General features: G+C 53.9%; 37 protein-coding genes across 37 annotated transcripts in view; 20 read left to right on the top strand and 17 right to left on the bottom strand.

Annotated features, from left to right (window-relative positions):
- BBK36DRAFT_1128755 (hypothetical protein) overlaps positions 1-73 on the top strand; it is a gene marked incomplete at both ends in the record, with an annotated part of 1,376 nt that extends 1,303 nt beyond the window's left edge. Inside the window, one exon of the mRNA XM_024891659.1 lies at positions 1-73. This exon is cut by the window's left edge and continues 1,108 nt beyond it. Within this exon, the coding sequence (XP_024745888.1) occupies positions 1-73 (73 nt within the window).
- Positions 74-6,336: 6,263 nt separating this feature from the next.
- BBK36DRAFT_1164573 (hypothetical protein) lies at positions 6,337-7,392 on the bottom strand (the record flags this gene model as incomplete). The annotated part of the gene is made up of 4 exons (XM_024894659.1): positions 6,337-6,642; positions 6,913-6,996; positions 7,117-7,169; positions 7,352-7,392. Coding segments are annotated over 4 exons (484 nt in total), but the record flags the coding sequence as incomplete, so codon positions are not given.
- Positions 7,393-21,306: 13,914 nt separating this feature from the next.
- On the top strand, positions 21,307-23,215 carry BBK36DRAFT_1162823 (basic-leucine zipper transcription factor; the record flags this gene model as incomplete). The annotated part of the gene is made up of 4 exons (XM_024894482.1): positions 21,307-21,667; positions 21,769-22,272; positions 22,331-22,992; positions 23,054-23,215. The coding sequence occupies 4 exons, from the start codon at positions 21,307-21,309 to the stop codon at positions 23,213-23,215; spliced, it is 1,689 nt and encodes a 562-aa protein (XP_024745886.1).
- Positions 23,216-30,663: 7,448 nt separating this feature from the next.
- On the top strand, positions 30,664-31,816 carry BBK36DRAFT_1184397 (alpha/beta-hydrolase; the record flags this gene model as incomplete). The annotated part of the gene is made up of 3 exons (XM_024896397.1): positions 30,664-30,934; positions 31,045-31,649; positions 31,709-31,816. 3 exons carry the CDS (start codon positions 30,664-30,666, stop codon positions 31,814-31,816), a joined length of 984 nt encoding a protein of 327 aa, XP_024745885.1.
- Positions 31,817-33,176: 1,360 nt separating this feature from the next.
- BBK36DRAFT_1128734 (HAD-like protein) lies at positions 33,177-33,944 on the top strand (the record flags this gene model as incomplete). Its single annotated transcript, XM_024891655.1, has 1 exon — positions 33,177-33,944. The coding sequence occupies one exon, from the start codon at positions 33,177-33,179 to the stop codon at positions 33,942-33,944; it is 768 nt and encodes a 255-aa protein (XP_024745884.1).
- Positions 33,945-34,569: 625 nt separating this feature from the next.
- Positions 34,570-35,331, top strand: BBK36DRAFT_1128735 (hypothetical protein; the record flags this gene model as incomplete). The annotated part of the gene is made up of 1 exon (XM_024891656.1): positions 34,570-35,331. One exon carries the CDS (start codon positions 34,570-34,572, stop codon positions 35,329-35,331), a length of 762 nt encoding a protein of 253 aa, XP_024745883.1.
- A 2,569-nt stretch (positions 35,332-37,900) lies between these two features.
- On the top strand, positions 37,901-39,082 carry BBK36DRAFT_68290 (hypothetical protein; the record flags this gene model as incomplete). Its single annotated transcript, XM_024898506.1, has 2 exons — positions 37,901-38,023; positions 38,162-39,082. 2 exons carry the CDS (start codon positions 37,901-37,903, stop codon positions 39,080-39,082), a joined length of 1,044 nt encoding a protein of 347 aa, XP_024745882.1.
- Positions 39,083-42,330: 3,248 nt separating this feature from the next.
- Positions 42,331-44,654, bottom strand: BBK36DRAFT_68289 (acetyl-CoA synthetase-like protein; the record flags this gene model as incomplete). Its single annotated transcript, XM_024898505.1, has 6 exons — positions 42,331-42,349; positions 42,685-42,989; positions 43,050-43,538; positions 43,609-43,857; positions 43,916-44,296; positions 44,370-44,654. The coding sequence occupies 6 exons, from the start codon at positions 44,652-44,654 to the stop codon at positions 42,331-42,333; spliced, it is 1,728 nt and encodes a 575-aa protein (XP_024745881.1).
- Positions 44,655-46,689: 2,035 nt separating this feature from the next.
- On the bottom strand, positions 46,690-47,623 carry BBK36DRAFT_1172324 (hypothetical protein; the record flags this gene model as incomplete). The annotated part of the gene is made up of 2 exons (XM_024895707.1): positions 46,690-47,477; positions 47,539-47,623. 2 exons carry the CDS (start codon positions 47,621-47,623, stop codon positions 46,690-46,692), a joined length of 873 nt encoding a protein of 290 aa, XP_024745880.1.
- A 1,113-nt stretch (positions 47,624-48,736) lies between these two features.
- Positions 48,737-49,549, bottom strand: BBK36DRAFT_1128862 (SPC25-domain-containing protein; the record flags this gene model as incomplete). The annotated part of the gene is made up of 3 exons (XM_024891673.1): positions 48,737-49,075; positions 49,143-49,426; positions 49,513-49,549. 3 exons carry the CDS (start codon positions 49,547-49,549, stop codon positions 48,737-48,739), a joined length of 660 nt encoding a protein of 219 aa, XP_024745879.1.
- A 289-nt stretch (positions 49,550-49,838) lies between these two features.
- Positions 49,839-51,105, top strand: BBK36DRAFT_1136490 (transmembrane protein). The gene is given in 6 exon segments (XM_024892995.1): positions 49,839-49,988; positions 50,058-50,452; positions 50,502-50,663; positions 50,677-50,678; positions 50,719-50,905; positions 50,948-51,105. The coding sequence occupies 5 exon segments, from the start codon at positions 49,942-49,944 to the stop codon at positions 50,890-50,892; spliced, it is 780 nt and encodes a 259-aa protein (XP_024745878.1). The 5' UTR covers positions 49,839-49,941; the 3' UTR covers positions 50,893-50,905; positions 50,948-51,105.
- On the bottom strand, positions 50,577-51,742 carry BBK36DRAFT_1136489 (hypothetical protein). The gene is made up of 5 exons (XM_024892994.1): positions 51,726-51,742; positions 51,452-51,647; positions 51,245-51,395; positions 50,948-51,186; positions 50,577-50,905 (listed from the first exon to the last, which is right to left on the bottom strand). Exons 1-4 carry the CDS (start codon positions 51,735-51,737, stop codon positions 50,964-50,966), a joined length of 582 nt encoding a protein of 193 aa, XP_024745877.1. The 5' UTR covers positions 51,738-51,742; the 3' UTR covers positions 50,577-50,905; positions 50,948-50,963.
- Positions 51,743-52,445: 703 nt separating this feature from the next.
- On the top strand, positions 52,446-54,406 carry BBK36DRAFT_1128679 (hypothetical protein; the record flags this gene model as incomplete). The annotated part of the gene is made up of 2 exons (XM_024891645.1): positions 52,446-53,476; positions 53,539-54,406. 2 exons carry the CDS (start codon positions 52,446-52,448, stop codon positions 54,404-54,406), a joined length of 1,899 nt encoding a protein of 632 aa, XP_024745876.1.
- Positions 54,407-55,814: 1,408 nt separating this feature from the next.
- BBK36DRAFT_1162813 (hypothetical protein) lies at positions 55,815-56,981 on the bottom strand (the record flags this gene model as incomplete). Its single annotated transcript, XM_024894481.1, has 2 exons — positions 55,815-56,882; positions 56,976-56,981. 2 exons carry the CDS (start codon positions 56,979-56,981, stop codon positions 55,815-55,817), a joined length of 1,074 nt encoding a protein of 357 aa, XP_024745875.1.
- A 967-nt stretch (positions 56,982-57,948) lies between these two features.
- Positions 57,949-58,349, top strand: BBK36DRAFT_1162812 (ribosomal protein 60S; the record flags this gene model as incomplete). The annotated part of the gene is made up of 2 exons (XM_024894480.1): positions 57,949-58,107; positions 58,173-58,349. The coding sequence occupies 2 exons, from the start codon at positions 57,949-57,951 to the stop codon at positions 58,347-58,349; spliced, it is 336 nt and encodes a 111-aa protein (XP_024745874.1).
- A 738-nt stretch (positions 58,350-59,087) lies between these two features.
- Positions 59,088-60,426, bottom strand: BBK36DRAFT_1128866 (hypothetical protein; the record flags this gene model as incomplete). The annotated part of the gene is made up of 3 exons (XM_024891674.1): positions 59,088-59,319; positions 59,443-60,187; positions 60,255-60,426. 3 exons carry the CDS (start codon positions 60,424-60,426, stop codon positions 59,088-59,090), a joined length of 1,149 nt encoding a protein of 382 aa, XP_024745873.1.
- Positions 60,427-61,325: 899 nt separating this feature from the next.
- BBK36DRAFT_1128496 (glycosyltransferase family 57 protein) lies at positions 61,326-63,106 on the bottom strand (the record flags this gene model as incomplete). The annotated part of the gene is made up of 2 exons (XM_024891621.1): positions 61,326-62,851; positions 62,908-63,106. The coding sequence occupies 2 exons, from the start codon at positions 63,104-63,106 to the stop codon at positions 61,326-61,328; spliced, it is 1,725 nt and encodes a 574-aa protein (XP_024745872.1).
- A 397-nt stretch (positions 63,107-63,503) lies between these two features.
- BBK36DRAFT_1128985 (hypothetical protein) lies at positions 63,504-64,989 on the top strand (the record flags this gene model as incomplete). The annotated part of the gene is made up of 2 exons (XM_024891693.1): positions 63,504-64,685; positions 64,741-64,989. The coding sequence occupies 2 exons, from the start codon at positions 63,504-63,506 to the stop codon at positions 64,987-64,989; spliced, it is 1,431 nt and encodes a 476-aa protein (XP_024745871.1).
- A 210-nt stretch (positions 64,990-65,199) lies between these two features.
- BBK36DRAFT_1162809 (hypothetical protein) lies at positions 65,200-66,018 on the bottom strand (the record flags this gene model as incomplete). The annotated part of the gene is made up of 3 exons (XM_024894479.1): positions 65,200-65,494; positions 65,593-65,778; positions 65,885-66,018. The coding sequence occupies 3 exons, from the start codon at positions 66,016-66,018 to the stop codon at positions 65,200-65,202; spliced, it is 615 nt and encodes a 204-aa protein (XP_024745870.1).
- A 595-nt stretch (positions 66,019-66,613) lies between these two features.
- Positions 66,614-67,517, bottom strand: BBK36DRAFT_1128492 (succinate dehydrogenase and fumarate r; the record flags this gene model as incomplete). Its single annotated transcript, XM_024891619.1, has 2 exons — positions 66,614-66,940; positions 67,014-67,517. 2 exons carry the CDS (start codon positions 67,515-67,517, stop codon positions 66,614-66,616), a joined length of 831 nt encoding a protein of 276 aa, XP_024745869.1.
- A 977-nt stretch (positions 67,518-68,494) lies between these two features.
- On the top strand, positions 68,495-69,592 carry BBK36DRAFT_1128778 (protein serine/threonine phosphatase 2C; the record flags this gene model as incomplete). The annotated part of the gene is made up of 1 exon (XM_024891660.1): positions 68,495-69,592. The coding sequence occupies one exon, from the start codon at positions 68,495-68,497 to the stop codon at positions 69,590-69,592; it is 1,098 nt and encodes a 365-aa protein (XP_024745868.1).
- A 402-nt stretch (positions 69,593-69,994) lies between these two features.
- Positions 69,995-71,139, top strand: BBK36DRAFT_147545 (mitochondrial carrier; the record flags this gene model as incomplete). The annotated part of the gene is made up of 3 exons (XM_024897547.1): positions 69,995-70,013; positions 70,085-70,253; positions 70,406-71,139. Coding segments are annotated over 3 exons (904 nt in total), but the record flags the coding sequence as incomplete, so codon positions are not given.
- A 2,423-nt stretch (positions 71,140-73,562) lies between these two features.
- On the bottom strand, positions 73,563-74,753 carry BBK36DRAFT_1087766 (hypothetical protein; the record flags this gene model as incomplete). The annotated part of the gene is made up of 1 exon (XM_024888976.1): positions 73,563-74,753. A coding segment is annotated over one exon (1,191 nt), but the record flags the coding sequence as incomplete, so codon positions are not given.
- Positions 74,754-76,169: 1,416 nt separating this feature from the next.
- BBK36DRAFT_1128410 (WD40 repeat-like protein) lies at positions 76,170-77,732 on the bottom strand (the record flags this gene model as incomplete). Its single annotated transcript, XM_024891614.1, has 2 exons — positions 76,170-77,567; positions 77,655-77,732. The coding sequence occupies 2 exons, from the start codon at positions 77,730-77,732 to the stop codon at positions 76,170-76,172; spliced, it is 1,476 nt and encodes a 491-aa protein (XP_024745865.1).
- A 454-nt stretch (positions 77,733-78,186) lies between these two features.
- On the bottom strand, positions 78,187-81,430 carry BBK36DRAFT_1128535 (serine/threonine protein kinase; the record flags this gene model as incomplete). The annotated part of the gene is made up of 3 exons (XM_024891626.1): positions 78,187-80,298; positions 80,373-80,470; positions 80,527-81,430. The coding sequence occupies 3 exons, from the start codon at positions 81,428-81,430 to the stop codon at positions 78,187-78,189; spliced, it is 3,114 nt and encodes a 1,037-aa protein (XP_024745864.1).
- Positions 81,431-84,107: 2,677 nt separating this feature from the next.
- On the top strand, positions 84,108-84,475 carry BBK36DRAFT_1128831 (hypothetical protein; the record flags this gene model as incomplete). Its single annotated transcript, XM_024891668.1, has 2 exons — positions 84,108-84,185; positions 84,329-84,475. 2 exons carry the CDS (start codon positions 84,108-84,110, stop codon positions 84,473-84,475), a joined length of 225 nt encoding a protein of 74 aa, XP_024745863.1.
- Positions 84,476-84,837: 362 nt separating this feature from the next.
- Positions 84,838-86,909, bottom strand: BBK36DRAFT_1172307 (hypothetical protein; the record flags this gene model as incomplete). Its single annotated transcript, XM_024895706.1, has 2 exons — positions 84,838-86,619; positions 86,853-86,909. 2 exons carry the CDS (start codon positions 86,907-86,909, stop codon positions 84,838-84,840), a joined length of 1,839 nt encoding a protein of 612 aa, XP_024745862.1.
- Positions 86,910-89,373: 2,464 nt separating this feature from the next.
- Positions 89,374-92,121, top strand: BBK36DRAFT_1136483 (N-terminal binuclear Zn cluster-containing/DNA binding domain-containing protein). The gene is given in 5 exon segments (XM_024892993.1): positions 89,374-89,424; positions 89,437-89,482; positions 89,583-89,846; positions 90,214-91,212; positions 91,282-92,121. 3 exon segments carry the CDS (start codon positions 89,589-89,591, stop codon positions 92,086-92,088), a joined length of 2,064 nt encoding a protein of 687 aa, XP_024745861.1. The 5' UTR covers positions 89,374-89,424; positions 89,437-89,482; positions 89,583-89,588; the 3' UTR covers positions 92,089-92,121.
- A 2,526-nt stretch (positions 92,122-94,647) lies between these two features.
- Positions 94,648-97,419, top strand: BBK36DRAFT_147521 (hypothetical protein; the record flags this gene model as incomplete). The annotated part of the gene is made up of 3 exons (XM_024897546.1): positions 94,648-94,801; positions 94,883-96,732; positions 97,021-97,419. 3 exons carry the CDS (start codon positions 94,648-94,650, stop codon positions 97,417-97,419), a joined length of 2,403 nt encoding a protein of 800 aa, XP_024745860.1.
- Positions 97,420-98,648: 1,229 nt separating this feature from the next.
- Positions 98,649-102,021, top strand: BBK36DRAFT_1136481 (hypothetical protein). The gene is given in 3 exon segments (XM_024892992.1): positions 98,649-99,004; positions 99,017-101,846; positions 101,978-102,021. The coding sequence occupies 2 exon segments, from the start codon at positions 98,653-98,655 to the stop codon at positions 101,842-101,844; spliced, it is 3,180 nt and encodes a 1,059-aa protein (XP_024745859.1). The 5' UTR covers positions 98,649-98,652; the 3' UTR covers positions 101,845-101,846; positions 101,978-102,021.
- Positions 102,022-102,689: 668 nt separating this feature from the next.
- BBK36DRAFT_1162798 (hypothetical protein) lies at positions 102,690-104,811 on the bottom strand (the record flags this gene model as incomplete). Its single annotated transcript, XM_024894478.1, has 4 exons — positions 102,690-103,148; positions 103,251-103,515; positions 103,572-104,509; positions 104,566-104,811. 4 exons carry the CDS (start codon positions 104,809-104,811, stop codon positions 102,690-102,692), a joined length of 1,908 nt encoding a protein of 635 aa, XP_024745858.1.
- Positions 104,812-107,273: 2,462 nt separating this feature from the next.
- Positions 107,274-107,765, top strand: BBK36DRAFT_1162797 (hypothetical protein; the record flags this gene model as incomplete). Its single annotated transcript, XM_024894477.1, has 1 exon — positions 107,274-107,765. The coding sequence occupies one exon, from the start codon at positions 107,274-107,276 to the stop codon at positions 107,763-107,765; it is 492 nt and encodes a 163-aa protein (XP_024745857.1).
- Positions 107,766-122,384: 14,619 nt separating this feature from the next.
- BBK36DRAFT_1128927 (S-adenosyl-L-methionine-dependent methyltransferase) lies at positions 122,385-124,293 on the top strand (the record flags this gene model as incomplete). The annotated part of the gene is made up of 4 exons (XM_024891683.1): positions 122,385-122,501; positions 122,668-123,154; positions 123,240-123,991; positions 124,075-124,293. 4 exons carry the CDS (start codon positions 122,385-122,387, stop codon positions 124,291-124,293), a joined length of 1,575 nt encoding a protein of 524 aa, XP_024745856.1.
- A 1,504-nt stretch (positions 124,294-125,797) lies between these two features.
- Positions 125,798-127,375, top strand: BBK36DRAFT_1162794 (FAD-binding domain-containing protein; the record flags this gene model as incomplete). The annotated part of the gene is made up of 3 exons (XM_024894476.1): positions 125,798-125,938; positions 125,998-127,162; positions 127,242-127,375. The coding sequence occupies 3 exons, from the start codon at positions 125,798-125,800 to the stop codon at positions 127,373-127,375; spliced, it is 1,440 nt and encodes a 479-aa protein (XP_024745855.1).
- Positions 127,376-128,226: 851 nt separating this feature from the next.
- BBK36DRAFT_1128628 (hypothetical protein) lies at positions 128,227-128,694 on the top strand (the record flags this gene model as incomplete). The annotated part of the gene is made up of 1 exon (XM_024891639.1): positions 128,227-128,694. The coding sequence occupies one exon, from the start codon at positions 128,227-128,229 to the stop codon at positions 128,692-128,694; it is 468 nt and encodes a 155-aa protein (XP_024745854.1).
- A 454-nt stretch (positions 128,695-129,148) lies between these two features.
- Positions 129,149-130,909, bottom strand: BBK36DRAFT_1128649 (family 27 glycoside hydrolase; the record flags this gene model as incomplete). Its single annotated transcript, XM_024891643.1, has 5 exons — positions 129,149-129,820; positions 129,877-130,119; positions 130,188-130,399; positions 130,471-130,741; positions 130,817-130,909. The coding sequence occupies 5 exons, from the start codon at positions 130,907-130,909 to the stop codon at positions 129,149-129,151; spliced, it is 1,491 nt and encodes a 496-aa protein (XP_024745853.1).
- A 1,720-nt stretch (positions 130,910-132,629) lies between these two features.
- Positions 132,630-133,542, bottom strand: part of BBK36DRAFT_1128794 (enolase C-terminal domain-like protein) — a gene marked incomplete at both ends in the record, with an annotated part of 1,382 nt that continues 469 nt past the window's right edge. The window contains 2 exons of the mRNA XM_024891662.1: positions 132,630-133,377; positions 133,481-133,542. The exon at positions 133,481-133,542 is cut by the window's right edge and continues 50 nt beyond it. Coding sequence (XP_024745852.1) covers positions 132,630-133,377; positions 133,481-133,542 — 810 coding nt within the window. The remainder of the gene's footprint in view (positions 133,378-133,480) is intronic.

Here is a 133,542-nt window from a genome sequence, read left to right as displayed (position 1 = left end):
TGGGGTTACGTTTGAGGCACAGCTGTGTGGGTTGGCGAGTCGGAACGGACGGTGGTGTTCTACTATCACATAGACGATTTATTCCAGTACCTCTGGTGATTGAGTTCACCTTCGAGGTCATTATACCATTAGGTAACTAAACACGGAATCACTCGATATATACGACATTAGTCTTCATTGATTTCAGTCCAGAGTGCTTCTATGTGTTTCTTAATTAGGATATGGAAGGCAATGTGTCTCATCACATGAACCTTGCAGTCGTAGGTGATATGGACCTGTCATTGGGCATACCGAGCTTTTAGTCTTCAATTCAAGATGCTGAAAACCATTCGACCACTGCTGGACCTCCCCAATTACCAATGCTGGAAGCTGAAGCGACCGGTTGGCGTTGATTCATATTGGAAATACTACGTTTTATCAAGTCCAAATCTGTCACACGTGTCCTAGCTGCTGTTGCCATTAAATATCGGTCCTGAGGGTATGATGTTGAGCTGGGCCTTGTCAGTCTACATGCTCACATAGTAGAACCTAAGATACATACTTAGCACTAAAATGGGATGCTATATCTCTTGTCGCATGGTGCTTCCATACCTGGCGTCTAAGGAAGCTAGAACGTGATAGCTAAGGTTGAACTGGTTTGCAAGGGGGGTAGATTGTGCGAGCCTGAGATGGTATCGCCACTCCAACAAGCAGATCTCTTACATCTAATTACAAGTCGTAGAAGCTTTTGGTGCTTCTTCCAAGACTGACACCAAGGTAGTACATATGGTAGCTTCATGGAGCCCTCTGATAGGACCGTGCAAACCGAGTTCCAATAGTTTCGTACCGGAATGTCTCATGGAGTGTTCATCCTTAGGGTTGAAACTACTATTCATCGACTTCTCGTCAACTCCACGACCAGTAGAGCGTTAAGCTGCAGAAGAACATTCTGAATGTATTATCAATCAACCTCATCTCTCTTCTACAGGACAAAATAATTATACAACTGCAAACCACGCATGGTTAGCTTGTATGGTCCCTTAACATCCCTCAGCAACTCAAGGTATCTTTTGCCCATCTGTAAATCCTATTTTGGATTTATTCTTACTTGAAGTTAGTCATCTCAGGTGTTATTCTCAATGCACCATGTATTCCTGGCTACTAGTCAGAAATAAATCTCGCCGTTCTGTGATTCAGGGGTCCATCTGAAGAGGACGTGAGTTTTCTCCTTGTACCCCTGCCTCAGTTTGATTCAAAGCCCAGAACCATCATAGTGGACATGATTGACTAACTCATCTTTATGATGACATGGTAACCCTGAATTACACCTCTGGTATGACGAGCCTCCCTGGATATCGATATTCTCGGATGACAGGCAAATTCCCAACCGGTATGCACACCCCATACTTTACCGTTCTGCAGGAAGGGCTCAACCAAGTATCTCGGTACTTGACACGTTTTCTTTGTCATTGCAGCTTTTTCGCGTCAGTTCCTTGATTCCTCCCACTCAAATGATACCCTACGCTGACAGTCGCCCGTTTGCTCGGAACCAGAGCGTCCGATTACACAGCCTCGCCGGTTGCCACGGCTTGGTAATGAGCAAATAGATTAACGATTACTGAGCCCCAATTCAAATGACGAGGTCTGAGATATCGTGGTTCAATCGGTGCCGTGGGATTTCGTGTCTCCGATCATAAGCTGATTTTGTCCGAGAGATCTCGGTAATGACATGGCTTTGCGGCTGCAAGATGATCGTAAGGAATACAGATGGTGGCTGCCTGACTCACCACCTACTGCTGGTATCTTGGACCTTCCAAGTATTGGAATAATGGACGATATTAAAGGCTTCAAAGACAATGTAGAGAGCGCCATAAAAATGCCTTCTATGTGCCAGATGGCCTTGCTGTAATTAAATGTCATTACCAATATATCTTTGCCTATGCCTATAATCAAATCGATACATCACTTTGACACCTCCTTGCCTTATATCCGGGGTCCTCAGCGGATACAACATATCCGTCCAAGGGGGTACCCAAGGCTGGAGGGCGTCCTGTACGTGTTGTATGCCGCTGACGCGGAACATGGTTTTGCCACGCAATAAAGCTAGGCAGCCAGAGGAAGGACGGGAGAGTCTCGGGATTCAAAAAGAGGTTCTCGGTGATCACATAAAATTGTATGATTCGAATGGCTTGCGAGACCTTCCATCAAAATGATATCAGATCGGCTCAATGCTAGGGGGGCAACCCGGTGTGGCATGACGACCCTGCGTTCCCACCGTTCGTATCCATAGTTACTCTAAATTTGGAGGTGCAATACTTTGCCTTTCCAATATTGGCGTGCCGTATCCCGAAACGACATGAAATGATACGCTGTTACGCCCTCTATCCCCGCCTGCGAAATCCTGCAATGGGGAGAAACTGTTAGCCAAAGGAATGAGAGCGGCCGCAGTATGTGCCAGATGCTGTACCTTGTTCCTTGACTCCAGCCCACGTTGACAGTTTCTTGGTTTTCAGGATCCTAATGATACTAACACCCATATGGTTATAATACTCAGTTCAGCTACGTCAAGTCGTTCTTACTGGTTACAAGATGAAGCAAGCCCATCCAGTCAAGACCATCTCACAAAGGATGAGCCTTGACCCGACGTTCCATTAAACTCGCCCCTAAAACTAACCGCTGCTACCCATGGGAAACGATTTTAGCTGCTTGATACAAGAAACAGCTAGATAAGGATGGTCAAGTAGAGATCGAGCAATGCATGCTCGGTAAGGAAAACAGAAAAAAGCTACGAAGTTGCCCGCAGAGGTAACCTAAAGGAGAAAGAGCAAGGTCTGCCCATGTGTATGGGGATGCATCGAATGCTGTACAGAGTATGGTGTTCCTCGGAAGTTAGCGGTGTTGTGCCTGGCTCGAGGAAAGCTTTTTCATATCTGTACACTGCCGTGCGGTTGTTGAACATCGTGTACCCCCCCTATGCTCGCACCTGAACTCCGAAAGCTGGTCAGCAACGCTGATATCTGCGGCTAAACGCCGAATCAATTGAAGAAAAGACCAAGGAACAGGTGAAGCAAAACTTGTTTTGGGGCCGTTCATCTTGCCCACGATGGGCTAGTAGAGGAGTTGTCAGCCTCAGAATGCTTTTTTTTCAAGGGCTGGCATTCCTTCTAGACGAGTTCCGTTGCATGTGCGTCGCCCCGTTGGGGCGGTCGCGTACTTCAGGCGAGCCCTTCCAATCTGGGGCAAGCTGTGCCAACCTACGCGTAAAAGGTTGCCTGCCCTAACGAGAGAAAACCCTTGGCATGGAGGCAAAAGGGGGGGAGATGGATGGATGGATGGGCATGGGATGGGCCATGTGTTTGTCCTTGGGCTACTTGTCGCAGATCTTTGCGGGGGATGGCTCCCACCACAAGGGGTCGTGGTTCGGTCCAAATCGTTGGCCGAACATGACAGGCAGGGGACAGTTGCCCCGAACGAACGGACAGGCCTCGAGATGGGGGAGGGGTGGAAAAAACGTACGACTTCGCATATCTTTGTATTTTAGCGGTCGGAGCAAATCTCTGCACATGCTTGTTGGCGGCTTCAGCCGTGTTCCGATTGGCGTCTAGGAGGAATTCATGACCTGGCTAATGCACTCGTCGGCAGCCCCGACGACGTGATGCCGTGCCAATACACCTCCGGGAAAGCTAGCCAACGGCCCCCAGAGTAGGCCATATACTATGCGGATGAGACTTGGCATCTCGCCAGTTGTCGACAGGCGCCGGCGCTATCATGTTTTTGTCGTGAATAGATCACTTGCTCACTTCGGGTCATGATGTAACGGCACTTCTGCGGACTCTCGTCGCCCCTCCTGCCATGGCCCCCCTCCCCCCTGCCGACTCCAAGTCCCCTAAAAGCATTCCAGCGGATTATTTTCCTTCTGGATTGCTGGGAAAACTCAACTAGTCAACCCGATCCTTGCATTGACTACTTTCAGCCTCGAAGGAGCACTACGATTCCTGCGAGCCTACGGGCTATGGCGATTCGACGGGCCAAGTGTTAGCTTCCAGCCTTACCCTCACCTTGCTTGGTGAGACAGAAGCCAAGCTTCGGCATTTATTCCTTGCACCCTGCTAAGTGGTAGGAAGCGTCAGATCGTTGATGGCGCTGGCGTGTCTTCGTGTAGGGCACTCCCACGTTAGCTCTGTTTCCTCGCCCAAGCAAGCTTTGATGCCTCGAGATATCATCATGAGTGATCGCCTCGTATAGGAGCGTAGGCCATCTATTTGGCGCGGCGTAAGCCAGCTCGCCAGTCTAACGGATTTGCGCCTAGCTGGTAGTTGATGCCAGGGCTCGCTCCGAATGATTATAGGGGCCCGTCTGGTTGCTGATCTCTTCAGCTGTATGGCAATGTAGCACTGGCGCGGGGAAGCTTCTGACATAGGGTACAACAAGCACTGTTCGACTGAACTCATCCCGGTCTTCTTCATTGCTACGCCCACACCGTCAGAGACCCTTTTCCAAGTTCCCGCGACAACAACCCAATCACGCCGTTCAACTTCTCACAGGGGGGCATCATAACCGAGCAGAAATAGAAACTGTGGCTCATGGATCATGCTTCCTTGGATATTACTTGTTTCTACTTTAACAGGGTAAGAGAAGTTTCTTGGCATATACAGCCATTGCGGGGATGAGTGAGGAAGCACTTCTTTGCCGTTCCTTGCTCATGCAGATATCCGCAACGAACCCGTCGTACTTGATCCATAGAACAAGACCCAACACTGCCAATAAAGCGGGAGGCCGCAGCCGTGGTTTCTTCATCAGGTAGTCCTCAGAACGGCTCTTAAGTGGACTTACAATAACTATCAATAAATCCGCATCAACTTCCCTGCAGTCTGCCGCCCAAGGACTTGCTGCTCTTTATCCGACTGTCAGAACTGGTAGCCCCACTCCTCTTATCCGGTCATCGCTGATTGGCCCATCCATCATGCGGATTTCCTAATTCGGTAATCTCCCACTTTGGGCATCTCGATATGAACGTTGGGCTTCTCTCTCTCTCTCACCACGGCCACTACCGACCAGATATATGACAATGGCGTAAGTCTCTTGCCCGGTGTATCTGTTGTAGCGGCGGTTATAAGCTGCAGGAGTGACCCCTGGTTGAAGGAAAGACTATATGCTGCGACTATATGTTGCCACTGCTGTTCAATGGCCCTTCTAGGACTCCCGGCCGGCCTCAGCGCCCGCACGAAACGGCTGCTTCATCTTGGCAGTCTCAAGTAGCAAGCAAAGCATAGTTATTCTTAGGCGGGGTCAAGCACCTGGTACCAGGTAGTATTGCAGACGATGTCATGGAGAAAGAGACAGGGGCAACCTTGAAACCGCATATGGCTGGGGGGGTTCTTATATGGCCGGAAGTCATGTATGGCCAGGACTTGGCAATTCCCATGGGCCCCAGTAACATGCCTTGTCATCGTAAGCTAGGTTTATACAGAAGACATGGACTGAAACAATCCCGCCATGTCAAGTCAAACGGCGTTTATCTGCAATGCTGGAGAAAATATATGGATACCCCATCTCATCGTAAGCCCGCAACTCCCCGCCTTGAAGCCCTGCCTTGTCAACGGAACCAAAACCGGCGTCTCAAAACTCCGTACCACAAGCGATATCCGACCACCATGTCGTCCAAGCATTCCCCCAGTCAGCAGCCCAAACGTCAACTTCAGCAGTTCCCATATCCCAGCATCTCACACACTCGAATGGCCACTCGCCGCACATCATCCACGTGTTCTCATCCCGCCTTCAGCCCCCCCTTTTCGCCACCGCAACCGCCCATCCAGCTTCTAAATTTCTTCACGAATCGCTAGTTCGAAGCACGCGAGAGATCCTTCTTTGGCTCACATGAACCTGCAAACAAGAATAGCACCTAGAAACAAGAAGCCTATAATTGGAATTGTGTCGTGCAGATCGCTTGGCTTCTTCAGACCCCGCAATCCGTTTGTAGAACGATTAGAGGTGGCTGACTCGCGAACCGTGATCTGTGTGCTACGTCTGACTTGCTTGTCGATGTACTTGTGACTTAGATGAGCTGCTTTTGTTGATAAAAATTGCTGAATACAATCTAGCCCATTGCCTATTTCCTCTAGCCAAAACAACTCCCCTCGAGCATTTCCATCACATATCAGCTCAATCTCCGTACATCTCCATTCCTCCCATTCCCTCCTTGGTTAGGTTACCAAAGCGCCAGTTTCACCACGTGAATCCAACAGAGCAGCCAAACAATTGAATAGAAGAAAACACAATCATGTAAACTCCAAAGATACCATTGCCATACCCAAAGGCCTGTATCATATAACCATTGCCGAAACACCATCCACCCTTTTACTCCTCAGCTCCAACTCCCCCATCCCCCTCCGGCTCAAACCCATAATCGTCCTCATACACATCCGAATCTTCCACCTGTGGCGTCCCCGCCCCGGACCTCTCCCGCATCGCGCTCAGCTCAGCCCGTATGTCCAGCAGGATCTCATTCTGTCGACGTATCAGCTCCGCGAGAGCATCCGTGCTCACGGCCGCGGCAGCCGCGGCAGCCGCAGACGTGGACCCTGCCGCTGACGGCGCCCTCCGCTTTGCCTCCCGGCGTGCAAGTAAGTTGTACTTGGTAGCCAAGTCTTCGTACTCTGGGACCTGTTCTTGGTTAAAAGCGGCAAGTAGCAGCGAGTGAGCTTGTTAGCAGAGGTCGATGACGAGGAGTAAGAGGAAGAGGCGGGGGGATTTCAACAACCAAGTTCATGCGTGGAGAAAGTAAGGAAACACTCGTTCAGAATCCCATCATCATCTTCTTCCTCGCAAAGCATGCACACTGATGCCGCTGAGCGTCTGGGACCATGAGTAGAGACTTGGAGGACAGGACAGGAATAGACTCGACCAGCAACTGATCCGTAATGAAACACTGACCTCCTCGCCCCGGGACACTTTGAGGGACGCAGCCGCAACGGCGCGCGCGGCGGGCTTGATTTTGCCATCTTTGTCTACAAGCAACTAACGTACAGGAGGTGTTCAGCAGGAGTTATTGTAAGCAAGCAGCAATGACGTCGATGGAGGGTAAAGCAGTTAAACGAGGTGGACGACAGCTGTAGACGGCTTGGAGGGACCACGTACGTCCTCGCACTTGTGGTGGCCGGCGACACAGTGAGAACACTTGGCGCTCTTCTCTAGATTTCAAGCGCCAGCCCAGGAATGCGGGCCTCGTGTCAGTCGTGAATACCAGGATGTCGATGGTGGCGGGATGCGGAGAGGATGCGCAAAGGGACACCCTCTCGGGAAAAGGAAGAACAAGGTAGCAGGAAACAGAAAGAAGAGGGTGGGAAACAGGGGAGACAGAAGACAAACGAACCACCCTGTCCACGGCAGACATGGCCGGGATTCTTGACCATGCGTCCGGCGCAGGGTCGACACGGCGTAGCCCAGACAGGGCCTTTCTTCTAACTCAAACAAGTATCTGGTTAGGTATTGAACAGGACCGACAACCGCGATTCGTTGTGAGTAGGAAAGGGCTTCAACTCACAGCTGGAGGCTCGGGGGACGTATTGGACGTTTTCCGGCGCGGCATCTATTAGAGGATCCCGACGTTACCCCAGGTTGCTCCAAGGGGTTATGCTGTCAGACGGACGAGGACGGCTGCGCGCAACTCACCACTAGCAACGATGTCTGCGACGAGGGGACGTCGACGGCAAAGTAACGGAGAAAAAAACAACTGTTTTTCCAGGACAAGCCTGGTGCCACACTCGTCGTACACGCACGCCCTCGGGGATCCGCTTCCTTCGGGGCGTTGGAGGTGCAAGTTGGTGTGGGCGAGAGCCTCGACAATTGGAGTGAGTTGATGTCCAAAAGTCCGGAACAAATACTTCAACGGCGACCGGAGACCACCGTTGCTCGAAGGGTGTTTGATGACGAAAGCGAGGGCGCCTATGACGGCAGTGTGTGTCTAGAGATGTCGATACTCCCACAGTCTGGTCGGTTGCCGAGGGTTGTTGAGCCAGAATAGGATCGTGTAGATGTATATAATCTCAAGTCTCCGTAATGGCGAGGGAATGGGTCGTCTCCACACCATCGGGGTGGCCAAGGGGTCAAGTATGAGTGCGGATGACACGCAGGTCCCCAGATTCGGGCTGGGAAACTGACAGGGACGTCGGAATGGATATCGTATATCCTGATGAGAACAGACACTTCCGCCCGCGGAAGTTGAAAACGAAACAAAGTGAAGAACAGACGGGCTATAGAGCTTGCGAAGCTGCTCCCGCGGTCTTGGAGTCTCAAAGTCAAGGACACCTACAGCTGCCGCCTGAGGCCGGTACGCGCGCCACCCTCAATGCCCTCTCTTCTGGGTGCCGGCGTGCGATACAGCCTTGACCCGCTCCGGAGACGCTGCGGCTGCGGAGATGGAGGGGGGCAAAGGACAGAACGTGGGCTTACCCGCGGCCCCCCCAACTGCATCTCCGTTGCAGCCCCTCAGAGCTCCAATAAGCCCTGCACGCACGACACCACCTCTCGGCGGAAGACTTGCCAGCTTCAGTAGTCGAGAAAAATGTTCCGGTCTCGTGAAGTTAGTCAAGGCTAGCAGTAAGGCTGAATGCTGGCCGCACGAGGGCAGGGTGTAAGTCCGCGTTTGGGCTGAGCGCCCAGTCTCAGGCCGGCTTCGTGCCCGACAAAACAGATGAAGGCACTTCAACTGTGTCGAAATTTCGAGGACAGTTCTGGAACACAACCAAACCTTTATTCGCGTGAAAAGAAAAGCCAAAGCCATCGATAAAGAGGGAATTCGAACAAGAAGAAGTAGGCCATCTCAACCAAAGGATGGGGAGGGGAAGTCTCTGGAGACAAGGCTTGCTATGAGCCTGAAACGCACATTGGTCGGATCGAGGCGCTCAAGCCTCGCCGATGAAACGTCAAGCTACAGCCGAGCTTAGTAGTAGGCGTCGACTTAGGTGAGAATCTTGCGAGGCCGGGAAGGATGCCTGTGCCGACATCGCACACCAATTCTTACGCATGAGCACCCTTGTTGCGCCTTCGATCCGTCCTTTAATCAGGAGGAAGGAAAAGCCCATTGCGTTTATTTGGGTTGATAGTCTTCTTTACCTGATAATTTTGTCGTTTCCACTCGCTCACATTATCATCATCTTTGCCCTTGGCTTGGTTCAGGTAGCTCTGAACTCACTGTAGGTCACCTCCCAGCTCTCTAAAGCACATTTCGCATTGACTCGTAAAATGAACAGAACCTCCTCCTGTTAGTGATCGGCAAGGAGGATTCGAGCCATACAGTAGTAGCTGAATCTGTAGTAATATCGTTTTCATCACGAAAGAGCAGCTCCAAAAAGGAGGGCAGACTGCATGAGGCGCTGGGCTTGAACTCTCTCTCCCATAGACTTACCATACAACGTAGCACTGGTGACTTTCCTCGTAGATTGCTTCCAACTAAGCCAAAGGAGCATCAGAGGCCCTCTGCCAGGACTAGCTCGCAGTGAAGGGAATTTGGCCGTGTATTCCTCCTAGGTAGAGAACATGGAAGAATACGCAGGGCCAGCTCCTCAGTGTGCTCGATGATGGCCATAAAAAAAGCCTGGTTTAATTGAGACATAAAGGCAGTCAATCGACAGCCCACGCTTGCTGTTCGGCGATATGTTTCATCCAAGACGGCGATATTGGCGGACTCGACGTTCATCGGCGGAACTCTGCCGAGAGCGGCAGAAGCCTGCATCTCAGCTGAGTTGGTGTGCTCTCCCTGCTTGAGACCTGATATGTGACAAGTAAGAAAAGACGCAAATTACCTCACCGAGTTCGCAACCCCCACAGCTCGTAGTAAGACACGGTGACAGTCGAAGCGGCTGCCGTCGGTACACGAGGGGCCAAGGACTATGTTCTGATGCCGCAGTCGCGAAGCCAATGCGAAAAGTCTTGCAAGGCGCTGGCCGCCAGTTGCTTTAGAACGGCTTGGAATCAGCTTGTTTAACCCAATGCAGGGAAGAAAACCCTGAAGACTGCGGCAGAAGATCCTACGGAGAAACTGAACGCACCTTGTGAACGCCACTGGAGAAACGCTAGCACGCCCAGTTGCTGCCTCGCACTTGTGATTGGAAGCTGTCAGTCTTGTAGAGCGGCATTCCCTTGGTGACAAGCAAGCCAAGGGAGGCTTGATAGGTAATAATACTACTACTCGTGTTGCTCGTAATAGTATATACGTGTGGGATCCCCTGCTAGCGCTTCCCTCGGCAGCCCATATCGAACTGCACAGTAGTATCGGGATCTGCGACGGCTCGCGGACAAGTGCCGATCACTTATACCATCTGTAGCCATCTTAATCTCGAGCTTGTTCGCTTAGCCCACGAGTGTGAATGCTACATACCTATGGGCTATGTATTAGGGCGTAACCGGGCCGTGTCTTGGGCTTTTCAGCCTGCGTGCTACAAAGTAACAAGTACTGTAGTATGCGACGGGGGTCGGTATTGAGAGAAGAAAAGCGCCTGACACGAGGTGGACTTGGCAGACAAGACATGACGGCTTCGCGGGATGGCTTCAAGGGCATGAGAAGAGTTGGATGCGCTAATGCGACTCGTCTCCTTTCAGCAGCAAGTGCCGTCGATCATCTACACGGATAGCCACATTCCACGAGGCTGTCAGCTTCGTCGCCCGTTGATGAGACGGGGCACAGCCAAACAAGCGTGCAGTTCACAAGGGCTCTGGCAAGGCACGTCATATGAGGCTGTCAGCGGGAACAGGAACCATGACTATCGATGTACCTACTCGATAGGTCTATAGCAGCGATCCCGTGCCTCGACTATACTGTCCTCATTGACCATGATGGCTAGGCGGAAAGAGGCGGCGTTTGGGGGGGCTGAGCGTCTTCCCGCCTTCTTACGTCAGTATCGAGTTGGCATCTGTGCTTTGACGCAAGGACTTCTTGGTACTGCAGCATGTATTAGTATGTGCTTTGATGCCTTGCGGATCTATTAGTACTTTCGAGGCTGATCGGCACTCGAGCTGAAGGGAGAGAGAACCTACAAGTACAAGCCGTGTTTCCCAGATTTTGCCTCGATAATGTGTGCACGTCGAAGACAAACTGCCCCAGGAAGAGAGAGTATAGTCGGGCATACTATCTCGTGTTAGTTCTCAGCCCTTCAGGCACCAGAACCCAAGCGCCATCCTCTTAACACACAAACTGTCAGGGTGCTGACCACCAGCTTTTGCTCACCCCACGGCGTTGCGCAGTAGCGTCGGGGATCGGTTGGGCCGAACCAAGGATGGGTGGAGAGGGTCTTGAACCTCCATCCAGGCTTCTTGTACGCGAGAGTGGTGTTGAAACACAGCTGGACCGAGATTGGGTGTGTGGAAGAAGAGGACAGAAGACGCGGTACGGCATAGAGTGACCTCAGGTAGGCTCTCCTTGTGCTCGGGCGTAAACATGGTCCTGGGGCATCGACAAAGGGGAACTGCAAGTATACGCCCACAGCAACCACAGCTGCTGGAACCCTTCCAACTGAAGGAGACCGTCTGCGTCATAGTATCAGAGCCTTGCAATCGGCCATCTGTACCTGGGTACTATCTTCAGGGATCTCTCCATGCGAAAGGTACCTAGGTAATATTGAGTGGCCCCGGCGAGTTCTCGCTCTTTTCAATGCAAGTGAGCATCCGGCTCAGAATGCCATTGCTCCCACCAGGCCTGTTGTTACCCCAGTACTTAGACGGACTTGGTACTCCGCACGCTGAACTTGTCGAAAATAAACTCCAGACATCGGCGATAAAACCAAGGGACCTGGGGCTTGGGGTAGGTACACATCAACTGTGGGTGCGTGTACCCTGTAATAGAAAGCCTCGACTCCTCCAGTAGTTTTTGAGAACCTGCGCATGTGAGCTCGTCCTTGGCTGCCTTCCTCTCCCAGCAAACCAGCGTCACCTTCGGCTCTCGCGCCCCGGTTTCGTCAACAATCACATACTGAGCCCGTCATGTTGGCTTCAGGCTCAATCAATGGCATTGACACCTGAAACAGAGAGATCTAGCATCATATGTCTGGTCTTTGCAGCACATCCCAAGTCTCCCTATGGCATCGCTCGGTACAATTTCACTCATTGGTTCTGTATACGAGCAACACCGCAGATAGGTATTTACACAAACGACGCCAGATGTGAATCAGATTATCTAGGTAGCTCCCTAGCCTCGTAGATCCTCACACAAGACACGGCTGTTTCCGCGTAGGACAGAAATGCGGAGGCTATATTCCGTCGAGCCAAGACAACGGGTGTTGCACCATCATCAAGGTTCTTGGAAGCCGCAGATCAGTTTAGCAGCCCAGGGTAGCACCAACCCGTGGGAAGAATCGGTCGTACGTGAACCTGAATGGTTACAGGCGGCAATTTAAGCAATTCGTAAACGCCGCCGCTGTCGAGAGCCCTGGACAAACCGAAATTTTCCCCGCTGTGAGCAAGTAAACTGACATGGTTCGAACCTGAGAAGGCTTTCAAGTCCTGGCGTATGTTCGCCAATGCATCTGAACGGATCCTGGCAGCTGGAGCTGAAAGTCGATACTACCCCAACGTTGTATACACTGTCTAAACCCATGACAATGCCGAATTGCCAAAAATCCTTCTCTTCTTCTTTTGACCCAGCCTCCTCCCCATCAGTCAACCACGCGGCAGATCCCAGAAAATGCTTGCACAAGCTCGAAGAAAAAACTGTTAGTCACACCTCAAACGTCGTGTAAAACAGATCTACCTGGAAGATCCCTCCCCTCCCCAACCCCCCTTGTACACTTTCTCCTCACTTCCCCATCCCACCACCAGAAAGGGCAGCCCACAACGCCAAGATGGTGTATTGCGCTGGCAAAAGAAAACGCATGTGCTCCGCGAGCCATGCTTGCCAGCTGCAGGAACATGGGCGGCGAGCTTGGCTACTTCTGTTGGCTTTTTTGCCGGCAAAAGGGCTTCTTGAGTGGCCAAGCTGATGACCGGAAATGCTCCGGGATACTATCAGTGACTGGTACCGTACGAGGCATTATCTCGTGGACAAGCCGAATTCTGAGATTTAATATAGGGTTGGTATAGTAATCTGATCAACAAGTACACAGAAACACCAAACAAGACATTCCAAAGTCCGACATTATCTAATCCCCTTATGCACTCCAATTCTTAAACGCCATGAAAGCGTCCCAGTACCCCCTCCCTATCCTCCAACCAGATCTACGTGCACAAACTGCGCGTGCCTTGCGTGCCCGCCCGCGAGCCAAGCTCTATACGGGATGAATCTGCGCAGCGGTGCTCTGCATATGCAGACCACGCTCTTTTCTTCAATAGCAGCGGTGGTAGCCGCTCAACAGCCATCCATACAATACGAAAAAAGGGAGAAAAGTTAAAGCGGTGGCAGTAGTACCAGCAGGCACCCCTTCGGTCGTAAATACAACTCTTCTCTTTCTCCCGTCTAGCCAGCCACGCTCTCCGGTTCAGGCGTTCCGAAGCGCGAGAGGGATGCCTCATTATTACTTTGCTTATCTCCATCTTGTTTTTTTCCTCCAATGCTCACGCGCCGTCGGACTTTAATACAGGTAGGTGGAAGTATATCTGCCCTATGTGCGTTTTTGTATGTTCAAAGCCGAGGAGATAGGACCTCAAGTGTGAGTCGATGACTCTCATCACAGACAAATGCAAATAGTAGCCGTACTCCACAGAGCCCAAAGCAAGAAATAGCAGCCCAATTTCGACATCCGAAGTATATCTTCTGGATGGATGTATGTATCTATCCACGTCCATGTGCCCTTACCCGTCCTCCATCCCAACCCCTCGGGCTCTTTGCTCCATACCTTCAGCTTGTCTCGTCTTGTTCTGTCTCTGATCGTAGTATCGTAGTCGTAGTATCTTTTGTTCCATCTTCTGGTTGTCTCGCAGTTCCCGCTCTCCCCTCTGATCCCATTCTCCCCCTTGCATTTTGACCAGAGTGTTGGTAGGACAAAGCCCCAGCTAGTATTCAGTACGTTGTTTCACTCTTCATCTCATAAATGTCCCGAGTTTATGTGAGACCATACGAGAACGTTACGTATACGACTCCAAACCGCCCCTTCAGGTATCCATCAATATCCTCAACCAAAACAAGAACAGGAGAGAACGGGACTGAGAGCAAACAGGGATCTGCCTTGCCGTTCCTCAATTGTACACACCGTTATCTGTGCAAAATACAAGCGCAGTGGCGTACAATTTGCCACGTTTTACCTTCCACAGCAGCCCCGACCTGCAACACCAAAGGAAATGCCCCCCATACAGAATAGAAAAGACAAGCCATCGCATCTGCCCTTCGTCTGCCTTTCTCTCTGGGCAGTGTGACCTCGGGACACTTCCCGGAGGGGCTGCAGTTAGCCGCCCACCTCGGCCTTGCTCTGGCGACTCCTGATGCTGTATGTGTCTCTCGTCCCGCTTCTCCACTCACTGGAGGTATGTAGTTGTATATTCCATTGATCATGTGTGCCTCTCGGTGAATCTTGCACACTAGCAGAGTCAAGCCAGCTCCACTGGCTATTGGTTTGGCTGCTTACACTGGAGTCTGATGTAGGCGCTGTCTGAGCGATATCGGCTGTAGTGGTTCAAGGACCAATTGCTCCAAGTTCATAGACATGAGAGCAGTATACCTGCACATGGTCCAAGAGCTTGTACCTATATCCTAGAAGTATTCCCAGTCCCAGAGATGCCCCCTGGCCCGCTGGTATTACATGCTCGGATTCTTGCCGCTCCGGCTCTTCTGTACGGCTGCCTACAGGCATCACAGCATCAGACCTGCGTGTACAAAGACCGCACGTCCACCTCCCGTCCGTCTAGGCTCGGAACGACACGCCGCTAATGCACCCGGATCGGGTTCTAGTCGGGCAACTGGAACGCGGAGGGAGATGCGGAGGCGTGCCGTCATGTTGCTGAGCCACTGCTGAAGACGGGCTGATACTTGTTAACGAAAAGTCCCCCCTATGCGAGGAAGGAAAGTATTCGCAGGCCCATCGTGAAACGGCATGGACTCCCAGTAGTAGCGTGGGGGATAGGATTCGTCGGCATGAACAGGCTTTTCAGCTTCTCACGCGTGCATCCCTTGCCGATGATAGTCAACGCATCACATGGGCCATGCTTGAGTCCAGGATGCGCTCCGTTCGCTTCTTTGAGCGCCCCATTGGGAAGTGCATGCAAGCATGCATCAGAGTCAACCTCAGTCTGCATCTAAGCCTTTGCGAAGGATCTCCCATAGAGATATGAAGGAAACCTCCGTGACCGTTGTGAAGAGCGGCCAGTCCGGTCAAGGGAGGTTGCGGTTACGCCGTTAGCTTGACGGCACCATGGCGGCCACTCCAATGAGGAGGCTCAATTACCGCCAAACCCAACGACTGCCTCCGTCGTCAGCAGCATCCATTAACCCTGCGTCGCGTCATCAGCGCTCTGGGTCTTGGCACCGAAGCCGAGACTCCTTCCTGATCTTCCCCGAGCAAGCATCAAAAGCAGCATAGAGCTTACGCTGCAGCCATCGTCACGACGACAAAGCATTGTTTCATGATGCAATCGAAGCGCAATGACCACCAGCCAGCCATAGCCTCCCCCTTTCCTGTTGTCCGACAGCGAGGGCAATACTGGACTCCCCGCTTCGTATATGCGGCATTCTTTGAAGCGCACGTACACTTGGCGGTTTGTCAATTGGTACCGTCGGCTGTGTAAGTGGTCATAGGATATCTTGCAAGCGCAAGCCATAGGGCTGGCCCGGTTCCAGCCCTTCTGTCGTTGATCTATGTAGTCGAGGCGCAACCTTGCCTGTCCGTATTAGCAGGCGGACTGCTCATCCAGCAATGGCATTTGCAATTGTCATCTCAGGCTGCACCAGTCAGTGCCTGGACGGGCAGCTTCTGTAATACAGAGAAGAGAGACGAGATGAAAACAGGCTCAGAGGCAATCGTGCCAAGTTCGAGCTAAAAGACGCTGATTACATGTGCCACAGGACAATACAAGCATTGCCTTGAGCTGGAGGGTTGCACCACATATGGAGTACTGTAGACCTAAATGAGAAAAGGCAAACCGCGGCTTTTGCTCTGTCGAACCCAAGTGAAACTGGGCGGAAGGCGCCAAGCTGGCCGAGTCTTCGATGAGACCATCCCAGCACTGCCTATTCGCGGCGAGAACTTGTCTGCCGTGCGCCACATGCGGTAGGTGAGAGACACGCAGCAGCGAGCAGTAGTGAGAGTAGACAGCATTGTGGCGTGGCGCCTTAATGAAAAGGTACTTCGACAGGTGCTGGTCTCTCCTTGTTTTCGCTGCGATGCCATTGCCAGCGCCAAAGACAGACATACAGAAAAACTTCATCTCCACGGACGGCGATCAACGAGCTCTCGTAAACAGGGCAGCCGCTGTTTGTCTCAGAATGGGCTGATTTTTCTTCTCATCACTATTTTCAAATACGAAAGTGAGTGACGACGTAAGGAGCAACGAGGACAGCCGTCAACAAGAAACAGCTGCTGCGAGGTGGTCGTGAAACTCCCAAAGGCAAGGCGTTGCTACGGCTCGCGCGCTTCTGAGCAGCCACTGAGCCTGGTTGATGACACTGTAGGTAGGTATGTTTCCGATCCTGGATGGTGGGCTTTTCCTCACTCTCCCGCTATCACTCGAAAATAAGACGCCATCCTCAGCAAGAATGGGGTCTAAGTAAGCGAGCAGTCTGGGGCAACAAGTGGGAGCAACTGGTGGCTTCAGTCACTTGCTCACCTCTCCCAATTCCTTTGCCGCTCTCGCGATATCCGATGCTCGAAGTCCGCGCCGTTCCTTCCGTGTCCGCGTATCCCTGATCTGATCTGTTCAGCGGTGCTTTAGTGCCCCCGCGACACTGGAAGCCAGGGCCGCGACCTCACGAAAATGGCCATGTGTACTTCGTACAAGGACTTTGTATGTACAATTCTAGAGTCCTTGCTTGTGGATTCAATGCGACGCTTGACCGGCCCAGCGAAAAATAGAGACGCGGATGGTGCCGTAGCGGCTCCGTAGCGGGGGTCAGGGCTTCCCCCCCTTCCCCCAGGAGGGGACCAAGATGGCGTTGATCTCGGGCCATGGGTGATAGTTAGCGTTGATTGTGGGAGCATGAAATGCCCGAGCAATCAACAGGAAGTAGTGCCAGCGCTGTGCGAAGTGGCACTGCCTTTTCGTCGAACATATGAGGTCGAGAGGCGGGAGAGCACGAACGGCGACCAAAAGGGCATCGAGAGAGCACGAAGGGCATCTCTGCGTCATCAGTGGCCAGCTCATCGACGGCTATCCCCTTCCCTCTGCTTTTCGTCGCATTGCATCTCCGCCCGACCTTGTCATCAAGCAAAATCAAAAGGGAAACCAGGGGTGTCGACATGACCAGGCCTGCCGAGAAGATGCCAGCGGAGAGCCCGCAGAGCGTCATGGCTCAACAGAGCCAACCAGCGATGGCTTGAAGCAGCTTTGTGATGCGCGTCGAATAGGGCACCAGAGACAAGGAGACAAGGAGACAAGGAGACCTGGGAGATGAGAAACACTGGCCGCAACTAAGCGATCTCGGTTGCTAGGCTTGGGCTCGGATAGATCTTCCAGGTGCCGGTCTAGGCTGTGGGCCTCGTCTGCTAGACACATCCCCGGCCATCCCTAGGCTACTGTATCCAGATCGTCCTCACTAGGCGACGCGCTGCGGACCCGATGCTCGTGGGGCGCGGGAAGCGCATCGGAACATTGAGCCTAGGGATGTTGGGACCAGCGTCGTGTGGGTAGCACTTGGGCCTTGTTGCTCACCTCATCATTTCAGGCTGTGTCTTCTCTTCGCCGTGTCTTCCTCTGCCTCTGCTCATGCCACTTCCTCTCCAACATACTCTGTTTGTGCTCGTTTCAATACCCAGGTTGCGCAGAGGGCCTTTAGCCGCCTGGGCTTCTGCAAAGACCGGGGTCAACACTCCTCTCGAATCGCGATGAGCCCAGGTAGTGAAGGGTTAGACGGCGGTGAAACGACGATGCACAGTCGAGTCTATTTTAGATGCGCCGTGTCTCAGAGTCTGCTCATGATACCTCACCGAGGCCGCTAGGAAATGCAGCGAGGTCCCATATCACCGGTAGGACGGAAGAGAAGACGCCTGTGAGCCTCGGAACTCGTATGCGGTAGCCCTGTCATGGGCATCAATCGGGAAACGCCTGCCTGAGGTGGGCAGCTGCGTTGCGCCTGTGGTACCGGTCACGAATGCGCCACGCCATCTCATCAGAAGTCTAACAAGGATGTCGATGGTAGGGAGTTAGAGAGCCCAGGGAAGCCTAGTGGGCATCGATGCGGACAACCACTTGGTTAAGATTGTGTGGCTTTTTTCTTTCCCCCTCTGTCCTTTCGTTTTGCGTCTTATAGCACGGAACGCGGCCTTTATGTCGGGTTGTCTCGCTGACCTCTTCCTAAGACCGCCGCGCTCGCAAATATTGCACCGAGAGTCTCGATTTCACGAGACTTGACGGAATCGCCCAGCGGCAGCTCACGAATGGCCCTGGTCCGGAGCAGGTAGCACAAAAGTTCCCACATTGCCCATATCATACATTCCCCATCAATGTCACGGAGGCGCAACAATCTAGGCAAAAGACAACCACCATCGGGGCCTCCCTTTCGCCACCTGTTGCGCAACCTGGTACGAGTAGGCGTGGAAAGAGGAGGTGACAGCGGCAGCGCGTGCGGTTGCGCATATCTCAACAGAGGCGTTGTGAGGTGGTGAAGTGGCAGATGCGATAGAGGTACATGTGCAACCGCTTCGTGAGTTTTTCTGCCCGCTCTGTGTACAGTCACAGCGGGATGCAGGCCCATCCACCTCAGATGGAATCTGTGAATGATGGCGCATGCAAGTATCCATTTTTGGCACTGGGAAACAGAGAAGACACAACGACCGCCATCTTGACTCTTCATGATCTCATATGAGCCTACGCCATAGGCTTGGATGCGTACCTACCCATCACACACATGCAGCTGCTAGCGCAGGACAGGCTGTCGACACACAAGGTTGCTTCCGCTGGTGGCCATTATGCGTGCCGCCAAAACGTCAGGCCGGCGTTAGAACGCATAAAAGAGAGACTGCGAGCGGGTACAAGGCCGCCGTCGCTGATCGTCCGAGACACCAAGGGAAATTGAGCTCCGGGTTTTATGAAAGAATGGAGCATTGCGGTTGGATCGGATGTAGGTCCGCTGTTTGTAGAGTAAGAAGCGAGATTGATCAAGAGACAAGACAGACAAGACAGCATGAAGTGGGCACTGAGTGATGCGTGTGGCTAGCTGGACCAGAACATGCCTTTTCCGGTGAAGTCGAGATCCAGAGACCCGGCAGATGGGATGTCGTACAAAATGCTTGCTCAACCAAGCGTGCAACTCGCCGCCTTGAAGCCTGATACCGAGCTGGACGGGGACGACAATTGAGCATCTTGTGGTGATACGCAATGTATAGAAGATGGTCTGTTTCTCTCCTGGTCCGTTGCAGAGTGGGATCTAGGCCAAAGAGAGCAGTTGCCATTGGCTTGATGCCAGTTCAGCAGTGCTCGTGATGAGAGCCCTAGCTCGATGCGACAGCCTGTCCATCGATGAGTCCCCCGATGAGGCCCCCCCAAGCCGTCACCAAGTCCATGGTGCCGTGTCTCGCTTGGGGTGCGGAAATGCCCCATGGATCGTCTGACATCACCTCGACATGGTGCAGCTAAAGCAAGGTACTCCAGTCGTATTCGAGTGGCAAAGGCGGCTCGGGAGATGATCTTGTTGGGATTAGGATGTGTCTGTGTTTGTCCATTCAGCGATGCTCACCTGCTGCTGACCCATGGGGACTCCTCTTGCTCGAACCTCGCCGACTCTCTCTGCTTCTTCTCCGGATTGTCTCCAGCTCAGCCACATGCTTGACGTCCATCGGAGTCCCCTGAGATGAGGCAGCAAGATGGCGCTCGGCCGCATTGCGTACAGCCCCCCGGCGCCCGAAGACCCGTGATGGCACCATATATGTAGATGATGGTCCCTGTAAGCAGCTGCAAGCAATGAGCGGTAACGCCATGGCTGGACGAGGCGCCGTTTGATGTGCTGGTGGGAGCTCAATGGACGACGAGGCGAGTCGCTACAATCCATGTCCAGCCACTGGAGCAAGACCCTGATTGCCTGACCTGCGCTGCACGAGACTCGCCCTTGCCTTAGCACTGTACCTTACTTGCTCACTGGGCACGAAGTACATCCAGACGCAACGCAAGCTGTACCTGTACATGTCGATACGTGTCGGAATAGCCGTTGATGAGGGGAACAACGGTTGAGGACCCCGATGCCGTGACGTTCAGCTCTCCATTGATCGGTAGAGGTACGTGAATCGAGGTATACCCTATCTGTAGCTGTCAAGTGCCCGCCCGTGCTCCTTCCAAGTTGCCGTACAATTTCCATGTGTCCTTCCCGTCATCTGCTTGGACAGCGTCATTCTTGCTGGTCCTGGACAAGGTTGTTCGTTCCTGCCTGCCACGAAGGACTGTCTGCCAGTCAACAGTGCTCGAGGAAGGCGCCAGGGGAGGGCCGCAGGGACATGTGGATCACGGCTCGCGCTACTGCGGCTAGTGGCTAGCGGCATCACTAGTACAGAGCTGCAGCAAATCCTTTGCTGCTGCCACGCCCACCGGCTGCGAGGGTGTGGGGTCGGGCGAGGGTGTGCTCGCCTGTGCCGGGAGGGGGCGTGCGTATAAGAGATGCACCCCTTGTGTTCCCCTGGGCTGCTGCCAGCTTGGATGTACTTCAAGTTGAGGCCCTGCAAGAGAGACAGCAAGGTACCCAGAATCATGGGATGCGTACTCGATACTCTGCATCACGCAGTAGCAGAGCCCGTTTCGGCCGTACCAATACCTCGGCCATACCTGGCGGCTTCAGCATCCCAGCCCCGGCACCCTTAGACGGCTAGCGGAGACGCTGCGCGGGAACCTCGTCTCTCTCCCGACCTTCTAGTGCTTGCACTCACCTCTGCATCGTATTTGATCCGATATAAGGCATCTGGGGGACGATTCTTAACCTCGACCGACCTCGACGCGCATCATATAAGAGGCATCGCATCTCCAAGGCCGCACTTGACGTCGGCTCGCATATTTTGCTTAGTCTGCGGCACGCATATTGCACGTATTATCCCATATATCAGCACCGACACTGTCCTGCTGCATCTTGCGTCTTTGCCCCGGCGGCATCGAGTCATCATCCCCATCTCATTCTGTCCCAGCTCACATCTTCCCGTCGTCTCATCTGATAGTCCTGCCCTGCTCTCTATATCTACTCTGGCATCCTCTCCACGAGAGGCCTCCCCGCTCAGCATGTCCTTTTCAACTACAATCTGGGATTATCCCTCTCCCTCCTCGACCACGCCCCCAGTCACCTCAGCGTGTACTTCCTCCACCTCAGTGGCATCACCCTCAGCTTCGCCGCCAGACACAACGTTCCAAGTTCAGTCTCAACCTCTATCTTCGGAATCGACACCAAAGGTCTCGACCCCTCCTGGGACGGTTGACCCGGCAGACATTACGACGACTCCTGCTCCGACAAGCAAGAAGAAGAAGAAGAAGGCGTTGATGCCGGTTAACCACGGCCCGCTTCGGGAAGAAGACGACTGGACCAAGGTCAAGGACCCCAAGGAGAAGAAGAGAATACAGAACCGGGTTGCACAAAGGACATACCGTATGGCTTCCTGTATCCAAGCATATTAACTCATATTTCGTTCAGACGACATCATGACTGTAAAGGAGCCCGTTGTTGCTGACCAGAGAGACCCCAAACAGGCCACCGCATGAAAGCACGCCTGGGCGAGCTGCAAGCCCGACTGGATAGCCACGAACGGAGTCAGACCCAGCAGACAACACCAGACAACGGTGACTCCCCTACCACCACTGAACTCGTTCGAGGCTTTACAGCCATCAATCAGATGTCTGGCATCGAATCTCCATCATCCCCCAACGCTCAGGATAAGGCCACCATGATTCAAGTGCCTACAATGCAGCAGCCTGCCATGTTTGAGCAGCCTAGCGATGGAACTGAGCTCATGTTCTCACAGATGCCTCGCAACACTCTTGGCAGCCCGCAGCACACACAGTCGTCTCCCGAAGCCCACGGTCTGCTGTCTCCACCAGGTCATACCCTTGGTGATCGGGGTTCCAAAGTTCCCCAGGACTTCGTACTCGACTGCTTGCGTTTCCAGACGCACTTGCTAAATCGCCTCAACAGTCTGCAGCAAGAAACCAGCTTCAACCCCTCCTACACACCCAGCAATGGGGTAGCACCACAAGGTGAGTCGCAATCAGCGATTGCATCAAGGAGTTGCAGTGTGGACTAACTCCGACTTAGGTCCAGACGGCGTGACCCAGGCTGAGCAAGTGTCCTGCGCTGACGCATTCTCTCCCACTCACGTGGAATCTATGGAGTTCTCATTTGATTCCAGCATGGATCCGTGGAAGAATGACAGCATGTCCAAAACACGGTCCACGCATACAGCTACCAGTTCCATTTCCTTCCCAGGACTTACTGCTGCTACAACCCCCAGCGCAGTTCTGGGCAGCCCCATCATGACGGACTCAAGCCAGAACCTGCGGCCTGCATCTCAGCCAAGCACTCAGCACACCTCTCTGGGCGACAGCATTGAGAGCATCCTGGAGAATGTCCAGGCAGCTGGTTTTGACAGCTTCGACGCCCTTGTCTCGGCCTACTACTGCGATACTTTTGCTGAGGCGTCTCCCCTAGCCAATGAGCAGCGTCTGAGTCGCAACAGGCGGCTTCCCAAGGTCATTGACGACGTGTTCCGAGCTACCAAGGGATGGAGCTCGTGGGAGCGCCGTGGCTTTCAGGAGGAGATTCTCAAAACCGCCGAGTCTATGCTCACATCAGAAGGCGCTGGCGCACGATCTTCCTTGATGGCCAAAATTACACCTCTGCTTGAGTCGCACGACCCATCCAATCCGGCGGCCACAACAGAAGCACTTGTCAACCTAAAGCGATCCATTCAAAACGAGGTAAGTAAACGTGCCGTGAGAACTTTCCAGTCTTGGACCAGACTGCTGACTTTCACAAAAGCTGCCCAACTCGTGGGCCCTGACAATGGCTCTCGCTGCTGATTCCCGGAACTCATGGCAGAGAGACCGTTCGAATACGGCACTGGCGACGACTCTTCTCGTCAACTTTGCAGGCCGGATACCCAACGATCAGCTGCTGCAGATTCTCGGTGCATGTCTCTGAATGAAGTCGCGCGGCTGACCTTGCTGGCTAAAGACACGCCCTGGTCTTTGCTCCCTGCAGGCTGTATTCCCTCCAGCTTTGCCGCTCGACTGCGCATAGAATTGGTACGTTGCCTTATAGGCGCCACAGCAGGCAGTGGTCCCCATAACATTCGCACTCTGGCTGACAGAAGTATCTAGCTATCGCACCTACAACTTTTCAAGAGTACTGATCTCTTTCGGGAATTTCGAGGTTACGTTCTAATCTCAGTTGGAGCGCTCGGTGCCGGCATTCGAGGCACATGGCGATGATGATGCACATTAGCTTTCGATGGCCGAATGGTTCTACATACTTTCTTGAGCTTCTCTTTCTTTTTCTTCTGATTTGTTATGCGTTCGAAAGTCATTTCTTATATCACCCTTTTCTCATAAAAATAAGGGAAGCAATTCTCTGGGGCTGATGCACATATACACGCGTACCGGATACAAGCTGCCTTGGGTGTGGCAGCTCATGATCGCATCAAAGGTTATCGGGGTCGTCAAAAGATTTGTTCGCGAATTGCCGCATTTGACAGACCAAGAGTTACATTCTGGCTGGGGAAATTTACAAGCTGGCTTTGTGTTGGAAACAATACGGTGAGAGGCAAAATGGGATACCTGGGGCGTTTGAGGGGGTTTTGGATATCAGCCAGCAGTTGCAACCCAGAAAAAGCTTGGAAATATACGCTCGTTGGTCAGCGTTCAGTTTCAATTATTTATTTGTGCCAATTCGTGCTTCGTGGGGATCGGATATGAGATTTTAGCGTCATCTTGTTTCGGAAGACATTTCATCAAGAGGACAGGCCCTGATTCGCTGTGATTTTCCTAAAGGAGAAGAGTGATTGCCGATACCCGGACAAGGCTTGACAGTGGGCGTAAGTTTGTAAGAGTTGAATGCTGAGCCTTCTAATCTGCCCGGTGGAGATGAGTTCCCCCGAACGTTGCCCATGTTTGCCAGGAGCCAGGAAAGAGTCCACGGTATATCTGAGGTAATCATCCCACTTCCTTGGCAGACGTCCTTGGCAGGAAGAACAATGGACAACACTGTCAATACTTGTTATTCGTCGAACCTCAAAACGAGACGGTGGTGTAAAACAACCCCACGTCGGTTGCGAAAACTAGTCATGGAGCACTTTGGTCCATGTAAGAGTGTCAACAAACCAGTACGGAGCAGCGTGCAAAGGATGAAGGCCAGAAAGGCTGAGGACAAGGATCGATATCATCTGCGTACCATCGTCGCCACGTGTGTGCCTTTCCAGACGTCATCCCACTGCCGTCGGCGGGCGGGAGGGTTTCATTCTGGGAGAGAGTGTGTGGCTCCCAGCTTCTGGCAATAATAAGCGTGCTCTAAGTGTAGACGCGAGGTTGGTTGAGAAGTCGGAGGAAGAGTATGAACTTTCCCGTGTTCTTCGAAATGGAAATGCTTTGCGATGGCCTTGGCAATTTCTCCGTGATAGGAATGTGCCAGGTTCATGGAATCCCCCAGATGACGAAATTTCGTAAGATATATCACGTATAACGGCCGGTGAGTTGTGCTTCCGTAAAAAAGGCATCTTCTTTCAGCGCAGAGGGTCCAAAACCCTGTTCTGATAGGTTCAACTTACGCGTGATGGTTGTTTGCAAGCGGCCGTAGACAAGGGACAAGCCTGCGACAACCGGTGGCGGAGAGGGGGGGAAAACAAGGATCAGGCAAGAAACCAGGACAAGGACAAGGCTCGGGAATCTGAGCTTATTGTTCTTCCAGATGGTCGTCTTCTTTTCGCCTTCTTTCCTCTTTCCACCCCCTCTTTCTTTCTCTGGACTGCGCGGGTTGCGGAACGTGATACCCCTGTGGCGTGCTCGGCTTAGCTGCAGGAAGCAAAAACTTCGGTGAATGTAACGGTTCAGGGGTCCAATCCTCTGAAGGGCTGAACAACTCGCATGCGGGGGAGGATTGGACAGTTTCTCCACAAGCGACGCTGACGGGGTGGGCAGTGTGTCGGGGTCCTTTTCCGCTTGGCTCTTGTTGTCCTTGATTCTTGTTCTTGTTTTTTGTTTTCCCCCCGCGCTGATGCTTTTTTCTGTCAGCTTTCTTTGTTGGGTAGTTGCCTTGCCGTTGTGGGTTGTGTACGTCGTCTTATTGGCATGTGCGTTGTATGTGTGATGCCGTGGAGTGGCTTATGTGACGTCGAAGGAGTAGCTGCTGGCTTTTCGTTCTTGCTGGTGGCGCTGCTGCTTGCGTTCAACGTTGCGGTTAAGGGGGTCCGAGCGGTGGAAGTTGATGGATGCGATGTAAGCGAGGCTCAAGGTATGAAATGGTCGGATAGAAGGATGGGCGATTCGCGGTAGAGCTGTCATGACCGTGTTCGAAGGAAAGGGACATTGGCTGTATGCGGTGCAACCCGCTGTTCAACAAAGAATCCCATTTTCGCCCGTACGTATGCAAAGTATAGTCCCGCAACAAAGCGAGATGCCACGGCCGAACCAAAGAAAGCTCATCGTATCTGTACGTGGTCAGGCTATTGTCAGCTTGAATGTAACATCAGCACATTAGCTGAGCCCCAAGACAACCCGACGTCCCCCTTCGCTTCCATGACACATTCTAGAGGATTTGATCCAGTGGAAAGGGGGTTTCCTCGGTGACATAGTTTCCTCGTGTGATATGTTTTCCTGCGAGGGCCAAGACAAGGACGCCACTTGACGAGCTGCCTGAATAGCATCCCACACCTAACCGACCGATGCACAATCGGTTTGTCAGAATTCGATGTGTTGATCGTTTTGTCTTTGCTCTTGGTATCGGGGTTGTGGCCATTTGCGAAACTCGGGACTGCGATCCTCGACATTTGCGGAAAACTTTCGTAAGGTTGTCTTAGGAGGCTGATAAAGGTACATGTACCTCGCAAGCGGCATAAGCATAGAGGTCCAGGGTTAGAGCAGAGTTGAAACGCATGTACGTCGTAGGAGATGTGTGAGAGACAGGTGGGGATTCTTTCGAAGAACTGGACTGGCTGGTAATTCTGGGCTCAGAGTTGAGGCAGCTTCTCGTAGAGGGTGTAGATCGCGGGTGCCAACGCGAGAGGATAGTCTGTCTCCTTGGAGATTGGTCAAGGGGGAACCGGAAAGATTCGTTCTGTTCGTGCTGAGTTGATAAAACGATCAAGTGATACTGTACATGTTCGTTTTGGGTTGCCGGTGCATTCTTTGGTGTATCGAGGCCCGTGGTTCTCAACCTTTTGTACAGGCATCTTTCGTCGATGCTTTTCATCCAGGCATCGAGATAGAGTACTTTGGTGCGGCGTCCATCCGTCCTGCTTAATTAAGAAGATTTGTACATCGTTCAGCTTTGAAGCTGTCTTTTGGAAGACAAGGTTTATGATGCTTTTTGTGTTGAAAGGTAACAGGTATCAAAGAAGCCAGGGAACCAATTGTGATGTCGTTGAGGCGCATGTATGCATTTGAATGTCGATATGGTCTCTTGAGCTTTACACCTTCTCTATCTTGGGAAGCAACCAGAGTGCGGTGGCAACATAGTCTGTTTGAGTCGTCAGAAAACATGTCTGTTGGTTATCCAGAGAGAAATGCGATTAGAAAAAGGTTGTGTCAATGATATAACCATTGCTCACTTACATCTCTGTGGCAGTTTCCATAGAGCAACACATTACTGCAAGGTACCGGCGGGGGAGAAAGATGGCCATTGAGGGATTGATGGCCAAAGTCGCTTTCCTATTGTGAAACCAACGACGCAATTGTCGTTGGTTCCAGGCCTCAGCCTGAAGGTTTAGCGTATCACTGGCAGCTGGGATGTTGTCTAGGAATGTCTCGAGGACAATGCTCTGGTAGAGTCTTACTTTCAGAGCTACGAAGTGTCCCTCTCATAATCTTCAAGTGGATCGAGTCTCTCCCGCCAGTGTATGCATGCGGACAAGAATCCATTTTCAAGCGGTGACAAGGATCGACAAGTGAAACAATCGCGATGTCGTCGATATATAGTTGATCGAGCCGGCCTGACACTGATACCCAACTCTCGAATCTGGAATCAGCAACTGAGGGCGGCATAGGGGCTCTTTGGGGTAGTAGCCGACCGATGGGAGATATCGAGGCCTCGCTCAAGACTCGTTTCGAGTCCCTTGTTGCAGTCGAAGATTCAAGTAGCGTCCAAATGGCCTCAATTCTATGTTCATCGAGGGTTCTCTGGGTCATCTATAGGTAAGTCCCTTATAGCGTGCAACACATAAGGAACAGAAGACGCTCTAATTGGGGGCATGCCGAACTCATACAGGACTGGGGGGATATCATCAGATATACCAAGTAGCAGCCACCCTCAACGAGAGCAACGTCACATGTCTCTCATTCCTTCGTATGCCGTGCATGACTACAGCACAAAGGATCCTATATCGTACGAGATGTCAGACTCGGCCATTCATCACAGGCAGTCGGGGACAAAGATACCGGCCCTTGGCGTGAAGGAGTTGGGGAGGGTGGCCGACACAAGACCCTCGTACGACGTTTGCTTCAGCCTCTTCAGTAGCATATAGCTACCTCCATCTCAATGGGTGCTCGGATACTGTAGGACCCTTGTTTCAAGATGGATAGCCTACTCAGCACTGAAAAGCGTCGATTTAACGAAACGTTAGGTATGTGGAGGATGATAATGGAGTAACGCAACTATGATAAGCGTCGTCTCAGCTGCAGGCTTCAGCCTCAATCTGAGACATCACACGCTGTGAAAGTGGTCTGAGCAATGATTGTCACAAATGTTTGCTGTGCTTGGATGAAGGAGAGGGATAATAATCTCGGGAACTGTGTTACAGATACGGGTAGCCTGTAAAGAATCTCATGACAGACGAATGTAGGATTTCTTGTACGGTATCTTGCGATTCTACTAGATTCTATGAGGCCCATCTCAAACACGACTCTGTCTATCCGGTGCGTTATCATTTGACCAGATCCTAGCGTAGTCATTGTACGATGATGCTCCGTGAAGCCCAGTGTACAGTACCCGAAGCCTAGTGTTGAGTTGACTCCTGATTACCCAAAGAGGTAATCAAAGGGCTTTTCTGGGGGCTATAACGGTTATGCCAAGTATATAACACCAGACGATTATCCCATCAAATTGGGATACTGTGTTGGTTTTTTCGATTCACGCTTCTTGATGCCAGATGACCTGGGCATGGGCACAATTCCATGATAAATAACCTTCTATTACTATCTATGCCTATATAAAGACCGATCTACCTAGCAAAGCCCGATCTTTAAGGACTTACCAAAGTAGAGTCACATTTAAATAGCCCACTTAATGCAGTGCCTCAATCACTTTTTAAAAAGGACAGGCAAGGTGACTACCTCTTTACTGGAGACGTAGAAAAGGCAGACACGGCGGTTGAGCAACTAACCTAGACTCTACGTTCCGCAACTCGGGGTCCGATAGTGAACCGACTTCATTGCAGGAGAGCTGGACTCAGAGAGAAGTAAAAACCGGGACGAAAGCTGTTCAATCGGTCTTCTGGAAAGTCAAGCTCGGGCACATTGTGTACATTGGGCCTCCGTCGTATCTAAGAAAAGACGGCTGTTGCAACCCTTCCGGGCTGGAGGCCGCACATACGCGACTGGCAAGGCTCGATACCCGTTGCGCTGCTGTGCTGACGACCATGTGAGATGTCACTCTTTTCGAGTTCCGAAGGCATTCTTTTCTAGTATCCTCCGGGTACTTGGGAACCTGAATGCCTTCCCGTTTCCATTTCCACTGCAACCGTGCTGAAAAGCACCTTTCCCCTCTCGTTCTCGTGAATAACACCGTAAGGGGGCATACACGAACAGCCGCAGCCAGGCTAGGCTATGAGCCCACAGGTTACGGAGACGCGAATTTCATCAAATCTCCCTCATCCTCGGCCTCGATGCGTTTCCTCTTCCAGTACTCATACATATCCCGGCTGCATCCAGGGAAGCAGGGGTTCGTCCTATTACTCAGACGGGGTGTGCCATCTGAGTAATACTTGTAGTAGTACCCGTAGCCAGGCAACAAGGCTTAGTGCCCGCAAAAGAGACGACACGCCATGAACCCATGTCCCGCTTCCCTGCCCCTGATCACTCTGGTGCTGACTCTAGGCGGCGATCACTACGGCGAAGGGAGTGGGCGTATCAGTACTACTACGACAACAGGGACAAGTAGGAAGGACAGCTTCGGAGTTGCTGTAGAGTGTTGGTGCTACAAGGAGCTTCTAAGCCCTTTTTACCAAGCCGTGGCGCACGGGATGAAATTGAAAGCTGGTGGTTCTTGCATCTCCGTAGTTCGTATATGCACAAAGCCAAGCTTGTGCCTATTCAGGGTGTTACTGTATTTGCTTTTAGTATTACTGTCTTTTCTTTTTGCGTCGAAGCGACGGCGAGGTAGCAAACACACATGATCTCGGCAGGAGGATGCGGTGCAGCTGGGAGAGGGCGCTCTGCATGTAGGGCAGGAGATTGCGTTATGGAGCGGCTCCGAAGCACTGCGGGTGGTGGTTAACGCCGCCGCTCTGAGACCATGACAGCTGCAGGGCGAGGCGGCCGGTGTGCCATAATGCACGTTGGCCGACTTGCTTCGCAAGGAGCACCAAGGCCAAGTGCTTACTTGTCAAGCCAGGATCCTGTACTCCGCATGAGATAGATGAGGCCGATCATGACCAGTCTAAGGCTCAGGTCGTTTGTGGCTAGTAGTATTATCGAGACTGACACTGAATGGCCAAAGTTTGCGTGTATGCAGGGAGCGTTGGGGAGGGGAAATGCTGCGCCGTCTTGCTTAATCTCGCGGCTTTTTGTAGAAGCGGTGTGTGCACTCCGTACGTCGCCCATTATTTGTAGTCATTATCCATTCGTTTGTATTGTTGATTGTGCAGCAGCCCGACCGCTTCAGACATACTCTTGTATACAAGATATCACTATCACGGTCCAACTTCGTGTAAGCCAGATATGGAGCATCTCGGCAGTCGCCCTTCCAATCCAGTTAGGGCGGATCTCCCTCTAGCCGATCATCGTACTGTAACCGCATCGCCGGGCTCATGAGAAGTTACGAGATTATGGCATGTTTCCCCCCCAGGCTGGCGTGTGAATATCGCGGGCCCGCTGCGAACCCGCTGCGACACCCCCTGGTATCGACCTGCTCGTGATTCCTTCATTTCTAGGAGCAAGCTTACATAAACGTCCTGTGCTACTAAGATAATCAGCACAAGCATCTCACTCTTAGTAGAGAAGGCCTATTGCCGGCGTGGAATAGCTTTCGCCCGGACTTTGAGCCCAATATTGTGCGACGTAAGACGCCGAGATGGCTCTGAACTCATCGGGCGGTGATTGCGAGAGTGAGAGATTGATCGATGGCATTCTCTGTTTTACAAGCGTGCGCATTGTTTGTCCTTCTGCAGCGGCTCACTACATGAACCTCCCAGTCGATTCGGTCGCGATTCATAAATCTTCATAATGTACGAAGACGGCCCAAATCCCACCAAGGTCCAGATTACTCCCGCCTACAAGCGGGCGAATCCGCCTCCTCCGTTGGTCCTGATTCACGATGGAGGAGGCACGACGTTTGGGTACTTTATGCTGGGGAATCTCTACCGCGAGGTTTGGGCGATTCACAACCCGCACTTCTTCGATGGAGGCGCCTTTGAGGGCGGCATGGACGAGATGGCGCGGCTGTACATCCAGTACATGAAGGACACGGGCATCAAGGGCAACATTCTGCTGGGCGGTATGTGTAGACTGAGAGGCGATTTCATTGTGTCATTCAACCAGGAGGGGTCGTAATCTGTGACTGTGGTATATCCCGCGAGACTGACACCCTCATGCTGTACCTCGCAGGCTGGTCCCTCGGCGGCTTCCTATCCCTGGCCGTGTCGCGCTTCCTGGCCGAAGACCCCGAGGCCACGATCAAGGTCCTGGGCATCGTCATGATGGACACGCCGCATCACCTCCCCTGGAGCCAGGTCGATGGACCTACCGACGATCCCGTCATCGAAAACATCCCACCGGCCATACAGAAGTGTTTCGAGCGGTGCGATGAGATGATTGAGCACTGGGAGGTGCCCAAGTGGGATGGGCCCGCGTGCGACGGCAAGACTGTCTTCTTTGGCGTCGGCGGGAGACGATATTCGGTGCCTCCCGGAAAGGTCTTGCATAAGTCGTTTGAGGGGGCGTGGTCACCGGTCGAAGTGCCACAATACAGCAAGCCGGCAGAGGAAGCATCACAGTCCGAGAAAGCATCAATAACACCGCCACCTACAGTCCTGATACGAGCCATTCAGCACATGCCCCTCCCGGAAGGCAGAACGGAGCCGTACATCATAGACAAGCATCGCAATGATCGGACGCTCGGCTGGTCGGCCAATGCACCGGAGTTCATCAAGGCGGTGATTGATGTGAATTCAAACCACTACGAGATGTTTGACAAGACGAACAACGCTCAGGTAAGAAGCCGAAGTCATACATGGGGGGCAGATTGAAGGTGACTGACAACTGCGCGCAGATTAAGGACATGACCACGCAACTGAACCTGGCACTGGAGATTTTAGATAGCATCGGAAATAGTGTGAGCCCGTCTTTTGGAGGGAAACCGAAGCTGGATTACTTCTGATCTGATATAGACCATGTGGTGACCGCTGGAGGACGTGGGCGCAGGTCAGGTGGGCGGCATAAGGTACTGCGTATGCGTAACTCTAGAGTAACTCTTGCAGAAAAGCGGCAGAGACTGGAGATTGTTCGAACAAAGATGGACTCCGTACTGGAAAACGGAGCAAAAATAGATGTGTTACAGATGAGCGTAATGCCAGTTTTGCTATTTCCAACCCTGTGGTCTATTGCCTAGGTATGGAATGTGATGCCTTGTATTAGGAAGGCCGGTCTAGAAACAGGCCTTAGCATCCAAGGAAACCAAAGTAAGCTTCAAGTTGACAAATTACATATAGTGTATGCCATGAAGTGTTTCATGGCTAAAGATGAGGCAGCCACAAGATGATACAGCTCTCTCGGGAATGAAAGCCACAGAGTCGGCTAGGCGCGGAGGATCATCTGCACACAGTTCGTCCACTGCAACCTAGACATGCGTTCTGATGCTTGCTGAGTAGTACCTAATGCTGTATGATTCATCTCCAGGATGTTACATGAAGCGTATAGCTTGCTTCAACCGACAGTAAGCGAAATTCCCTTGTCCAGTGGCCGGCCACTAGAGAGCACATGTAGCTGCATGTCTGATGTCTCGTGATGTGATACTGGCATGTTCTACTCTGAATCGAGGTTTGTTACTACCCGTTGGTGCGGCTTTCAGAGACCAACTATGAGGCAAAGGCCTCATAGTTGGTCTCTGAAAGCCGCACCAACGGGTACATCTCCGTCACGTAGAACGCTCTGTTCTCGGCGTAATATATCTATCCTGACCGGTAGATGCTGGCTACATTCATTGCACAGCTCGGTCAAGTGCATTTCCCTTACAACGAGTAGTACAAGAACAGTTCATATGAGCGATTGCCATATAGACCTTGGCGCAATCAGATGAACGCCGTTGGAGTTGCCCACCAAGCTCTGAGCACCTTTGGATTCATCTCAGGTATTCAGTACTATTTGCATGCACCAAAGAAGCTGTTCATAGTCCTCAAGCAACAGTGTTTCAGTGGCAAGACATTAAGCTGTTGATGGGATGAGCTGCATTACGTGAGCTGAAGCATCATGGAATAAGTCGGGAAGGGCACGAGATGGTCTTACGGGACTGCCCCGCGTGGAGCCACCCCGCCTCATATCCTCCTCATTATTCGCGGCTGAGATACTCGTGCATGTAAGTGTCATAGGGCATCAATTGGCGGGGCAATGAGCATACATGTAGTCCAGCTCGGCAGAAGTAGGCAGAGATAGAGACTATAACTTCTTTGTTTCAACGGGACCTCACCAGAATCAAGTAGTTTTTAAAACAAGAGAGCACTTGACGAGAAAACGAAGCAAAGATGGCGACTGAACGACCCATCAACTCCTTCAAAGCCCTCACCTTCGACTGCTACGGCACCCTCATCGACTGGGAAGCCGGCCTCTACAACAACCTCCAGCCTCTGAACGAGCAGCTGCCCGACTCGCACCCGCTCAAGAACGACCGCCTCGGGCTCCTCCGGGCTCTGGTCCGGCACGAGGGCCTCGTCCAGGCGGCCAACCCGACGCTCCTCTACCGCGACGTCCTGGCCGCTGCGTACGGCAACCTCGCCGCCGAGCTGGGCGTCTCCGCCGACGACGCCGCAAAGGAAAAGTTTGGCCTCGGCGTCGGCGACTGGACCATCTACCCGGACACGCTGGACGCGCTGCAGCGGCTGCACAAGCACTTCAAGCTCGTGATCCTGTCCAACGTGGACCTCGACTCGTTCAAGCGCACGCTCGAGAAGCAGTTCAAGGGCTTCCCCTTTGACGCCATCTACACCGCGCAGGAGATTGGCTCGTACAAGCCCGACCTGAACAACTTCCGGTACCTCATTGAGCACTGCGACAAGGACCTTGGCGTGAAGAAGGAGGACATCTTGCACACGGCGCAGAGCTTGCATCACGACCATGTGCCGGCGAAGCAGAGCGGGCTGGCCAGCGCGTGGATCGAGCGCGGCGAAGGGGGGGTTGAGAGCGTCATGGGCGGGGATCTGGAGGCGTACGCGGACAAGGTGTCGTACTCGTGGAGGTTTAAGAATATGAAGGAGATGGCGGATGCGGTGGATGCTGCTGCGCAGAGCGGCTGAGGTCGGTATTGCGGGTATAGAAGAGGCATGCGGCTGTCTTGTTTCCCTTGATCTGGGTCTACTCTTCGACATCATCATGTCTATATTAGACGGTTGCAAATACCGCATAAGCCATAGAAGAAGTTGGGCCTTTGTCGACTTGGCAATGAAGCTATCACTACATATCCCAACACATAGTCAAGAGGGCGCATGTTCATTGTCAGCCTCGTCACCGAAAATGTGCCTCCTTCGCCATTCGGTCGGCACTCGAGGCAACACCTATACCCAAGGCGCTCGAAGCTCGCGATCAAACAGCAGAATCAGCGTTGCACCTTGTGCCGTTATTGGCTCTCGGGAGTGGCTGTGCATTGATCCTCTCGCCAGTTCTGGCTCAACGCCTCGCCAGCGCTGCGTATTACCGCATTTGGAAACCTAATGGGCCCAGGATGAAAGTCAAGATTCCCTGGCAATGCGCATATAAAGCAAACTTTCAGGAGAGTCAGACAAAACCATCATCCTCACCATCTTCAGAATCATTCTTACCTCAGATTCAACGAAAAAAAGTCACACATCAATCAACAATCTGCTCTGCTCCATCCACTTCTTCCAAACTCACTCACAAGCAAAGACCCCTGTCGCCATCACCATGGGCTGCGCCGAATCAAAAGAAGCCCACCAAAGACTCCGCAGCGCCTCGCTCAGTGGCGTCACAGTGCCCAACTCATTGGAGCTCTCCTACGACCCCTCATGGAGCAAACTGAGGCTCCACCTCCTCAACAGCTCCTCGGAGCCCGTCTACACCGTCAACCTCCCCGGAGGCTGGTGGGGGAGCCTCATCTTGTATGACGGCCCTACCGTGGAGCACCCGCCGCTCGCAGCGGTCCGCAACACCGGCAAGTCGGGCATGGGGAATCTCGTGACGCTGCCGCCTCTATGGCCCGGCGAGGAGGTCTTTGAGGAGAAGATCTCGCGCCGGAACAAGGGCTGGATGGACGCCTGGTCCTTTGCCGTGCCTGTGCTTGACCGAGCGGGGGAGAAGGCGACGACACGCGTGGAGCGGTTTGAGTGGGTGAGCTCCGGGGGGAAAGAGGTCAAGGGCTTGCATGAATGGGGTCGCGGATGGAAACTGAGGCGAGTCGCGGGCAGTCAGGCCGCTGCATATGCAGACAAGGCCTGGGAGGATGAGAAGGATGAGGGAGATGCAGCTGCGTACGAGTATGAGAAGCTCCAGGCGGACAAAGAGGTCCTGGCTGTGTGGGCAGATGCAAACGGCTTCAGCAAAAGAGCCGCCAAGTTCGAGTTCGTCAATAGCGGAGCGACCGGTGAGCTGGGGGAGGCGTGGAGGGTCATGGCGGTGGTCTCGTTTGTGAGGGTATGGCAGAGATACATGCAGATCGCAGTGGCATAGGCGAGGGTCGGGTGATGCCCTGATTTGGGTCGGAAGGATGGTTGTTGCATGTGGAATAGGGGGGGTCATGTATGTAATATCTGCACATGGAATTGGCATCTACCTCATTTCATTTGCTCGCTACTGAATGAATATATCCGGTTATATAATCACACACACTGCACACAAGTAATAGTTGGTGAACTGAATCTCATTGATGAGTGAAGTCAATTGGGGTGTGATGATCGTCCTAGTGGTATTCGGTTACGACGAGAAGTATGGCACCATCTCTGCGTAGCCAGCCTCTTCAGATGCTCCTCCTCTGCTGGAAAACAACATCTCCTGCATATACTAATGTTGTACGTCCGCCAAGAAGGCCACAAAGGTTTCAGGGACAGTATACAAGGCAGACAGACACAAGACTACGTGGTCGACCAAAGGCCAACAATACCAAGCCATTTCACCATTTCATCTATTATCCCAATATCAGATGAATCCTTCCTCCATTTTACTTGAAACTGCATTCGCATGAGCGCATTGCATTGCCTCATGTCACTGACATCCCTCTTTCTCAGGCGTACCGCCAATGGCTTCGCTTCGGCCCGCCACCATCTTGCGTCGGCCTTGCGTCTCTCGTCACACCGAGATGCGTGTAGTCAGAAGGCCATGTTGACATATCAATTTCCCAATGCTTAACAGTGTATGCATGTACAATGATTAGGCCGAATGCTGCAAGCACTCTCCATTTGCGTCTGTTCGGCGGCTCGGACACTTTGCCTCTTCGCATCGCCTCTTACAACCGCGGCATCACGACTGACTACATGTTGAGAATGCTCCCCAGACACACGAGGGGCTGTGTGTAACTTGATCACGACAGCCCATACTACTACTAGTTCCCGTGCTCATATTCCAGATTAGGATGACACCGCGTGTGGTGGCTCTTCTCTCTCGACTCAGCCATGACAGTAATACCGTCAGTGTCTCACTGGACGCGCCAGGTAGACGCAGGTATCGCCGTGTAAGTTGCTTAACCCCAGACGCACTTTTGTCTCCCTCTGGCACGGCACGGCAGGGCTGATGCGCCGCAGCCGCAGGTCACACTCACCGGCTGCTCGTCTAGCCCGCCGACATATGCCAAGAGGAACATCATTGGCTAGCTGTCGATGCGTCGGTAAGACATCCTACATAATACCCCTCGCATCGAGTAACGCTGTATCGGGGCAGGTTGGGTGCAGCATGTGAGGGCTGGTGTGCTTGCAAACTGCGTCCACCAACATCTCCTTCAGCTCGAGTCCAGGAAGGTATGTACATGCATCATACTACAGCGAGGGCTTGGTACGTGTAGGTAGTTTCGATGTCGACATATGTAAGGGAGAGTCGTGTCGTGCCGTGCCGTTTCAACTGACGTACCATAGTATATACTGCTACTACTTGTACTATGACGAGAGAAACCGGTTGATGGAGTTCGGTAGTCAAACATGTCTCATCATGCAGTTGGTGGATCGGTACGGCGCTTCTTGCTTCTCCTCGGCTTCGGCTATTGCAATGCCTATTGTGTGTTTCGATGACTTTATAACATTTGCGTAGGGATAGCAGACGCAATGAATGCTCAAATGCTGCACCGAGGACATCAGAAGGCTGTTGAGACACATTCACACCATCACTCATCCGGTCGTTACCCCTGCCTGTACTTCTAGTAAGCCTGCATCACGGTAGACTAGAAGTCCCTGAGCTCGCGTAGGCATCAACTCCCCTCCTTTCGGCCGTATACTGGCTGACATCAGAATCCGACGCTAGTGTGTCTCGAGGCTGGCTGGAAGGAGAAGACACGGGATGCCATTTCGCCTCGTTGCTCAATGAGGCAGTAGTTCGCGGGGAGTTATGATGCCATGTTCTTGTAGGAGGTATGACTGCCTCAATGAGGCCGGATCGAGCGTCACGATGCTGTGCTTCCTTGGCTGAACGGCCACCTCCCTCCCTTTCCTCCGTCTCCCCCCTCCCATCACAGGCCGTTGTGTGTCTCATGTGGCCCTCGTCCCAGGATATGCCCTCTTGTGAATAAGAAGGCGCCTTTTCCCACCTTCCACGTTTACTTGACTCACCTCCCTCGTCCTCGGTTGCACAGACAGTCTGCCTTTACCTCTTCCAGTTCGTTTACCTTTTCCCTTCTTCCTGCTTTCATCCCGCCATCTTCAACAGGGCAGCTATCCAGAGTTCGTTTTTACGTCTCCTATTGGAAAGAAAAGTGTTGACAGTAAAGACAGCGTCTTTTTTCCAATTGAGGGCTATCCTGAGCCATACAAACTCAAACTCCTGATTCTTCTCCTTTGTCACAGAGGGCTATCCTGAGCCACTCTTTCAACTCCTGACAGAGAGCTATCCTGAGCTACTCTTACAAACTCCTGATAGGGGGCTATCCTGAGCCACTCCTGAACTGACTCCTGATCATTAAAGTCTTTTTTCTTGAACAAATCAAAGAATTGAAGATCTTATTTGTTTTCTGTTCTTTTTAAAAACAAACAAATCCTCTTCTAAATCAGGGACTTGACATCTCATCTTATCCATCGGTTTTGACGCTATTTCAACCAACATGTCTTCGTTCAGATCCGCTCAACGTGCAGTTCGTGCTTCTGCACCTCTGCTTCGCTCGTCCCCTGCCGTCACCAACCGCGGCAGCCAGCGTCTGTTCCACGAGTCTAGCAAGGCCAAGGCTGTCGAGGCTCTCTCTACTCAGACGCCCCGGAACGGCGGCCCGCCCCCTCCCCCCTATTTGGGCCAGCAATTCCAACAGCAGCAGCAGCAGCAGCACCTCCCCACGGAGCCCTTCCCCCAGGTGGAGGGCTTCACCCAGCTTAACGTCAGGGAGCAGGTGTACAACCCCAAGTTCTACGAGACGGTCGGCAAGATCATGAAGCTGCGCGAGAAGTACCTGCGTGACCGCTGCATCTTTGTCGAGTCCGACGAGATGCTGGAGCTCATGCTGGGCCTCGGCGCCAAGGAGTCCGACATCCCCGGCATGAAGACTGTCTCAGACAACCTGTACCACGACCCGACGCTGCCCTTCCGCAGGACGCGCAACAGCCGCTTCTGCCTCGACTTTGACACGCAGTCGATCCGCCGCCTCGAGTTCCAGCCCTTTGTGCTGACCGTCGAGGAGGACTTCAACCGCTACGACTCGGGCGCCATCCGCCGCTTCGACGAGGTGCAGAACGACCTGCAGCTCAACTCCATCTTCCAGGCGCTCTTCGCCTTCAAGGCCATGATCATCCACGGCATTGAGATTGCCCACCGGCCCAAGCTCGAGTACGGCGTCAACAAGTGGGTGTGCACCCTCTTCAACCTGCGCACCGTCACCACGCCCCATATCCTGGGCGAGCCGGCCCTCGAGGGCGTGCACTCGGACGGCGTCGACCACACCATGACGACCTTCCTCGGCAGCTACAACATGTCGGACAACAGCGCCGCCACCTTCATGCACAGCATGGACGAGAAGACGGGCATCCCCCTGGAGGAGATCCAGCCCAAGCACCTGCTGGCCCGCGTCCAGCACAAAAAGTTCCTCGACACCCTCATGATTGTCGACCATGAGCGCAAGCACAGTCTTTCGGCCGTGTATCCCGTCGACAAGACCAAGGAGGCTCATCGGGACATGCTTGTCTTCTTTACCCGCAAGCCTGTTGAGCAAACTCACGTTTCGGGCTCGATTGACTCGCTCAAGCCGCACAAGGAGCTGCCCATGGAGATTCCCCTCTACTTGCCTGGTGCCAACTAAGGTAGACTTGGCGTGCTGCATTGCCACGCGAGATGAACTAGCGGGGTGACTGGATCTTGGGTTGTGTTCTCAAAAGGGGTGAGTGTCAGTTCCACCTCTTTTGGTCGTAAATGGTCGACCTATCGGGGTGTGGCTGCATGATACTGGCACCCTCTCTTCTCCATGTCTTGGCCTTGTTTGTTATGAACTTATGAAGAGAGTCGAAGAGAAGAAAAGAGGTGTACTTATTGGTTTTCTTTTGGTGTCATGATTTATCTTATTGGCATTGGCTCATGAGTAAGATTGTTCCCTTTGGGAGAGCTACATCTTTGGATTGTTTGCGCTTTTTTCCCATACATGTTCATGCCCTGAAAGATGTTTTGCATATGGTTTCTGGACAAGACAATATGATAGCTTTGGGACAGTTTCTGCAGACGAAAAGAGAGGGTGATACCCACTGTTGGTAGACCACATCAGACCTTGGAGCTCAAAGATGGGTGTATCACTTGCTATGTTGTTGGCTGAAATACCATGGGAAACCATTCTGAACACTTGTGATAAGCAGAGATGTTGACTAATAACTACAGAATTATGCTGCTCTCCGAAAAGTTCCTTGAACTGACCCCGAGTGTAGAAGACGAGAGTAGAGGGACACCGAAACGCATCTCAACGGGGGGCATCGCAAAGACTCTGAACGATTAATAACATTCGCCATTGCGAGATGCTCCTCGCTCTGTACTAAGACTTGAAGGCCTTTTAATTACCATGCATATATGAAGTGCCCAAGGTGGAAGGACATGAGCTCAGCAGCCTCCGATGCGGCATGTACATGTATACTGCAAGCAACACGCCGTGCAGCTTGAGGCCCGACTGCTCCTTTTGTCGCATACTTGCCATACATACTACTTCTATGCCTGCTGGAACCGACGTGCAGAGTCTTTACCCTTGCAGACAACCCTTTGCTTTCATACAGGAGGGGCATCCTGTTCACACCATTTATCAGACGAGGCGGTAGAAGGCTCTTATGCAGGGAGGTCGGGCTTCAGCATATTATTCGCCCACGCAAGTACCGTGGCTTGTTGTAAAGTCTGCAAGACAAATGGGGTTCAAAAGAGCATGTCAAGTGCTTCACCGCTTGTCTAATTTTGGGGACAGAGGATTAGATTGCACCAGAAACAGCAGTGAATGCAGGGTAAAGGAAGACAATGACTTGCGAGTCTCGGCAGTTCAGCTGGCAAACCGGACTTGAAGAAGTAATGGCCAGGAAGATCAAAGCCTATGGTTTGGGCATGAAGGAGCAAGACATGTGAGTGATATGGCCATATATTCCCCCTCTTGGCTAAACACACCTCAACACGTTGAAATGCTGGGCACCCCGTGTCTTTCTTCAATAGGAAATAGCCGAATGGACAAAACGAGTGAAGGAGGAGTGAGGCCAGCTCCATTGAATCTGACCATACAAGAAGCCATTCAGAGCCATGTGATGCCTCATGCCGTCCTGTGAGCTTCCTTGATCGCCTCCGCAGCCAACTTCCTCAGGTTGGCAATGCCGCCAGCCCCCATGAACGCAAGCACACCAACGATGACCCAAAGCGTTCGGCGCCACCAAGTCCGAATCTTGAGAGCAACCAGCGATCCTACTCCCAACCGAGCCAGACTCAGCCCAAGGTCCAGCTCCTTCACATCCCTCGACATGAGGTATAGATGCACGAACCAATCTGGTTCGTCAAGAAGGCGAGATTGCTCGGCGTATCCAGTAGCGACGTAGCTTGGACGCTATTCATGAAGTGGCCAAAGTCTTCTGCATTCTCTGCTTGGGAAGCAGACGGTCGTCGGAACTGCCTTGGAGATGGGCCTGTGCCATGTCGCGGTCGCTCTTCCAGTTGGAGCGGTTGTTAGGGTCGGAGAGAGGCTTTGTGCATCTTGGACGGCTGGTAAGCTTAGCTGGGTTGAAGAAGCCATCAACCGTCACTTGCGGACGAAGTCGCCGGATGCTTATGAGACGGCGTATAAGTGAGACAGCATCCAGAAGCTCAGTCTCTCCCAGAATGCAAAACTTCAAAAGCGCGAAAGTGCTCCAGCAGAGCCTGATTCTCAACCACGTAGCCGATATCATCTACAACTCTCACATTCACGACTCCCGCAGGCAAACCTTGCTGGGTGGCGGAATTGGGTGAATGCCGTCAAGTAAGCATTGGCCGCCGTGTAGTTTGCCTGGCCTACCTGGCCTACGACATACTAGATGGATCTGAAGAGGGTGAAAAATTCCAGGTCGCAGTGCTTGATGGACGTTGATGGCGCCGTCGATTTTGGGTCCTGCTGCTGCGAAGGGCACCATGAAGCTTCAAGGACAAGTGAAGCATTCTTTACGCACTGAATAGATCAAACGAGGCAGGATCAAAGCCTTGTGGTTGAGAGTCCTTGAAGACGTCCAAGATCTTGTAGTCAATATTGTCATGTCTTTCCACATTGTGCCTAGCATGTTACAAAGCATCTTCGTCGCGAGCCGTGTAGTTGTAGATATACTTGCTATAGTTGCGCTCTCTGGCCCAGTTGATAGGAGCTTTGACAGCCTTAGCAGTGACATCCATCGACCCGGATCCAAAGCTCGAGCACTCTCATGGTTGGGTTGGCATAAGCCAGCAAGCCAAGCAGGATAAAGTAGTCACTCTTAATGCTCAAAAATCTGAACAATTCACCGAATCCTCCATCCTGCTCAAAGGTCTCATCGGTCGTCATGTCACCCTCGGCCCATGCCGCAAGCCGACTGAGGAGCAAGGAGATTTCGGCACAGCTACTCGACAAGAGAGACTTCAGTCTCTCTCTTGGTTTTTTTTTTGAGTTAAGAAGAGCAAGACGTGCGCAATCAGGCACATTATTATACTTGCCGCTGAGAGCTTTCGTGCGTTGCCCAGCTAGCCATGGACAAACCTGGAAAGCGTAGCAAATTAGTATAGTAGAGCAAGCTTCTCAAGCTTTGCTACTTCGACTGGAGGTGAACGAGCCGCTTGGATGAGGTTATTTGGGGCAATCAAATCGACGTGTGGCCTCCAATGCAAGTGAGCAGCTGGCATGGAACCGGCTTTATCGTTCTCATCACTCTCCAAGGGACTAAACTATCTCCATTTTGCAGACATGTATATGACAAGTCATGAATAAGAGGCCGGACCAGGCCGCAATGCGTCAGTATATGATGAAAATGAGGACAAAATGAGTTGAAACAGAGTTGGCCGACGTCCCATGACTCCGTGCTTGTTTGTGTCTTATAATCATACGAGAATACTGCGTCTCTCCAAATACGCGCGTGATATTATTGGCAGTATGGCGCTGTAGCATCTTGAAGCTCGTTATCATGAACCATGTCATCATATCTATTGGTCGTTGGAGTTCAGGGAGTCAATGGAAAGGGTTTAACCGCATGTATCAGCATAGGGATCCTCCACGGCGCAGAAGCACATCTTCATGATGAACATCATTCCAATTCCTCGTCTCCTCTAAGGCCGCGAATGACCGTCCAATCGCAACACCATCACTCGTCATCCTCGCTAGTGTCATCATCAGAAGACTCATAGACATACACCCGGAGCACCGTCGGCACCTTTCTCGCCTTACCCGCCTCAGACATCTTCTTAGCCCGCTCCTTCATCTCGCCCCTCTTCGTCTTGCCACTTGCTGACTTGGGCAGCGCTTCGAGAAACTCGATTCCTCCTGCTAGGCGCTTGTAGTCTGCCAGTTCGCTGTCAACGAAATCGTGAATCTTCTGCTTCAGTGTTCGCTCGTCTTCTTCTCTACCGGCGGCTGAGAGCACTACGAAGGCGAGGGGCAGTTCGCCCGCAGCATCGTCGGGGAGGGGAACAACGCAGACATCTGCGATGTAAGGGTGACGCAAAAGGAAAGCTTCGAGTTCGGTGGGAGGAACTTGTAGGCCCTGATGATAGTTAGCGGATCATGGCACTTTCATAGCCAAGTAGTTTCCATCAACCCTTACTCTGACTTTGATCAGCTCCTTGACTCGGTCCACAATGAAGAGGTGTTCATGACCGCCATCGCTCTTGCGAAACTCCACCAAGTCCCCTGTTCGTAACCAGCCCTCCTCTGTGAATGTCTCCTTTGTCGCCTTTTCATTATCAAGGTAGCCCAGCACTATGCTAGGCGACCGCAGCAGCAGCTCACCAGGAGTGTTCAACTCCGTCACTTCGTCGCCATCGCGGCTTATCAATCGGCCTTCGTAGCCAGGGAAGATGTGACCACAGGAGCCGAACATGATGTCTGCTTTATTTTGCAAAGATACACCCACCGAGGTCTCAGTGAGGCCGTATGATTGGATTAGCTGACAGTTGGGGAACTGTCTGGCAAACTGTTCGTTGACTTCTTTAGTGAGGTTGGAGGCGCCAACTACGGTTGTCTTGACATGATCAAGGTTGTACTTGGCAGTGACGGCTGAGTTCCTGATCAGAGCAACGATCATGGGAGGTACCTGGCATTCACATCTATTGTCAGTGCTTCATGCTCCCGGAGTAAGTAACGGAAAGCTCCAGTCGTCTTACCATCCACAGCGTCTCTATAGAATACTTCTGCACGGCCTCCAGCACATCAACGAGGTCAAAGCCCGGCAGCACGACGGCATTGTAGCCTCGGTACACGCCAGCATGACCAGCGACAATTAGGGCATAACTGTGGCTCATGGGAAGCACGGCAAGCTGTGACTCTGGCTCTCCGCTCTTGTAGGTGGATTCGAACGTGCTGATCTGGAGAGTATTGGCAATAACGTTTCTATGCGAGATCATGACGTTTTTCTAGGATACGCCTGTGAGTCACAGCAGACAAGATTGCTTTGCTTTGGTAGGAGCTCACCGGTAACCCAGATGTTCCGCTGGAAGAGCATAGGAACGCCGTCTGGCGGGCACCTTGACCCTGTTCCCATTTCAGCACCGGCAGAGGAGCCAGCTTCTTCCCTTCTGCGATAAGCTGGTCAACGAACTTCATATCAGCCGGAATGATGGCTCCTTTTAGCGCCTCGTCTGGAATATCCACGAGATAGACGTGCGTCTTGGGGATGTTGGCCGCGGACGCTGCTTCAAGGGCCGTGGGGAGGAGGGTCGCACACGTAAAGAGAGCCTTGCATTTGACTGCTTTGAGCTGCCTGGTAAGTTCGGCAGCGGAGTACGAAGGGCTGATTGGCGATGAGACTCCCGAGAAGCGATGAGCTGCCCATGAGATGGTCATGGTGTCTATCTATTGTCATGTGTAGACGGTGCATTTAGCTGGGGGGGAACGGACTCTCTCTCAGGCATTTTCAAAAACATACCGTATTGACGCTGAATATCCCAATGACCTTGTCAAACTCGCTTCCATGGTTGACCTCAATGCCCAAGTCCGCTGCAAGTGCGGCTGAAAGCCACTCTATGCGATTCTTCACTTCGGCAGCGGAATACGATCTTCCAGTGAGGCCACAAGTGAAGGGCGGGCGAGAGTGCGCAATCGAATATCTGCCATATTTGCCTTCGTTGCCGAATAGAAACTCGTGTATTGGAGTTGACTCTGGAGGGTCGAAAGGTAGTTTTGGGATATAAGAGGGCGTTGTGAACGGCATGATGAAGCGCGTATCGGTCCTTCTGGCCTCGAACTGCTAGAACACCTTTGGCAGATGAATGGCCGGCGTAATCTCCGTACAGGAAGTACTACCAGGTCTGTAAAGTGCAGTCTCTAGTATATGAGGTTCAGAAGATGTAGAATGTGTCTCCGTGCCGCCTGACAGTTTGTTTCTCACTTTCGCCCTCGTTTACACAGAGTACATCCAGCTACACATTGAGATGCCGACGGGCGTGACTACGTGGACTAATCGCATCTTACTATTCAAGACATGCTGTGGAATCTGTTTGGCGGAATGTCTTTCCTCTGATGTCGTACATCTCTCCCTGCTTAAGCTCCAGAAGCCAGGCGCAGTGGTATGAAGGGCAACAGGGCTGCCACGACGTAATCCATGTACGCGTACCTACATGTAGGATTAGAGTAGGGCTGCTCAATTCTCTTGTATGGTGTAGATACAGAAGTTATCGTCCTGTTCCTTTTCCGCACCATTTCCATTGAGGGCTCTGTTTGTATCGGAAAGACCAATGCAAACAGGCCATATCTTTGTTCTTTGTATGTTGCCCGAACGAAGAATTCCGATAAGTTATTTTGGTAGCCCTGTCTTTTCTCCTGGTAAAAGCAATCGCTACGGTAGTATAAGAATAACAACGAATGGCTACCTGCTTGATGATCAATATGTCGGTCGTGATTCGCTCGAAGCGCTATTTCTAACAGGAGAATCTGCAAGCTACGTGTTGAAGCTGCCGCTGCCGCAACCCGAGGGCTCGTCTCCTGTACATCACTGCCAACTATGTCGTAACCGGTCTTCAACAGCAAAACCGCGATGCTGCCCAACATCATCTACAGGCTCAAAAGGAAAAGCTCCAGGTTCCCCAACCTCGGGCGGCGCCAATAACACTGCCGGTCAACCCCGGTGTATTGTTCTCTCCTCTAGCGTCCCCTTCCATTCGTCCAGCTCCAGACAATCCCCAAATATGCGGGGACGGCAGCCAATTGTTCTTCACCAGACTCACCTCCAACAGCGAATCTTAACTCTTCCCGTTCCCTCAGTGTGACAGGCGGACGGCACATCCAGTGAGAAAACTCCCCGGGTGGAGGGCGACTAAGCTGGGCTGTGGCGTTGATCAAATTGTGGACTTACTCGGCATTCCAGGATGGATGCGGGGAACAGTATATATATCTATATAAAGGACGGCCGAAGTCTTATCTCAAGGGCAGATTGGGCATTGATACTTGACTCTTGGATTGTTCACTCGTTGGGTATATTGAACGCTACGATACTTGCTTCTCCGTTGATACCGACATACCGCCTCAATCGACTTATACACATCATCAGGTAAAGCCGCTCCTACAAGATGGGCGAACCCTCGACATCCGCGCAAATCGCTTCCATGGGCTATGCTCTTGGCCAAAAGCACCACCACCACCGTCACCATCATCACCAGCAAGAACAGCAGCAGAAAGGAGGCTGCCTGAGCAGTAGTCCCGAGAGAGACCCATACCTCGAACGACGCAGCAGCAGCAGCGAATCTGCATCATCGCGACGGATGAGCGAGCCTCGGCCCTCGTACTCGGGATCTGGATTCCTGGGTACAATGCGATAACTGCTGAAAGAGAAATCGCGAAAAAGCCAAATACTGTGGAAGAGTTTCTGTCTTTGGCGTTGGGTTTGTTTTTGGTTTCCGGTCAACAGCAATTACACGAATGATGTGGACATATGCATGCACACGCAGGCGATGATGTCAGTAAACAGGTTGCGGGGTGAAGGAATCGAACCAAGCCTCTATGCAGATCTTTAATGCACCATCTTGGATGGGGGAATCAATATGAGGAACTGCCGTTATGATACGTGCATGGCTGGTGTTGATAGTGCAAATGCTGTCACGTTTGCTTCCCCTGTTGGAGTGTAGATGGGTCTAAGGACATCATTTGATGTCCATGGATATCCTGATCATGAATGAATGCACATCGAAAAGGGCTGAAGAAGTGATATTGCTCAATGAAACTCCATTCCAGTAGACGATAAAACACGCAAGTCACCGCCCGAGGCGCATCGTCTTCCACACGGCATAGCCCGCATATCCCACCGCCGCAACAACCGCCAACCTCCCCGCCCCCGCAAGCAGATTCTCCCTCGCCCGCCTCACGGCCCTCGCCCTGCTCTTCTCCGTGTTCCTGCGGAACGTCTCCCGGTCATTGACATGCGGGAACGGCATCTCCACCTCCTCCCCCGTCGCCTCGTCCCGGACCGTCGGCACCGGAACGTCGAGGTAGGCGCACAGCGGGCCCCAGCCGTCCTGGACCCGGTACTCGATGCGCCGCTCCTCGGGGATCTCGTCCCGGAAGCGCTTGTACATGCCCGTGTACCAGGCAATGGCCTTGTCCTTCTCCGTCCGGTGGTTGTGCCGAAAGGCCAGCCCGGACATGGCCCTCCCAAAGCGAGCAAACGCGCGCGTCGCCGGGTCAAAGGCGAAGCAGAAGAGCATCTGTAGCCTGACCCACGGCGACGCCGGCTGCGCCGCCATGATGACCGACTCCAGGCAGCTGGTGTACCACGACTCCGGATCGCGGTTCAGGATGATGACCTTGGCCTCGGGGTACATGGCCGCCAGCTCCACGCCGAAGAGCGCCGCGGGCACGTCGACGCAGGCCTGCGAGTTGCCGAGGACCCTGTCGAAGTCGGCCTTGGTGATGGTTCCCTTCCCGCCGTAGTGCGCCTCGATGAGGCGCGCCCATTGCGGGCATTCCGTTTCCGGGCTTTCCAGCAGGTTGTGCATGTGGTAGCAGTCGTTGAAGCCCAGCTGCTTGAGGGCCACTCGCACGCCTGGCGGAAAGGAGTCAGTGAGGGCTGTTTTGCTTCATTGTTCTGTTGTTGAGCAACTCACTCAATGTTCCTGTGCGTTGCAGGCCGCAGACGATGACGCGCATGGGGACGGCGCGGTCCGTCTTTGCCTCGGCATACTCATTCATGGTGAATTGCTTTTGAATACTAGACCCTTGAATGCTTGAAACTGAATGGTGAATCGAGATTGGCAAATATTGTGGTAGAAAAGCTGAGAGGGCGGAGTTGGTGATAAAATGGCGTTTGGGTAACGCAACCGCCCCCATCACAAGCCGTCTCACCTCTGATACTACACGAATCCCTGTTCCTTGTAGAATCAGGATCGATGTGCAAGGCCACTACCACTTCGCACCCCGTTTTACTCCTGGCACTCAGCACAGCTCAAAGCGTCATCCTTCGATTGATTGATTTCCTAGAGGCTCACTAATTTTAGATACATGCCATCATACCATGCGTCGAGGGTGATGCCGTTGCTGACCACATGACAGTTCCCTGTTCCATTTACCTCTCTGCTGCCTCGGCTTCATTCATGTAACACATCGGCTATATTGTGTCGATGATCTTCATTCAGGAGCCATTCATATGCGTATCACTAGAATATGTTACTTGTTGTCCACCCGTGGTACTTCATGGCTACGGATGGTCGGGCTATCGCCGTCCGAAGACCGATAGCCCGGGTAGGCTAAATGAAGCACTCAGCGCCGAAACCAAAAGAGTGTTTGTAAATCGGGCAGAATTAGAGTGGCTCGACTGCAATGGATAATCGATTATGGTCCGTTTCAACGTGTGTCATCAAGGCAATCGATGTCTCTTCGCCCACATGCAGAGCGCTTTTCTGATTTACCTGCTCAATATGCCGCTTCGGAAAGCTGTCCATGTGGATTCTACCGGAAACGCTTCCTGTCCGTCTGAACAAGGATCCCCGGCATGTCTCCAAGGTGAATCTCCCACTCATTTTCCAACAGAATCACTCTGTAAGAGTTGGTAGCCGCTTCTCGTGCTTTGTGCCTGTTTCTGGCCGTGAACTTCTTGCCGCTTGGCCCCTGCGTCTTCTCATGTTTTCACCTTACATGCAATACATGATGAATAGCTCGTCAACCACACCGATTTCGCAGATATCAAGGCATCCAACCTTTGGACAAGGCATATTGTCATTTTTATTTCCCGGCAAATGTTTCGAATCTTTTCAGCCATTTGTTTGCCTTTTGAACTCCCATCCAGGGTATCACTGCATCCATGTCTCACGCCTTTCGTCTCTTTCCACCTTCCGCCGCCTGCGCCCCCGTAGAATTCGCAGCCGCGCTGTTCGCCGCAAGAATCGCATCCAAAACCTCCGGACTCGTATTCAGCACGTCTTGAGACTCCGACTTGACGCGCTTGGGGTCCAGCTTGCCGACAAGGGGAACCGCCGTGGCGAGAATCTGCTGGAAAGGAGCAGCCACAAAGTAGCCGCTCTCGTCGAAGAAGGAGGCAAACGGCTTGGCAATCTCGATGATGCGCGACTTGGCGGACTTGTCCGTGACGGTGATGCTGAGGCGGTATGTGGGATCCAGCTTCTTCGTCGACGTGGCTACTGTAATCTGTGGGTGTCTCCTCGTCAGCCTTGCGCTCCTCGTTTCGCTTTGAGGGGTTGAGTCCGCTCCATACCTTGTCTCCTGATGGCGCAACACCCTGATAGACAACACCCTTCTCCACAAACATCATCCAGAACGTCAAGAGACCATTCAGCAGAGTGTAGACGGCCACGGCAACTGCTGTGTAGGTCTTGGTGCTCTCAAAGCCCAGCTTGTAGTCCCATGCAAAACAGGCGGCAGAGATGAGAAAGGCGCTGTAGCCGAGCACTAGTCGAACATCGCTGAGGAAGTGTGTCTGCTTGAACTTGAGGGAGTTGAGGTAGTTGGGGATCGCATCGTCGGCTGTGTTCTTGAGGTCTATAGTTATGGTCACGGTGTCAGAACAGGGTGGACTGAGCCGGTAGCGACGGTTGGAGGTGCACTGCAAGAAGAGCTGAGCTTACCTGCCAGATTATACAGAGAGACCTTCTCGGCGGCCATGGTGATTTTATTGTTCCGGTGATGCGAGACGGAACAATTGAAGATGCTGGTGTTGATCAGCTCGTCGGCTTATGGCAGAGGTGGCCTGTAAGTTAGCAGTTGGCTGCAGTGCTAACGCCCACTAAGATCGTGGGGATCTGTTCAGGTTACCTTGAGCTCAGTGGGCCAATCGACAGCGCTGCTGCTCCGTGCAGTGGGGCTGCCGGCTGAACGGCGGTAGGATACTCCGTGCTGCCAGAGCTGCAGCTGAGCTATGTACATGATTCAATCTTCCACCTCAGCCTCTTCACAAGCTCCCCCTCCATACCAGCAGCGTCATCGCCAGCTCCCAGGCCGCTCAATACGGGACAACAGCGTCCCATCATCGCGGTGACCAGCCGAGCGAATCCATCATGGCGCAAATACCGCCCCAGACCCTGCATAGGGATCCCCAGCTCTTGTTCGTATCCCAACGTCACAGCGCCGAGATATGGCGACCAACGAGCTAACGTGGCACTCCCGCGCATAGCTACTGGATCCTCATCCCCATCACCATCGTCATGGTCCTGACCGGCGTCCTTCGCCACTATGCATCCGTCCTCATGGCCACGACCCCGAAAAAGGCCGACATCAAAGCCATCCGCGAGCAGCGCGCCCTCGCTCACGGCGCCGCCCTACGGACCAACTACCACGTGCTGTCGCGCAAGTCATTTGAAACCCGACGAGACTTTCTCATTGAGGGATTCGAGTCCGGGGCCTACCTCAAGGCGCCTAACCAGAAGGGCCAGCCGCCGGCGAACCCAATGACGGACCCCAATGCTATGGAGGGCATGATGGGCATGATGAAGAACAACATGGCCATGATTATCCCCAACACGCTGATCATGAGCTGGATCAATGCCTTCTTCAGCGGATACGTCATCAGTATGGTATAATGGCTGTCCGATTCTCTGCTAGTGCTAACGACGAATAGTGAAACTGCCTTTTCCCATTACAATCAAGTTCAAGAGCATGCTGCAGGCGGGTGTCCTGACCAAGGACATGGACCCGCGGTGGATGTCCAGCATCAGCTGGTACTTTTTGTGCATTTTCGGTCTGCAGTTTGTCTATGTGTTCCTTCTTGGTAGTGACAATGGTGAGTTGACAAACGCAACCCCTACTGAACGATCCGGTCTAATAAGTCAACAGCCGCAAGCCAAATTGCTCAGCAGATGCAGGCCCAGCAGATGCCCGTTGGACCCATGGCTCCTGGACAGGATCCGAGCAAGATGTTCAAGGCTGAAGCCGAGAACCTGGCCGTCATTGAGCACTACTCTGTCCTGGACGGCATCGAGGAGCGACTGCTGGAGAGGATCAAGGTGTAGACTTTGTATAGCTCAACCAAGGGAACAACTGATTAATCCACTGTACTCTTTATTCGCTGTAAATCATCCAATCAGGCACCATCCCACCACAAACACACGCCCAGACCTTCGGCAGCCATGCTGCCTTTGATCTTGTAAGGCGTCTTCGCCGGCGTGTCTTCTGCTTGGGTGGGCCCGACTGGGGTCTGATCGTGCCATTCTTCGTCAATGACCTGGAAACGGACCATTTCGTGATTGTCGTAAAACAGGCGCTCTTCGTCAAAGTTCCATATCCAGATTTGTTCGCTGTGGTTACTGTCCTGCTGTCAGCTCTGTTGCTGCTGCTTCAACCTCAAGCCCATGGCAAACTTACTATTCAGCCCCCTGGGGGAGCTCCTCGTACGGCACAAAAATGTCGTCGAAAAAGTCTGTTCTCAGGTGGATGCCAGAAGGAGTCGAGCTACGTATCCTGCCAAGCATGACCTCTCCCTTGAAGGGCCTGAAGACGATCATCCGAAACTCGACTGTCGTCATGTAAGCATGATGAATGGCGGCGCAGAGACGAGCAGGGTTACCGTACCATTGACGTTGACGAGGCCGGTGCCGTGGCCTATCAAGCCTTCGGACGTCCATAGGACATCAAACAGAGATATGCACAGTCCGATCTTTTGAACCACCTTGTTTGCGTATTTGGCATTGATGTTGTCCTCAATCGCTACAATACTGTGCTTTGAGAAATCTTCTGGAGAGATTTGCACCAGGTCGGCGAATTTGGTCTGTGACTGCAGATTAGCCTTCTGTCGTGAGAGAGAGAGAGCAGAGATGATGCTATTCTGAGAGCATCAGCCACTTACGAGGATGAACATCTTGATCAGAATAAGGTGCTCAAGGACCACAGAGCCTTCAGCTGTAACTCATAAAGTGACGATGGACAAGCACAACCATAACGGACGAGACGCCGTCATATCACAACATGCATCTCTCGTCATCACTTTCACCCAACAAATGAAGCCCTTCAGTCTCATCCGCTGGCAGCCGAAAAGTAAAAAGTCAGTAAATCCAGCTCGAGGCGACAGCGCCTAGTCCATATCCGGCTAGCGCCAGTGCCCGCCGTCCCGGACCATGTCTCACCGCCTGCTCACAATGGCCTAGCGGCCACCTTTTGCCCAACCGCACTTAATGTTCATTTTGCAGCCAAGGTCAGACATCGTGGAACTTGCCGTCCGATTGCCATCTTGTCACCGTCCAGCAGCATCTGTGCAGCGTCTCTGAGGCGCCACCACCGCTTGTCCCAGGTCCTCCGGCAGCGGGATTCTCTCCAGGTCGTCGCTCTCTGTCCATTTTCCTTCTTGTTTCGATTGTGTCCCGAGTTGTCGTCGTTGAATTGCTCCTCCTGCACCGAACCGCCCTCCGTCGAGTCCGAGAAGTCTCGAAGTCCGACGCTCACCGTCTTGTGTCTCTGTCTCTGGCCCCCTTTTTGCTCGAATCATCCCAGCAGCCGATTGTGTGTCTGCATCAACCTCTGCAGCAGAAACCAGGTCCGCATTGCGCCAGTTCTCATGACCCCTTGAGCAATGTCGACGTACAACTACGCACCACCACCCCCTCCGCCCCCTACGTCTGGCGGCGCCGGCTATGGACAGTCGAGTTCGACTCCCTACGGCCAGGGCCGCGGCGGCGGGTCAGGCAGCCGTAGGGGCGGCCACTATCACGGCGGTCGGGGCGACTATCACAGCTCGCAGCCGCGGTATGAGTACGCTGGGCAGCCATATCCTCCTGCCCAACACGCAGTCCCGTATGGCAGCGCTCACCCGCCGGCGAATGGCTATCCGACTCCCCAGCCGCAGTGGGCTCCCGAGCACGGCCATGCTCCTGCGCACCACGCCCATCCGCATGCTCCCATGCCGCTCTCTGCGTCCAACTACCATCCGAACTACGCCCCTCAACCGTATCCCCCGTCCCAGTATCCCCAGCAGGCTCCCTATGCAGCCCCTCAGCCTTACCCCTATCAAGCACCCCCTCCTCCACCGAGCCAGCCGCCGCAGTGGAACAGTCAGGGAGCTCCTCAGGCATTTGGCCCCGGTGGTAGAGGCCGTGGAGGCTACGGTGACCGCGGTGGCCACAAGCAATCTCACAGTGCACCTCCCGTCCGTCACGGCCACGAGTATGATGCGGCGCACCCTCCGATGATCGGCGGATTCCCCCAGCCGTACCCCCCTGATCCTCGAGTTGCTCATTATCCTCCACCGCAATATGCTTACACAGCACCTCCACCCCCTCCCGTTAGCTCTCGCCATTCAGACTCTCCCCACAGCCAGTATTCTCGTCGAGGTCGTGGCGGACACAGAGAGGGCGGCAAGGGACGAGGTGGTCATCATCATTCTCATCACCATGGAGCGGGTGATAAGGCACGCCCTCCAAAGCAGTCGGGTAACCATGTTGACAGTGCTGCAAAGCCCGACAAGCCCGAGTCTCCTTCGGCCGGCAAGAAGAAGAAGAGAAAGACTAACACTCTGGGCTTGACCCCGGGCGTCGATTCGGAAACGGAAGACGATGAGGGAGAGGAAAAGACACTCACGGAACTCATCGGCCAGGAAGCCCTCAAGTAAGCAATCCGATGTCCTCGTTGTCCGCTGCGTCGCCACTAACCACCGTTTCCTGGCGTAGCATCAGCGATGTTGCAGCTTTCATTGCAGAGCGAAAGAAGAAGTTCCCCACCAGAGCGCGCGTCGAAGCCAAAAAGGCCGCCGAGTTGGCGCAACGGGAAGAGGACAAGGCTGCCTCTTTGGAGAAGGAGGCCGACAGACTTAGAAAGCAGCTGCGCAAGGTCGAGTTTTCCATCAAGAGAAAGCGAGAACAGGGCGATGAAGGCGACGAGATGCGCGACCCGTCCGAAGACTCTTCGGACGACGAGCCAGAAGTCATGTCCAGCCGTACCCAGACGGCCCCTCCTTCTGCCCCAGCCAACAAGGCTGACATCACCAGACACTGCAAGTACTACTCTACCGGTGGAACGTGCGGTAAGAAGGGCAAGTGCCGCTTCGTCCATGATCCCCAAGCTCGGGAGGCGGCCATCAAGGAACGCGAGGCCAACAATGGTCGCCTAACCATTCAGCAACGCTTGATTTTGAACGACAAGGAGCAAGAAGACCTGGCCGTCCTGCAGTCTATCCAGTACCTTCGCGAAAAGGGACTCATGAACGCTGCTGGAGCGTCAGCGGCGGTCCAGACCAACGGCGAAGAAAAGAAGCCGACGCCTGTCTCCGCACCTACTAGACCTGAGTCCGCATCAGCACCTGCGCCTGCTCCTGTTTCTGCCTCTGCTTCTACACTGCCTCCCTCTACGTCTTCCCTCCCTGCCATCCCACCTCAGCCCGCCAAGAGGGAGCCGCCTCGCAGAAGCAATCCGCCTCCCTCCATCATCCCCACGGCTAATAGTTCCAGCACTCAAGGAATCCGGCACTATCAAGGCTGGCTCCTGAAGCCGTATGGAAGCTCAAGTGGCAAACAATCGCAGAGTGACGATCTTCCTTGATTCAGTTTGCGTTTGCACACATGTCTTTATATACACCGCCTCCCCCTACTTGCACAAAGTCTCGGCACCAGCCACTGTTGGCCTTGGGACGTTGTCGAACCTCGATTCTGCAATTCATGGGGCGCTTTTTGGTTGTACTCTTTTGGTTTTTCAAGACTGCATCGAACAAAAAAAATCATCGGACGGCGTTGGCTTCTCAGTTTTCGTTTGCAAGTGTAACAAGGGTCGACTTGTGGGCAGGAGGGGCGTCTTCGGTGATATTTACAATGAAGACGCCCCCGTGCCTGATTGTTTCAAGAGCAGCGTTTCCTCTCAAGTTGGATAAGGGCTCGGCCAGTAGCTCACAAAAGAGCCCAGAGTTAGGTATCTTGCGGAATATGGCGAGCAGAAAACAAGTCATTCTGCCTTGAAGGCGTATGATTTCTTCTAAAAATTGACTCTTTATAGGATCCAGATTGCTCCGGTTTTGCTCCGGTTTGGGAAAAGTGGTGGAAACTTTGGTCCATTTTACCTGCTTTTTGCCTGTGTATCTGCAAACACATGGAATCCAAAAGAAAAAAGAAAAGAAAAGGGTCACTGCTAGATATTGTTTCTTTCTTCTTGTTTTTGTCTTTCTTCTCGGATACAGGGTCCTGTTGTATAGTACGTTGCAGTATCAAAATCAAATCAGACTTCATTCTATCAGACATCGTTCCCTTAACACTGCTCGAACAGTCCCGTTTTCATCAAATGTTTTGCTTGGTATACCTAAGGTAACTAAAGCATAATCGACAAATTATAAACGCTGTATCGACTCTCCCTAGTCAAGAGAATTGACGCGAAAGAAGCAACTACCTAATAAGTCTAGCTAATGGAACGCAGAATACTGTCCGAACTGCCGCGTAAAATCGAGAAAAGAAAAATTCCTAATTCTGCGCCATACAATGCATAAACAAAACTCCAATCCTGTATAAACACCGCTGGCGGGGGGAGAAAAACAAACCAAAAGCTAACAGCATGACCAGGAAAAGGGGATGGGTAGAGAGGAGCAAATAGGGGTGGGCTGTATATGTGTGTGTGTGTGTGTGTGTGTGTGCGTGTGTGCAATAGAAAGCAGCAGGGAACATTGAAGTCCATAGAACAAGAGCCTGCAGCAGACTCTGTTCTTCTTTGAAAGGTGTAAATAAAGGAAAAACTCCGTCGCTAATGACTCTGAAATGGCAAGACACACGAGCAGGTGGAACCATTTCTCCGCTGCGAAATTCGCTGGCACACTCGACGATCTTTCATTTCCTCCCCCTGAGCTTCATTCCATGAATGCCAACTTCCCAAGCGCGACTTTGAAATTAATGTACGCAAATGAACCAACCCCAACGCCCCAAGGAGAAAGGGAAGGAAATAAAGCCATACCAGAGGACTGTATCCTCCGTTAGCGTCGGTTGGCCCGCAACGCTTCGAGAGCTTTGCGCTTCTTCTCTTCCTTGGCCATCTTGAGAGACCTCTCGAGCTGCTCCTCCCGCAGATCCTCGCGGCGAGCGATCCGCTCAGCCATCCGCTCCTCGTCGTCAATGTCTTCCAGGCCGGCCTCCATGTCGGATGAGCCATCAGACGCATAACCGTAGCGCGGACCCTCGTCTTCCTCGTCGTCATAATCGATGAAGTCGTCCATGTCCTCGTCATAGTCATCCTCGTACCGGGATCGTCGGTTGGCCCCGGGTCGGGGCGGAGGGGCGTTGAGCAGGGCACCGCCGCGTGGGGCGTTGCTCTTCTTCGATGTGTTGCCGGGTTTGGGGCGGGCTGTACCGGTATAGCCGGTCGTTGCCAGGGCTGCCTTCTTCACCTTTTTCTCGGGCTCCGGTGCCGGCGCCTTCCGTGACGACGTCATGGCCTTGCCAGGGGTTCGGGACGCAGCACCGTTCGCGGTTTTCGAGGGTGCATTTCCATTCGTACCGTTGCGCTGTACCGGCCTTGCTGATCCCTTGTAGCCGACTGGAGGTTTCCTGCTCTGAGCATCGGATGGTGCACCCTTCGCATCGGTCCCCTTTTCCCTCTTGATAGCCCCCTTCTCGACCTTTTTATGCTGGATCTTGCCCACCTGACCCATTACCTCTTGGGCCCGTTGAGCCCGTGCGAGGATTTCGGCATAGGAGCCCTTCTTCGGAGGCGCTTTAGGCTTGTTCGGGTCGACTAGGGGCGCGGACGGTGGTTTACTAGCAACAGCAGGCTTCGCTGGTCGACTGGCAATAGTGACTGGCTTCGAGGGGTTCGGGGTCGTGACTGGCTTCGAGGGGTTCGGGGTCGTTTTCGGCAGGGTGGTGCTCGCAGGCCGCTCTGGGGCCTTTGTTGGCTGTGTGAACAGACGCGGTGTCTTGGCGTCGGCCCTGGAAATATCATCATCTGCCTTCCGCTTGACCGAGACGCTTGGTTGTCGTTGAACGGCGGGCGCAGGGCTGTCCGAGGACTGGCCACCGGTGATTTGAGCCAGGAGGTCCCCGATCTGGTAACCCACGTTAGCCACCACAGGCGCTGATGCCCAACACCCCAGGGACTGGGCGAGAACAAGAAGGGGAAAAAAAAGCGACAAACTTACCGGCATCGTGACTGCGTGAGACCTGTGCTTCTTCGATTTCGTATACGTTCCAGAAGAGTTTCACGTAGCCCTGCCGAGATATTCACACGCCGTGATGCATAGATGACGCCGCTCCTCCGCTCGACCGGCGAAGAGCAAAGCGAATCGGCACCGACGCAGCCTCCCCTCACGCAACGCAACGACAGGAAAGACCCTGGAAGGGGCGTCTATCGGACAGGATGCGCGCTTCGACGAACTTGGAGGACGTTGTTGATGGAAATGAAGTAAAAGAATACTTTGAAAGGCGGGTAAGATATGCAGCGCTTCGTCTGCAGAGATAGACAAGTAAAAGTGACACTTTTTCTCCTCCCAGGATATCTATCACGTCAAGAGAAAAAGCGTTGATTAGGTGAGAGGCTGGCCAGCGCACCTTTTGCCGGTAGAGCTACGGATGAAAAAGGGCGGGCGCCACACTGCGCTGGACGAGGCAAGGATCCACGTGATGCTCAAAGCAGCCAGCCTGTGGCGGTGCGATAAAGGCACCGTCGTGAGGCTGAGGATCCCCGGCAGCCGGAGCTGCTTACGTACTGCCCGACTCCACGGCCCTAAAGCGGATCGCCCTGTGGTTTTTTTCGGCTAAGCAGCTCTTTTTAGCGCCCACAGGATTTGTGCGGTAAATTGCCCTGGCGACTTTCTACTTGGGGCAACTTTTTTTTTCCCTTCCGACACCTTTTCTATCTCAACCAACTCAAACCACCAGAACTCGAAGGTTTCAGTCTCCGCCCAACTTGCGGTTAAAGTGATTGATTTCTCGTGTTCCTCTTGAACTTCAAAAGTGAGTGTCTTTGTTCTCTCTATCCCCTTTGACAGCTGCGCATTGCCATCGACGTCAGGTCGTGCTACCTCCTGCCCCTCGTCGAGCTGCAGAATCAGCTGTCAGAGATATCACAAAAACTCCGATACTAACAGATTCTTTCCTCGCAGAACCTTCAAAATGAAGCACCTCGCAGCCTACCTCCTCCTCAACCTCGGCGGCAACGCCAGCCCCTCTGCCGAGGACATCAAGTCCGTCCTCAGCTCCGTCGGCATTGAGGCCGAGGATGAGCGTCTCGAGAAGCTCATCTCTGAGCTCTCTGGCAAGGACGTCAACGAGGTATGTCTTTTTTAGCATACCTGAAAGGAATTCTGAAGAGGCAATCCAACTAACAATTTGTTCAGCTGATCGCCGCTGGCTCTGAGAAGCTCGCCTCCGTTCCCTCTGGCGGTGCTGGTGCCGCTGCTGCCGGTGGCGCCGCCGCCGGTGGTGCTGCCGCTGCCGAGGAGAAGGCCGAGGAGAAGAAGGAGGAGGAGAAGGAGGAGTCCGATGAGGACATGGGCTTCGGTCTCTTCGACTAAGCGCTCCATTTCCAAGGATGCGCAAAGTTACGACCCTCTACGATTTTCGGAAAAGTTGCGAGCATGTTGGGCGGTTGGTCTCGGATGGCTCTGGTGGCATTGGAGGATTGATCGCTCGTGGATGGCTTGGCGGCCGGTATAGGTTGGCATAGAATATCCAGTCAAGAAATTGACGACTTGCCGTTTTCTCGAATATTGTTGATCTCGATTTCTGTGCTGCGTGTAACCGTGAATCTGTGATTGCAAGTCGTGATCGACATGGTCATTGATATGGACATCCATCTTATGCGGATTTGCCAACGAATAAAGAAAGTACACTGCCTGATTTCTACCGGTCGTTCTACAAAACTTTGTCCTGGTGCTTCTGTTAGAATTGTTGAAGCAAATCCGCAGCGTACGTCTGCACTCCACCCAGCCCGACTACCCTGCAACAGGGGGCTCGTCAAGGGGGGAGGGATTCTCGAAGACCAACTTCTTAAACCAAGAGGTGCCCTCTTCCATTGGAATAAACTACAAGTCAAATAGAATCGACTTGCTCATCCGCAAAGTAGTATTTCCGTAAATTAATAAATGCAACCCAAAAGCATAACATGCTAACTAAATCCCAATCCTCGTCTCATAAAATATCATCAGCTACATATCTCATACTCATGCCAAACCCCATTAGATCCAACACAGAAAGCAAATTCAAAAGCGCCCAAGATACAATCCTTTCAACTCCCCTCAGATCTCAAAAGCTCAATCCTCATACCATGACTTATCCGGCCTATACGCACTCTCCGGCGCAGCCCACGAAAACAGGCGCGATCTCGCCTCGCTATCAAGCTCCTCATATCTGGGCAGAGTCGGCCCCCCATTCTCTCCAAGTGTGTCAGGCACGGGCGAGATTTCAACTCCTTGGCTTTGTCGTTGAGGATTCCGCTGCTGCTGCTGCTGTTGTTCTCGTTGGTCCGGAGAAGGGGACATTGGCCTGCGAAAGTTCCAGTTAAGACAAGTAAAAGAAAGAAAAGGGGAACACGGTGAAAGAAATAGCTGTACTAACGGCCAATTTGCAACGTCGAAGAAACCTCTTCCACCATTCAGAACAACTTACTTATGTGACACCACGCTGGCCCCGTCCAGCTCCTTCACAACAGGAGGTTGAAAGCCACAAATAGACAACCCATCAACCCGCCTCTCCGTCGACCCATTCCCCGGCTTAATAACCCCCAAAGATTCCACTGTATCGGGGATGTCAGCAGGAAGTTCAACCGCAGGCTCAGCCGGAAGCTCAGCAGGGCCCTCAATGTGCTGCTGCTGCGGCTGCTTGGCATCGGGCTTCCCCTTTCCCCAAACAGTCCCGAATCTCGTCTTCACAACCCCTAGCCCGGCACCGACATCCCTCATGGAAAGACGATGATCGCCGTCATGTGCAAAACGCCCTCCACCGCGTCCTCGTCTCCCAAAGAAAAAGAAGAGCGCTGCCACGAGACAAAAGAGAGCACCGCTTCCGATGGCAATACCGGCGATTTGCGCGGCACTTATATGTGTAGATTGGGGTGCGGAGGAAGGCGCGTGGTACTCGGTTTGTTTGGCATCTGGGGCTGTGGACGTTGACGAGGTGGACAAAGTTGACAAGGTTGACGAAGTTGATGAAGTTGACAAAGTCGGCAGAGGCGATATTGTCGGGGTGATTGTCACTCGAATGACAGGCAACGTGAAGAAGGCCGCAAGAGACGAGGAGGATGAAGCCCATGTCATGGATGAGGAAGATTCAGTGTGAGTCTCAGTAGTAGTCGAGGTAGCAGTCGACGCCTCAGTCATCGTCGCAATGTCAACATCCGATATCCTATGGATCCCTGACAAACACAATCTGGTCAGTATCATCCCAAGTCCAACAAGGTGATGCTTCGCATGTATACATACTAGTCGCCGTCGTAAGTATCCCATCATACCGCACATAAGTAATCGTCGACGTCCAAATCGACACAAAAGCCCGGGAGGGTATCCCCATCCCAGCCCGTAACTCTGGTCCTCCGAGCACATTCTGCCCCAACAAGGCTCCTGCAAATGCCACTATTCGGAACCACAACACCATGGCTTCAAGACAAAAGAGCCCAGGATCTTCTGCAAACAAACTGTCAAAAAGATACCGTTATCCGCAAACCAGCTGCGAAGTCAAAAAGAAACCCAGACTGAAAAAGAAAGAACGAACTCAAGGCTAGAATGCAGGCCGTAGACTAACCTATCTGCCACCTTAATGTGCGAGCAGAGCAAGCGAACAAGTATGAGTTACCTTAGGTGGGATCCCTCCCGAGCTTGTGAGTATTATCGTCAAAGACCAACACCCACTGCACGACGGATACGTACATGAAACGCAATGCATGTACCACATAACAACACATCTACACATCAAGGCAGAAGAAGAAAAAGCTCGGCGGTCACAGAAAGGCAATGGCCACGATGCGGCGTTCCGCATCCTTTGGAGCTGCGAGAAGCGCACACAAAGTGGCCGGATTGGGGATGTCGTCAAACCCTCCAAAAGAAAGGGGAAGGGAGGGGCCCGTATGCGATGCATGTTCCCGTCTTGTTAACGTTGGGCTTGCTTGCATGGGATACTGCAGGATATTGCAGTAGATTGGCTGCGAGTGATTCGAATCAATGAAGTTGTAGTTGTTGAAGATTCGTTTAACGGATAGATATTCTATGGAGGGTTTGACTGCGTCAGAGCTGGCCTCCCAGCCCTCTGTTCTTCGGCTCTTTCTTCCTAATAAGGCCTGCTGCTTTCGTGGCTGCCTGCCGCTGGATTGCGCCGTTGGGATCACAGAGGACGCCCAACCGCACTTCACTCTTGGTGGTGAGCGTTTCTGATACATACGCGTCCCATCCAACAGACGCCTGGTCCAGGCTAACGTGCGCGTGCTTCGGCTGTACTGACGCTCTGGTAGGCCGGACGCTCTCCTCTCAACTGCTTTTCCCAAACAGCTGTAGCCATCTTCACTGCGTCTTCGTCTTGACCTTGGCGCCGCTGGGCAGAAAGCCTGTTTCTCGTAACAGCCTCCAGATACACCACAAATAGCAGACAAAGAACCCTGCCGCACCCACACCAACATTCGCAACTACCCACAGGTCTGGCTTGCCCGGCGGCGGCTCGACAAAGGCCTCGACGACATGCCACGCCGCCATCGCGGCGTAAAAAGTCCCCTGCAGAAGAGCTGTGCCCCATTGAACGACCTGAGATTGTCCTTCTTGAAAGGGTGCGCTCCAGGACGTAGGAGGGAGACCAAGGAGATACGCCCAAAGCAGAGTGAAGACCGCATACGGAACTCGAAGGTCGACGCGGTGCAACAAAGGAAACATTGTCCAAGCGCCCAGGAGGTTGGCAAAGCCCACCCAGGCACGGACTTCGCCGCTCATGCCGTGTTTCCCAGCCAGAAGCAGCGTCATTGGCATGAGCGGAAGAAGAACGCTCTTCTCGTGAACCTGCCAGCTGAAGAGGAAGAAACCCCATGCCGTGGCCGCAAAGGCAGGCGGGAGCGCTGACTTTCGAGGGCGCAGAAACAGGATGATGTTGGGTGGGAGAATGGATGCAAGGGTGGCCACGAGAGCCGCTTTCTGCAGAAGATGGACAGGGTAGTTGCGCAGCTTGATGACCGTGTTAAGAGCACACCAGAAGTTTGCAACCTTGTCCTCAAAGAGACCGCGGGCAAATGGAAACACACGATGAACCATCTGCCCGAGCTGCTCGAAGATGGGATAGTAAAAGTGATCAGGGCTGATGTAGTTGGCAACAAAAGGCGTAGCTCCTTGTCCTTTCAGCTCGGGACTCGGATCGATGCCTTGCTGCTTGTCGTAGAGAGCGCCAAGGGCCAGAGGGAGAACCAGCACGCCGAAAGAGACGACGGTCACCAAGGCAATGCCAATCAGCCGGGTGGGGTTGATGCCCGTGGTGACACATCTTCCCAGCAAATAGGAGAAGACACTGAACGCGTAGTAGAGTGCCATTTGCTTAAAGCCTAGGGCAGCGACAAACAAAACAGCCGCCCACATGTATCGTTCGGCAAGCATGCTCGACATACTGCCCACGACAAAGCCCAGCATCACCGTGTTGTACTGGAAATGCACATGGTCGATAAGGATCAGCCCTGGCTGCATCAGAATGGCCACAAGGGCCAGGTTGCTCGTCCAGGTGCTAATGTCGCTCAGTCTGCTGAAGCGTCGCACAAAGACCGTGACGGCAGGAATAAAGATGAGGTATTCAGACACAATAACCGTCGCCCTCATAAAGATCTTGAGCATTGGGTCGTGGGAGCCGCGCGAATCCACCAGGGCGAACCAGTCGGGGTTGATCATGGAGCCAATCTTGCCCAGAACCCAGCTGTGGTAGGCCGTGAGAGGAGGATAGTCGAGCCCCCACCACTCCAGGTCGTGAAAGTACCACTGAGATATCGGCAGATGCGTCGTGAGCTCCATCCAATGGCGCTGGGCCTCGTAGTCGCCGAACATGGGAGGTCGCTGGAACCCTAAAGCCGCTGTCAGTCTACAGAACCACCGCCGCGAGAGCTTTCAATCCGCTCACCAGAGTACCCCCAGAGCCCGGCCGCCCATCGGAACAGCCCGACGACCATCAGCACCAGCGGCAGCACCTCCCATTGCGACAGCGACGTCCGCGCCGGCCACAGGAAGGCCGCCAAGGGAAAGGCCGGAGCGCGCAGCTTGTCGATGTCGCCCTTGTTGGCTTTCCGCCGCGGCTTGTGCGCAGGACTTGTGGCGGGCATGTTTGTGTGTCACCGCATGGAATTGAGGAGCTGTGACGGCGATGCTGGCTGGGAATTGGCAGTCCTCTAGCTGTGGAAGAGAGAGAGAGACTGTCGACAGCTTGACAAGGGCGAAGTTGAAGGTTGACGGGACACTTGGAGCTTATGCGCCGTGCCAGATTGGGGAATTCCAGTGGCGCGCTAACATCTCCGAAGTCCGCTGAAGAATTACGGTGCGGATTGGTGGCTCAGTGACACACGCACACTGTATTGTGATGCTCGGTGTACGGGCCTTGAACAGGTGATGAATGCCAAGGCTGTGGTGACATCAAAGCGTTCTTTTACACCGCCCTCGCCTCGTGATATAACCGTCAGTCTTTCAATCGATATCAGAGCCTCAAACTGTCTCTCAACAATCATGCCATATCCCTTTACTCTTCCAACCACGTCCGCCTTCTCCTTCTCATCGTCCTTCTCCTGCGACTCTCATCCCTCGCTGCCCCTCAGCGCCAGCACGTACCGCGGGGTCGTCCGCGATGCCCTCAAGAAGCACAAGCGACTCCCGCCGTCCTCGCAAACGGCCAATCTTAGCACCGTCATCTCCAGCCTAGAGCACTATCTCCCGTATCTCGCCGCGGTGGACGCCGGCCTGAGCAACCAGCCCGTCGGCGGCGAAACCGTCACCACAATCCTGGAATCAACTCCCTCCATCTCATGGCGGCCTACGCTGTCCGGCGATCTCGTGCCTGGACGCGAACGCCCCCGCGTCAAGATCATCTCACTGGAGCATGAGCTCTACTTCACACTGTCGACCTTGGGCTTCGCCAATGTCTTGATGGCAAGGGCCACGCTGCAGCCCCTGTATTCCACAACTCTCGACTTTCAGGGGGGTCAGGAGAGGACGACTGTGATGACGACGGCGACAAAGTATCTACTGGAAGCCGCTTCCATATACGACTACGCTGCCACAAGAAGTGAGCAAATCATCGGTAATCCGCCTTGCGTCGACATTTCGCCCGCCACGCTCCGAGCCCTGGCTTCTCTCTGTCACGCCGAGGCAACGCTGTTGGCTGTACTAAAGGACGACCCTTGGCCCGCGGCCGTGGCGCAGGATAGGAACAAGAGCGACAAAGAATGGATGTTCAAAGCGCCCGACATCCCCAAAGTCCGGGCCCATCTCTACGCCCGCCTCTGCCTCGCCGCATCGGAACATGCTGCAAAAGCCGCGGCACTATGCCAATCAGCGAGGTCAGCATCAGGGGCAGGTATCAGCTCAGGGTTTCTGCGGTACTTGGAGGACTTGCGGCGGACCAGCCGCGCAAAGGCCTGCCGCTTCTTTGGCATTGACGCAGAGCTGGGGCGAGATACGGCGCAGGGAATTGCCTGGGCGCGCGCCGGCTTACACGAGCTCGGCGTGGAGGCCAAGGACACCAACGCAAAGAAAGGCCTGAGCCTGAGTCGCACGATTAAGGGCCTCAGTGAGAAGAGGGAAGATCGCCGAGTGGACAAGGAAACCGCCTGGGGAGCCGACGCCGGGAAACTAGAAGAGACCCGGATCCTCGAAATGCTAGACGCAAAGTGGAACAAGATTAACGATACGGTAAGCCCTGTACATGGTGATACCGTCGAGTCTCCGTGCTAACCGTGTTGTATAGATGAACACGCGGCCTATTCCGCCTATAAGCGCGTTGATCAACAAGATGCCTTCAGGCCGCGAGATTCACTCCATCAAGCCGTACCAGCTCCCGAGTCTGGATCGAGATGTGCTCGAGGCTATGCGTGCACCTCCGGAAGGCGGCGAACCTCTCGAGGGTGAGGCTAGCTCTGACGATGAGACTCTGGTAGATACAACAGCCAGTGATGCGTACAACAGGAGCGGGACACCAAGGGGCCAGTATTATTGAGCTTTGGACGTTCATGGGCGTTGGCATGTAAGCTGTACGGAGTTTTGGATACCACAAGTCAAAGGTCAGGATATATGTAGCAGATAGCTGTCAAGCAGAGAGCGTATTCACGCTTCTTTCATTCATCTAGGTGCTAGTCAAAGATGCTCTCCATCGTCCCAAGCCCATCGAGGGACCACGAAAGAAGCCATATCCTCAACAGAGAGACGCTCAGTGAAACCAAGGGTCGTCCGGGCTAGGAATAAACGGCACAGGCTCCTCATCCCACTCCGGCTCCTCCGGCTCCTCAGGCTCAGGCTTCTTATGCCCCTTAGGCTTCTTAGGCTCCTTTGGCTCCCCAGTCTCCTTAGGCTCTTCAGGCTTCTCAGGCTCCTCGGACGCCTCCGGCTCCTTGGGCTCCTCCGCCGCCTCCCCAGGCAAAGTTTGCGTCGTGTTGCCCGAGTCAGTCAGGTCAGGGGGACACTCAGGAATCGTGATATTCCATGGCAGACAAGCAGGAACACAACTATCCAACCAAATCAGTCAATGCACTCAAACCTACCGCCAAACTTGGCAGAGTCCCAACTTCGACTAGGTAGAAAGGGAAAAGGGGGGTAAACGTACTCTCCAAAGGGGATCCCACACGCATTCACCCCATCCACACAAACAATGATATCTTCGCAATCCTCATCACCGTCCTCCGGGAGAGGCGTGAATGGTGTCGGAGGTTCCGTATCAAACCACGCATGCAGGTAGGGAATCGTACAAGCAGGCGCTTCAGGAGCATCTTCGAGGCAGGGGTCGTAGCAACTATCAAGGATTTCTCATCAGCACGGCACCCCAGAAAATCTCCAGTTGGAGCAAGATGATTGAGAAATGGAAAGTTGTGAGGGAAACAAGTAAGATGAATACATACCCTCCGTATCGTTCGCCGCACTCATTCACGCTGTCCACGCAAATGATGCCACAAACCGCATCTGCACCCGTCGCCAAAGCCGCCGCTCCTCCGAGCATCGCGACAAACACGGCAGCAACAGCCCTAGAAGACATATTGAACGATTTTTCCCTAGGTCAAAAGATACGAGTAAGGTTCGCTTTGAATAGGTGTCAAGGGACAGCGAGACGTTATATGTTTGCGAAGAAGCCGATCTGCAGAGGCCACGAAACAGTCTCTTCACTCGCAAGCAAATGAAGAAGACAAAGTCGTGCCTGCCCCAGATCTGTAGACGAGACGAGGGATGAGCGACTTAAGTGTGACAGGATAACATGATCGACAAGGGACGGACCGACTCGGCGCAAGGGAGGATGGCCAAGACGGAGGTGTCGGACGGAGTATGCTGGTGTCTCCAGGCTGGAATGCAGAGACTCACGATGTAGCAACATCAGCTCCGGAGTGAATCACCCTGACTAACAGAATTGGAAGAGATTCTTGACATAACATCGAGCCTGGACACGCCAAGAGTGTGAATGGTAAAAATAGATTTGCTTCTCCCTAATCGAATATCAATGAATACAATTCCATCGGTGATTAATACACAGCGGCACCGGAACCCCCAAGATATCCGCCCAATTTTGTTGCTTTGCCTCCTCCTCCTCCTTCCATTCCCATCACCCTATCCACCCCTCCACAATATCAAAACTTCTGTTATGCGCCAAGAGCCATCTGCTTCTTGATCTCGGCGATGGCCTTTCCGGGGTTCAGACCCTTGGGACAGGCACGCGTGCAGTTGAGAATGGTGTGGCAGCGGTACAGGCTCATTGAGTTCTCGAGCTTGGTCTTGCGCGCCGCCGTGCGCTCGTCTCGGGAGTCGACCAGCCATCGGTACGACTGCAGCAGGATGGCGGGGCCGAGGTACTCTTCGGAATTCCACCAGTACGAGGGGCACGAGGTCGAGCAGCAGGCGCACAGGATGCACTCGTACAGGCCGTCCAGCTTCTTCCGGTCCGCCTTGCTCTGGCGGTACTCCTTGCCCTGTGGTTTTTCAGTTAGCGAAACGTCTCGTCAGGGGGGCAAACATGTAGTGCTTCAAGCTGGGTGAGCGTACATCTTCAGCAGGGGTGTCGCGCTGCAGATAGGGCTGGATGGACTTGTACTGCTTGTAAAAGTGCGTCAAGTCGGGCACCAGGTCCTTGACAACGTAGGTGTGAGGCAGGGGGTAGATCTTGACGTCGGACGACGACTCGGCGGGGATCCGGCACAGGCATGCCAGCGTGTTCTGGCCGTTGATGTTCATGGCGCAGCTGCCGCAGATGCCCTCTCGGCAGCTCCTCCGGAACGTCAGCGACGGGTCCTGCTCGTTCTTGATCTTGATCAGGGCGTCGAGGATCATGGGGCCCGTCTTGTTGAGGTCGATCGAGTACGTCTGCAGCCGCGGCTTCTCGGTCGGGGTGTCGGGGTTCCACCGGTAGATCTGGAACGACTTGATCTTGGGCTGCTGCTCCGTTGTCTCGCTGACCGTCGCCATGGAGCGCGACAGGACGGCGCTGGGGCGGAAGGCTGCCCTCGCGGAGGAGCCGAGGATGCGTGAGGAGGAGCGGAGAGCGGCCATGGTGACGAATTGTCTCGTGGTGTTGCTTCGAGGATTCTGTGTCTTGTCTGGTGCTCGGGGTTGCTGGGATTTTTCGGAATCTGCTTGAGCCCCGCGATGGACGACTTTGCGCTGCAGAGGCTGATCAGGGGAAGATCGGAGTGGCGGGATATATAAATCAGATCGGATTCGGGGCTCTCAGGGCTCGTAATTCCTCCTAGCAGCCGCGCAATGGCGAAGTTTGTCTGGTGGTGGCGTCTCGACGTCTCGTCGTCATGGAAGAAGCTGCGGGTGGAAGTGGCTCTTCCTCGGCTATGAGGCCTCGATACAAGGCTCCGGGGCAGCCAATCAGCGCGCAGACATTGACAATTCGGCTAAGCAGGAGAAAGTCGGGATGGACGATCCCGTGACAGCGGAGCTTGTACCTAGGTACCCTTACCGACGGCAAGCTCGAAGCTCGTGACAGCCGGCAGAAGCTCGGGTAAATGGCCGCCGCATTAGCTAATCATTACGTGCCTTAGCGCGGAAGAGGCGCTGCAAACGCTGCTCGTGGCTCGTGGGGGGGATTTGGTGGGGTTGGATAATCTCGATTGAGAGAGTCTTGATTATCCCGATTATCCTGGTTATCCTCGCCGTGCAAACGCCTCGCCTCACCCTCGTCTCTTCATTTCGGCGCAGACGGAATCACTGCGCCTCTGCCGCGGTACCTCGAGAGACTCTTCTTTTTGCTGGAGAATGGCGAGCGACTTGTCTCTCTAAAGTATTGCCGGGATTGGCGATTGCGCGCCGTTGATCATCTTTGATTCCTCGCGACAATCCAGCGCAGTCCAGATCTTGTAGACGGCCATGTTTCTCTCGGGCAGGTTGCCTGCCTCGCCATCACTGCGAACGCTGTATCATGGTTCGTCCCTCGGACAAGGACAAGTCTGCAAAAAGCCACTTCCGCTAATCCACCCTCTCGAACAGCCTCCAATTGCGCATCCAGAACGGCCCGGTTCATGACCCCGAGGTCTGTCTCGCAGCCGCAGCGTTTCTACTCCGATTTGCCCTCATCTTCCAAGTTCTCCTACCACATTGCCGCGTCCTTCATCGCCAAAGACCGCCCCTACGACCCATCGACTCACGTATTCCACTTCAACCCCTACAACCGAATCCAGCCGCCCCGACACCGCCGAAAGTCGTCGCGCCCCGATTCCGGCCACGATGCCTTCTTCGTAAGCCGGGTCAACGAGTCCGGCTCCGTGGCCTTTGGCGTCGCAGACGGAGTCGGCGGATGGGTGGACTCGGGCGTCGACCCTGCGGATTTCTCGCACGGATTCTGCGACTACATGGCCGCTGCGGCATACGAATATCCCGCGACAAGCAATGCGCCCCTCACCGCACGGAAGCTCATGCAGAAGGGATACGACGCGATATGCAGGGACCCCAACGTAGCTGCTGGAGGAAGCACGGCCTGTGTCGCCATTGCGCGACCCGAGGGCGTCTTGGACGTGGCCAACCTGGGCGACTCGGGATTCTTGCAGCTGCGCCTCAACGCGGTGCACGCCTATTCGGAGCCGCAGACGCACGCCTTCAACACGCCGTTCCAGCTGTCCGTCGTACCGCCCAGCGTGGCCGCTCGGATGGCGGCTTTCGGGGGAGCGCAGCTCAGCGACCTGCCGCGCGATGCCGACGTGGCGCATCATCACCTGCGCCATGGAGACGTCCTCGTCTTTGCCACCGATGGCGTGCTGGACAATCTCTTCAACCAGGATATCCTGCGGATTGCGAGCCGGGTCATGGTCAAGAGCGGTGCCTGGAACCTGTCTGGCAACGAGGCGGTCACCGTGGCCGAGTCCCTGGACAGCCTTACTGCTTCTCCCGAGGATGTAGACGGGCAATTGAAGAAGACGGTGACGTTGCAGAGTCTTCTGGCAACCGAGATTGTGCTGGCTGCCAAGCAAGCGAGCGTCAACACCAAGCGAGACGGACCCTTTGCCAAGGAGGTCAAGAAGTACTACCCCCAGGAAAACTGGCATGGAGGAAAAGTCGACGACATTTGCGTCGTCATTGCCGTCGTGTCGGAGGATGCGCCCAGCGTCAAAAGCAAGCTGTAGATTGGGCAAGGCAGGTTGATTGGTGCACAATAGATTTAGACATGTTTGGGGGGGGGAGAATAGCAAAGAGCATACGCTTTAGATCAGTGGAGGGTTGGGCTAGTTTAGCAATTGCGGCGTGTATTTTTACGGCTCTGTATATTAGATTCACATGATGGACTCAAGTAAATAAAAGAATCAACAATTGCTCATCAACTATAAAGAGAAACAAGCAGTTTGGTGGATTGATCGACCTTGTACCAAAATGGACGACCCAAGTTCCGTGATTGGTGCACGCCATTCATGATGTCATCAACCAACTCAAACCTCACCCAAACTCAAACATCCTGCCCTCAAACTCAGCCCAATCTATCATCTCCAAAGAACAAAATAAACCTTAGAAACTCCTCATAGAAGCGATAGAATGAAGGAAATATACCTGGTAAGTCTGCCCATCTCACACAAAACTCCCACAATGGCCCCTTCAGAGCTCACACAAACTTCGTGCAAAAGGCCGGTGCCGCAGCCGCCTTTACAGTCGACGTCCTCGTCTACCCCCTCGACACCCTCAAAACGCGCTACCAGTCCCAAGACTTTATCAAATCCCCCTTAACAAAACCCCTTGCCCTGCGCGGTCTGTATCAGGGCATCGGAAGCGTCATACTCGCTACTCTACCTGCAGGTTAGTTAGGCAACTTCACCTCACTCACCCTATAACAACTACGCGTGTCCCCCATTTTCTCCCCTTATCTCATAAGCCATCATCGTGACAAATTACCTATGGGATAAACTTGAAAGCTGATGATGAAACAATCTATGGATAAACACAAAAAGCCGGCGTCTTCTTCTCAACCTACGAAACCACCAAATCAATCTACACATCCCACCTTCCCCTCTCCCTACCCACCCCCGTAATCCACTCCCTCGCCTCCGCAACCGCCGAAATGGCATCCTGTCTCGTCCTCACTCCCGGCGAAGTCATCAAGCAAAACGCCCAAATGATACAACAACAACAACAAGAATCATCAGCCTCAGCCTCACGCTCAGCCCCAAGCAGATCAACGTCCTTGACGGCATTCAAGAGGGTCCTCGCTTCCGGCAGATTGTTCACCGGGTACTCTGCCCTCGTGGCGCGGAATCTCCCGTTTACCGCTCTGCAGTTTCCGCTGTTTGAGCATATACGGGCTCGCTTATGGGAGCACAGGACACGTTCAAGGGGGACGAACAAGGCGGATGGGGAAACGAGGGGAGTGGCTGAATCTGGACTGATAGCGGGGAGCAGTGCCGCCATTGCAGGAAGTATAGCGGCCTTCCTCACGACACCAAGCGACGTGATCAAGACGCGGATAATGGTTAGCACAGACAATGATGCCTCAACAACTAGGAAAGGATTGGCTAGCATCAAGGTGGTGCAGGATGTATGGAGAGAAAGGGGACTTAAAGGCTTCTTCCGAGGAGGGGCATTCCGCTCTGCTTGGACGGCAGTGGGAAGCGGCTTGTATCTGGGCATGTATGATGCCGCGAAGCTGTGGATCGAGAGGAGGCAGTGAACTCTTCGACTCTCAGGCAATTTTCACCTTGACAGGACTTTGGGCTTGCAATACTTAAGTGGACTCAGGTTTACTGCGTCGAACAAGAAGGCTTTCTGTCTACCTAGTACATGGTGAGGGAGATATTGAACGACCTTTCGTTTCTCGTTCCCCTCCTGAAGTAAGGAAGATAGATCCCTTACAGCCTAAAAACCCACGGGTAGTTTGCTCCATTTAAGTTCACCATAATGCATTCTCGACAAGATAACATAACCCAGACCGATAGCAGTCCTAGTCAAGAACGCCGCACGTCACACCAACAACAGCAAGTGTTTCGAATGTCCGCTGGACGTTTCTCAAGGGTAGGTTTGTTTTAACCCTCTTGAGCCGTGGGAAATGCCCCTGCCGAATGGCTTCTGCCAGCGCTCTTATTCCATCAAACGTTTCATACCTACTTGCGAGGCGGATGCTAATCAGCGATTCTGGTAGCATCTTCACCAACTCGGGCACATTGGCTGGATATTTGAAGAATTCCACGTTTTGTTGACCGGACCCAATCCCGCGATAGCTGATGAATGGTATCTGCAGCGTCTCGAGCCCATCAAACTTGCGGAAACTACCAACATCATCTGCTGGATTATAGGGGAGGCTGCCAATCTCGCTGCGGTATGGGAGAAAGTCAAACCCGAGATATTTTAATGTCTTTCTCAAGGGATGCAAGATATGCTGCGTTTGGCTCCATGTAAGCGGCTCCTTTTCTGTTCCATCCGCGCAGTGGTGATATTCAAAGTGTTCCAGTGTCGGACATGAAATCACCATTGCCGCTAAAGACGCCGCAGTCAAGTTCTCCCCACTGATCTCCAGACGGAGAAGTCGGTTGAAAGATGGGGATTTTAACTTCCTGTTAGTGAGTCCATCCCATTCCACCAATACCAGTCTTTCGACGCATGGCGTCAAGGAGACAAACGCTTCCAGGCGACCAAGGCCAAGGCGGCGATTGCAAGGAAACAGGAGCAAACGCTTAACGGACTTCAGCTCAAACAAGGCTTCCCATGCGTACCCACGTCCAAAAGTCGCACCGATGGCCAGATCTCGTACGTTTGGGAGCCGCGTTAATGTTGGTACCAGGAGCATCTGCACGCGTTCAATGACCCTTGCTTTTTCCTGTCCCTGCTGGCCCGCGACGCGACCAGGTGGAATCATACTGGAATCGTAGAAGGCGCGTACCTGGGCGCCTAAATCTGGCCGTGCAATGATTGTTCGTAGAAATAGTCGAAGCTGCCGAGGACGGACAACATGGTGTAACACTGGCTGTGCAATCTTGCGCAAATGCTGGCATGTCTGGCTAAGAGAACGCAGAGCGGTCACATGTTCTTTTATGAGTCCATCAGTGTCCATTTCCACTGCAGGATCAGTGCAATGCTCGCAGAAGTGTCCGCATATGTTGAGGAGTAGCTCATCAGGCAAAGTCAGGAGCCCCGTCGATGCCATGGGTGTGAAAAGACTGCCAGCAGAGCACTGCCCTATTGAAACAATGTCAGAGATGCCAGTGAGATATACAGGCCTGCGACTCTGCGTACATGTCGATTTTGCCTCTGAGATTTGTCGTGGCATAGTAGATTCAGGCATCTGAAATGGCAAGTCTGTTGGCTTGCGGATTGGTCCGTCCCGAGCTGAGGAGTCTGATGTGGCTGGATGTTTGCGAACTCGAGCCCCGAGCAGTGCCAGCGCGCAGGAGAATGCCTAACGTTGTGCAGATTTGCTGGAAGCTTCCCGTTAGCAATTCGAATCGGAGCATATTGAACGAGTCTTTGCACAAACCCGATTGTTCACTCGCCTTTGGATATCCGTAATACCAGCGTTCGAAAGGAGAGCTTGAAAAGACTGAGGTTCTTCAGCTTTGCTGATCCCAAGATGAAGTGGATGAAGTTGCGAGGAGAAGCCTGGACGGCAAGAAGCTCCTTCTCTTTTTATCAGTCGACACCTGAGGCGCAAATCTCAAGTAACATTTTTCACCGCCCGAAAGAGCAGTTCACTTGGCCTTCACCTTGCAGACACTTTAGTTCTTTCCCTTTTTTTCTTCTCACTCGGGACGAAGGTAGTTCCGGGAGGACGAATTACTCTGCGGCGAAGCTGTGGCTCCGGAGGATGCCACAACTCGACGATAGCACTCAGGCAATCTACACTTACCTTGCCGATTCTTCAAATACATAATATTTTCAGTTCAAAGATGTGTTCTGACAAACAAGAAAGCTCTGTTCAAATGCCTAAGTAATGGCGGAAATATCAACGTCTCCCCCCTGATATCCTTGAGCAACCCAGTTTCTGCCAAATGTGATCCTCGCCTAAAACCTCCTCAAACCCAGGATTGACAATCACCGGCAGCTTGTTTCGTTTCAACCCCAGTCGTAGCGGCAAGGCCAGTGAAATAAGGGCTGCAGATCGCTGGGATTTCTCGAACAGCTCTTGCAGGCCACACCAACAGCAGCAAGTATGCTGCGTGATTCTTCCAAATCCGCACCCTCCAGCGTCAAATATACTGTCTTGAGACGTGGGAAATGGCCCTCCCGGATTGCTTGTGCGAGCACGTCTATCCCCTTCCACTGGCAGCGCAGATCATAAAACCCAAGGCAAAGGAGCGACTCAGGTAGGAGGTCAACCATTTCAACCACATCCGCCGGAAATATGGGAAATAGGGCTTCGAAATCTTTCGCGCCTTCCGTGTTGAAACTTTCTGCGTTCATGTAAAGGGTCTCCAGGCCATCAAAACCGCGGAAACTGCCTCGGTCTGACATCACCTCGTAGTCTTCGTCCAAGAAGTATGGTATAGCCCTGAACTTGAGATGTTTCAACGTTTCCCTGCGCTGGTGCAGGATACGCTGCACTTGGTCCCACCGGAAGTTTTCCAATCCCGGCTCACCGTAAAACCCAAAGCGTTCCAGTTTTGGACAAGAACCTATGATTGCCATCAATGTCTCCGCGCCTATATCATACCCGAAAAGCTCCAAGAAGCGGAGTTCAGGGAGATGTAGAAACTCAGAGCCGTTTCCAAGCACCGCGAGAGCCAATTCCTCAAGGTATGGCATCGTAGATAGAAAGTCTCTCAGGTAACCACGTCCGAGATGAATCGGAGGCATGAAAACCAACCGCGTGACAGAGGAGAAGTCAACCAAGGTCCCCAAGGTGCTTCGCCGGTAGAGGGGAACGTCGATAAAGAGTTGCCTTGCGTTTGGCAGCCGCGTTAATATCGATTCAATAAGCCATCTTCGAATGCCAAATTCATCCAAGCTTTCAATGCCCTCAAATTGACTCAGCCAATTCTTTCTCCGCGGTTGGTTGATCCATGGATCAAAGATTGTATCGGGATCCTCAGCTTCATAGTTTATATTCGAATCAAGGTCGTGACGGAAGCTGCGTACCTGGGCAGCCAGATCCGGTCGCACCATAATGGTGCGTAAAAACAGCCAGATTTCCTTGGGATAAACATAATGATATAGCACTGGCTGTGCAATATCACGCAGTCTTTTGCATGTCTTGCTAAGACGGGAAATGACCTGGCTGGACCGATAGTTATAACGAAATTGATCGTTCGTAGGATCGGTACAATGCGAACAGAACTTTGCACATATCATGTAGAGAAGCTCATTGGGCAGAGCCACAAGACGCTTCGATGCCTTTGCTTGAGCTCTCGTCTGTGGCATGGTAGCTTGAATCGCGTGAGACTGCAAGTCTGTTGGGTTTGATGATTAGTCTCCAGCACCAGAGCTGAGGAGGATAAGATGGAGGGGATCATGCAGACCTGATACTCTCGCCTCGGATCGCAATGCCGACGCTAGAAGACGTTCGATATCCTGCTGATCCTCTGAAAGCTTTGATCAGAATCGCAAGTCGGTGGCAACTAGAAAGAAGTCTGAAGCTATACAAGCCCGTTCGTAAATCTCGTGATGAGTCTGCGATATGAGCGTACCAGGAGGAGGAGGATGAGGGCTGAAAATCGGCAGCTTTGCTTGATCTCTTCCCCAAGAAAGAATGTGTGAGGAAAAAGGAATTGGGAACGAAAAAGCTTGGGCCTTGGGTCCCAAGCAGTCCTCCTTTGGATTGCAGCTTGAGAATTCCCAGGTAACGTGATTCACCGCTCGCAGAGCAATTCACTTGGCCGTTGGCACTGCAGTCACCATCTGCTTTTCCTCTTCCACTCGGGAAGAGGGTAACTCCAAGGAAACTGAGTTCTTCTGAGGTGAATGCCTTCCTTCATTATGCCCAAGTCACTTTCTCTAAAGTGTGCCTGCAGTGAACATAAAGTCCTCTGGCTTGTCCTCGTGGACTTGGCGCGATACAGCCCGTCTTCTGCTTTTCCCCCTTTCCTCCTCTCATCCAGACTCATGTCCCTCCAAGTCAATCAGGAGCAGCATATGGTAAATACATACGCATCTCAAAATCTCACAGGATTGAAATGCTAGACAATGTGTCTAGGTACATGAAGCAAGTAACCCCCTCCATGCGGTGGAGAGTAGACACCAGGCTGATCTCCATGCAAAAAAGCGTCAGATACAGTGTCAGCCAGTCCGGTATTCTTCTTTCACGGCCCGCCCTTATAACTTCAAGCTCCTTTTTCCAAGTGACTGTGGAGAAAAGGAGCAGATAGACAAATATATTGTCTTGACTTGGAACATCATAACGGGGTTACAGCAAAGTAATCGACCTCCCTTCTCATGTTCAGACGATCAAGTTAACAGCAGCGCTTCTCCTACTTTGACTACCTTACCCGTAATCTCAGCAAAAACCCTGCAAGACGCCTCGAACATGGAAGAAGAGCACAGTAAAAGATAAGAGGCCAAGGACTGCCCAGGGAGAAGAAGTCTTGCGGCTCAGATACTGCCGAATAGTCTTTGCACCCTAAGCAAACAAAGACATCACCGCATACAAACAAGGGCGCTTTATGTACTGTATATCTGGTAGTTATAGCAAACATGTTTAAGAACCGGTAGATGTATCTTCATCCAGCCATCCAGCATTACACCGCAAGTATATACAACCTAATGTCTCTCCCCAATACATAACATGGGCCATCACTCCTCATCCTCGCTGCTGCTATCCTCCTCCTCCTCCTCCTCAACCTCATCCTCACTATCCTCCACACCCTCCGGCCTCTCCAGCATCAAAAACGCCGCCAGACAAGTCACCCGGTTATGCGTCTCATACGTCCCCCTCAGCACCCCCACCGGCTTCTCAACCTTGGCCTCCTTGCTTCTCGCCGCCTCCAGCAGCTCCTCCGCCTGCACCGTCCACAGCCGGATCTTGCCGTCGCTGCTGGCTCCGACCACGTACAGCGTGCCCCGGTTGGCTGTGCTCGGTATGATCGCAAAGTCCTTGATTCTTCCCTGTACGCCTTCGCCTCCCACGTATCCGACGAACTTGGCCACGGGGAGGGTTGGCTCGGCCGCCTTCTTGTCGTCCTGTGCCGTTTCTTTTGAAGGCTCCGGTTTTGTCAAGTCTTCCGCCTTCGTCGAAAAGAACATGACACGACCATCCTCCGTAGCCACAGCCAACAGCGCATCGCCAGCCTCCTCGTCCACCGTAACATACGAAAACTGATGAATCTTGACCCTCGTCGTCGGCATAACCCTGCACTTGGGCACACTGTCCATCCCGAAAACCACCACATTCCGGTCAAACCCGACCGCGAACTCGTCCGCCCCGTCCGCCGTTCCCCACGTCACCCTCCGCGCCTCGCCGCTGGCATGCTTGCTCTCGCCCACCTCCCTCAGCATCTCCTTGCTAAAGCTCAGCACGCCCGCCTTCTTTCCGGTGACGAGGTTCCACAGCCGCATGCACCGCTCGCCCTTTCCGACGCTAATCATGAGCTTCATGCTCGGGTGGATCGCAAAGTCGTTGACGCCAGACGGCGTGCCGCCGAACGGCGCTGTGTCGCCCGTCGGTCGCCCGTGCGCCTTTGGCTTCGGCGTCTTGATGTTGCTTAGCATGGACCAGTCGCGCGTCCGCGTAATCGCAATCGTGGAATCGTCGCTCCCGGAGAGCAGCTTCGACCTCGTGGGGAATCGCAGCGCCGTGATCGTCGAGTCGTGGTGCAGCAGCGTCCCCAGCTCTCGATTCTTGGGGTTCTCCAGGATCGGTCTCGGAGCGACGCTCAACATGGCCTCCTTGTTCTTCTTGCTCGGCGGGTGCGCAGACAGATTGTACACTTGGATTCGCTCGTCGGTACTCCCGGAAGCCAGCAGCACCTTTTGCGTTTGTCCTGGAATCGGAGGTGAAGGGGGAGACACGGCGACGCATCGAATGGCCGAAGCGTGCGCATTGAAGAGGAAGGTATCGGCAAACTCGACGTCGCCTTTGGTGCCAATCGAGGCCGTCAGTCCGTGGAGAACTCGGTCGTAGGAGCCTGCGACAATCTGGATCGTCTCCTCCACGAGCTTGTTGTCGCTTGTCGCTGTCGTCTTTGCCTTTGTCTCTGACTTTGCTTGCACGGCTTTTGTGGTCTGCTTGGCGGGCTTTGGCTTTTCGGCAACAAGTTTTGACGGTTTGGTTTCGTCGACGAATTTTGACTTCTTCGTGGGTACAAGCTCTGCAGCAGATTCGCTGACAGCAGCATTTTGCCTCTTTCTTTTCGCCATTTTGTGTTGTTGCGTTCCTGATGATTTGTTGTATGAAGCAAATGTAATGCTGCAATGGTAGAAGAAAAAAATATATGGATACCCTTGCCCGATAAGATAAGCCGCATTGTGCACTTTAATTGCATAGCACCAGTAGGTGCATGGGCCTCTGAGCTTCAGGAGATCCTGACAACCTACTTCGTGCTTCAATTGGCATGTGATGGATATGGTAAGGGAGTCCACCTAAAGAGACCCAAGGCAGAATATCCCTCAGGTCGTTTCACAGGGATAAAAGAAGAGGGAAGAGACTAAAATATTGTATTCCACAGCCGGTGTAATGCCCCCATATATGCTCAAATATGTTGATATATCTGCTTCGCGAAATTTCGAACCGATGCTTTTTCCCGACAGACGTAGAGTAATAAGGATGGTGGAAATAAGAAACGTAACAAAAAAAAAAACAAGGAAATCTATATCATTGCTGCCCATCGCTCTCGCGTCCGCCCTCCCGGCTCAACTCTATAGTGCTCAGACTGGGGAAACGCTTCGTAAAATCCTCAATGTAGTCCTCCCGTTCGCGCGCAGTCATCTCCAGCATCGGCTGCCCGGGGAGGTCGATTGCTATCAAACGCTCAAATGTCGGCTCGTCCCTCTCTTTCGTTGGTGACGAGGCATGCCTACCCCCTGTAGGGATGTTGTTCAGGTGCACCGGCTTCTTGGGGGCTGTTGGCTTGGCCTGGCTTTTGGCGGACACCGAAGCTGATGTCGAGCCCGTGGCTTGTTTGGCATCGACCAAGGAATTGTCGCTTCGTCGTGGATCCGCAACTGCGGGTTTTGCAGCCACGGTCGGCTTGCGCTTCACCTCGGGGCGGTTCTTGTCCGTCGCGCCTGATGCTGGCTCGGAGTCGGTGTACTTTCCATATCCGTGGGCTGTCCGCGGAACGGGTGCCGGCTTCTGTTCCTCGCTCAGCAGACTCTGGACCCTGTTCTGGATACTGGCCGCTCGTGCTGCTCCCATGGGCTTTGGTGCGGTGGGCGGACGAGCTTTAGAGGGCGAGCCGCCTTCGGCAACCCGTCTTCGGTATTCTGCTTGCGCAGCCTCTACTCTAGCTTCTTCCTCTTCCAGCTGGCGGCGCTCCATGTCACGACGCATCTCGGCCGTCATGTGTCGCCCTTCGTCATCCGTGTCGCTCCGATCGTCTGCCGCCTCAGACCCCTGGATGGGCGTCAACGCACGGCGTGCCTGCTCTTTGCCGGGCGAGGAAGCTCTGGCTTCTGGCTCATTGTCGGATGGGGCGTTGTTCTCGAACCTCTTGAACGCACCACCAAACTTGCTCGCAAGCAGGTTCTTGGAAGTTGTCGATGTCCCCTCAGAGCGCTGCCCGGGGCGGTCCTGGTCGAAGTCCTGGACTTCGGTGCCGCTGGAGCTACGCTGGTCCTTCAAGCTCGATCCGCCATCGTTGCGTCCAGTGTTGGAATGTGAGAGAGGGAGATGCCACGAGGAGTGTCGCGTCAGGGAAGACTGGCGAGAAGAAGGCTTTGACGCGATTTCCCTCTCGCGCAAGTACTCCAGGGTGCTGGGCTCAAACGTGGAGCTGAGGGGCCGCTGCTTGCCGCCCAGATCGCCAGCAGAAGATCGCATGTCGATCAGGTCTTCTTGGGAGCTGAGGATGTCAAGCGATGTCCTGGATGAGGCAACCGTGCTCTGGCTCAACCGCGCGGGCTGGACTGACGAAGATCGTGTATTTGCTGACGCCCAGTTACCACCAGAGTGTCGCTTGGCGGTGGTTTGCCCAGTGAGAGCCGCGGCACGAGGCGGAAGCGCACGAGGAGTTTCCACCTCAAAGGAGCGTCTGCTACTCTCCGAGTCGGATGGTTGTTCCTTGTCCGGGGAGAGCTCCGTCATCGTGCCCGTAGACACATACGAAGAGGTCGCCGTCTTGTTCGCAATGGCCTTGAGCTCAGGATTGCTCGTGATAATGGACTGTGCTCGGCTGATTCCAGACTGGGCCGTGGTTGAGGCCACCAGTCTTGGATGGAGCTTCGTCTCCAGCGTTGGCGGCGAAACATCAGGAGGTGGACGCGAGGAGATGGGCGCAACAGAGTGCGGTCTCGGAGCAGGTATTGAAGACGCAGGGCTTCTTGAGGATGCGAATGCTTCATCGGCCAGTCGCTCAGCAACCTTGGTGCTCAAATCCTTCTGTGGTCGAGGCGAAACTGGGCCAGAGTCAAAGTTGAAGGTCTTTTGCTCGTGAAGCAAGGCGAACTCGTCCAAGCGCGGGAATCTAGAGGAGAGCTCATCAGGCTCTGCCTGTCGAATGGGAAGGGTGGTGGCAGCGCTAGCAGCAGCAACGGCTTTGGAATCCAAAGCAGCGAACGGATCGCCGTCAGTGATCTTGCCCGGAACAGGCGTGCGGGATGGTGAAGGAACCGGGCGACCTCTTCTCATCGGCGTGATGTCAGGCAGGGTTTGCTGCTCTCTGGTGGGTGCTGCAAAGACGGCGCCGACCATGGGTGCCTGCAGCTTTGGATCGGTCGCGGAGGATTGGCTCGTCTTAGGTTCGTCGATCGCTCGTCCAGAGTAAATCTGAGTGTTGAGCGGTTAACCTCTGTTCACATCCGAGAAGAATACAGCGGTGATATTGTGGCAAGGTCACTTACATCGTGGATGGGCATCTCTCGGCCCTGCATAGCGCAAGCCTCCTTGAGAACTTGGTATATGTTGGGTCTCGATTGCATGTTCTCCTTGAGCATCCAAGCTACTACAAGTCAGTCCCCGTCGACGAATTACAAACTGAGAGGGCGCAGTTCATACCAATGAGCTTCTTTAGCCTGTCTGAGAAGACGGGATAGCTGGGGTATCGGTAGCTCGCGTTCAGGATGGCCAACTGCCCTTGATCTTCAAAAGGGGTTGTGTAGTAGCAAAGCTTGTACAGCAACACGCCCAGTGCCCAGATGTCCGACTTTTCATTGATCGGCTGCTTTCGGTAGACGTCGACCATTTCGGGGCTCCTGTACTGCAGCGTGGTGTGTTTCTGAACATCCTCATCCATCAAGCGGCAGTCGACGACGGTCATGGGGGCCGCCCGCGGGGGAGCAGCGGAGCCAAAGTCGCACAGCTTGAAGCGCTTGCCCTTGGGGGTGTTTGTGATGAGGACGTTTTCGACCTTGAGATCGCGGTGCAGCAGCGGCGGCTTGAGGTAGTGCATGCAGGCAACGCCCTCGGCGATGTCGGCAAAGATGTTGATAATCTCGGGCTCGGTCAGGCGGTGCTGCAGGCGGGTGTTCATGAAGTCGATGAGGCCGCCGCCGTCGCAGAACTCCATGAGCAAGAAGACCTCGTAGCCGCCGCCCTTGAGCTCGGACGCGTGCGAGTCGATGTAGGTGACAATGGCCTCGTGCCCCTTGAGGCGCTTCATCGTCTCGACCTCGGTGCGCATGCCCCGCAGGGCCTCCTTATCGGGCACGGCGACTCGCTTCAGCACGGCCAGGTCGGTGCCGTCGACGGCCTTGGGCAGCTTGACCAGGTAGACGTGCGCGAAGCCGCCCTCGGACAGGTATTTCTGGATCTGCACGCGGTGGTTGCCGACCTGGATCTTGGTGCCCGGGGCGAAGGTGCCGGCCGGGGGCCCAGGGGCCGGCGGCTGCGAGGCGGCATATCCAGCGTGCGGGTGAGCGTGGTGCGGCTGCGGAGGCATTCGGTGGCCGTACGAAGCCATGGCTGGCGTCGTCGAGGCGAGAAGAGCGTGTGTGTGTCGTACAGCAACGGCCAGCCTCGTGGGCAGCAAGGGGAGAAGGGGGCCTCGACGGCGGTGACGTTACCAGCAGGGGCGGAGGGGCGCGCTGGCGCTGGAGATGGTGATACCGCCTAGATGCGTTCAGGCCGTGGGCGATGGAGACATTGGCGGGCGAGGAATCGGGGGGCCGGCGCGGCGGTTGCTCGGCTGCGAGTGCGTGGGAGTCGGGAGACGCACAGGCCGTGAGGATTCCGGATCTGTCGTGCTGGAGGTCGGCAGAGGACGCTGGGCCCTGGAGGGTGAAGCCTAGAATCAATCGCCAGCCTCGCTGAGACTAACGGGCTGGAGTTGGTTTAGCGACCCCCTGGACTCCGCGTTGAGCGTCGAGATGCGATCGGGCCATTGTCGGCTAATCTCGCAGGACGTCATGGATCCGCCAGGGCAAGATTAGGCATCATCTGTGCTCCAGCTCAGCAGCCTGGACGCCCAAGAGGCTGATGGATGAAGTGACTAGAGCGGCCTCGACGGGACAGCGAGCATCGACTGACTTGGCCGCGTGATCAGGGTCTCTGGATGTTCATACGAAGATGTCATGGAGACTTCAGGTCACGATGGCGATCTACTAACGTTGGGGTGCGGCTTTTTACGGACTAGATCCGACGCATCGAGATGGCTATAGTAAGATGGGGTAGACAAGCTGGAGCGAAGAGTTAAGCATGAAAGAACCTTGGAGGACCGAGCTGGACACGGTTGGCAATGTCTCGACAATATTGGTGAATCGATCAAGGGGCTCCTATCGATAGGCAACAGGCGCTCTGACTTGCGCTGACTCTGGGTTGGAGATGTGATGTGGGAGAAGCCGGATGGACTATCTGTGCGCCCCAATATCACAATGGTGTGCTATGAATACTGACCTACGCAAGTCCAGGACATGAGCAGATGTCGACCCTCACTACGAACTTGCCTGACAGATTTCACGATCAACAACCTTCTGATCGGTTGGAGGTGACGCAAAGCAACGCAAGTACTGCATGATTTTCAGGCACCGCCATCATCGGAGTGGTCGTGTACACCGAAGGTACACGCAGTTGTACGAACCGCACCCTCTCGCCTGTTCAAAGCGGGCTGAGATTCATTCCCAACCTAGGGACTGTTTCTGTTTACCTTATGAAATGAGATCGACGTTGGTTCACGAAGTCAACTTCTTTTTTGGCCTTGCTTCATCTCCCATATACATACAGTAGTCAAGACAGCATCTGATATTACGAGTACATCTCGGAAGGTGACCGCCAGGTAAGACGCGGCAACGGCTTTTCAGGGACCAATTGCCGAGAAGCCGTGAACAGCCACCATTTCGATGGACCCCGTAATGGGGACCCCGTTTATCTGCCTGAGCTGCATCCTCCGACTGAGGAAAATGGAAGGCTGTGGATTTCTGTCGGATTCCAATGTCACTGTTTCAACATTCACTGCTACCTCGCTTTTGTTACCTGGGTATGGGAGTATCAGGGACAACCATCTGCTCCTGCTATTGGTAGGTACTCGGCCAGCTTCTTCACAGTTTGCAGATTGGTAGCGTTCTGTATCATGTTCTGCTATGCCTCGTGTCAGAGAGCGTGGCGTGGCTGCACTATCGTCTGCAATTGGACGAGGCGTCGCAAGGCCCTTGAATGTCTCTAAGACGGGTAAGAATCCCGATAATGGATGGATATTGCATTGTTACTGTATGTAATCTGTGCGAGAAGATGCCCATTGAGATCGAATCACAGATTGGCGTCTACAGAACTTGTACTTCTACTTGCACGTCTCATCGGCATCCTCAAACACCCCAATACTCTTCCCCGTGGGAGGCCGCAACAGAAAGCAACAAGCATTCTCCCTCCGTGGAATAATAATAAACGCCCTTGAACACATCTGGCGTCCTCCTGCAATAACAACAGCAGTTTCCGAATCCCCCAAGTCTCTCCTCCATCCACCAATGAGCAAATCCCATGCTAAGCACCGCTCGGCTCATTCGTGCCGTGCAAACCGCCCGCGGGCTCCCCCCCCTGTCATGTCATCCAAACATGAAGCCTCTCTTCGCTGCCAAAATGGCCCACCCCGAGTTCCATGTCATGGGAATAGTAGTACATAGTAGTCCGTTTAGTGACAGCTTAGGTAGGTATTCGGCTGGGTTGTAAGTACTATAGTATAGCAAGTAGCGTCTAGTACCTTCTTCTCAGGGTTTCGTGCTCCAGATATCTCTTTGGCTAGGCGAGATGGGGTAGCAATTCATGCATCACACCGCACGGATTGGAGACCAGAGAAGCGTGTAGAATGGGCCATGCTCGGGCGCTCGCTTCTTGGGGGATCGTCTTTGATGGGCGGTGCGTATCACTATCGAACTTGTTGCTTGTCTGTTTACATGTGAGTACATGCCGTGGGATGAGCTGATGCTGCGCCCCTGGTTGCGTCTGATGTGTCCTGCGCATCCATCTAAAACTGCTCACGATAGTTTTGCTTTAAAGAGGCCCCCAGCCCCCCCTCCCTCCCTCCTACTCTCCAGATATTCTCCCTCTCACTCTTATTTACTACACAAGCTATACCATATTTCTTTAAATACCTTCGTTTGAATTTACAGCAACAGCGGTTCAGCGGTTTCTTTCTCTAATAATTCAAAATGTCGTCTCCTCAGCCCCAGATGGTTGCCCAGCAAATGACCCCCGAGGCCCCTGCGCGAATCAGCTCCGACCAGCCGGTACGTCTCGACCGATTCACCTCATGCTCGTGAACTCTCCAACCCGAATATCGAACGGAAAAGAATCATTTTTCAAGATCCAAACGCATTCACACGACATGAAATGATTGATTGAGTTACTGACATCGCTTTGTTGGTCGCAGCGCCCCGTCGAGCCCATGAGCATGGAGAGCGACGCTAGCATGCGTGGCGGAGAGGGCGAGAAGGGTGTAAGTCCGGTCCCAGTCTACTCGATTCTCTTCATGGAATCATGTGCGATTAGATCTCAGTGTAGATTTCTGACATTTTGATATGTATATCTCTAGGCCATCTGCTGCGGTATCTGCGCCGGTCTGGCCTGCTTCGAGTGCTGCGAGTGCACCGAGGACTGCTGCGAGTGCCTCTTCTGCTAAACGGTTTCATGAATATCGGAATGTCGAGAATATACACGATCAAGGGACGGAAGGGGGGAAGCGTAATGGTTCCAATGAGCGAAAGATGGCAAAGACGGGCGTGTTGGTCATTTAACGATATGATATCCCAAACTGTTCAGCCTCGATGAATAGAGTAATACCCATGGCTTTCACACACAAGACATTCTACGTTTTCAGTTCTCGTTCAACTGTTTTTCTACGAGTTTTCAGAGATAATCATAACAATCCATGATCCAGCCTTACACCACAATCCCCGCCAGCTCCTTCACCACATCCTCATAATACCTCTCCGACAACCTCTCCGCAACCTCATCCCCCGTCTCATCATCATCCCCAGCACCCAACCCCAGCTCCCCCTCCCCCATCAAGCACCTCTTCGCCGCCCCCTCAAACCTCACGCCCATCTCCGCCCCCACATCCGCCATCCGGTCCTCCTCGAGCAGGTCCCGCCGCACGTGCCGAACCACGTCCGACTGCCCCTTGGCCAGCCTCATCTCGATCCCGAGCACCGCCTCCACGGGCTTCCAGTGCGCCAGCTCCACCAGTATGACCCCCAAGCTATAGATGTCGAAGCTCTTCTTTGATCGTTCCCGCGTCTTGCCCTGGTTGGACTGCGCTCTGGGGTGCCGGTAGAGGTCGAGCTCGGCATCGTGGCCGGGGATCTCGGTGACTTCGTCGGAGCCCACGGGCCGGGAAAAGTCGAAGCCGGAGAGGTAGACTTGGGTGTAGTCTACGTGGCCGGCCTTTGACCGGAAGAAGAGGACGTTGTGGCTGCGGAGCCCCTTGTGCAGCCAGTTGACGGCGTGGAGATGGAGGAGACAGTTGCTCAGGGCGTGCGCGAGCTTGACCCGGTCCGTCACCCTGGGCTTGCGCACGGTCTTGTCGAGGAGCAGCTCTCTCAACGACACGGGGGGGAGGCTGTCATGCACATCATCGCCTTCTGGCCGTTCGAATATCAGGCCCAACCGTCGGTCAAGGATGTCGACATCCTCCTCGGCAACGTCTGGATCCGCCTTGTCAAAGAAGCCGATGCAGTGAGGCGTCCGAAAGGCCTCCGGCTTGGGCTTGTGGTTGAGCAAATACGCCAGCTTGCGCACTCTGTCGACAATGTCCTGCTTGGACAGGCACCCAGGAGTTCCTGCAGTGTCGTAGTCTTTCCACTCGCTCCAGACCTTTTTCTTCCCCTCGGCAGTCTTCATCACGGCCTCGCACCGCGGGTCCTCCGAGTCGTCCACGGTAGGGTCCAGCTCGATCAGATACTTGGGGATCTGGACATGGCGAGCGTCTCCCGGCTGCGCGAGCTCGAGAAACGCCGCCACGGCGTCGTCAACCACCGCGGGAGCATCTGATTTGGGGTCGATGGTTTCGTTGAACGCCTTGAACTTGGCCAGCCTGGAAAGCTGCCTCAGCTCGGCCACGCTCGCTTCTCTCTCGGCCTGCGACATGCGCAGGCGCGTCGGTGCACCGGTAGTATCTCGAACTTCCAGCTGAGCCTTGAGAGCCAACACCAGGTGGCTCAGGTCAGCAATCTTGTGGTGAAGCAGCAGCACGCCGCGGTTCGTATCCTGCACCGTGTGCCGGATTTCCACCTGCAGGGAGTGATCGAGGATATTCATCATGCTGTCGTTCAGGACGGTGAACTTGGAGAGCAGATGCTCGAACCCTTCCTTGTCAAACGAAACCCACTTGAGCCTCTTTAGGCCTTCTTGCGACTTCTGCCTCAGATTCAGCATGGCTTTCTTGATAAATAGCCTCTTCTTCTCGGACATGGGAAAGCTGGCCTGCTTGGCATCCTGCTCGGGCGAGACGAGGAAATCGCCATGGTCGCCGCGGACGGGGGTGAGATTGCTGTGCTTGCCCTGGTACGCGAGGAACTCGTCAAACAGGCACTGGACCTGCACCAGCAGGTCGAGCACCGTCTGCCGGTGGAGGTTGAAGACGTTTGAGTTGAGGATGCGGTCCTGGTTCTCCGTGTTCACGTCCAGGAGGCCAGACGTCTCGCTCCAGGCGAAGAGGCGCTGCTGTTCCAGGCGGAGGCGCAGGTTGAGGTATTTACAGTCGTCTTTGTAGCCGAGGGCTGTGACGAGGAGCTGGATACCTTTTTCGCGGGGGACGAAGCGATGCCGCAGAGTGTTAACACAAGAGGAACACTACTATTACCACCATGGTGGAAGAAACATGGAAAAGCAACATGAATTCATAGGATCGAGTCTAGGGTGGCCAAGCACATGCCTTGGATACAGCCGGTGTAGACCTGCAGGCCCAAGGATGCAACGCCAAGAGCCAGGCCGGCCAGGGAGACGGGATCCATTTGCGATCTCCGGGGCCGTTTTATCTCTCCCCAATCTGGTGATGCTGCGAGGGTATTATGTGACCGAATTTGCTGGGTGGTGATGGTATTATCGAGGCTGGTGTGGAAGCCCAAGCACATGTACATGTAAGCAGCTGCTGTGAGAATACTACATGCATACATCGCACGCTAGACTATCACTCCATGTTTCGTACTTGTACGGTTCAGTCATGTTGCATTGATTGAGTGTTTGTGCGACGAGGGCTGGACCGGACTAGCGAATTGCCGTCGAGATGGGAGTGGAGAGGATGGGAAGCGGGCTGGGAGATCGTGGACCGAGCCGACGGACGGCAGAGGCACGGGACAGGGGGGATAGGGTCGTGATGGTGTTCACGCTGGATAAGGTACTAGGCAGATACGATCGTGCAATCAATGTTTCATGTGGTGGCAGGACGAGATAATGCTTGTCCAACTACAAGAACATGTACTACTAGTAGTACTCGTAACGGCTTCGTGGCCAATCTCTCTGCCAGGGATGCGGCAGATGTATGTAGGCCGAGCTTCAATTCGATTGATGTGAAAAGTGATGGCACGCGAAGGGAACTTGAAAGCACAGCGCACAGCACCTCCTTGCAGTTCAGAATCGTAAAAGACACCAGATCTGAACAATGATCCGTTTCGCTCGCAGCTGCTACCGCATCTATCCGGCATCTCACCAACAGCATCCGTCGATAGATCGCTGCCAATGTAATCAGCGCAATATCGGATAGCCTCCCTCACCTTGTGGCGCTCGCGTCTCAGCGTTTGATGGTTACACGTACACGACAGACATGCCGCCGCACTGTAAACAAGCAGAATGTCATCACGCGCGTCTCGGAAGAGAGAGAGAGCGCGACTTCACGTTGTTCTGGGATCAAATCTTATCCCGAGAGATTGCGTTAGCCTGAGGACAATGTCGCTGCTTGTCTCACTTCAGTGTTGAGGTGCTTGATGTCCTCTTGCATGCACCCCATTGGGACTGGACTGCCCTGTCGCCCTGCATTGGGGGACAAATAGTGGCCGTATAGCCTCATCTCAACCGGTCACTCATCGACCAGTGACCATCTTGAATGAAGGATTCGGTGAGTTTAGCTCCTCCCACTTCCGCCGGATAGCGTCCCATCATTGTCTAGTCGCGGGATGCATTTCGATCAGATACTGCTTGGCGGTGAGACCTGTTGCTGTTGATGTCCTCATCATGTCATTAATCACAAGACATGGGCCGTTTCATTAGGGTAGTAGCAGCAGAGGATTCGATCACATCCCAGGCCTGTTCCATCCCGTCCCGTCCCTGTATGTACCTGCAGGCCTGCGGCAACGGTCAGGGCCAGGTGATGGTGTGCTCGTCATTTGGACAACTTGAAATGGAGGCGGACTGGCCGGCGGGCTGCACAACAAGGAATGCGTCGGGTGGCTTGTTTCGATGGCGCGCTGAAACAGGTCGATAATCTCACAACTTGTATGACATGGACACTGCCGTCTTATCTCCCGCCTTTGCCTTGCTTCAGCCGTTCTCACGCCTCGGCTCACGATAAATCGCAAGCAATTCCTTGTATTCGACTCTTGGCCCGTGGCGCTCAACTAGCATCTGACAGGCGCGCAAGTTCAGCTTCAGCGTTCTCACATGCGGAGAGCGCTCCGACGGGCGGCCAACCACTAGACCCCGACTGCTCCAGGCCCCTACAGCCACTAATCGTGGCCCCCGGGGCTATTGAGATTTCAGCCAACCAGCAGCGGCTTGGGGGTCTTACATCTGGGCTACTACATACCGGGCCGTGGATGCTGCATGTCTGGCAACGCCTTGCTTTTGCTGAGGTATTGGATATTTTGTCTGGTGACACAGGATTTGCGAGGTAGTCAAGGTAGTAGTAAGTAGTATGCAGTGTCGACAAACGGTCTCTCCGCGGAATATTGCCAAATGGGCTTGGCTGATGGCGAGGCTTGTGGCTGGACTTGCATATGTTGGTCAAAGTGCCCGATGAATGCATCCATCCGTTAAGGTATTGGATCCAACAGCGTTTGACCGGCCAAGAGAAGCAGGAAACCCATCACCGCGGTAGTGTCTTGGGTACCTCTTGCGCAATAGCCCCTGGTATCCTCTACTTGAGTCGACGAAGCCTGTGTAAGGTAGCTTGCCGATTGCAAGCTGGAGTTGATTCTCAGGTCATGGCCGTTCAGGTGTATTCTCTGTCCAGCAGCTGAGCAACTGCCAGAGAGCAGACACAAACCCACCAAAGCCGGGAGTTTCGGACTTGGGCGAGCAAAGCAGCACTCACGAGTCCGTGTCTGTGCCTCGAAATCCATTGTCGCATCGACTTCAACAGGGTATTTATCGAGCAATTACTTGTACTGGCCACTGCGGAGTTGCGCAGCCGGGAGTCCCTGGACTGCCGCAGCACCAGACTGGACTTTGCCCGCACCGGGGCGCTGAACCATCAACTAACATTTCCCCACCCGGGTGACAGCCAGCAGCGAACCTCTTCCCCTGGCAAACCAAATCAAACCTTCGCTCACATCGGGCCTCACTCTCGTCCTTCCTCGATCACTTGCCTCTTGTTTTCCGTAACCGTCTCCATCCTCTCCCCAGCATACGCGACGCCCTTCTTCGTCCCATCGCCTCTGCCGACCGTCTCTCTCCAGGTCCATATAGTAACCGCCATGATGGCCCACGGCTCAGGCGTGCCGCAGCCACCCGCCGGGACCCTGTCGCCTCCTGACTCCTCGTCATCTGCATCTCAGTCGCCGATTTCCCCGACGCATGGAGGCCGGATTCCTCTGGCAGTCGCCGACCAGCCCGCCGCGGGCCTACCAAACACCAGCAGGAGCCCGGAAGACCCAGCCAACAAGCCGGCCGACGTCAAGGACGACAGCGATGGCCGCTCGCGTGAATCTGCCGTGCCAGCGGCGTGCTTGGCTTGCGTAAGTTTGTTCGTGCAATTGGTTGCTCTGCCTCTTTTTTTCCCCCGACGTCGCCGACCTCGCTTGGAGCACGACTCGTCGTCGATGCACCCCGACAGCAGCAGCAGCAGCAGCAAGCATTCAGCTTCGCTTGATATAGGGTGTCATGACGGAGGAAAGGAAATGAAACAAAGAAAAAAAAAGAAAGAGGAAAAGAAGGAAAAAGTGGAATTGGGTCATTTACACTGGACTGAAGCTGTTACTGCTGCTCGTCTGAATCCTGTTGCTCCGCGAATCCTGGCAGTCCGATACCATCCCACTTTCCATTGCACATTAACGCGATGAGCGCTCTCTCGCTAACCAGAAGCCTGCCTCCCCCGGCGTCTAGCGGAGCAAACATCTCAAGTGCGATGGCCAGACGCCGTGCTCTCGCTGCGTCGGCTCCAACTTCGAGTGCATCTACGTAGCCTCTCGACGCGGCTACAAGGGCCCTCGCCGGGGCACCGCGCAGAACCCAAACAAACGCCATGCCACGTCTCCTCCGGACACAGACTCCATCAGCCTGGCCCCCTCGGACTGCCCCATGCTGCTGGGCGCCGGCGCCTCCAGCGGCATGTCGGTGCCCGTGCCCGTGCCGATGCCGATGCCGATGCCGTCAACGCCCATGACCATCCACAACTTCAGCCCTACCGGCCTGCTGCCCGAGACTTCTCCGGCAACGCCCTTCCAGACCACCCCTGGCGTCTCACAGGCTCAGCTGTACCGGTCGTATTGCAGCATCAACGGCATCGAGCCCGGCAGCCTGGTGACGGGTACCCACCTCCCCTTCTCCGCCCACTTTCCCATGCAGACCCTCCAGGAGCGCTGCATTGACTCCTTCTACCGCTACTTCCACGGCTCACACCCCTTTGTGCTCCCCAAGGAGCATCTGCTTCGCTTTGCAAGCGAGAACCCCATCGACCCACTCATGGCCGTCATCCGATGGGTTGGCTCGCTCTTCATCGATGTCGGCAAGTCGCGCCCGAGCCTGTACGATGACGCCATGCGCCTTCTGGACGACCCAACCCAGCCGCAGGACGGCTTCAAGGTCCAGGCCATGATGCTGGCCATTGTTGCGCTGGATGGCTCTTGTCAGAACGACAAAGCCGCCGAGCTGCTGGGCCGGACCGAGACGCTGGCTCTTCAGATTGGCCTCAACAAGTCGCATTTTGCCTCTCTCAACGGACGGGGAAACCCGTGGTTGGAGGAGAGTTGGCGGCGAACATGGTGGGATCTCTTCATCATCGACGGCATGATTGCCGGCGTCCACCGAATGACCAATTTTATGCTTTACGATGTGCCCGCCGACGTCAGGCTGCCCTGTGAGGAGCATCAGTATTTGTCTGGTGTAAGTTTCACATTCGCGTCTCTTCCTCCCCGCTGGTCATGACGTGCATGTTTTAACAGTTTTGTGTAGCAAATACCCCCGCCCATGACCTTGGAAGAGTTGGAGGACCGAGACTTTTCTGGAGACGAGCGCCGATTCTCCTCCTTTGCGTATCGCATTCTGTGTGGCCGCAACCTGGGCAGGTTCATGAGAACCCCCCCGATATACGGGCCAGAGGATGAAAACCTCGGGCGGATTGAGAACCTACTCACCAACTGGCGGCTCCACCTGCCAGAGGACAAGAAGGACTCGCTACAGGCCAACGGTCAGCTAGACGAAATGATGTTCCAGGCGCACATGATGATGTATGCCACGTCCATCCTCCTTCACCAGCCCCATTCGCAGCTCGACTCGTCGCCCGCTCAGAAAGTCACCTCGTGTGCGCCCTACCAGCTGGTTCCGGCCGGTGACCTCTTCAACAAGCACACAAAGCACACCATCGCCTCGGCCAACGGAATCAGCAAGCTGATTACACACCGGGTCCCCTTGCTCTCCCACACCCACTTCTTCACCTGTGTCATCACCCTCTCCTCCATTGTGCATCTCAACAAGTGGGCCCTCTTCTTCATCCAACACGACGACGACGACTTGAGACAGCAGATCCGGCTCAACATTGGCGCCCTGAATGAGCTGTCCAACGTCTGGGGTGCCGCAGACAGGGCGCGGGGTCAGGTCAAGGGGGTGGCTCAAGAAATCTATCACATCAAGAAGGAGCAGCAAAAGAACCCGCAGTACTGGCTCGGCTTTACCCAGGAGGATGTCATCAACAGCATGGCTGCCGACGAGTCCATCATTGCCAACTTTGACAGCATGTCGCCGTCCCAATTGATGGGGTGAAGGGGCCTTTTCAAGCCAAATGAGCATCTGTAAAGTCGTAGATATGGTGTGCTGTTGCGCTGCATGTAAGCATGGATGGGAATGCGATTGGAACATCTACGATGATTGTTGAAACATATAGGAGATGCCCGCCTGGAGACTGGCTTGGTAGGTCTATGTTGGAGGCGTTTGGATTCACGTTATAACCATCGAACGAGGCTACAGGGCGCCGTTGAGCATTGATATTCTTGGGCATTCTGGATTCTGTTGTGTTTACTTCGTGAGCCGTGAACGATTGCAGGTAAATCCATCGGTTGCCGCAAATTTGCCATTTGCGTTATATCTTGAACATTTTTGTTCGAATGTCGTCCTGCTGTTGATAGTTCTGAGCGCAAAGCGCGTCCGTGTCTGCCTTCACATGCTGTGATAGAGGTCAAGTGCAGTTTAAGCAATGCTCCACAGCTCCATATTGAACGCCATCAAGAAGTTGAATCGAAGAACGCTGAAACGTATCCTGATACTGCTGATATTCGCATCAGAAAAACACATATCTTACTGAAGTATTACCTTCGTGTTCGTCGTGGTTGGAGAACTTGTATTCCGTGCGGTGCTAAAAAGTTGTAGGGTAGATTCTGGCGAGATGTGACGGTAGAGTGTCGGTGAGTACGGACGGACTTTTACACCGGACATGATGGAGGCAGGCCTTACACTTCACGATTACTACGTCCTCGAAAGCGTGTGTTACGGTCATAGAGGCAAGCGTTATTGCTCTCTCTGCAGGCTTTGCAGGGCCTCAACCCGCTACGTTTTCGTCTTTGCGCCGCTGGCATTCATAAGTGAGAGGTACCACTAAACATCGGATAAAGAATTGGGAGAACATATACAATCATACCTACCGTAAGTATAGACAAAACCATGTCTCTGTATCTACCACATGCACATTCAAAGGCAACATATCCATCATAGAGTATAATGCTTCTTACAGAGAAAATAATACGTACTCTGAGAGGGCTGGCAAAATATGTCCCTTTTCCTGATAAAGTCGATCGATGAGCTGGCGGTCCCGTTTTAGACCGCCTGTCGGACCCCATCAAAGGGATGAGATGGACACGGCACGGTCACAGGAAAGCAGTATGATCGCCGTCTTACATGTGTTTGCTTACGTACTTGTAGCTCCGTATCTGTTTCCTTTGAGCCATCAAATGATTCTCGCCCACGAAACAAACAGCTCGAAGAGGGATTCCTGTAGCTCATGAGATCAAACGAGGGACCGCTGGCTTAGTAGCTGCGGCTGGGTATGCAAAGCCCAGGCACAGGCACAAGCGAGAAACTAGAAGGCTTCTCAACTTGTTCCTTTGCGCAAGCAATCACCCAGAGAGTGCATTCCCCTGCTTTTTTCTTCCATGGGAAGAAAGCCACCTGGATTATCCGGTGGTTTTATTTTTAGGTGCTTCGTAGGGGTCCTGGAGGGCTGACGCCGTGGCACTGTAGGTAGGTACGTTTGGATCCGCTTGTCAATGTCAAGTGTGAGAGTGTACGGAGGGGTGTCGTCGAGTGCGAGGCAAGCCGTCAGGTATAGTAAGCGCAGTGCGAGTAACTGCTACATGTGCATGGACTCAGCAATGCCTCTTGAAAGAAGACATACGAGTACCGTCTAATCGATGCTGTTTCTCGTAGTACTTCGTATCCGTCAAAGTAAACAAACTTGACGCCGACTCCAGCGGCAAAGGCTGGACGAGCTAAAGATTCACGACGAGCTGACCGAAAAGCGGGGCGCTTCCTGCTTCTGGCGCGGATGAGGCGGTGCTGTCACATGGTTTTGCCTCTTCATCCAATGACAGCCATGAGAACGGTATTATATAATCGGTACGCGGATACTCCCGTCGCCCTGCCAACGGCCAGAGCTGCACTGTGGAGCATCCTCTGCTTGTTCCTTGTTCCTCGCCAGGATGCAATTGGGGGGAGCAGGCACCGCCAGTTTAGCCAAAGAGGTGCGCCTTGCTGCAGCTAAGAAAAAGAATCCCTGAAAGCCGCAGCAATTGGCACTCGATTTCGATCTATTGTCGCTTTTCCAGTGCCTAGTACCCTTTCCACCCCCAGCCTCTTTTGGAGTTGGTTTCCCTTGTCTTGATTTGATTGCTGTTTTTCTGTTTTGGCATCTTCTTCCACGGGTGTTGTCTCTGCGTGGGCGGGTATTTGACTCGACAACCCATGGTTACACGCGATCCGGATTTCAGATGACATACAGTGTGTTACAGAGTCACAGACAGACAATTGCCAGGCTCGGACTCGGACTCAGACTCAGACAGCCCTTGCCAAACTCGACGACGTGCGGTGCGCTCCGACAGACGGGCAGTTCCTCGGGCGCCGCAATCGCAATCGCACGACGCTGGCATTCCAGCGCCAGCCCTCGGACGGACACGGACACGGACACGGACACGGACACCACGGCAGCTCTGGCTGGGACACGCGGCGGAGGGCATCGTCGAGCGGCGGGCACAGCAGAGGGCGCTTGGCAGAACCCAGATCGCATCCTCTGCCTGGCTTGAATCCAGCCAGCTTCGGCCTCCAGTCGCCGTCATGGCGCCGCTGCCAGACCAGTTCTCGTCGCCTGGTTCGGTCAGCTATGACTCCGACACCATGGTCGTGGGCGACGGGACGTGGGACTTTACCAAGAACACGTTCCTCCTGCCCAACCTGCAGGGCACCGACTTTGACACCACGCGATACAATGGTTAGAATCCTTCTTCTCCTTCTTGAGTGACTGTTCCCGAGTCAAACCGCGCTGGGCCGTGTCTAACAAACCTCGTCGCAGGAATGGGCAACCGCTTCTCCACCCTGCACCAATACCACACCATTATCCTGGCGCACGGCATCATGGCCGCCATGGTCTTTCTCTTCCTGGTGCCCTTCTCGGTCATGATTGCGAGGTTCTACTCGAGGGAGCCGGGCTATGCGATTCGATACCACGCGCGGCTGCAAGTCTTTTCCTGCCTGCTGCTGCTGGCGAGCTTTATCCTGGGCTTCTTCGCCGTCGGACCAAAGCGATCGCTGTCGAACCCGCACCATGGAATTGGCGTTGCCATCTTCGTCATGTTCATGGTGCAGCTTATTGGGGGTCGGATAGTCAATCGAATCACCAAACTGCGCTCGCTTCGCGTTACGCTCCATCAGTGGTTGGGAAGAGCCCTGGCGATCCTCGGAATCGTCCAGATACCCCTTGGGCTCACCCTCTACGGGTCGCCCAAGGTACTTTTCATCCTGTACGCTGTCTGGATGGCCTTCCTTTTGGTTCTCTACTTCGTTCTCAGCTACCAGGCGCAGGGCCGTCGGGAGCACTACATGTCGGAGGTGCGCTCCGAAGCGGGCAACACTCGCATCACCGAGTCCGAGTACTTCTCCGACCATAGGGATCATGAACATTCCAAGCTTGCATGGCTGGGCCCCTTGGCTGCTGCGGCAGGCTTGTTTGCCTTGGCCAGAGGACGCAACAGGGACCACCGTGATGATCACAGCCGCGTCCGTAGCCAGTCGCCATCCATGCGAAGCCGAGGCCCAACCGTCGTCTCCTCACGCCCAAGCTATTTCTCGTCGGAGAAGTATTCGGATCTTCCACCCCAACGGGACGGCGGAGGAGGAGGAGGAGGACTGCTCAAGGTATTGGGAGGTGCGGCCGCAGCCTTTGGTGCTGGAAAGCTCTTCTCCAACTACATGAGCCGCCGTGATCGCCGAGACGAAGAGTACTCGGCTGTGTCTACCGAGACGCCTCACCGCAACCGGTCCGGACGGGCCACGACGATTAGCGAGTTCAACAGCGAGTATACCGACGATGTGTCCACCATTCCGCCGTCGCGCGCCCCGGCCCCTACTCAGACTGCTTCTGCCTATGGAGGCCGACGGCCGTCTCCGTCTCGTTCAAACGTCCGCAGCAACCTACCCAGGCGAGACACCTATGACGATTCCGAGTATTCATCCTACGTTTCTCCCTCGCGGCGCACACAAGATGCTGGCGGCGGCGGCGGCGGCGGGTTTGCCAAGGGCGTCCTTGCTACCCTGGGAGTTGGATGGCTTGCGAAGAAGATTGCCAACAGGCGTGCCCGGAAGGAGGAAGACGAGCGTCTCAGGGAAGAGGAGGAGATGCGCTCCGGTACGCAGTTCTCTAGCAGGTACAGCAACACCGAATACTCGTCTCCGGTCAGGAGGGACTCGCGCCGCCCACCACCCCAGAGGCGCAGCACGGTAACGGGAACCGAATTTTCGGATACGACGGAATCGACGTTTGACACCCAGACCGAGCTCTCTGCCATGCCCGAAAAGGGGAGGCCCCTGAGTGCCGCCGTGAGGGTGCCGCCGAGCACATCTGCGTTGGTCCCTGGCGATGCGCCCCCGCCCAGGCGCGGTGAGCGTCTGTCTATGCCGGCCATGCCTTCAGATCCCCGCGGCATTCTCGCTCATTCCGACGGCAGCGCTTCTGACTTGACATCTATTGTCGACCGGCCCGCAGGACGCAACCCGTCTCGGCGGCAGTTGGACAGCGAACGAGCTGCGGCCGAGGCGGCTGCCCGTGCCAGCAACCTGGCGGCGCAGCAAGAGCGGACGCGGTTTGGCAGCTCGACAGGCGCACCGGGAGGCGGGAAGAGGGGCCACGACGACAAGGACCGAAACGTCACCCTGCGACGATTGACCGAGGAAGAGTCTCTGGCGCGCCGGGGCCGGATGGACTCGCAATCCAGCCTGTCCGAGTCTCCGACCAAGAGTCGCCGGTACCGCCGGGATGATAGCCAGAGGAGGGCAGAGTCGGCGGCCGAAAGCAGGACGGAGAGCAGAGCGCAGGATGAAGACAGCCGGCTTGGACCGCTTTCCCCGCCCAGCGCATCGCATGCCAAGGGCCGACGTGGTAAAGATTCAGGATACTACTCCGGCCAGCCTCCGCAGCCTGCTCAGCCTGTCCAGCCAGTCCAGCCAGCCCAACCCGGGCCGTCGACTCACCTGGCACCACCGCACGCGCCGCTGCCCACAGCCTCTGTCTCTAGCATCGGCAGCCACGGCACATGGAGCGAGATGACCCATCGCCCGAGCGGGCCTCCGACGGAAATCCCCGACGCGCCGCCGGCCTCACGTCCAGGCGCGGCTCCGGCTGTGCCGCCCGTGGTACCGTCCACCGTGCCGCCGTCCACCGTGCCGCCTACGGAGATCAAGGAGGATAAGGGCAACGAGTCGGCCGCGGACAACAGGAGAAGGCGGCGGATGGAGCGACGGCGAGCGAGCAGCAGCCGGCCGGCGGGGACGGACATGTACACGACGGACACGTATACAACGGACACGTATGACGATACGGAGAGGGGATTCTGAACGTCTTTCCTTGTCCTATCCCTTCCTCGGCGGTATAGCTGGCTCGGCAACACATGTGCCCGTGGACGATCAAACGTACATACAGGCAAAGAGCAAGAGGAGATGTTTGGTGTGATTTACCTCCCCCCCTTTTTTTTTTCTTTTTCCACGGTGGGAAGCATGCTGCATATGCGTTGAGTCGTAGGATACCTTTCCTTGATCTTATTAGAGGCGTTTGGGATGGCATTCTAAAGAACTCTGCACATCTTGCTGCATTTGGACGATAATGTTTGTTGCGCGTATTCTTTTGTTCTTTTTTTTCTCATCTTCTTCTCACTTTTTCTCCTCTGGAATGACGATGAAATGGATGGATGATTTTGTTGAAGGACGAAGAAGACGACGAGGGATGATTTTGGGTGAGAGGAGGTGATTTTTACCTACGTATATGAACCGGATTGTACATTTGACTGGACTGGTGAGAGTAGAAAAGGAGAGGTGAGGGAGATTGGTAGGACTGGCCGGAGGGGAGGGATTTGTGTTTGTGTTTGTGTGTTGTATTGTAGGTAGATATGAATGAATGCCTTTTTACTCGTGCTTCTACCCGATTTTCAGGCTTGGTAGTATCAAAGGATGTGAACATTACTTGCACAGAGGCGTAAGGTCGATGTTGTTGAGGTATTCGGTGATGTGGCCTACAGTACAAACAAGGCCAATTTACCTCGGGCGTCTGCCATCAGCCGAACAAGTGCCGCGGACGTCATCAGGGTCGTCCTAGTAATGCTCTTCGACGCGCATCCAATTGATGCCATTGCGGCGCCAATTGGAGCCATTGGAGAAGCTGCAACGTGCCACAAGATTCCCATCAACCGTGACGGCTCTTCCGGATGTCCTGGAAGCTGGAATAAATGTCTCAGCCTGCAAGAACAGGGACCAGTTCCTCTCTCTGCAGATTGATCTCTCCCGGGCTCCGGCACAGCTCCACTGCAGCTCCTCGCGGCGGCCAACCAGCTTCGCCCTAGGCGCCTCTGCTGGGGAACACCGTAGCCCAACTTTTTCTTCTTCACTGACTTCAAGCTTCTCTTCTCTGCATCTTGCCCTCTGTCCCCCTCCCTTTCTACTGCTCTTCTCATCTCTGCACCGTGTCCTCCAGCTGCACTCACTCCATCCACCCACTGCGCGGATCCCGAGAGGCGGCCAATGGCCAGCACCCCGCCTGCGACTCCTCGCGCATAGAGATAGAACACAAAACGAGCCATGCCTCAGCGCAGCTCCAAGCCGGCCGACGGCCTCGACTACAGGGCCATCGCGAAGCAGTTCGCAAAGGCCAAGGCAGCCCGAGCAGCGCAGGAAGCCCGGGACGCAGAGGCCATCGAAAAGGGCCTGCCGACGGAGAAGGAGCAGACGGAGATCCTGGAGCGACAGCGCGAGCGGCTCAACAACCGCCGGAAGAAGGCGTACGAGCGGCGGTGGTGGTGGACGGCGGCGTTCTGGGCGTGGCTGCTGGCGGTGCACGGCGTAGGCATCTGGCTGTTTGCCAGCGGCTTCCTGCTGACGAGGCTGGTGCTGGAGGACAAGTCGAGCTGCGCGGCGCCGCCGCCGGTCGAGGGCTTGAGGGGGACGCTGGACGTGGCCGGGGGCTGCTGGCACCCGAAGCAGTTTGACCGCGCCGTGGTGATTCTCATTGATGCGCTGCGGTACGACTTCACCGTTCCTGAGGATCCGGCGACGGCGCACGCCTTCCACAACGCGCTGCCCTTCTTGTACGACACGGCCGTCAAGGCGCCGCAGAATGCGTTCCTGCGGCCCTTCATCGCGGATCCGCCGACGACGACGCTGCAGCGGCTCAAGGGCCTGACGACGGGGACGCTGCCGACGTTTATCGATGCGGGGAGCAACTTCGCCGGGACGGCCATTGACGAGGACAATCTGCTGATGCAGCTGCGGGACGCCGGCAAGAAGATTGCGCATCTGGGAGACGACACCTGGTGGTCTTTGTTTCCGGACCACTTCGAGGCCAACATCAGCAAGGCGTACGACAGCTTCAACGTCTGGGACCTGCACACCGTCGACAACGGCGTCATCGACAACATCTTTCCGCTGCTGGAGTCGTCCCGGGAGGGGCGGTGGGATCTCCTCATCGGGCACTGCTTGGGTGTGGACCATGCGGGACATCGGTACGGCCCTGACCACGCCGCCATGACGGCCAAGCTGCAGCAGATGAACGAGTTCGTCACCAAGGTGGCGGCATCCATCGACGACGACACGCTCCTGGTCGTCATGGGCGACCACGGCATGGACGGAAAGGGGGATCACGGAGGAGAGAGCGACGACGAGGTCGAGGCCGCTCTGTGGATGTACTCGAAGCGGCCCTTTTTCGGGAGGACGTCTCCCGAGTTTGTTGCTCCGCCAGCGAATGCCAAGGTCCGACCCGTCAACCAGATTGATCTGGTCCCGACTCTCGCGCTGCTGCTGGGCATCCCCATCCCGTTCAACAACCTCGGGAAGCCCATCGAAGAGGCCTTTGCGGGGAAAAAGGGCAACGACTGGGCCAACCTCGCGGCTGTCTCGCGGCTTGCGGCCGCCGGAATCGAGAGGTACCGGCAGTCGTACTTCAAGGCCCGCGGGATCTCGCAGACGGAGGAACCGGGCTCTCCTGCTGCTCTGTGGACACGGGCCAATGCTGCTGGGCTGAGCGACAAGGACGCCTACCATGCGCTGACCGAGTTTGAGACGGAGACTCTCCAGGTGTACAAGAGGCTGTGGGCTCGCTTCGACGTGCCGCGGATGGTGGCGGGCGTGTTTGTCACCGCCGTTGGTCTTGTGATGCTGGTCATGTATGCGTCGAGGCCTGCAGACGACGAGTTTGTCGTGACCAACAATGCCGAGCTCGACTACGCTGAGAGGCGGCTGGAGCTGATGAACCTCAAGCACGAGGACGAAGAGGTGCATCCGGACCAGCACTTCCACCAGAAGCTCCTGGGCGGACTGGCGGACGCGCGGGTGCTGTTCGTCGTCGGCGTGCTGATCGCCGTGGGGCTGTACCGCCAGCAGCCGCTGGATGGCCTCGCCGCCCTCGTCGTCACGCTGCTGATTACGGGCGTCATCTCTGCGCTGTCCACCTCTGGCAAGACGCTGCTCAACATCTTTCCGCGCACGTTCTGGGGCTGGCTGTCTGTTGTCCTTACCCTGAGCCACTCCGTCGGCTTTGCCTCCAACTCGTACACCATCTGGGAGGACTCCATCCTCCTCTTCTTCATTGCCACGTTTGGGCTGGCCGCGCTCGTCTCCTCGCTGCGCATCGAATCCAAGGTGGACCGCACAATGGCCATCTACCACACCGTCACCTTCATCGTCATCGGGCGGCTGGCGTCGTACTCGAAGCTCTGCCGCGAGGAGCAGATGCCCTACTGCACATCGACGTACTACGCCTCCGTCACATCCTCCACGTCGGCGCCCTGGCAGCTCGTCATCCCCTTTGCCGTCTTCATCATTCTCCCCGACGTCATCAAGGCGTTCCTGATGCCGTCCAAGTCCTACGAGGGCCTCGCCCCGACGTGGATCGGATACTTCTTCCGCGGCGGCCTCTTCCTCTCCGCCCTCTACTGGACCATTGACGCCGCCAGCAACGGCGGCTGGCTCGCCGACAAGGTCTCGGAGGGCACCCTCAAGTCCGCCGGCGTCTACCTCGCGCAGGTCATCCTCGCCCTCTCCCTCATCGCCGGATCGACCTCGTTCGCGTGGGCGCCGCCCAACATCTCCATCCTCTCCACCACGGCCAAGTCGGGCCAGCTCGTCACGATCCTCGGCTACGGCAACGCCATGGGCGCCCGGTACCTCTTCCTCCCGCTCAACCTCCTCGCGGCCTGCGTCCTCGTCACCAAGCCCATGGGCTCGGGCGCCCTCGCCCTCATGATGTGGCAGGTGCTCTGCCTCGCCGAGATCGTCGACCTCAACCGCCTCAAGGGCGAGGCCATCGGACCCGTCATGCTCGCCGTCCTCGGCAACTTCTACTTCTTCAAGACGGGCCACCAGGCCGTCCTGTCCAGCATCCAGTGGGACAGCGCCTTCATCCCGCTCTTCTCCATCCGCTACCCCTGGTCGCCGCTCGTCGTCGCGCTCAACACCTTCGCGGGCCAGATCCTCGCCGCCGCCTCCGTGCCCCTGCTCGTCCTCTGGAAGGTCGGCCCCAAGCAGCGCGGCCTGCTCGAGACGACGGCCCGCGCGCTGGCCGTCTTCGTCGCGTATTTCGCCGTCGAGGCCCTCGCCACCATGAGCTGGGCCGGTTGGCTGAGGAGACATCTCATGCTGTACCGGGTGTTTTGCCCCAGGTTCATGTTGGCTGCGCTGGTGCTGCTGGGGATGGATCTCGCGGGCGTGTTTGTGGCGCTGGCGGGGTTGAGGAGTAACACTTTGGCTGTGTGTGAGGTGTTTGGCTGGGCGGAGTGATTGTGTTTCCTTCTTTTCTTTTCTGGGGGATTTTTTTGTTGGTATCGTATTATATCATATGTAATTGCATGTATGTTGTGAGAAGGGGGATCTTGGGTCATGGAGGGCGGGGCGGGGGAGGATTGGGATTTCATGGGAGTATAAAATGGGCAATCTTGTCTGCTTTGCTATACGAATGAACAAAGTAACATTCGATGTAACTGATGGATAATATGTGGTCAATATTCCACGTCGAAAGATGAATTAGGATATCATCAGGGCAAGTCCCCTCCATCATCAAACCTTGACACCAATACACCCCAAACATATCACAACATCAAATGCACACAACATCGTCAAAAGCATAAAATCAAGCTTTGTAAAAAAGCTGCTTGTAAAAGCTCTCCTGCATTTTCGTAAATGCTACAAGATATAAAAAGCCGAGAAATAGAAAAAGGTACATTCTCGTCTGAAATAGTGAAAAAGGTGTCTTCCCTCAAGGAGTTAAAAAGAAGCAAAAAAGGAAGAGGGAGAAGAAGGTATTAAGAATCAGGCCACAGACCCAAGGAGGATATCGTACAAAGATAATTACACACACACACACACGCGAAGCATACAAAAAGTTGATGCGCTCACCCCTTTCCCGTTCCTTATTCCCCTTTCGTAGAATTCAGGGACCGCCATTAGACATAACTCAGATAGAAAATAAGAGGAAAAAGGGAAAAAAAATTGGGTTTCTTAGATTGAATGTTGAAACAGAAAAGGAAAAAATGAAAACAAACAACGACTCTTACTTTATTGTGAAAGTAATTGATCTTGTCATGGGAGTCGTTCATGATGACGATGACTTGATCGCATCATCTGACTTACCGGTACTCGATGTCCCGTCCTTGGTCTGCTCCTTTGGCCTTGAGGCGAGCGATGTGGAAGAGCTGGAGGGTTTCTTGACTGAAGAGGATGTTGTGGAAGAAGCAGCGGGTTTCCGTGTCGTAGACGAGGACCGTGTTGACGAAGAAGAAGTAGTAGTAGGTTTCCGTGTCAACGAAGGCGAGGCTGGCGCCGCCGTCGCAGACGAAGACACCTTTCTCGTAGTGGAAGAGGATCTCGCTGCCGAGGAAGGCGTCCTTGTTGTTGACGTTGATCTGGCTGTTGAGGATGACCGGGCTGCTACTGAAGAAGACCCTGCGACGGAAGATGTTCTTGTTGTTGATGTGGACCTCGCTACGGAGGGGGTTCTTGTTGTTGACGTTGACCTCGCTGCTGACGGGGTCCTCGTTGTTGATGTAGATCTTGCTGTTGACGGAGCCCTTGTTATTGAAGTAGATCTAGCTGTGGAAGGCGTTCTTGTTGTTGAGGTAGATCTGGCTGTGGAAGGTGTCCTCGTTGTTGAGGTGGATCTTGCTGTTGAGGGCGTTCTTGTCGTGGACGTAGATCTGGCTGTGGAAGAAGCTCTTGTGGTTGAAGTAGATCTTACTGCTGAGGAAGAGGATGTGGATGCGGAGGGAGTAGAGGAAGAAACCTTTCTCGTCGTGGAGGACTGAGCTGAGGAAGGCTTTCTGGCGATGGAGGAGGAGGCGGCTGGCTTCTTGGCCGAGGATGGAGACGAGGCAGGCTTCTTGGCAGACGAAGCGAGGGTTGATGTTTTGGACGTGGACTTCGACTTGTCCTGATCCTTGTCTCCGGGCTTTTCCTCTTTAGAAGCAGAAGAAGAAAAAGAAGTTTTTTTTTTGCCCTTTTCGGGGCTGGACTTCTTGCCCTTTTCCTTGTCGCCCGTCTCATCCGGCTGGGCCGTGGCATCTGGGGAAGGCTCCGGGGCGGGCTGGGTCGTGGTGACGGTCTCGCCCTCTGCAGTCTGCTCGGCCTTTTCGGTCTCGTCTCCCTTGTGTGCCTCCGCCTTCTCATCAATATCGTCGGTGGTATCGTCATCATTACTGTGCTCGTTGCTGCTGCCCTCTTCGTCCTCTTCCTTGACCTCCTCGAGTTCTTCATGTTCCTCGTGTTCGGGTTCGCTTTCGTGATCATGAGATTCGTCTTCGACCTCCTTTGCGTCGGGCTTGGGTTCGGTCTCTTCCTCCGCGGCCTTTTCGTTCAGGGTGTCATCCTTCTTAGCGTCATCTGCTTCCTTTTCGTCTTCCTTGACAAGCTCCTTCTTGTCCTCCTCCGGCTCCTTGGTTTCTTCTGCCTGGGGTTCCTCTGTCTTGGGTTCCTCTGTCTTGGGTTCCTCTGCCTTGGTCTCATCAACCTTGGCCGCTTCCGCCGCCGGCTCCTTGGCCGCCTCTTCCTTTGGCTCCTCCTTCTTGTCTCCGTGCACCTTCTTCCGCAGAGCGTTCAGCCGAAGCTCCTTAGCCTTCTGCGCTGCTTCGTCCGCAACAGACATGACAGACCGCACGGTGTCGATGCTGGCTCTCGGGGTTGACGTCGTAATTGATTTAATTGACGCGGCACTCGATCCAACCTTGGTCTCGGGAGCGGGACCAGGGGGAGGCGGAGGAGGGGCCGCGGCAGCAGCAGAGACCTCGGCAGCGGCAGAAGCGGCGGCGGCGGCCGACTTCTTGACCGTCTTCTTCTTCTTGACCGGCTCGGGGTACTTGTGGTTGATGTCGGGAATGGTGGTCTCGTCGTAGTAGATCTTGACGTGCTGCTTCAGCTCGCCGTACTCGTTCCACTCTTCGATCTCGACAATGTCCTGGTTCCCCCGGGTTAGACTGACTGAAAGCAGTTCAAGATACAAGCCCAACTCACTCCCAGAACGATCCCCTCCTGCACCAGCGCCGGAAACTTCCTCGCCCTGCCATTTTCGTCCTTTCCGGCGCGGCGGCCCCAGAGCATGCGAGCCTTGTCATCGGTGGAGATGTCGATGGCCTTGAAGGGCACGCGGTTCGCTCGCAGGATCGTCTCGAGGCGCGACGTGGCGGTGACGATGTGCGATGAGCCCGCTGTCAGAGACGTGTAGATGTACAGCGCCGGATCGGTCGAGTACGTCGCCATGGTTCCGTCTGCAGAGACAAGACAAACAAAGACGAAACAGACAGACAAGAGGGACAGACGGTCAGACAGACGCTTAAGCGAATCAGGCAATCTTGCTTGCTCGTTTGGCGACGGTACGGCTCTGGAGAGTCAGAGTTCCAGGAGCTTGCAAAGGGGAGGAAAAAAGAAACAAAGGGAGAATTGCTATGCTATGCGATGCGACGCGATGCTGGAGCTGCAAGCTGGTGCTGATGCTTGTTGCTTGTCTGGCAGCTGTTTGGCGGCGTCTCGCAGCTGTGGATCAACAGGAGAAGCTGGCCCCGAAAGCGGTGGGGGCGGGGTCGCTATTACTAGACAGCACCAGTGCCTGGATTAGGGGAACCAGGGCCTGTGAGCCGCTGTAAAAGGGCGGCAGAATCACCGGTTCAGGGCAAGACAGGGCAGAAAAGGGGTCGAGCTTCAGCGGGAGAATGTGATTCGATGGGCGGCGCTAGGACGGGCCTTAATTTGCGTGCAAGGGACCTGTAAATTGCGGCTTCATTTGGCGGGTTCGTATTACAACTGGCCGGGGCTGCACAGGATGGGGGATCAATCGGGGCATGTCTTTCAGCTGTTGAGTCTACGGGTAATGGTCACTACATCTAGAAAGGAGTGAGATGCTATTGGTGAAGTGACGGGTGAAAGAGCACCAGGAGAACGAATCTACATTGCATGTACCAGGCACGAGGGACCAACGGGACAGGGCCGGCAGCAGGGAAGGGCCATACTAGGTACATACGAAGTACCGGCTGGGCCGAAATTGGGACGTTGATAGAGATTTAGACAAGCAGATTCGACGCAGACGGACAGCACCAGTCTGTTTGTTGTGTGTCTACATCTAATCTGATTGGTGTTGTCTGTTGTGTAAGACAACATGATCCTACAAACACATGAGACGCCCTTGTTAGTTGGCACATACATAAGGGACGGCAATGAATAAAGTGTGCCTGAGGCACCATATCAGCTCAATTGATCGTGACTAAGCAGGCGGGCTTTCGGCGATTATCTCCCGCAGGTTAGACCCAAATGGAGCACGCGAGAATTATCGCGTCGCCACTCAAACGCTCGGTTCAGCAATCGCCTCTGCTGCATCTCCACCAACAAGGAGGAGCAAAAGAAAGGAAAAATTCTCAATGTGGCGTCTGGATGCACGCTGGCTGTTGGTAGGCCCAAAGTGCTCTGCCCTGGCGACAGCCTCGACAGACAGCCCGTGATTCAGCCAACGGCAGGGCAGAGAAGCTGCTGCTCGTCGTCCAACACAGTATCAACAGCCCTGCATCGAGCGTCTCACGGCACGGTATCGTCCTCGATCTCGCTCGGCGGGGAAGAACTTGTTTCCAAATTGCCTGTGGGGGGATATCGGAAGAGGAGAAACAACTTGGAGACACACAATCTCGCCCTGGCCGCTTTTGCTGTTTGTCTGGCGCTGGCCGGTGTTTGGGTTTGAAGCGCCCGCAGTGGTCCTGAACCAGGGGTCGACGGAAAGCTAATATCAAAGACTGTTAGGAGACGAAATGAGCTCTTCGCCCTGAACTGCTCAGAACTGGCCTGGCCTGGCTGACGGCGTGCGCTTGAAACGCGCACAGCATGCCCGGCCACGGCTACCGACCTGGGGCCAACTGCTGCTGTGTATGTGCGTGCGGTAATACTGCAGCAAACGCCTCGACGTGAAGAGTGGGTGAGGCATTATCATGTGTGACGGCAGATGCAGCCATTCACACTGTGGCCCAATTCAAGGCCGTGGATGGGAGAAAAGAAAAGCCTCGAGTAGGATGGCGACAAGATGAAAAAGTTTTCTCCTCGACATGTCCTCTCTGCCCAATGAACACCGGCTGCTGAGGTTGCATTTCTGCCCAGTTCTCCCGACGAAGCATCTCAACGGCGGCACATGGCCAATCCCGGCTCCCGGATGCAAGAATAGCTCAGCGGAAAGGAGGGTCAATGGATCCAGGCTGCTAGGATGCGCTTCCGGGAGACCATTTATGCAAGGTACCGCGACATGGCCAGTCAGATGCCGGCCCCCGATCCACCGCCGGGTCTTTGTTGCGTGGTGGCATCCAATCACAAATGGTGCCTGGACGCCAGCTCATGAAGCCAGGGCCACAAGCCGCTCGATGGTCTGCGCCATGCCAGGCCAGGCTGACCGGCTCCAGCGCCCTCCTACGTGGCGGCGCCCTGGTGGAACTGTCAGAGATTTCCCGGGCCTGCAGATGCTCTCAAGACAAAAGGGAAACGGGCCCCTCGCGCTCTCTCAGTTCTTCTCTTCCTCTCTTTCAACACTCACCACACTCTTTCAATCTTTAGTCTCGACGACACTGCCAAAAAGCAACTCACTCTCTCTACAAATAACAAGCCCGGCGCTCACTTGCCCACTGCTCTCATTCACCAGCACGAATCGAATCTCAAGTCTACGACTCCGATCTCAACACAGCCAAACAATCAAAATGCAGTTCTCTACTCTTCTCGTTGCTGCCGGCGCTGCCGTTGCCGCTGCTCAGAGCACCTCTACTCTGACGGCCACGACCACCATGACCTACACCATCACCCAGTGCCCCGAGACGGTCACCAACTGCCCGTACCGCACCCCGGCCGCCAGCTCCTCGACCTCCGCGCCCGTTGAGATCACCACCTCTGCTGTCGAGACCTCCTCTGCTGCCCCTACCACCTACTCCCCCATCTGGACCGTCTCCAACTCGACCTCTGCCACTGCTGTCGGCACCAACCCCATTGGCACCGGCGTTCCCACCACCATTGTCCAGATTCCCTCTGGCACTGGTGCTCAGCCTACCGGCCCTGCTGGCAACGTCCCCTCCGGTCCCTCTGGCCCCTCTGGCACTGCTCCCCCTACCATCCCCACCAGCGGTGCTGCCAAGCAGATGGCTCAGTCTGGTGTCCTCGCCGTCGCCGTTGCCGCCGTCTTCGCCATTGCTTTCTAAGCGCGAAACTTTTCTCACCTGCTTGGCGCCAAAAGCCCTAAGCAGCCCCTTTTCAACTTTTCTTCTTTCCTTCTTTTCAAAACAACATTTTTCTACGGGGAAGGACGCTTGGGGACATTTTTAAACGGTGGATTACGATGTGAATAGATGACACATGAGTTTTTGGGTCGATACCCGGGTTACTTTATCATTCTGCAACGGATTCACTTCTACGCTCTGGACTGAGCGGGCCGGTGCTTGTCGGCCGGGACATATCGTCGACACACCGGACGGGCGCATGGATGCGGTATTGGGCTTTTCGGTGCCCAGGCTGCGGCGAACGCTTTTTGGATAGGCCATGATTGGGCACTTGTTTGGCATGAGACATGAACCAAAAAGCTTTTTAGATACCTTTGCATTTAATCAAGACGCCTTGTCACGATCATTCGCTCTCCTGTCATTGGCTACATGTGACTGTTGTACACTCTACACTCGACGTGCTTAAACCCACCACGTGGATCGAGGCGGTGTTGCGGAATTGGATCAATATGCCATGTAGGATGATTGACGGCCATGCTTCTGTTCTTCCAATGCCACGGTAAGCTGCAATTCTCACAACTGGCCGCCATAAAAGGATTGTCTAGATATGTAGCAGTGCGTAAATGGCATACCAATAGATTAAATGCCACACGCCAAGGGCAATCAAACCAACACCTCCGGGAATATGCGTCAAAGGAAAAGGCTCAAAGAACGAAGACAGCGTTCTTGTAATCAGTACCAAAGTGCAGGGGATATATACAGTTCTGCTGTTCTATGCACCGACACGTGGAAAATCTGCATGCATCTATTCGTAGGAAGTGATATCACATAGTTATCGTTTGCTTTCCACCATGTTGTCCGTTTGCGAAGCTGGGTGAGAAGAAACTTACTACTGACATACATAAGCCTACGTAAATAAGTCTGATGATCTTCATCAAGACGAAAAGGGGGAAACGGATGTCTGAAAGGGTGGTTGTTTAAGAAATAAAGTCGAAACTAGTAAACAAGGGCTTATCCGTTGCCCGTTTCCCATTCCCGTCTGCCCGCTGTTCGTGGTCCTGCCTTGCACGTGTAAGCAGGCAAATCCGACGGAATCCTTTTCTTTCTCACTACCTTACCTTTCACCTCACATGCGCAAACAGACGAACACGCCTTTCCTCATCCTAAGGTACATACCCAACAAAGTCCCCAGAAAAGATAATTCGCCGAACCAGGAAATCCACGCTTCAAAGGATCCAAAACCCACCGGAAGAGAAAAAAAAAAGAAATAAATGATAGGATAAAGATATTACTTATATGTATTCCCGAAAAAAGGATCCAACAGACAGTTACAATGTAGGAGACAAGGACAGTCCTAAAAGCCAACAGGTGTGGATGGGAAGGAAGAGCTGTAGACTGCTGAATCCGCATGTGCGTACAAGTTACGGCTCTTTTTCGGTCCCGAAAGGACTTGAAGTTGCCTGTAAGACAGTCGTGTTACGGCTGATGATTGGATGCTTCACTAAATGACAAAGCTAAAGGGAGACAAGGGTCACACAATCCTATTCCTCACGTACACGGCGCCGTTTGCTCTTCCCACTGCTTGTACCAGTACGACGTTTTGTGAATCCTCGTTGGCTCTTCTTTTCAACGATGCGGCCCGATAGAACATGCTTTCTGTACTCTTCCACTTTAGGAGATGGAAAAAGTGGTTCTGGTTCAGTGCAACAACAACATGTAGTAGTAGTAGTATCCTCTATCTAAAGCATGTTGGCCGATAACACAAATCTCAAGTGGGATGAAAATCACTGACAAAGGCGGGTGAATAGCAGTGGATAAGGTAAAGGAACCATTGACGGAATGTGGCATGTTGGGACTTTACACACGCCCGAAGATGGCGTCATCCTGACAAAAAAGAGCACCCCGGAAGGTCCTTTCCTGCAAGTGATTGTAAGAACTGTGATCAGGAGGTGCATCTTGAAACCTGGAGCTTCGGAGTGGGATAAAAAGTGACCGCATATGATGGACAGGGGGGAGAGGGGACGTTGTAGTACTACGAACTGTGAGTAATATGGAGAATGGAGAATGGAGTCAAAGGAGGAGCCCCGCGTGTTAAGATTAAGCTGGTGGAATATCCCCATTCTTGACAATAACTGGAGCCTGGATTTCTATCATGTACTGTGAACGCTTGGGCAAATAATCCTGTAACCCAACATATGCCTTTGTAAAAGAGAAAGTCAGAAGAAAAAAAGTTCCAAAGAGTTCGCTGTTCCTTTGACCAACTCTCCCCTGCACCAACAAAGAAGTACGCGTATGGTAATACGGATGGGAATGACACACTCCCAACCGCCATCGTGGCCTCGTGATCAACAACCACACACAGGAAGAAAAAAAAGTCAGGAAGCAAGACTCAACGCGGAACGGAACCAAGAGAAAGTAAAAGAAGAATGAGAATAGAAATGGAAATAAAAAGGGGGGCCTGTCATCTCCAGGTCCCCGCATGCAGCTCGTAACGTGTATGTTATAATAACCCTTTATCGTGCCCCGTAACATGTATTGTATGCTTCCGTTGCCCCTCCACAATCCAATCCAATCTCTCAAATGTCATCTCCTCCACTATCCACTATATATGTGCCCTTTGCAAGGCGCACGCAAGTCTAGAATGACCGCTTCAAAAAGCTCGCTCGCTGCACGCTCAAGTGATCCGTGTATATAAACTCCCAATTAAGAGAAAATGAAAGAAGAAGGAAATTGGTGAAAGATAGAGACAAGGAAATGCCAGAAGAACAGAAATGAACTCGACAGAGGAGAGTGGGACGAACAATGACAAAGAAGAATCCTAGGACCCCCGGCCGGCTCCCACATGTTGACGGACATTTTCCACTCTCGTTTGCTGTGCGTTCCTTTGACAGCCCCCCCAAGGTGCCCACATGCGTGTTTGAGAAGGAGGGCCTTGGCATAAGGGGGCTCAACATGGACCGATTCCAGCACTGCCGGACTTGCGCCTCCGGCGCCTGGCTCGGCAGTGATTTAAATGTTGGTGATGGACCAGACTGCCCTTCGATTGCTCCTTCACGTCATGGCCGCGAGGGGCCCCATCCGGCCGCACCTCTTCGCTGGGTACGTATGTCGTGTATGCGTGGGCGTCGTGGTAAAGACGTGTATCCCCGAAATTGAGCTCTTTCCCCTCCGTCTCCATAGAAAGTCATCCCAATGGGAGGACCTGCTCCAGCACGGCAGTTGTCAAGGACATGGCTGGCCGTGAGCCACCGCGTAGGCGCACGCGGTGCAGAGCGTGGAGTTGGAATCGACTAGAAACGGGCAGTCGTGCGTCACGGCGTGAGCGCACTTCTTATTGGAGAAGGATATCATGCCAGGGGGCAGAGTCCCAAAGTATATGTCAACCTCGTCTTCTATTGGTCCGCGTGATGACGGCAAAGGTGACATTGGTGGCATGGCTTGGTGTAGGTCTCCGTCTGAGAAGCTTCTCATGTTGATAGAAACGGGATAGGATGTGATGTGTATCACGGCCCGTTCAAACTCTAGACGCCTCGCTAACCCGACCTCTTTTAGCTCAAAAAGGCGGTAACTTCCGCGTTGCAGAGGAGACTGACTTGATGGGTCAAACGATGGTGGCCGACTTGTCTGAAAAGCTCCTTAGGTGGCTTTGTTTTGTGGGGGGGAAAGGCGAAAAAGAAGGGAAAGGGGACCCAATGGGCTAGAGGGATATGTAATGGGGGATGTATTGTCGATTGTGACGAACAAAGTGTGGGATATGACTGGCCTTATTAAAGTTTGGGAGAGGAGTGAAAGAACATCCAGTGGCCTTTATTAAAGGCAAATGAGGACAGGGTATCTGGCAGATGGAAACGTGTAGGCCACATGAACACCCTGCTGCGGCGCTTACTAGTATGTGAACGACGTACAGCAAGGCTGTCTACTACGTATGCTAGTAGTAGTTCTTACACGGGTAAACTGGGTCGACTTTTCATGCTCCACCCTCGAGATGCAAAAGTAGGGCTGAGGAGACAGGACCAGGAGCAAGTGACTGCAGTGAGGCTGGGCCCGGGAGTGGGAGAAGGTGAGAGGAGTGTGCAGGCAGACATGAAAGAACGGAGAAAGACAAAGTCATAAACGGTTGAAGGACGATCCACGTTCGCCTCGGCATGACAGTGGACAGACAACCGGGCCCCTGGTATGCGTATCGTGACGTGTGGGCATGCGGTCAGTGTGCTGGGTGTGAGAGAAGTGAGAAGGAATCGACGCAGCGGGTAAGAGCCGATGAGCGCCTGAAAGGAAAAGGCAAACAAAGACAAGAGGCCGAGAGAGAGAGAGGGAGGGAGAGAGAGAGAGAAAGACGGAAACGGGGAGGCATGTGTGCGTGAGAGCCTTCAGCACACCCCCTCCTTGACTCTGGCCTTCCATCTTGTCCCCACGCCTCCCTGACGTACCGGCTGGCCTTGGGAGGCTCGGTTGGGTGCGAAAATAGGAACCATGATGGCCGAAGGATGCGTGGTTCCGGCTCTCTGGGCGATATGCTGGGGTAGGATGATTGTTCCGGATTAGGGACGGGGTTGGCTGCACGTCTCTTGATGAGGGTGCTCAGCTCGTCAACGCTGCTGCCAAATACGTATATCGAGACGTGCCAAGCGCCTTGCACGTACGTCCGCTGCCTCCCGTGATATGACCAAAGGGGATTTGGCCACCCCCTCCCACCTCTCGGTCCCCTCCTTTCGTAGGTCCATCCGGTGCCTGCCGCTCAATCCAGAGACACACCCTCCACCCAGTTGTCCGCCTTTCAGAGGCATGCCAGAGCGAGTGTCACGTCCCGGCAGCTGCAGCATTCACACGTCCACTGCCTCAGCACCAAGACGGAGCTGGCGGAGAGGCGCTGCGGTCAGGGCTTGGAAGAGATTGGTTGCAAATTCGGTCACGTTCATGAGAGCGGCCTGTCATAAATGCTGAATCCTGAGATTTCATAGCCACCATCGCGGTTCCGAGCCAGCCAGTGACGGCGCCTGCGAGCCAGTCGCCTCACCACACCAGCCGACCTGGACGGGGCCGGGATTACCACAGATAGGTCCAGAAGGGATAAGTCTCTACCGGAAGGCCTACTAGAGCGAGGCGGCGGAATGCCGCGGTACTGGCCGTCGCTCGCCTGGTGGTAGCTAAAAAGCACTTGGGTTCACGGGCCTGGCCAATGGATAGGCGGGGATACCGCGTGGGCACTCAATGCCTCTGGACAGCCCGGTAGCGATGGTGTCGCCGATTCAAAGGCCATCCATCCATCCATCCCATTTGCCCATCCAATTCCATCCTATCCCATCGCATCCCAGCCCTTCCATCCATGCGACGAGGCGACCTTACCGAATGCCGGCCGAACAATTGGGGGGAAGGGAAAGCGCCGAGGAAGGCCATTGACGAGCCTGACGCTGAGGGAACCCCCCTACCGAGCACAGCAGGCGCTCGGTGAGGTGAGGTTTTGTAGAGCGTGGTACAGGCCTCTTTCCAGGTACTTCGTCGACGGTCCCCGAGGACGCCGGCAATATTTCAAAGTCGCCGCAACTTGCGGATCGTAAGGAGCGGCCGGAAACTGGCGCATCTGGGACCATTGCGCATTATCTTTTGTATTTGTATCTCGCGGGCATACGAAGCATCTTCTCTTGATGCTGACTCCCATTGAGGTCGCGGTCCGTGTATCAGGTAATTCGACATCAGCTAGCGTGGTATCGATGTGATGCGAATTCGGTCCGGGCTGGGTTGAACGTGCGGCACGGGGTTCACGCCTGCGATAGGCTCTCTCTCCGTGGTCTGTGGCCGACGGAAGCCTTCTGCTCTTCCTTGTTCCCCATCCAGAGAGAGGCACAATGGAGCAGGCCCTCGCCTCAGCTCATCCCTCGCTGCGCTTGTCCAAGCCTGGCGACTGTCGATTGTCGCGTCCGGGTCCGATACGGCCTTCAGGGCCCGGGGTTTTCAGGCCTTGAGCGGGTTTCGGGCAGCCCAGCGAGTCCTCGGCACTCAGCGATACCCCTCCGCAAAACGTTGACCCCCAACCCATAGCGGATCCGAATCGCACACTGCATGTCTCACACCCACGTTCTGGGTTCGACGCCTTCTAGAAGCCGCGGGTTGAGGCTGCCGACGATGGGGATGGACTGTGGCGAAAACGAGGCGAGAGGCTGGAAAAAGACGCAAAAGGTGAAGTCGGGAGTCAGAAGTCAGAAAACAGAGCTTCAAGCAGAAGACGAGCAGACAGACTCGGCGGTTCGGCAATAAGGGCAGCCTCTGATGACGACACAGCTGCTGGACGTGCTTCCCAGCGGCCGCTGAGCCCAGCATCACTTGACTAAGGCATGTAAGGAGGAACAATGATGACAGCAGCCACGAAGAATAGCCACGAAGATGGAAGTGAGGCTTCAAGCTGGGGAGCTGTGACGAGAGAAATTTTCGATGCAAAAATAGTAATAGTGCATTTACAGATCTAACAGGCGCCTGCCTGGCTAAGCAAAAACAAGACAACTACTACTTTCCTTGGCAGTCGCCAGCGATGGGAAGGACCGCAACCGTCTCCTTCCTCCCAAACCCAACGCTCATCTTGACACCTTAGGCAGGTAAACAAAACCCCAAAGAATCTCTCTTCTTCCCCAACAGCTTCATGTACTGCCCGATCCATCTTCTCCGTCTTTTCGCTCGCTTGCATCTGACATGCCTCTTCCTGCGAGCATTTGGAGCCTCAAGATCCTTCCTTCCGACGAGGCTCACGCGCCCTCGCATCACGACGATATCCGACTTATCAGACTCGCGCCTCGCCCGATCCTCCGTGCTTATGCCTTAAGCCTCAAGCTGCCGCCACAGTCCGGCAAGAAAGAGAGGCTTGTCTCACCAAACTACGACGAGTCGGTACTAGAGCATGCGGGTGGCTGGGCCAGACTGTCGGGAACAGGCGAACATCGCTTTGCGCCCTCGACTGCGACATACGGAGCGGCAATTTGAACGCAGGCCCGTGGCCATCCAGCTCGTGTGCCACTCCTGGATCAAGCACGACTCTGCTTCTCTAGCACCACTGTGCGCGCGTTGACAGCTGCTGCAATCCCTGCGCCCCCGTCTGATCGTTCCCGGACTTGGCAATGGCCGGACACGCTACCTCGACCCTACGGTCATTGCCGTCTTGTCGGTGCCCGAGTAGACAGATTGAGGCATGTAAGGCGAGCAGTGCAATCGACGCCTACTCATCACGGGTTCAGGGCTCAGGTCCACTGCAGGCGACCCTCGCAGATGCCATGGAAGCCAGACGGAAGGCTTTATGCCTGCAAGGAAGATGCAGGCCGAGGATCAGAGGGGTCGCATGCTACCCATGTGCCAATCAACAGAGCTCCCCGGCCAAGGCGGGATTCTGTCATGCTTCTAAAGCTCGCGCCCGTCACCCCTCCATGCAAGTCCTCCTGCTGTACGCCAAGTACACGAGAACTTCGGCCTCGCGTTAGGTGAGAGGCAACAACTTCGATATCCAGTAACAACGGCACCTTCCGCTGCATAGCTGAGCAATGACTCAAGGCTACCCGGCGGACGATGACTGGGGCCATCCAATATTCCCGGCACATCTTGCTGCAGACAGAGGCGTACGCCAGCCTCACGAGTATGCATACGCTTTTGGGCTCAATTACAGTGATGAGACCCCAGGCCCAGTAAGCGACGACGTCACAATCAGGCGCGAATTTTCTTTCGCAGTCTTGCCTCGCATTTCCATCCCGGATGAGTCCGTACCGCTGGCCTTGGTATGGTACGGTATTATTACCTGCAGCATCGCCAAGCCCTCGCCCAAGGCCCCTCAGTCTCACAGCGAAATTGTACCTGTACGCCCACCATGTCGTTGCCGCCGCCACAAGTACAGATCTCCGACACCCGAACTGCCGCTTCGGTGTGGACAGATGAGGTGTGCTACTCCCACTCCTCCTCTTCGACTGCTCTCGCTCTTACTCCGCGCATCCGCCATGTCAATGGCTACAGGGGTCTTGTGATGCTGCAAAGCCTGGGAGCCTTGCAATCACATTCATGCGGTTGCCTAGAATGCATGCAGTGTTTGAGTCTATACAACGGCCGTGGCGATGATCGCCACGCTCAATTTGACTACGTGGCGCAATATCTACGGACAGAAGTGCGCAGCTACTGCCTTTCTACCGCCGTTCCCTGTCGCCAAAGCCACCCCTATGATATGCCTATACACGTCTTGGCCCGTCATCGTGCTCATCAGCAGAGCACTATAGGGGTTTTACGATAGCCTTTGTCTTTGGTGTGAAACTTTCTTGCTTGAGCAGACACATGCTCATTTTTCATGATAGGCCCCTGAACTGTCTTGCTACTGGCCATGGAAAGTGCTCTTCATGTTAGGCAGGGTTTCTCGAAACTAGCACGAAATATAGCCGCTCATTACGCAATTGATCACAAAAAGAGTATCCGGGTCTTCGGTGTTGAGCTTGAAAAGGGGGGATTTGCTCACCAAGATATCATCATCGCCAAACCGCCGCGTCATCTTGCAGCTCAAGAGAGCACTTAATATTCATGGCTTACGTTCGGCGTCGTCTGATATTACTCGCAAATGCGACTTCGAACTGCTTTCACTGGACGGAAATACCAGCAGCGTGGTCTCACGACAAGGCTTGAAGGCAAAAACGGAACCGTGAATCATGTCCTAGGCGTTTATCGATGGAAAGAGCGTATACTTCAGCTCGCTCCATTAAACTGCACGCTCTGCCATTACTGTTGTCATTTGATTGACCAATAGCACGCCAACTCGGTCGACGTTTGGTTCACCACCCCCTCGGGTAGATGATCTGGAATCCGTCCCGAACCACGGCAAGTGATTTCTCCCGGCTGGCTGGCTTCCATGAACTATTGGAGAACAAGAGGCTATGTACAGGCTTACGGAGACCAATGAACTGTCCCAAGAGTACTGTTGTTGTCGGCAGCCCTGGGCGGGGACGAGAGCCGAGACAAGATTCAAAGTGGCAGCGCGCCCGTTATGCCAGGCTCGTCTGATTGTTTTCTCGCATCTCAGCACCTGATAGGCTCGTGCTTGACCCCGTCTATTTGCCTCTCATCTTGACAGGGAATTGAGTCTTGCGCCCGGCGCCAGCCGAGTCTCGTTCTCGAGCCGTGTCTCCGCAGGCGTGGCACCATACCTACGACCCATGTATGGCTCTACTGTGTCCCTTCCTTCAGGCCAGGGTATCCGCGGCGTTGGGCCCGACTCCGTGTCATTGGCTGGCGTGTTCCGCGCGGCATCTATGCCTCCCACAATATCTTCTTGACAGAGCCAGGCCTATCATGAACATGGAACATGGAATTTGCTAGGTACTTCCACACTTGTAGCTTCCCGGCTCAAGCTTCCAGCGTTCCGCGGCCTCAAGGTTTTCAGACACGACTCAGGTGAAGTTGACATGTCATTCTGGTCTAATATTCAACAATGCCGGGTTGAATACCAGATTGATACCCTGCTTTCATAGCCCGGCCAGGCTGTGCCTTCTCGCCACCAGGAAGATGCCCGTGTCCCAGAGATATGTGGCAGATAGAATTCATCCTTCGCGTATCGGTGCCTTGGCTTATATCTATCGGTGCCTGAGAAGTCGACTAAATGCTGTTGAGCCGACGAGATCCAACTTTGGGAGATCGAACTCTGGCGCCACGATCAATCCTCCGGCACACCCTGATCCCTCACCGGTTTTCCATCGTCATGCCGAATTGCAACGGTGACACAAGCGCAAAACGAACCCTTTCCTACAGATCATATATGACAAAGTCACAGCCGACGTAAGTGGCACTAATAGACCAAGTGATAGTCAAAGGTAAGACGAGGGCTGAATCAACCATGAACCCGGATTGGTCTGCTATAGACGGTCCGTGGGCGAGTCGCTTACACGGACGAATAAGCCGGACAAGCTGTGCAATATGCATTTGCCAACTGCCGAGACGTCAGGCGAATGCGGTATGCATGCGGCACCGGCAAAACGCCTAACCTGCATGCTGTTAAATATAACACACAGTAAGCTTTGTGGAGGGTGATGGCGATGCACGGGATATCTGGTGATCAAACAGCAATGGTGTTCCTGCGGAGGGGAGCCGCAGCAGTTCGAGTCCCATCACCAGGCCTGGTCGCATCACCACTAGGCCATCGACAATCTGACATGCATATCATGCAGCCCAGATACGCCACCACCACCTTCAGAGTCACACAAGCGAATCGCCCTTTGGCTCCAAGGTCCCGACTGACCTATATTTCCATGGCCCGTGTCCCATTTTCCACGTTCCTTGGTCCGTGGGCCGTCTTACTAGCTGCACCCCTCCCCGAGCCGAACCGTCGAGCTGGGTCATGGGTGGCTTTTCCAACGATGAGCCGCCCGCCCCCCCTTGTCCGACGCAGCGCTAGCAGTTGAGATGGAAGATGCTGAGAGCCTTTTGAGGCTCTTGGAGAGTTGTGGACGAGTCTGCAGTTCGTCCAAAGATACTTTGACTTGCCCAATAGCGCACGTATGCTCCGGCGAACGGAGACATACCGGCACCAATAAGGCACCAATAAGCTATTGCCGTTTACACGAGCCTGAAGATGTGTTCCTGCTGGGCTACTGCCTATACAGATGAAGGGTCATCGATCATGTGGCTTTCTTCTGGAGGCGCCGCCTTTTGCCCTAACGGGATAGAGCTCTTCTACATCCTCGCAGGCCTTGCCATTACCAGGTCTCAGATCATCTTGGCAGACTTACACGAGCAGCAACCGAGCACCAAACCCTTGCTTGCAGCAAGTCGAAGCCCAACCTAGCGTTGACAAGATATCAATAAGCCAGGCAAACCGTGAACCCAGTATTTCCCAAAATAAGAGCCCTGGCCCGGGTCGTATCGTGCCGTCTCCCCATGGCCAGGAGGAGGCCTTGGTAATCGCCTAAGGAAATCTCCCGCGTCCCGGGCTGATGCTTATTCGCTGATTTATGCCCGCCCTAACGGTGCAAGGCCCGGCGGATAGAGAGGGAGGAGATCCCGGCAGGACGGCGATTGAACAAACAGGTAGGCATGCTTTTTGTTGTACCCTTGACTAACTCCACATCTTTATCTGAATCTGTCGAGATGTCTGCCAAATCACTAGGAGGTACTGCCCTGGGGGTCTACTTGGTAGTTACCCGGTAAGTACCTTAATAGGTTGTGATACAGTCTGCCTTACCTAAACTGTATACTGTCATTCCGTTCATGTACCATGACCTTGAGCACCCAAGGCTGTGCTGATATATTATTTTCTGCATTTGGTTTCATTTCTCTCTTGGCGTAGTTATTCCCATATTACATGATGACGCCGTAGTCTCTTCAGATGAAGAAAAAGGACAAGGGAAACAAGGAAATAAGGCACAGGAAATAGTCTTGCCGCGCCCGTTTAACCACAAAACTACGGAAAAGGACCAATGATGAATGGAACCGGGACCGTGGCATGGGGGGGGACATGGGGGTCATCCCACTTGTTCGCTGATGCTTCTTTTCTGTTCTCTTTTGCTTACATGATTGCTGACGTCTTATACATGCCCTTTTCAGTAATACTTTGTAGTTGGGTCAGTTGTTTCTTTCGGTATCGGAGGTTTGGGGTTGAAAGAGGGGGGCTTTTCGGGGTTTACGATTATGGTTTGTCGTAACTGTGTAAGGTCAACACATGTTACTTGTTGTGTAAGGTCAACACATATTACTTGTGGGAGGGGAGCAGGGTTCTTGATAAGATGGAATCAGCAGAGCCTTTTTGGACAGAAGCAGTAAGTTGCAGAGGACCAATTGGGAGGCAAGATGGAGTTGTTTGTGATCCTTGTTCTGGGTTTCAGCTTGACTGGGGAGAGAGAGTATCATGTGAGACATGCTGTAATAGCTGTTTGGGACTTGTCTACGGAGTACTAAGATGGCATATTCGTATGTCTTGCCGCATTTCGGTACTTGAAGCCGGCTCTGCTACGATATAAAAAGCGAATCATGACAAATAATGGAGAATATTCTTTGCATTGTCGAATCAATTGCTGTTTTCACGAGCGAGCATGGGGATAGGTGCCGGATATCTTACTCGATGAGGAGCCATCTTGCTTCTTCAGCTCTTTATGCAAGACACAGCCCGGGTTGACTTGGAAGAATTGGCGTAATATATGCCCTTTATGGTCTCATGACGATGTGGCAGTAACAATTCCCGGTCTCGGGAGAGGAACTTGGTAAGATAGCATGATAGGAGAGTCTCACCTTGACGTGATGCCACCTTCCTGGAGCGGTCCGAGCCATCGCTCCTGGGAGCCGAAGCGAGTACCCCTCCCCATTGCTTGTCACCGGGTATGACGAGTAGGTAGTCCTACTGCGATGACAACACGTGCCGAGAGGCGCAACATCTCTGCGATGTAACGGGGTGCATGGCCAAGAGCGGAGCAGGATCGGCCGCTTGTCAGATTTGCTGGGACTGGGAGCCTCACTGCCTATCCGGAATCCGGGGACGAGGACGGGACCTTGACGGGGGTGCATGACAATCGTATAAGTGGAGCCGAGGACGATGGCCCTAATACGAGGTATTCGGAGTCGTATACGATCGCCTGGTGAAGTGATTGAGCCATATTGAGAGTTGCTGTTACGCATTGAGGTGTAATGTTGCCCATAAAGTATTTTGTTTGCGAAGTACAAAACAAGAAATTCACGTAGACGGCTTCGGGACAGTGAACTCTGTTCGGTTAGTCCGTAATTGACGGTTGAACATCAACCTTGTACACGGCGGGTTATCGCCAAGGTAGAGGAGGCCTCTGGTCACGTTGGGGCGTGCCTCTCCGTCACGAGCATCACAAGACCCCGTCCGAGCTCAGAACCTTGCCTGATTCCATAGGCGGGTGCCTAGATGCAAGCAGGTGCTTCCCACTGCTACCCTGCCGGGTTGTGGACTGGGGTTCAGCCCGGCTTTCAGACGTCAGCCGGACCACGTTGACGGCAGCCGGCCCTGGGGCCTGACCGGCGAGGATTTCCTCCAGTAGACGGCGGGAATGGCCCTCTGCATTGAAAGAAGAGGCACTGCTCATCGTATTTCTCCTCTCCTCAGTTCGAGATAAGCAGGTTAATTCGCCGATGTGCCCTGGCATTCTTCGACAACAGGCTTACACGCATCTGGGTGCTGAGTGGGAGACAAGGTAGGAGTGCCTCGTGATCCGTTTCCCTGGGCCGAAGGAGTCTGTGCCTTGCTCGTGGTGCTTTGGAGCTGACGCCATAGCCGTGCGTTTCTTCACTATGGATTGCCGGCATGCTGGTAAGGTATCAATGGGGAAGTTGGTAGGTTTGACTCTTGGCCGGCTAATGCGTCGGTTGTTGGGAGGTCCGCGGCCACAGGGAGCAGTATGACGCTGGTGATATGATGGAAAGAGAGTTGAGCAATGGAACTTGAAGTGCCTAGAAGAGGTATCAGTGAGGATTCTCTACCAGGTTCACTTGGTAGGTAGGTAGGTAGCATTGGAGCGGCAAGTGCATGTCCGTTTTGACTTACGAGAGATGTATCTAGCTACCTACCTTACTTACACGAAGCTTGGATCCGTGCACCAAGTCAGCGATTGCGACTTAGCACGTTGTAAACGGCCATGAGAATGCTGTTGGTAAGGAGAATGACAGCCAGGGCCCGTGTTTCAGAGTGTCATCATAGGATAGAAATTTGTTTCGCGATGCCTGACAGAGGGGAAGACAATAGAAGAGGTGAGAGTGAGGAGACGGTTTGGGAAGTTGAGCTTATCAGTGCTGATGCGGCGTGATAAGATAAGCTAACTTGATGGGGCCAGTTGACTTGGGGCCAGATAAGAGATTACGGAGGATTCAATATGGGGCTCCGCTGGTTGGTTCGCGTGTCTCGGGATTCTTTCATCAATTGTTCGGTCAGAATAATAAATGATGGTGCAATTGAGGCTCGAGCATCTGCCAGAGAGGGCATAATGCGCAATTGAGGCGGGAGGCTGATGGGAAAAGAGTCCCTGCTCAAGCCACGATGGTATTCGGAGTGGGTAAGACGCCCAGCAGATTCTCATTGTTGCAGCGACTGAATCGCTATTGAGGGGCTCGTCCCGCGCTGGAGCCGGTTCTATTGTCCATCAATTGTCATGGCAGTACCTGCTGCTGGGCTGCGTGTACGCAGCGTGAGCCCTATAGCGATAATGCTATGTATGCAATTGCGTTGCCTGGCTAATCATCGGCTTTCTGGGGCAGGTACTCCGGCAACCCCCCGCCGTACCGGACGCGTCGGCCAGCCTTTTCTGCCCCTCACCGCCCCTCTGCTAGCAAGAGCCAGCTCAGCTCCAAGCCGGATCCAGCACTCGATGCCTCGGAAGCGCAGCTCGACATTGGACAGAACGCGCATCACCAGCAGATCCAGTCCAGCCCCTTGCTTGACTTGAAGCTGCGCGAAGGCGGGCGCACAACCAGACCAAAGCGAAACGAAACCGCTGGCCCACCGCCTGCTCCACCGCCCGCGGCCACAGAGAATCTGGCCAGATATTTGCTCCCCCAGCCGTGCTGCCTTTTATTGCAACTTCTGTCACCAACATCCCTCGATTTCTTGATCTCTACCGCCAATTGACCGTTGGCAGTACCGTCAAGATGTCCAAGCCCACGAGCGTCACGGGCAGCGAGAGCGAGTTCGAGTTCATCGAGACTCCCAAGCCCACCCCGCCGACCTTTGAGAAGGAGGAGGACTGCGGCGTCCGCACCACCAAGGTATGTTGGACGCACCCAGCAGAGAGCTGGTGTTTCTGAGGCTCCAGTGGGCAATTGGGCATCCTGTATGCTGCATGACCAGCTGCGTCTCGGCAGACTGCAGACTGCCTCTACTTGCGAGCCATGGAGCAAGCAACAGCGAGCTGATTTGTTTGCTCGCCTCTAGTATCCTGCCATCAAGAATGCCCCTCTCCCCGCTGATGGGCCGGGCTCCGACTCGTTCAACAACAAGATCCTGCTCTCCATCTTGGGCGGTGTTCCTCTCTGGCTGACCTGGAAGGTTGGCGGCGGCATCAAGACCTTCATCTTCTTCGCCCTCATCGCTGATCTGCCCCTCTTGGCAGGATGGTGGCTCACCATCTCTGCCATCTCTCCCCGCAAGACGGACAAGGCCAAGCTGCCTGGCCGTCCCGTTGAGTACTACCTCGATTTCAAGAAGGAGGCCGACCGTCTCAAGTACCGTGGCACCAACAAGATCCCCATGGAGACCTTCCACGAGATGTACTTTGACGGTGACGTCGAGTTCAAGGGCGACTGCCTCGAGGTTATGGAGTACCGTCACGACTGGGCCAGCTTCCGTTTCACCGTCAGCCTCATCAAGTACTTCTTGACCGGCATGATTCCCGAGCTTATTATGCACACTCGTTCTCAGGGTGAGTTTTCCCAATTGATATGCATCTTGTCAGTTCCTTAAAACACCACAAGAATCCATCTGCTGACGTCATTCTCCCTACGCAGATGAGGAGCAGGTCCGAGACCACTATGACCGCGGCGATGACTTCTACGGCTGGTTCCTCGGCCCTCGCATGATCTACACCTCTGGTATCATCTCTGACATCAACACCGAGGAGACCCTGGAGCAGCTCCAGGACAACAAGTTGACCATTGTCTGCGAGAAGATTGAGCTCAAGAAGGACGAGCGCATGCTGGATATTGGCTGCGGCTGGGGCACCCTCGCTCGCTTCGCCAGTGAGAACTACGGCGCCAAGGTCACCGGCATCACTCTTGGTCGCAACCAGACTGCCTGGGGCAACAGCGCCATGCGCAAGGTTGGCATTCCCGAGGAGCAGAGCAAGATCCTCTGCATGGACTACCGTGACATTCCCGTTCCCGAGGGCCGCTACAACAAGATCACCTGTCTGGAGATGGCTGAGCACGTCGGTGTCCGTCACTTCTCGTCTTTCATCACCCAGGTCTACAACATGCTCGACGATGATGGTATCTTCTTCCTCCAGATCGCTGGTCTGCGAAAGGCTTGGCAGTACGAAGATCTGATCTGGGGTCTCTTCATGAACAAATATGTCTTCCCTGGTGCCGATGCTTCGACTCCTCTTGGCTGGGTCGTTGACAAGCTGGAGGGCGCTGGCTTTGAGATCAAGGGCGTTGACACCATTGGCGTCCACTACTCATCTACTCTCTGGAAGTGGTACCGCAACTGGATGGGCAACCGTGAGAAGGTTGAGGCCAAGTACGGCAAGCGATGGTTCAAGGTAAGCTTTTCTTTCCTTCCGATCCTCTGAGCTATCGGATGCTTGGGCTTTTGATTGCATGTACTGACATTTGTGGATTCTAGATCTGGGAGTACTTCCTGGCCTACTCCACTATCGCTGCCCGACAGGGCACTGCTACTTGCTTCCAGATTGTGATGGTGAAGAACCTCAACTCCACTCACCGTGTCGAGGGCATCCCCAGCCAGTTTGGTCTGTCTGGAGCTTATGACAACTCCGAGGCTGACATCAAGTCTTGGGCCGCCAAGAACAACGTCGCTTCTTCCACCGCCTTCCTCTCGTAAGCGGGAAGGTGCCGGCGATTTGTCTCTGTATGGACTGAATCTTCAATTGCTTGCTATCTCTTGGACAGACGCATTGAAGTTCGTCAAAGGCAATACTATAAGGTGCCTTGAAGCCCTTTTCATGTCGTGTCAAGGTAAACACGGGTTAGGATGAAAAAAAAAAAAGTCTGCTGCTGTATGGATTACTTCAGTTGGCACGGGTAGTTATCATGACGGTCACGACTTTACCTATAATGTCTGAATGGTTATGAGACAAACGGATATGAGTCTAGGGATGGTAGGGTAATAGGGTATCAAAAGGTTGCGACTCCCGTCTCAGGACGGGGATTGATTCGCCAGCATCTACAGTGAGACCCTTGATGGGAAATCACTGACGCCGAGTCTGGGCTAGATGACGCGTTGATAGCAAATAGAAGCTGTTCTCAGGCTCTGTGATTTGGTTTGCTCGTTCTCTCTGCAAGTGTTGTTCCACCTCCTCGATGAGGTAGCAGCTTAGGTATTGCCTTACACGGCTACTCAATGATACCAGTTCGCATGGAGAAATGATTGTCTCAAAGCTTAATTTTACACGAAGGAGCCCATAACGCCCTCTGGTAGTTGAGATTGGTAAGGACGCATAACGCTTCACCATAACCCTAACGCGTTAACAAGCCTTTCAATTAAGTTTCCTACGAACTCTGTATGAAAAATGCACCCTATCATATTGCCAGATAGGGGCAAAGAAGGATACGCAAGATGAGCTCAGCAGCACGGAGGTGTCTGATATACGACACTAGGACAATGCTAACGAACCTGGGATATTCAATCCGTCTCCAATTAACGTTTTAAGAGGCTCGGACTTTTTGCTTTTGGGATTCTGCAGTGCACGGTTTCGTGCCGTGATAGCCAAGCAAGATATGTGCGACTCCCCGCAGCCGGCGAGCCGGAGCTAGCGTTGGCAACGAAGGATATACTATCTCCATCTAGTGATGAGCTACTCGATCGGTCTTACTCTTGAGCTCCCATTGGTGACAATTGAGCAACCACATGCTCGCATACGCAAATGTGTATACCGAGATCTATTCCTCCGCTCGAGCCTTGTCAGCCCGGTCTGACCACAGCCCCGGTTCCCCGACCTGTGCCATTGTTATGGCTTGTCCCCAGAGCGCCACCAGCCGAGAACTCTGCGAGCTGCTGAGATGTGGTGAAGATGGAAGTCGAGGTGGTAGAGAGCTTTTATACGGTGTGCTTACGTGACGTAAGATCTATGGCTAGTTGACAGCGTATGAGGAGCTGGAGCTTCAGATGGGAGTAAGACTGGTGGCTTGTTTGGAAAAGCATGTTTGTTGCTATTATTATTATCGTTATTGCTGTGAGTTATGTTTGATATATATATATATATATATAAGCTGCGGCATGGTGAGTGGTTGTGTTACTCTGTACGCTGAGGTTTGTCAGTCTCACGATCGGACGTTTGTTTAACTAAGAACATTAAAGCCTGATACTCAGCTATACATATTCGAAGATGAGAAAAGCTATCACGGCAGAACAAATCAAGGAGCTTGCTTCTCTGGTGGACTCGTCGACTCGTTTGTTTACTCGCGCGGATGGCGAGGAATATGACAAGTTGATTGCCAGATGGGCTGACAACGCAGTCAAACAGGCTGTAAGTGGCCCATTGAGTGAACTCCAGTAACACAATTGACGGAGACTCATCCATCATAGGGCGTCGTCGCCGTCCCAGTTCAATACGAAGAAGTAGCCAAGCTCGTCAAGTTCGCCGCCGACAGGCACATCGATCTCGCCGTGCGAGGCGGCGGCCACTCCACCGGCGGAACGTCCTCGACAGAAGGCGGGCTCTCCCTCGACCTGTCCAGCATGCGCGACGTTCGGATCGACACGGCGTCGAAGCACATCATCGCCCAGGGCGGCGCCATGTGGGCGGACGTGGACAACGCGGCCATCGAAAAGGGCCTGGCGACGGTCGGCGGGACGGTGAACCACACGGGCATCGGCGGCCTGTCGCTCGGCGGCGGCTTCGGGTGGCTGGCCGGCATGTACGGCTGCGTGGTCGACAACATCGTCGCCGCCAAGGTGGTGATTGCCGACGGGCGCCTGCTGTCCGTGTCGGAGAAGGAGAATGCGGATCTGTTCTGGGCGATCCGCGGCGCGGGACACAACTTTGGGGTCGTGGTGGAGTTTACGTTCCAGGGGCACGACCAGACGAACGAGGTGTATGCGGGGAGCGTCGTCTTCACGGCGGACAAGCTGCTTGCCATCGTCGAGACGCTCAATAAACTGATGGAGTCTGGGGATGCGAAGGGGGCTGCCATTCTGGTCTTTGCGAGGCCGCCGACGGCGCCTGCTCCCGTGGTTGTGACGAATGTGTTTTATAACGGAGATCAGGCTGCGGCGGAGGAGTACTTCAAGCTTTTGTTTGATCTGGGGCCGGTTGCGAACATGGCCAAGATGATGCCGTATAACCACGTCAATGGGTTGTTGAATGCCATGGCGACGCATGGGCGTCGGAAGTCGATCAAGGCGGTTACTCTTACGAACAACGTCGAGCCGGCGTTTATTCAGGAGCTTTTCAACGACTATGTCAAGGTCACTGGGGATAACTCCGATCTGGCGCACACCTTTGTGGGCATGGAGTTTTACAACTTGGAGAAGCTCAACAGCATTCCCATCGAGGCCATGGCGTTTGCCAACCGGGGGCCCTACAGAGCGGGAGTCGTTGGCTTGGAGTGGACGAATGATAAGATGGATGAGGAGAACAGAGATTGGGGCCGGATGATCCAGGCCAAGTGTCGGCAGAAGATTATCAACAGCAAGGAGTACTCGCCCGAGACGACCAAGACTGCGTTGGAATATGCCAATTATCTTGAACGTAAGTTTGTTGTTGCTCGCCCCCTTGCTTTCTGTAAGAAGTCGGATGGGATGAAAAACTGATGATTTTGGTGTGTTAGCTGGTGATCTTATGGGTGATAAGCCGTTTGGTGTGAATCAGCGACGGTTGGCGGTTTTGAAGCAAAAGTACGATCCGGGGTGTGTGTTTTACAAGACGAGTCCGATTGCGCCGCTGGTGACGGCGAGGAACTGACTATCCGGTGTGAGGCGCGTTGTGCGGAGCTTGCTGTAGCCCGTAGACTGTCTGGATCAAGCGGCTGAGGGATGAGGCTGTACACAAGGCTGGTTTGCTACCCTTCATCAAGACTCGGGGGTCATATGTCATAGCTCCCGGTATGACGGAACAAGAAGAGCTTCTATGGCTTCTATGTAAAACAGCAAATCAAGGAAATTCTTCGTCTTACACTTTCACAGCGCCCGCTTGCATCTTGTGGCCGTGATCATGGGATTACCCCCTTTATGACAAAACAATGGTATGATGGGGGAATGAAAGTCAATTGTTACTATATAAATTGATACGAGAGCCTCTTTAGCATGAAGATCTCTTCCCGCTTCAGATGGCCTTCTTGCATATATGGATCGAGGTGGAGGCCAAAGGGGAGGCATGTCATCATTTAGTGCCTTGGTGTACTCGTACTGTATGTAGCCTTGGAAGACCCCACGACTCCTGCATGCTGGCTTACAAGTATCCGGCGAGAACAGCTCATCTATCAGTCATGATTGGTCTACATCGACTAAGAATAGACAAGAGAATTGGGAGACAGCCCTTTCTTGAAGCTGTCTCTGAACCCGTTTAGGAAGGTACCAAGACTTCAACTTCTACTAAGAATAGACAGTAAATTACTGTTCTGCCGGATTTCGGATCATCGGCTGCAGGGGGCATCAGGCCTCATATAGCAATATAATAGACAAACCGTGATGTTTTTCTCCGAATCATGGGGTATATAAGGCTGGCCAGAAACTCCCAATGGCTTTTGGAGTTCTGTATCTCGAGTCAGTTTCATCTCTCACTGAAAGCGTTCTGTTCAACCGACTCAGACAAACATGATCTTCCAACACTCTCTCCTCGCCGCCCTGGCATCCCTCGCCCTGGCAAAGCCGACTCCCACCAGAACAACCTCCAACCCATCCATCAACGCCCTCGAGAAGCGCGCCCTCTGCAACGACCACGAAAACCAGCTCGCAACATGGTACGACAAGGGCACCGACCCGAACCAGATCACGGCCTGCGGGCACAAGTACGACCCCACGGCCATTGTCGTGGCCATTTCCACCGACGTGCCCAACTACAAGAACTACTGCGGCCGGCAGATTCTCATCTCTTCAAGAGAGCAGACGGCTGCCGTCATTGCGATTATCGACGATGCTAACGCTACGGGGACGCTGGGGGAGTTTGCGCTGGACTTGTCGCCGGCGGTGTTTGATATGCTTTCGCCGACGGATCATACGGTGGATGCGGATGGGGAGGTTGCGATTGATTGGGTTGTGCTTGGTGGGGATCCTTGCCCTTGAGGGTTTGGAGAAGTGATGATTGTAATGACTTCGTTATGAGACACATGGAATACGTTGAAGGACGGAAAGCGTTGCCTGTCACCAACTACATATGTATCTGTATGGTATAGTTGCGCAATGTAGAAAGAATAGTTAACTTGGTCTCGACTTATCATTGTTGCTGGGTACGTTGAGTTCTGATAATGCTTTGTTGGTCGCATATAGTTCGTCCAAAGACAACAGAAGCTTTTGGCCTGACTTCCCGTTGTGATATCTTCTCCACGCAAAAAGTGATCGTTTGTTTAATCTCTATATGTGGAATGGATCGCAGCTGATTACATGCGATATTCCATCAATATTCTAATGCGTTCCCGATTTCCACCCGTCAAAACAAAACCAGAATAACGCTCGCTTGTCCCTGCTATGAACCGGGTCTCACTTCAGCCACAGATATCCAACCGAGTGTTGTCCTGGCCTACAGCTCATCCTTCTTCAGGTGGCTCTTCTGCTTAATCTTCTCGCCACTCAGGCTACGGAGACGGAAGGCCTTGCCAGCATGTCTGGGCACACGAACGTCAAAGCGGCCGCCAGACTTGATAACACCAACACGCTCACCAAACAACCTCGGGTCCTCGCGCTTGAGTCCCTCAGCGTAGGACAGCTCGGTCGAGTTGTACCACCCCAGCTTCTGCAGCTTCTGCTTCCGCTCCGAAGCACTGTCGGCGTCGAGAACGGCCTGCGCATCCTCGTTGCTCATGGCGGCACCCGTCTTGCCCCAGAGATCGTGGACAGCCCAGTCCTGCTTGTTCTGGGGCGCCGTGCCGCCGACGCCGTTGGTGAGGAAGATTTCCGCGAGGGTGGCGCCCATGTCGAGGTCCTCGTCGGCAAAGTTCAGGAAGACGAGGATCTGGTCGCCGTTTGCGAGGGGGCCGCTCCAGATGTGAGTCTCGCCAACGCCCCACTCGTCCTTGGGGACGTTGAAGTTGCGTCGGATGCGCTGGACGGCACGGCCTCGGGGATCTTGGTTGATGGCGATGACGGCGGGGTTGGTGACGATGGCGAGGTCGGAGCCGGACCACTTGCGGAGGTCGGTGCCGAGGAGCAGAGGGGCCTTTAGGGCAGCCCAAATGGTGAAGTGAGCTCTGTACTGTTTGAAAGCTGTTAGTTCCATGCAGTCCCTGTCAAGATTCAACAGTTACCAACCTCTTCTTCAGTCATCCCGCCGTGGCCAACCTCGAGCATGTCAAGATCGTTCCAGCCACCAGGGAGACCACGATCGATGTAGGGCACAACTCGGTTGATGATGGCCAGCACCGAGCAATGAGTGCCAGGGGCAATGCAAGCAGGGTTGGCGGGATCGTTGCAGGAGCATAGATCATCCGGACGGGCAAACGAATCGTAGATGTCACCGAAGACGCGCCATGAGTTACTGATGGACGCAGCCCACTGTATGATAACTCATGTAAGTCTCTAAACGTCACAGGGAGGGCTTGATGGTCATTTTTGCGACTTACACTGTAGGAGTAATCCTCGCCCCAGTTGCAAAGGCTGTAGAAGATGTTCTTGCCAGTGGCCTTTAAAGCCTCGGCCATCTTGTTGAAACGCTCAAATGATATGAGGGGCGTGCCGAAACGGCCCATGTGGTAGCAGTTATCGTACTTGAGATAATCAACACCCCAATCGGCAAAGCTCTGGGCATCGTCCATTTCATGGTCCAGCGAACCAGCTGTATCAGGTCAGGAATGGTCGAGTTCATTCAGTTTTGACGTTTTACTACGGGGTGTTGCAGCAACTCACCATATCGTGCGCAAGTCAGTTCACCAGCGCTGGAGTACATGCCAAAGAGGAAACCTTGGGAATGCAAGTCATCCGCCACAGCAGCCATTCCCCGCGGGAACTTCTTCTTGTCGGCAATGAGCTTGCCCTTGCTGTCACGGCCATCGGACCAGCAGTCGTCTAGCACGACGTAGTTGTATCCCAAGTCCTGGAGACCATATTCGTTGATGAGCTGAGCGTGGTCCAGCAGCAGGTGCTCAGAGACGTCACAGCCGAAAGAATTCCAGTTGTTCTACGCCAAGTCAGTGACTTTCTGATCAACGTTCGACAACTCTCTGTTGTTTGACAAGGAAAGACTAGAGCTTACCCATCCCATCTGCGGGGTTCTCGCAAGACCATTGTCGATGGCCTCGACAACAATCGCAGAGACGGCGACAGCCAGCGCACTTTTGGTTAACATCTTGGACCAGCAAGGTGGGTTTGAAGCCCCGACAAGAAAGAAGAACAGTTGGACGATGAGTTCAAGAAGTCATACGGAAGACAGTATACCATATAGCTACTGGCTGAACCATATAAATACAGAGACTCTCCAACTCTTCTTTCAAGGCAAAAGCCTCAACCGACAAACCACCCCCGCCAAGCCACCGTTTCCCCCAGCTATTGAGGTCCAAAGACGGAACCCCGTTTTCCTGATGCGGGGTTCAATTGGGATTATCTCGACTCTTTCCTTTGACCGGCTTCCGGGCTTTTCCCCATACTGTGATTAGTAGCAAAGCAGCAGGGTCCGAGGCCGGGGAATTGATCACGAGCAAAGCTAGCGGCTGATCAGCCGTGGTTGTGTCTGGGGAATTGTTCGGGGGACGTCGGCGCTGCTCCACACGGATAACCATCGTTCCCGAGGCCACGGAAAAGCTGACCGAGGAAAATTATCAGGGCTTTTCTGCTCCGTTGGGGAAGTATGTATGCAGGGCCGGGACCCAGGGACGTGGCACCCGGTCGGGAGGGATGGAGATTTGATGCTTGCTTGGAACAAAACACGGAGGATTACTATTCCACCAAACATTGGCGAGGTTGTACCCCAGTTGCAGGTTGGGGTGGCTTGAGTCCGTGGAGATGTGAGGGGAACTGTTTTGGGGCGTGTTAGTCTAGCTAGTACTGGGCAACCATTTGGCAGCGACAGGGAGAGGTTCTGTCTGATGATCTTACATATTCATCACCGACGAAGAACAGAGAAAGCGATACAATGGCAATTTGTAATCTATTGGGGTCAAGTGCTACTTCGCCGCAATGCCCTTCTTAGTCTGCTAGAAGACAGTGATGAAGGGGCGAAGACGTAACGCCTCGCCTCAGACAGTGTATTATTCACTTGGAACCAATAGTGATCACATAGAGCAAGATCTGGATGATGTCTTCCTTCTCAGGGCTACATTATGTGTAATCGACACTACTGTATAACACCTTTCACTTGAAGTGGTCGTCGACCCATCCGCCGCGCGATGCAAGTTGGAGATTTCGGGTACCTTTGCAGGACGGGAGAGGTCCTCAACGGAGGCGACCCTACATAAGTCATGCATTGGGAGGATCTTAGCTCTCGGTAGTGTATGCAGTACAATGATTGGTTGGGTTGGGTTGCAGATGCGAGAACGTTGATGCACAATGCAGAGCACCCGTGTCATTACCGCAACCGGAAGGCGATGGGAAGATGATTTGTTGGCTTGGCTAATCGTTTGATATACATACAAGCTACTGTGGGCATCGTGTTTTGGCTCGTTCTGTGGAGGCTGTTGCTTAGGAACAGTATACGTATAAGTTTCTAGCAACGGGATGAAGTTCAGAGAGTAATCGGGATGATATGAAGCCATTGACCATATTTCCCCTCTCTTCATCCATCATACTACATGTGCATCCTATGCACTATAGCATACCTTTCGCCAACCAAATTGTGTGACTGCTCATAAGTAGACCTTGCTTTCTTTTACCAGTGATGAACATGTGTTGGATCGGTATCTACTGTAGGGTATTCTCCTCTTACTTTGACGGTTGGTAGAACTTAAGAAATATGGGCACCGTCAAAGTGCCGAGCATACATGTAGGATTGTCGCCCTCTAGATACAGTAATCGGTAGACGTAATCTATCAAAAACACACCCCTTGATCAAAAACTCCATGCTCTTAGCTCTATTACCATTCTCTGATCTCGCCGTCCGGTCCTCTGAAGGAGGGCGAGTCCCACGGCACACAGTCCTTGGACAGCTTGCGGACCATCTCCTCATCCACTTCGATTCCCAAACCGGGGCCCGACAGCACCTTGATGTAACCATCGTCGACTTTCCAAATCTCCGGGTTCTTGATATATGTCTCGATATCCTGTCCTGTGTTGTTATAATGAATGCCTACGCTCATCTCTTGAATGGCAAAGTTTGACGAAACAGCGTCGACCTGCACGTTTGCAGCCAAGGCGATAGGCCCCAGGGGGCAATGAGGAGCCAATGCAACGTCATACGTCTCGGCCATGGAAGCGATGCGCCTCAACTCGGAGATGCCACCGACATGGCAGATATCAGGCTGCAGGACATCCACGCATCCCGCCTCCAGATACGGCCGAACGTCCCAGCGGCTGTACAGTCGCTCACCAAGGGCGATCGGACAAGTTGTAAGCTGAGACAGCTCTTTGATGCCGCCCAGGTTCTCGGGCAGCAGCGGCTCCTCGATGAAGAGCGGCCGATGAGGCTGGAGGAGCGCGGCGAGCTGTTTGGCCATGGGCTTGTGGACGCGGCCGTGGAAATCGACCGCGGCATCCATTCCGAGGCCTTTGACGATTTTTATCCTTTTAACTACGTCGTCGAGGACAGAGGGGGAGTCGAGCCAGCAGACGTCTCCAGTTCCGTTCATCTTGACTGCGTGGAAGCCCTGCTCTTTCCGAGCCAGACTGCTTGACATTAGCACCGAATGCCTACAACCCTTCTTTCTCCATTCCAAACTCATTTCCGAGAAAAGAATCAAGAAAGACATTGATGTCAAAGCACACTCACGCTTGTTGCTCCACCTCATCGGGGCGGTCGCCTCCAATCCAGGCATACACTTTGAGCTTGTG

The sequence above is a fragment of the Trichoderma citrinoviride genome (assembly GCF_003025115.1).
Source record: "Trichoderma citrinoviride strain TUCIM 6016 unplaced genomic scaffold BBK36scaffold_16, whole genome shotgun sequence".
NCBI lineage: Eukaryota > Fungi > Ascomycota > Sordariomycetes > Hypocreales > Hypocreaceae > Trichoderma > Trichoderma citrinoviride.
This window is presented reverse-complemented; position numbering and strand designations above follow the sequence as displayed.

Excerpts from the sequence above, each read along its gene's own strand:
- BBK36DRAFT_1136489 (XM_024892994.1), bottom strand. Across the intron at positions 51,396-51,451 it reads CGGCCTCGTCAACGTCAATG|TCGAGTTTCGGATGATCGTC; the intron begins GTACGGTAACCC and ends ACATGACGACAG. Across the intron at positions 51,187-51,244 it reads CTCCCCCAGGGGGCTGAATA|TAACCACAGCGAACAAATCT; the intron begins GTAAGTTTGCCA and ends ACAGCAGGACAG.
- BBK36DRAFT_1136483 (XM_024892993.1), top strand. The coding sequence starts at position 89,589 with ATGGCCCACGGCTCAGGCGTGCCGCAGCCACCCGCCGGGACCCTGTCG. Across the intron at positions 89,847-90,213 it reads CAGCGGCGTGCTTGGCTTGC|CGGAGCAAACATCTCAAGTG; the intron begins GTAAGTTTGTTC and ends CCCGGCGTCTAG. Across the intron at positions 91,213-91,281 it reads AGCATCAGTATTTGTCTGGT|CAAATACCCCCGCCCATGAC; the intron begins GTAAGTTTCACA and ends AGTTTTGTGTAG.
- BBK36DRAFT_1136490 (XM_024892995.1), top strand. The coding sequence starts at position 49,942 with ATGGCGCAAATACCGCCCCAGACCCTGCATAGGGATCCCCAGCTCTT. Across the intron at positions 49,989-50,057 it reads CATAGGGATCCCCAGCTCTT|CTACTGGATCCTCATCCCCA; the intron begins GTTCGTATCCCA and ends TCCCGCGCATAG. Across the intron at positions 50,453-50,501 it reads CTTCAGCGGATACGTCATCA|TGAAACTGCCTTTTCCCATT; the intron begins GTATGGTATAAT and ends AACGACGAATAG.
- BBK36DRAFT_1136481 (XM_024892992.1), top strand. The coding sequence starts at position 98,653 with ATGCCTCAGCGCAGCTCCAAGCCGGCCGACGGCCTCGACTACAGGGCC.